This window comes from Cornus florida, unplaced genomic scaffold (assembly GCF_030987335.1).
Source record: "Cornus florida cultivar Cherokee Brave unplaced genomic scaffold, ASM3098733v1 CherokeeBrave_3.0.0_Hap2_Chr01, whole genome shotgun sequence".
NCBI lineage: Eukaryota > Viridiplantae > Streptophyta > Magnoliopsida > Cornales > Cornaceae > Cornus > Cornus florida.
This window is the reverse complement of record NW_026775571.1, coordinates 89,334,817-89,478,995: the sequence shown is the minus strand read 5'-3', so window position 1 is coordinate 89,478,995 and position 144,179 is coordinate 89,334,817. Positions and strand designations below refer to the sequence as shown.

General features: G+C 34.8%; 8 protein-coding genes and 3 long non-coding RNA genes across 28 annotated transcripts; 7 read left to right on the top strand and 4 right to left on the bottom strand.

Annotated features, from left to right (window-relative positions):
• Positions 1–3,331: 3,331 nt before the first annotated feature.
• LOC132305820 (uncharacterized) lies at positions 3,332–12,660 on the bottom strand. 5 transcript variants are annotated; one of them, XR_009481712.1, is made up of 5 exons: positions 12,542–12,660; positions 11,412–11,461; positions 10,145–10,220; positions 9,300–9,383; positions 3,332–3,551 (listed from the first exon to the last, which is right to left on the bottom strand). It is a non-coding gene; the product is annotated as an uncharacterized LOC132305820 (long non-coding RNA). The 5 variants fall into 5 exon arrangements; XR_009481708.1 differs by lacking the exon at positions 12,542–12,660 and adding an exon at positions 11,540–12,535; XR_009481718.1 differs by lacking the exon at positions 11,412–11,461 and having other exon boundaries at positions 10,145–10,966.
• Positions 12,661–13,284: 624 nt separating this feature from the next.
• LOC132305774 (uncharacterized) lies at positions 13,285–23,492 on the bottom strand. 8 transcript variants are annotated; one of them, XR_009481691.1, is made up of 9 exons: positions 23,261–23,492; positions 23,076–23,159; positions 19,068–19,268; positions 18,163–18,285; positions 17,972–18,064; positions 15,524–15,591; positions 14,737–14,931; positions 13,509–13,549; positions 13,285–13,395 (listed from the first exon to the last, which is right to left on the bottom strand). It is a non-coding gene; the product is annotated as an uncharacterized LOC132305774 (long non-coding RNA). The 8 variants fall into 8 exon arrangements; XR_009481688.1 differs by having other exon boundaries at positions 18,163–18,282; XR_009481690.1 differs by lacking the exons at positions 17,972–18,064; positions 18,163–18,285 and adding an exon at positions 14,394–14,642.
• A 360-nt stretch (positions 23,493–23,852) lies between these two features.
• On the top strand, positions 23,853–25,793 carry LOC132305763 (uncharacterized). Its single transcript, XR_009481681.1, has 3 exons — positions 23,853–24,089; positions 24,209–25,068; positions 25,152–25,793. It is a non-coding gene; the product is annotated as an uncharacterized LOC132305763 (long non-coding RNA).
• A 15,239-nt stretch (positions 25,794–41,032) lies between these two features.
• On the top strand, positions 41,033–45,720 carry LOC132305747 (sphingolipid delta(4)-desaturase DES1-like). Its single transcript, XM_059803217.1, has 2 exons — positions 41,033–41,926; positions 44,691–45,720. Exons 1-2 carry the CDS (start codon positions 41,777–41,779, stop codon positions 45,522–45,524), a joined length of 984 nt encoding a protein of 327 aa, XP_059659200.1. The 5' UTR covers positions 41,033–41,776; the 3' UTR covers positions 45,525–45,720.
• A 6,169-nt stretch (positions 45,721–51,889) lies between these two features.
• On the top strand, positions 51,890–56,262 carry LOC132305731 (sphingolipid delta(4)-desaturase DES1-like). The gene is made up of 2 exons (XM_059803216.1): positions 51,890–52,758; positions 55,206–56,262. The coding sequence occupies exons 1-2, from the start codon at positions 52,609–52,611 to the stop codon at positions 56,037–56,039; spliced, it is 984 nt and encodes a 327-aa protein (XP_059659199.1). The 5' UTR covers positions 51,890–52,608; the 3' UTR covers positions 56,040–56,262.
• A 231-nt stretch (positions 56,263–56,493) lies between these two features.
• Positions 56,494–58,482, bottom strand: LOC132305689 (tetraspanin-19-like). Its single transcript, XM_059803212.1, has 7 exons — positions 58,170–58,482; positions 57,888–58,068; positions 57,616–57,715; positions 57,310–57,390; positions 57,134–57,238; positions 56,887–57,063; positions 56,494–56,787 (listed from the first exon to the last, which is right to left on the bottom strand). The coding sequence occupies exons 1-7, from the start codon at positions 58,189–58,191 to the stop codon at positions 56,776–56,778; spliced, it is 678 nt and encodes a 225-aa protein (XP_059659195.1). The 5' UTR covers positions 58,192–58,482; the 3' UTR covers positions 56,494–56,775.
• A 785-nt stretch (positions 58,483–59,267) lies between these two features.
• LOC132305705 (uncharacterized) lies at positions 59,268–68,496 on the bottom strand. Of its 2 annotated transcripts, XM_059803214.1 has the most exons (6): positions 68,321–68,496; positions 63,843–63,896; positions 62,392–62,495; positions 61,158–61,196; positions 59,698–59,884; positions 59,268–59,530 (listed from the first exon to the last, which is right to left on the bottom strand). In XM_059803214.1, the coding sequence occupies exons 1-5, from the start codon at positions 68,394–68,396 to the stop codon at positions 59,726–59,728; spliced, it is 432 nt and encodes a 143-aa protein (XP_059659197.1). In that variant the 5' UTR covers positions 68,397–68,496; the 3' UTR covers positions 59,268–59,530; positions 59,698–59,725. The 2 variants fall into 2 exon arrangements, with proteins under 2 accessions (XP_059659197.1, XP_059659196.1); XM_059803213.1 differs by lacking the exon at positions 59,268–59,530 and having other exon boundaries at positions 59,655–59,884; positions 68,321–68,495.
• A 2,977-nt stretch (positions 68,497–71,473) lies between these two features.
• Positions 71,474–93,057, top strand: LOC132305652 (putative nuclear RNA export factor SDE5). Of its 3 annotated transcripts, none has more exons than XM_059803210.1 (11): positions 71,478–71,648; positions 72,657–73,451; positions 75,388–75,413; positions 82,917–82,994; positions 86,186–86,420; positions 87,222–87,298; positions 87,438–87,494; positions 90,764–90,831; positions 90,939–91,045; positions 91,130–91,200; positions 92,454–93,057. In XM_059803210.1, exons 2-11 carry the CDS (start codon positions 72,743–72,745, stop codon positions 92,571–92,573), a joined length of 1,548 nt encoding a protein of 515 aa, XP_059659193.1. In that variant the 5' UTR covers positions 71,478–71,648; positions 72,657–72,742; the 3' UTR covers positions 92,574–93,057. The 3 variants fall into 3 exon arrangements, with proteins under 3 accessions (XP_059659194.1, XP_059659193.1, XP_059659192.1); XM_059803209.1 differs by having other exon boundaries at positions 71,480–71,648; positions 72,735–73,451; XM_059803211.1 differs by lacking the exon at positions 82,917–82,994 and having other exon boundaries at positions 71,474–71,648; positions 72,735–73,451.
• A 4,112-nt stretch (positions 93,058–97,169) lies between these two features.
• Positions 97,170–128,223, top strand: LOC132305606 (putative nuclear RNA export factor SDE5). 4 transcript variants are annotated; one of them, XM_059803207.1, is made up of 12 exons: positions 97,171–97,544; positions 98,604–99,320; positions 104,146–104,180; positions 105,778–105,855; positions 114,194–114,428; positions 115,187–115,263; positions 115,403–115,459; positions 124,974–125,041; positions 125,127–125,233; positions 125,318–125,388; positions 127,633–127,765; positions 127,873–128,223. In XM_059803207.1, the coding sequence occupies exons 2-11, from the start codon at positions 98,612–98,614 to the stop codon at positions 127,750–127,752; spliced, it is 1,557 nt and encodes a 518-aa protein (XP_059659190.1). In that variant the 5' UTR covers positions 97,171–97,544; positions 98,604–98,611; the 3' UTR covers positions 127,753–127,765; positions 127,873–128,223. The 4 variants fall into 4 exon arrangements, with proteins under 4 accessions (XP_059659188.1, XP_059659190.1, XP_059659189.1 ...); XM_059803206.1 differs by having other exon boundaries at positions 127,850–128,223; XM_059803205.1 differs by having other exon boundaries at positions 97,170–97,544; positions 98,526–99,320; positions 127,633–128,223.
• A 1,111-nt stretch (positions 128,224–129,334) lies between these two features.
• LOC132305590 (monothiol glutaredoxin-S17) lies at positions 129,335–135,700 on the top strand. Its single transcript, XM_059803204.1, has 3 exons — positions 129,335–129,600; positions 133,498–133,572; positions 134,256–135,700. Exons 1-3 carry the CDS (start codon positions 129,430–129,432, stop codon positions 135,486–135,488), a joined length of 1,479 nt encoding a protein of 492 aa, XP_059659187.1. The 5' UTR covers positions 129,335–129,429; the 3' UTR covers positions 135,489–135,700.
• A 7,402-nt stretch (positions 135,701–143,102) lies between these two features.
• LOC132277088 (uncharacterized) lies at positions 143,103–143,648 on the top strand. The gene has a single exon (XM_059778826.1). It carries the CDS (start codon positions 143,103–143,105, stop codon positions 143,646–143,648), a length of 546 nt encoding a protein of 181 aa, XP_059634809.1.
• Positions 143,649–144,179: the final 531 nt, after the last annotated feature.

The window sequence follows — 144,179 nt, the reverse complement described above, 5'->3', positions numbered from 1 at the left end:
CGAAATTTTGCACCTACCGGGGGCGAGGTTGGGAATATGAAACCCCTATAAAATGCACCAAATTAATTAGCCCCACACACACACAAATATATATAGAGAGATGATGTTACAATATGAGATCAGAGAAGAGACACCTACTCCTTGTTCGACAACCAATTTACGGTACGAGGCTATCTGTTCATCGGTCAACACGTCACGGATGTTCAGTCCCTTTCCTGGTCGTTTATGTGGTGCTTACTTTTGTGGTGCTTCAGAAGCCATTGGATTGCAAAACAAGGGGAAACCTAACTGCCACAATCGATTAGATGAGAACGAGAGAGATTGGTATTTTAATATTAATCATCTATATATATATATATACTCCTTCTGGGCCTCTCTGTTTCTGCACCGCTTCTTCTTGCACAGGATGCTTCTGCAGAAGGCGGTGAAAGTTTAGGAACCCTAGGCTATAACTGTATTTGGACCAATTGTTGGGCTCATTCACTGGCCTGCTATTTTTGTTTGGGCTCATTCACTAGCCTACTGTTTTTGTTTCGGCTTGGGCCTGATGTATATTCTTTCTTTATATATATACTTCGCAATTACCTTCCAAAAAAAAAAACATAATAGCGAAATTTTATAAAATAATAAAATAAGTTACCAATTAAAATAAATCTCATATGCTATCAATTAATATAAATCCTATTATACTAGGAATTCTTCAAGTTTAAAGTAACTTTTGTTTTTTTATTGTATTCTATTTATAACTCTTTTCTAAATATAATTATAGATCAAAACCTTTAAAATTAGGTAATTGTTTACTTTAAAGATTTGAAACATTTTGATAAAATAAATGACGATTAATAGATTATTTATCAAAATCTTTTAAATAAAATAATAAACTAATTTATCAAATAATAAAATAAATTACCAATTAAAATAAATCGGATAAGTTACCAATTAAAATAAATCGGATAAGTTACCAATTAAAATAAAAGAGTTTCTTATAAATATAAAATAAGTAATTATTTAATAGAATAAATTACCAATTAAAATTAAATAGGTAATTGTTTAATTAAAATTGAATTAAGATATTTCAAATAATTTATAGATAAAATAATTTACCAATTAAAAAAAAATCATATAAGTTAGTAATTAAAATAATTCATACTATCCTCGGAATTCTTTTATATTATTTTATGTCAAACTCTTCCTAAATATAAATATAGATCTAAATTTTAATCTTGACAACAATTGTTACACTTAACTTGCTAATTTTTGTGGCCAAAAGGGGTTCTCTTCGTCTTGGTGGCCGCCACCGCCCCGGAGAGGGAAAGAGTGTTATCCTGTATTTTTCCCCTCCATTTTAAAGTATATAATCTCGCTTGAAAGCTCTAAAGAGGAGCAGTAAAGGATTGCTTTGCGATACAAATTGATTTAGGGAAAAAAAAAAAAAAAAAAAAAATTGTGCCCGTCTTTATCTTTCTGTTATATTCCTTATCTTTCTATTTCCATATTATAAGTTTTTTTTTTTTTTTTTCAATGATTAGTATTGAAGTGATTAATCATGCCCATCTTTGCTGGTTATGAATACACTAAAACCCATATAACTATTAACATATCCAAATAAACCTATAACAGATAAAAGCCATGAAAGCCGATGAGACCTGATTACGAAACGTACAAGTTTTAAAAAAAAATTGAGGAATTTTCATATATAGATCTCGATTCATCATATAGAAATAAGTTTTATTTTATGCAAAAACAAAATATGATATATCATTCAATTAATAGATTGAATACTTACATGAAAAGTCTATTATGGATGGTAATCCTGCAAATCCTAAAAACTAAAGAGAGAAAATAAATTCTTTTTTCTTCTTCTAAAAGTCACACCTAAAATATACATAAACCATGTATATATATATATAGACAAAATAAAAATAAGAAAAGAAAACAACAAATGCAAACCCTAAAAACTATAGAGAGAAAATAAATTCTTTTTTCTTCTTCTACAAGTCACAAATATACCTAGACCATGTATATATATAGCCAAAATAAAAATAAGAAAAGGAAACAACAAATCATTCTCCATCTCTAATTCAAATATCTCAATTCTAATAGAACTCCAATATTAATTTGGGTTATAGCTGAGAATCGGTGAGAATCATTTGGCTTACTATTTTCTTGGTTACTATAAATTATTAATTGGTCTGTTCCATTAAACTATAGACCCAATTCAATTCATTCATAAATTAATTTCTACCCTATCAAAAGAAATTAAGGGCTAGTTTGGTGTGGTTGAATGAAATAAAGTGGAAATGGAATAAATCAGAGAATGGAATGGGAATTAATTTCTCATTCCCATGTTTGGTTGCACAGAAATATATCCTATTTTTGTAAAACATGTATATATATATATATATATATATATATATATATATAGCCGACATTTCATTAAATACTTTTTTATTCATTTATTTATTATTATTATTTTGAAAGTGGAATGGAATAATCATTTCTTTAGTTAGAAAGTGAAATGAATTAGTGCGAACCACCATTCTCGGAGACTGGGCAAGAATCATCATTCCAACTTTAAAGTAAGTTACCAAACTAAAGAATAGAAATAAAAGCATTCCATTCCCACTTCATTTGATTCCATTCACTCACACCAAACATGGCCTTAGTCTAAAAAGAAAGGAATCCAGTAAAGATCAAGGCTACCTAGCTAATGTGCCCAATTTATTACTCTCGAACTAGTTTTCATTCTGATAAAAATTTCTACAAAATAAATAAGTAATTACGCTATCAAATAACCCGAAAAGAATCAAATTTATGTCCAATATAGAAATCATCAAATTAACAACTTACCTTGTCCTCTCCGTCAATGAAAATTTGTCACAATCGAAAGGCAATATATCTGCTTATTGTATAAATCAAAACTTCATAAAGCAGATTTCAAGGGACCAAGCTACAAATGAATTACATTATTCTAAATCCAAATTCACCAACATTTGTAGGCTATGGAGCACATGTGAATTTCATTTCATCTTTGAGGGTGAGGGTGTCACTGAGGTTGCTCAGTCCCCTCCTCACGTTATAATGCCAATCACCCCCATTTGTTCACAAAAGAGGAATTTGATTGTTGTATTACTGTTTTGTTTTAGCAACAGAAACCAAAAATGTCTTTGATACTTTCAGACCATCTCCAAAGATTTAAGGCACAAAAGCACAAAATTTGGCACCGACTATTCAGACGAACCACTATCAGTTTGCAATAACCAATCTGTGAATCCAGGTCCAACATTGGATCAATCATATTGAATTACATGCACACATAACTCCCATCCACTTTGTTAGTTAATATACATATATGAAAACATTTCATTGTAGACAGACGCAACATCATTAGTTTGTTTTCACAGTTTTTAGGAAATTCACAAACAACATTTTAGCATATAGCCAACAACTATCCAATAATGTTCTAAAGCCACAATTATGAAGTTTACAGTCCCCTTCATCCAAATCGAAATGAATTCAACCTCACACTCCTTCATGCAATCTCGAATCACCTGCAAATAACACCCAAAAAATATAAGTTTTTGTCATGCAAGCAAATTGAAATATTCCAATGAATGGCACTCAAAGCTGGCCATTGCTACTTGTTTACAAATTGGTTGCATTAAGTTTTCTAATCATTCAAATTCTATCCATAATCACTGTTCTTTGACAAATTGAACTTGTATGTAGTTTACACCTCACCCAGCATCCTTACTTCCCTTCTCCACATCCTTTGCTCCTATAAACTCAAACCTTTTTCCTCCTACATGTGGTCATTGTTTTACATATTATGCTGTACATGATACAATAGTATCACTTACTTCCTCACTAAAATTAGCAACGGATTGTACTCTATTCTTCATTAAGCAACTACGATGATAAAACTATTCCAAGTAATAAGCTGGTTTTTCATATTCTCAGTAAATTTTCTCCACAGCAAACAAAGAACCCTCAACTGCAACAGGGGAAGATATTCTCAGTAAATTTTCCTACGCATTTCAGCTTCACTTCTCAAGGTTTCAAGCACACAAAAGAGGTGTAAAGGAATTAATTAGGCACAATATAATTCTATTATGGGCACAATATAGTTGGTACTCACACACACATGCCTCTATGGAAGCTTGAACCCTTAACCTTCCTTTGGAAAGTAAGGGCCTGATACCACTATGTTACACACATTTTACAGCAACAAAATATAATAATGTATTTTTTTTTTTTTCGTTCTCTTATTAATTTAGTCCCAAAGATCCAATCACAAATCCTGTCAGAACTTAACCTAAAATTTGCATAAAATTGGGAAAGAAAAAACACAAGCAAATTACGCAGTAACTACTCAAAGGACTGCTAGTAATGGAACATGTAGGAATAATAGGGCCCATTTCCTTTTTTTTCCCTGTTGTTGGCCATCATAAGTGAAAGGAAAGGCAATAAAAGATGGGTGATCATCTACTCCATACCTTTATTTCCCATTTAATCTAATCTGCGCCCAATTGTTTCAACAATCTACTAATTTATTTTAGGTAATCTTCTTTCATTTGTTTCTAAATATCAAATAGTTCTTTTGACAATATGAAGCAATTATCAGCTTTCTTCCTTTTATACAAGATGCCAAATACTTTCAAACTCAGATATACTTTCCAAACAAAAGGATATTTAGAACATATCACACTGATTTTTCATTTCACTAGACAGTAGAGTGGGAGGCTTTAGATGCTGTGGGTTCTTCAGGGAAAGTCCTTGTGATGTGGGATAGGAGATGGGCAAGCCAGAGCCAGGAATTGAAGTCAGGGGGTCACAATGAGCATGGTAAAAAAAAAAAAAAATTAAAACCCGCGGCAAAATTTCAAGTCAAAAAATATAATTTCTATTCAATTACCATATTTGCTATTATTCTAAAATATATATGGTAAAAAAGACTAAAAATAAAATGAAAAAATCAGTTTAAAATTTTTTTTCCCAGTAAATTAAAGAGACAAAGAAAGGGGCAGAAAAAATCAGTTTAAATTAGATCTTATAGCACAATAAATGTTTATAGAAATCCAAATGATTTAGTTTATGTTTCAGATATACCTCTTTCCACTCTTGAATGTTCTTCATCTGAGAAACTTTCCCCATTGTGAAGCTCAACCCCAACACTTCCTCCTCCCCGTTCTCTTCCCTCTCTCTCTCTGTATATATATATATATATATATATATATATATAAATTGAAATCTGCTCCCTCTTTCTCTCTCTAGAACTCTGTTTATTTCTCTACTTATGCAGCATGTGTTTATTGTAACAAGGAGGAGATGGAAGGAAAACCTCCAGGGTTCAAAACTAGAGCAACTAGGCAAGGCAAGACAGAGAGATGATGGATGAGAGATTCTCGGACTGTAAAAGAGAGAAGGGAAAGTTGGAACAAAGAAAAACTAAAGAGGAAAAGAGAAAAGTAGAAGGGAAAGGTAGAATAAAACTGCACTGTACCTCTCTTTCTTCCCTCTTCCTCTCTATGCGTGTCTTGGTCGAGCAGAGAAACCTCTTCATTGTTTTAACTTCTAGCAAATTGCATCTGTTGATCTCCGGCCTCTAGTTTCTACTAGTATTATTTTTGGTACTCCCAACTCCAGTTAAGCGTTAATACATATATTATGTATATATAAATTCTCAGTTCCCTACTTTTTTAAGAAATCTGTGTTTAAAAAAAAAATTGCACCATTGCCAACGATTTATATATCCTTCCTGACTCAAACTTGCGCTCTTATTTATCAAAAATAAATATGAACATACTTATCAAAAACAAAGTATGAACATCTTATCAAACCTGAATTCGTTTTCAGTCTCTGTTTTCCCATCAATATGAACATCTTATTAAAACTAATCTTCTAAGCAATAAACCAAATTTATGTGATAAGAAACAATAAAATTAAATTAAAAAAAAAAAACTATTTATTTTATTTTAACAATCCAACCAAATTCGAAGCTGTGCAAGATGACGACGACAAAAAAAAATATCCGAGAGCTGTACGGCAAAATATGGAGCACACTTGAATTAATAAAATTGGATGATTTTTATGCTAATATGATTTACGATGAGAAAATAGAGATAATGTGGATAAGAAGAATTAGAGAGGGAGGATGAAACCAGAATCCAGAAAATACATGATAGAAAAAAAGGGAGAGGAGATACTATTTTAATGGGTGTGATACAGGGTTATTTTGGTCATTTTCTTTATCAGAGACTAAAGTGGAGTGCTTGGCGGCTTTATTGGAGCATGGATATCAGCTCCCTTAAAATAATTGTTTTTTTCGCTGACTGGAAATTTGCCTATTAATGGATTAATTTAATTTCAGAAAAGCCATAATTACCAAACTTAGAAAGTATCTCATGGAAAAGCAACTTAGGCAAAAGATGGTGTTGATTTTCACCTAATAACCCTTACCTTTCGTTTTCCATTTCATAACTCTCTTATTTTACCAATTTCTCATTTTTTTTCTCTTTCCTTTGACCAACTCTTCCGAAAATTTCATCCAACCATTTCCTCAGATCACCTCTTCTGGCAACCTCCCTAACATACATTTTTTTGTTTTTTATTTTTTATTTTAAACAAGATGTCTGTGTGTTATATTTTTTCAGTTTTTATGAATTTCTATAGATGTCAATACATATATATTTATATATATAAATGTTAACATAGGGTCCTTTCTTCCAATCTCTCATCGCTCTACTACTTTCTGCCAGTCGAAATATTATTAAACTAGTATTTTTATTTATTTTTAACTATTCCTTAAGTTTCATTTATGTTTATGATATGACAAAATTTTATTTAGAAATACTTGTAAGAGTTTTTATTTTTATTTCTTAAACTATTCTCTTAAGTTTATTTATTTTTATGAAATGATAAAATTTCATTTAAAGTTCTAAATAAAAATAAAAAAATTATGTTTTGCCTCTGAATTGGATTCCAAGGTCTATAAACTTTTTTCTAATTAACTTTTGCTTGATTGAATTGATATACTGGGTGTTTTTGATCTACTAAATTAATTTTATTATTATTTTTAAATACATGGGAAAATAATGTCTATCACCCAAATTTAATAACAATGACCCATCGACATATATATGATACACGCAAACTGCTGTGTATCTGTACAAAAACATTTACTCAACAAACTTTAATTTAGAAATGGTTTCTATCAAAGAGTTTTTTATCATCTAGAATTTCAAAACATTCCAGATACTAGATAGTATGAAAAATCAGTTTGCACTGAACTCCAAATAAGATCAGTTGCATTAAAATAATTTATTTATTGTTAGAAATATTTTTAGTGACGAATTTTGTATATCACCCTTCTAAAAGACAACTTTTTAGAGTATTTATTCGCCTTCTTAAAGAAGGAACATGTTTAAATGATCTCAAAAAAATCAACTCGGTCGAGGCAAATACAATAAATGACAAAGAAGGAACATATTTAAAATTCAACATGCTATAACACATTGGTTTTTTAGCAAATTGCAAATAAAACTCCCAAACTATAAAAATTTATTAAGCCCGTTGTTGCTACGCATGATGTTAAATTATTGATTCATCCATTAATTGAACTAGGTCATTTTGCTTAGTTTTCTTTGCGATTGTGTTACCTATTAATTTTATGTATACGCATTTTCATTTGTGTACATAGAAAAATTTATATAGCTTTTTTTATTATTATTATAGATTATAGAATTTTACCAAATTAATAGTTCAAGGAAGTTTGTTGCATCTCAACAGGTTTTCTTCTTCAAAAAAAAATTTTTTTCATTCTATGAGGGCACATGGGTAATTTTAACAGTTGTCTAACACACTATTTGCAAATGCTGCTACCTTATCTTGGAAGAAGCGCCTTCTACCTAGACAAGCGGCAGCGAGGCTCCTATTTTATCTTGGCTTGATAGATTTCTTCTCTACAGTGATTGGGAGGAGAGAAACTCATGTATAAAATAGACTTCTCATCTAATAACACCTTACTATTAGAACCAAAACCGAACAAAAAAAACTAAACAGCCACCAATCACCACCATTTTCCCCTTCTTAACACCCAAAACAGAATCCGCCCCTTTTCCCATCTTCTCTTCCACAACCATGTTCTACCTCACAACGGCTTCTATTTTGTAATGATCATGATTCCACCTGTCGAGATAGCATATCCAACAAGCCATCATTAGTCCAAAAACCTCTACATCCCTCTCCGAATGTTACCCTTATATATATTACAACAAAGGTGACCACCACTACCACCACCACCACCGATGTTACCTTTCAAGCCCCCATCATTGCTAGCATAAAACCTAACCCCCATTTGTTAAAGCTCCAACTTAAGTTGGTGTTCATAGAGGAGTTGATGAAACAATCACAAAATCGCAATGTTTCTTTAGTTTTGGATCATTTACGACATGGTTGCCATTGATTATTGTCTTGTACCTCACTCCTTTCTAGAACCAACCATCTCTCATGTGCTCACTAGCTCATAGACAGCTAGTAGTGCTCGATTTATCAACCCAGCAGACTTATATATTGGAAACTCCCCTCTAGGTCAAAATCACTGCTCATACTCAAACATATAAGAACCTTGGCTTGGTCCCACAGACTTCCAATGGTATCAAAGCGAGTTACTCAGCACATAGAGTTGATTTTTAGGAAGAATTATGGATTAAAAAATTAGATTTTATTTTATTTACACTGATGATTATGCTTTCTTTGATAATTTTTACATGATAATAATTCCAATTTATCTGATAGTTTTGTTATTGATTGTGAACGGATCTAAATTTGCTTAAAGATAATTATTTTATTTCTGATGCCTCTGTTAGGGTTTTTCATGTAAAAATACTTCTCTGCTTTCTTTTACTTATAGCTCTATGTGCTTGGGTGGTGATGATTGTTTTGTGATTAACTAATATACTGATTTTGAAACAAGGATCAACGATAACATAAACAGTTAGTTACGAAATAATATTCATGAGACCTATTGACACCCAAGACACTGACGTATTAGAGTCTTGGGAAACGGATCCAAAACTTTCACTACTGATAGTTTTATCAACCAAATAGAATCTTCACACTCATGACAGAGTTTCCAGCTAAACTTCATTCTGCTTACTAGCTAGAAGACTAACTTATAGGAAGTGAATACAACGAATACTTTGGAATGAAGTTATCAAGAAAAGATGACAGCATGATGGGGTGAAAAAACAAATTATGGTTTTCCCATTAAGACAGGTCTTTCATCAAAGAATACCGACCTGACTGTAGCACGCCTGACGGTGTTTTATCACCCATTTTTAACCCATTAAGAGCAGACAAACAACGTCTATACCAGGAGGATCCTGAAATCAACATATGCCAGATGGTTAAAATCTTATGACGATGGAATACCCCTCTAGCATTATGAAGAGATATAATAGACTGACAAATGAATCATTTAGTTGCGAAGTATCATATCAAAAGCAGAAAATAAGATTAGTTTCAGATACTAGGAGACAAGTTGCCTCAGTTTGTAACTTTGCACCAATCACGGCATTGTTATTTATTTTTTATTTTTTGAAAGAGCACTCAAAAGGGAAGCACATCCCAAAACAAAAACCAATCATGGCTTTATTAGAGTTCATTTAGGATAAAATTGATTACGATCCCAGTAAACAAAATAAAATCAAAAGCTTTAACACCATCTCTGACAGAAAACCAAGGTAAAACTTAGTCTCTCTAACATTACTCTTTATTCATCTTATGACGATGGAATACCCCTCTAGCATTATGAAGAGATATAATAGACTGACAAATGAATCATGAAGTTGCGAAGTATCATATCAAAAGCAGAAAATAAGATTAGTTTCAGATACTAGGAGACAAGTTGCCTCAGTTTGTAACTTTGCACCAATAACGGCATTGTTATTTATTTTTTATTTTTTGAAAGAGCACTCAAAAGGGGAGCACATACCAAAACAAAAACCAATCATGGCTTTATTAGAGTTCATTTAGGATAAAATTGATTACAATCCCGGTAAACAAAATAAAATCAAGAGCTTTAACACCATCTCTGACAGAAGACCAAGGTAATAATTAGTCTCTAACATTGCTCTTTATTCACCTTATAGATGCAGAAACAATATCCTTTGGAGTTTCCTGTGTCTCTATCCCTAACGAGGTCAAACCCATGCAAAGGCCTGCAACAAGCCAAACACTACATCATTAAAACATGTATTACCAAAATTGACAACATAACTAAGACCATCTCCAATGCAAAATGCCATTTTTGCATGCCAAATCTATATTTTGAGAGGAGCTACAATGTCAAAATGCTTTATTTTAGCAATTCTGCTCTAATGGTGCATTTCATCCAAAATGCTATATTTTTACACAACCACCATTCGTTTTCAAATACCATTCCCAACTACCGATTTTCAACAACCATTTTTTTTTTTTTGTGAGTGTTTGTATTTTATTTAGCTTATTTGCCTCATTAAAAATAAATAAAATATAAATTATATATTTGATTATATTATTAGTAATTCTAAACCAAAAAAATAATTGTTTTTAGGGCTGCCCTCTCAGCCTCCCCAATCGCCTCCATCTCTATTTTCGTTCTCAACTTTGAACTTGCCCTCTCTCTCTGCAACTGCAAACTACAAAATCTACAAGAATCAGAAGTTCAAAATCCGTATATTTCAGTTTATCTATCTGTCAGCAAGAATCAAAAGTTCAAAACCCATATCGGCATATCATTTCAGATTGTTCAAAAAATCAAAACCCATATCTTTCAATTTCCATCGCCTGTTGTTCCAGTTCGGGTTTGCCGTTCACAAGCTTCACCCGCTGTCTCTCAACTCTCAAGCTTGCCCCCCTCCCTCTCTGCAACTGCTAACGTGTCCTCTCTCTCTCTCTCTCTCTCTGCAACTGCAAACTACAAAATCTACAAGAATCAGAAGTTCAAATCAGTTTATCTATCCGTCTGCAAGAATCAAAAGTTCAAAACCCATATCGGCATATCATTTCAGATTGTTCAAAAAATCAAAACCCATATCTTTCAGTTTCAATAGCCCGCTGTTCCAATTAGATTATGCCATCGAAATTCAGGAATTCTGAATCTTAATTGTGGATACAGAGTAAAAGAGATGAACAACTATATATATATATATATATATATATGCGTGTGTATATATAGAATTTGTTGGCCAATAACTACAAAAGAGATGAACAACTATATATATATATATATATGCGTGTGTATATGCATGGAGAGAGGCAGAGAGATTTGGCAACTGCTATAGTTTGTGTTATATTTGGCACAAGATTTGACAAAGCTATATTTTGGCAGCCCATTTGACATGCCATTGGAGAGCCTATTTTAAACCCACCTGTTATATTTTGAAATTGGCAGCCCATTGAAGTTGCTTAAACATATATCCTTGCATAAAGCATGAGTCATTCATCAGTGCAGATAAAAACATGAGAAAAATCATTCGAGATTCAGTAGAATGACTACCCAAAGGACTCGAGAAATTCTAGAATACGTGCTTCAATAAAATAGTATGGCAATCCACAAACATAGATAAGGTCTGTAACCTCAGCTCCACCAATCACACTATCAATGGGATCTAGAATCAGCACACCAGAAAAAAAAAGATGATACGAAAAAGATACATAAATCCTTCCCTAAAGCAACTGGTTATAACAGTGATGAATGACGAATAGAAAAGCAAATAAAAAATGCAATCATCCATCATAAAGTTAGCTTTAATCCAATGAAACCCGAGAAAACTTTGAGATAGCATGCATAAATGTGATGGCAAGGTGAAGCAGTAAAATAGAATCCTGGGATATTATTAGTTGTCTATTTCTTCTGTGTAAGGAGCCTTGCTCAATTTGCAGATTCCTCTTATGCTCCATTTGCAGAGATCAGGCACCCCCCTCAAAATATTCTCTCTCTTAATTACCTCATAACTCTAGGTTTTGGAGGTTAACCACAGGGTTGTCCATTGAATTACTCTAATATGTTGAAAAAAGTAGTTGATCGTCTTTGACAACACGGTTTGTTCTGTATGCAAATTAAGTAGCAAAGGGGCAGCTATAATTTCCAATAATTTTTTTTGGGAATGATATCCTTTGCATTTACTTGCCGGGATACCAAAAAAAAAAGTACCCCACTTCATTTTCTTTATAGTTTTTAGACTTGGGGAGTGTTAGGTCCTTGTTTCTTATCATTTCTAGTCTGAAAGAATAATTGGAGAAACACTAATCCTGTGTAGTTTCTACCTCCTAGACATAAAATCAACTTATTAGCATCAGAATAAAACAAAAATAAAAAAGAAATACAAAGAAGCAGAATAGAGCATCCAATTATTACTAAACTCAAAACCTTAACAAGTTTAATTAAGTGTCAATTAATCAAAGCATACTATTGAGCTATAAATTTTAGTGGTACATCATCCTGGCAAACTGAATCATATTGCAAAATTTGAGGGAAAGAGATACAATGTCAATTTACCCAGGTGTAAGTCCTACAGCAGGCAAGTTAAGGTGAGGAATTGGTTGGCCAGGAACAAGTGCTGCAGCTAACGAAGGGTTGTAGTCTGTACTCTGTAGGCCTTTGAACCCTCACAGAAACTAGCAAGATTGAAAGAAAGAAAAAAGAAGAAATAAAAGAAAAGAAGTCAGACAAAAGATCACCTATGCTTTACACAGGTAAGTTAATCCATGTGCCAAAAAAATGTTCTTCATGACCAAGTAAAAAGTCCAGAAAACTTTAACCTAGGTAATGTAAAGCTCTGATTACTCAGACCCAACACTCAGCGAAATGACCATCACACATACGCTAATAGTATATCCAGTAAGTCTTTTTTATCTATCGGTTTGGCCCAGAGAATTTTGAATTTAAGCAAAAAAATAATTTATTGAAACTGCCACTCACCATCAACACTTATTGAATAGTACTCAATTTTCTTGAATAAACAAAGTTTAATAATGATCAGGATAACAACATAATGAACAATGAAGTTATAAATGTTAATTCAATTATACCATGAGACTGTCCATATTGATACAGGTTTCCAATTTTAAGCTATTATTTTCAATTTGGAGACAAGATGGGATGGTCTAAGTACATATGGAAATTATAATTGCAGCCTCAATGTGCATTTTTTTCATTCTTGTAACTTTTCTCCAATCACATCTTTAAAATCATCCTCATCATAGAGAGAGAGAGAGAGAGAGAGAGAGAGTTGAGCTTGCCTCAAACGCAAACCCATCTAGAGAACTTGCATTACTTGCTTCTTCAACTGTTCTCATCTTCAAATGCAAACTTCTTATCATGGTTAATGTACACATTTACAACCGCATCACCTACAATTAAAAATATAGAATCATTTATAATCTAAAAGTAAACCAATAAAAGGGACGAAAATGGGAAGCATAAACTACACACACACACACTTGGAAGAGAAGACTAAACTGACCCGGACAAGCAGAATTTCCTCCAATTGCAGTCATAACACCGCTAAAAAATATTGATAGTTGAGGGTTAAAATAGGTAAATTAAGATTGTAATACTCTGCTTTCAGAATAAAAAGGAAGAAAGAAGGCCGAGGGGCAGGCATATTTAGTAGGTGAGAGTTCAAAATCAAAACAGTTGACAGAATAACTGCAACCTGTAAGTCATGAAATAGCTTAGGACAAAAATTATGTTTACTCCATTACTGATTATTAATTTATTTGATGACAGGATTTGAATCGATGATATCAACAAGACAATTGGCATGCTTAGTGAACTACAAGATGAGTACAAGTTTGCTTAGCAGAGCTTTCAGAAGCCAGAGGAACAAATAATCTGTAGTGCCACATGCCCACTTTGGCTACATTAATTTTTGAAGAATTTTCTAGACACATTACTTCAACAAAGTTTGAGAAGTCCCCATTCTTCTGAGGGGGAATAAAAAAATTTGTGCAGATATAAGATGCAAAGATTTGTTTCTTAGAACTGAGAGTAGTGTGCCTGCAACACTCATGATTATAGTATAACATCATTTTGGTGCATTTTAACGAAAGCCCGAGACATACAGTACCATATATTACTTGGGAAGAAAAATCATATATCCGTGCTCAATAGGGGGTGCAGTAGACTATATTCTGAATTAGATTACAATCCCCATTATTCGTGGTCTCAGATGTGTAACCTACAAATAGGTGTTTATTCAGACTAGAGAACAAATACAAAGAAACAACTTGTGCCAAATTTGTAAACCCAATAATGTCAAACTATGTTATAAATTGAAAAATGAAACCAAGTTTTATAAAAGGAAAGGAACAAAAAAAAAAGGAAAGAAAGATTAAACATACAATACCTGAAGATAAAAAAGTTAGAACTACGAATTGATACCACCAAGAAACATCTAAATATGGGAATGTCAATCCATGTCAATTAAACACAGCATATTTGGGAAGAGAAATCTATTGACACTGAAAAAACAAAAAAAAAAATAAAAATAATAACCATAGTGTTCCTAACAAGGAAAAAAATCCCATTTTACAACTCGCTCATTAGCCAGGGGAGGAAGACCACCAACATATACACAACATGCATACCTTGTAACCTAATAGAGAAAGAAGCATAAATTACGTCACTAGAACAATATAAAGCATAACTAAAAGCATAAGTTATATAATAATAATAATAATGACTTTTACCTGCTGAGTCATGGCTTGGGCTGGCATCAGTGGAAGTCTGGAAGAGCTCCCAACTGATTTGGATGCAAACAATGAAAAGGAAAACCAGCAGAATAAGGCATTAACTAGTTCCTTTGTAAACCAATACTTGTGTTGTCTCAAAAGGTAACATATTTTGGAAATTTCCTGGCATTGTTTTTGGACCACCTAGTTGTCCTGCATATTTAACTATAAGAAATCAGGTGAAAAAGGAATGAGGCATTAAATGACAAAAATAAAATGTGTCGCTACTACATGTTGAGAAGCAGCACTTCCAGAAGCCTAAAACTATCTAATTATCAGAACACTAATGCACTAGAAATACACAAATAAAAATATTTTGTGCCTAAAATAACAATCATTCAGGTAATAAAATAAGAAATAAATTTCATCACTGCAAATGCTGAGGAATGGTTGTTATTTGTAAGTCTACCAAATAACAACAGTTGCAGGATGAAGACAAACAAGATCCAGCTAATTATGCATTGACTCATCTGAGCATTAAATCTACAGTGGTCACATCCATGGGTAGCACAGTGGGACATGTAGCCCATCATTGCCTTCTTGCCCAATGATAGACAAAAATAAAAACAATAGTTCCCACTTCCAATAATAAACAATAGGTAAGAAAAATAACTGAAATTGAACAGAAAAGTAATCACAAACAATTACCAAACTCAAATGCTACAATACTTCCTACATAACGATGCAGCACAACTGAATGCTAATAGGAAGCTAATCTACATATATACAGAAGACAAGTTCTAACCTGAAGCTGCACCGCGAGTCATCATGGAAGCAACAGCTGGTGCCATGTCAAAACTACTTGTCCGCTTGCTGTAGACAAAAGAAACGTAACATGATAACTACTGATAAAATAGTTTTCAAATCCAGAATAAAAATAGCATCAACTTCCAATATAAGTTTGGTCAAATTAGTTTTAACAAAATAGAATATAATTTTGTGTCAAATTAGAAAATAGGGATTCAACAAACTTACTATAATAAAAGCTACAAAATTAAAGAAAAGGTAAGTATTTACAGGAAGAGATAAGGAAATGAAGACTAAAAATCAGTACAAGCTACAAAGTTAAAGAGGGTAATTATTTACAAGAAGAGATGAGGAAATGAAGACTAAAAAATCAGTACAACAGGATAGGACACACAGATAACATCATACAATAAGAATGACAACTTATGGAGGAGCAAATGGAGACTCCCTATTTTTCAGGTTTGCCATGTCAGAAACAGCAACACAGAAGCATATAGAAAATTTTGGGCAGACACGACAGATTATTGGGTTGTCATGCTGCACAACTTGCCACCATGCTGGATATTGGACAGTGGACACTGACCATCATGTCAGCATCCTCACTATATAGCTCTAAACTTTTATATTTTCTAGGCAAATGAGGAGCCTAAGATTTTCAGAAACTGAGAGGGCGCCTACCGTTTCTGCAAGCAACACCTTGGCAAAAGGATTGGTAAAATTAAGCAAAATAAATGGAGGAAACTTACCAAAAAAAATGTTTATAACTTTATTTAGCAATATATTTTTCAAAAGGTGTTTAGCAATATCAGAGCATGTATACATGTAAATATATTTGTCTATCTGAATATGTATTTATCAATCTATCCATATCATGATTCGCCGAACCGGCCAGTTCGGAACGCAATTTCAAGCTTCCAATACCAGTGCCCAGCAGTTTACTGGTTGGTACTTGATTTCACAAGTGAACGCAATTCCCACCAGTAGCAGTCGCTACAGCATGTAATGGCCATTTCTGGCCGGTTCGGTCAATTAAAAAGAGGCAAACATAGCCTAAAAGGTCATGCATTGGTGAATGATTAGAGAATGAGAAACACCACGCTGAGGCCTGAACTTGGGACCATGTGCGTTAAATGAAGGCTTCCAGCATTCAGCCTCCCAACCAATCTTCAAGTTATGTCCTAGTTAGTGCTATTTTCATATTTATTCAAACCTTAACTAGTTATTATTATATAAACTCATTTACGTTATACGTAAACAAAAAACATCTTTTAAATTAATTTTTATTTTTACTTTTTTAATTCTTACACAGTATGTGTAATTTTCATTTGTTTCATAATTAAGTTTACTTTTATTCATTAATAATATAACTACTAAGCATTCTTAACAATACGCATTCTTATTTGTGTTAAATGGTCTTCAAAAATAAAAATATAAATTACTAAAATTCACTAATAATCCAACTTTATCAAATTATATTGTAAAAAGTTATGTATTGGTGCATTTTGAGCCTTATGTGCGAGAGAAAAAAAAAAAAAAAAAAAATTCATGATTACATTAACCAATTCGGTTACACCGATAAGGACCCGATTCCACTACACCGCGACAGAGAAAGAATACAACTTTTTTATTGTTTTTTAATACATAAACAGATTGGGTAAATACAGTTAGACAGAGAAAGAATACAACTTTTTGGAAGGTCCGTGACTTTTGGGATGCGCGTCTTTTGGCAATAAGCCAACGGACACTTTTAGTTGGTTCCCAAACATAAAATAGACTTTTTATACAGAGAGAGAATGTGATTTTTGGAAACTCAATCCCTGCTCTCACACTTGACAACTGAAATTTTTATGCAAAAAATGACTCTCTTTAAATTTGATCCACATTCTCACACTTTAAAACTGAAATTGAGATCAATATACTTCCCCTTAAATGAAAGGTAGCATCAGTTCGCAAAATGATCACCATATTTACAAAGCTGATCAACATAGTTGCGGAATCAAAAAGGTTCTAAAAGAAAGAAGAAGAAAATCCACCAGCAATTGCTAACAGTCCAAAAAGAACCAATATCTGAATAAGTAAAACAATATTACCAATGAATTAAGAAAATCTGTAGCAATATGTTTGCCAGCAAATAATACCAATAGGGTTGACCATCCAAAAAGAAATCAAATTCCATCAATGAGAAAAAACAATATTATCATTTGTCTAGGTGAATAAACAGCTGTTATAGCAATCTGTTTATTAAGAAAACAATGTAAAATTATAGCTTTTGTATGCCAATATTTATCTGTAAACCGACATCTACATGGAGCATATCTGATCTAATATTTTTTTTTTCCCTGAATAGTCTAATATAGAGCACAAAAAACATGTTAAAATAATAAATAAAAATAAAAAGTATCATAAGCAAGACATTGAATATGCTTAAAATAAAGCTATTCAAGACCTTTTCAAGGGAGATCGTGAATGAGAGTGAGATCTAGATCGATCGTTAGATCTATCCTTTGATCAGGACTGTGATTTTTTTTTCCTGAATAATCTAATATAGATCGCAAAAAACATGTTAAAATAATAAATAAAAATAAAAAGTATCATAAGCAACAGATTGAATATGCTTAAAATAAAGCTATTCAAGACCTTTTCAAGGGAGATCGTGAACGAAAGTGAGATCTAGATCGATCGCTAGATCTATCCTTTGATCAGGAACGTGATCTATGGCTGCGACACCTTTCTCTGTTTTGATCATATTCATTTTGTCTGCTAAATTAACAAACTATATATCAAAACTTCAAAGACACAAAAAAAAAAATGTGTTCCAAATTATTGTATAAAAATATATACAGCATATAAAAGGCAGAAGCAAGGCGAAAGGAAGAAGTAATGACTCCTCTCCATACACATTAATTGTTGTATTACTGCTCTAACCATTACATTCCAACTTACTCAGTGAAATTCACCAACCAAAATATTTAGATGATGAAATGGTGCCCAAATGAAGTTCTGAAAAAACACACTTTTAAAAGTTGTCTAATTTAAACCTAATTTTTAAAAACAAATTTTGTAGAAAAATCACATTGGGCAACAAGTAAGAACAATTATTCATAGAAAAGCCACAATGCCTCCTATCCATACACCTTCAACAAATTTACAGCAATTTGACGCCTCTACTTGAATTTATCCAACTTCAAAATCCTTCCCAACGCCATTGTCCACCCAAAAAAAAGCCACCTCAAGAAGGGCTTTTTTCCTCCACACTGCTCTCCACGGAATTGACTTCCACAAGATTTGCATGACAACATGGGAGTCGTGCTCCCGAAGATGTTTGGCGCCTTAGCGCGCCTTGGGCCTTAAACAACTATGATATATACATAATCAGTTCCAAACAACCAACCACCATTGGGGGGGTGTTACAAAATGATACAACTGATGAAGATAAGAAGGATGAGAAATCCTCCAAAGAACAACTAAACAACATATCAGACCAGAAGAACAAGAATAAATGGCATATGATTTAACCACAAAATGCATGAAAAGAAACTCACTGCTTCAAGGAAATGACAAACTGTAACCTATCATAAGCATGGTCCCTAGGATGGCCATGATCCCTATTTGTGTCCCTTCCTCTATTATTTCTCGCAATTCACCCCTTGTAGTCACTATTACGGACATCTCGATTGTTATACATAATCTTGATCCTGTTCTCTAGTCCTCAACCTCTTGTGGTCTGATTCACGTGATTTAACCTGAGATAATTGAACATAGTCAAAATTGTAGTGCACATGCATAACCAAGATCAACAAAAGCCACACAGAAAGAAATATGAGGATGTACATTTTACAAAATGAGATAATCAGCAACAAAAAGAAAAAACTAAATTGAGCACAAAAAGGGAAAAAGTTGATTAAAAGAAATATTTTCTCAGTAACTAATATCATAACTATCAATTTCTTCGGACAACAGCTTCTATATGTATCGATCATCGGCACTGAGACATCACATGAGCAGACCATTTACAATTCTAGTATCACTAGCAAATATTAGGAAAAGCAAACTGTATTCTCACTACATTTACATAAACAACCATTTAGCTACTCATACATTGATTGTTTTAGAATTATATGAAACGATGTTGCCTCTACCTTCCAACAAGCACTAGAGCTTGGTGATGGTATTGAGAATAAATGATCGTTCATCCAAGTGGTTCAATTGTACAAATGGATTTGTTGCTTCACATGCTATGTATGTTCATCAAGTTCAATTGTAATGCTAATTGATAGAGATGCACCATTCCTGCCTTTAGAAACAACCACCTTCCTCTACTAATATTAAATTTTACCTTTTTTCTTTGAGCAATGCTGTAAAAAAGAACTTCAATTAAAGCTTCAAATGCAGAATGGTGTAGCGCCATTATTTTCCAATCATTTCAAAACAAAAGATCATCAACATTCATTCTAATTTCTCTTTTACTGAAGTTCTTGCTAAACCTTGCCCATTTTCTTGCTAAGATAAGATTCAGATTGTAGAGCATACTCATTTTTATGTATATCCAAATAATGTACAAATGACACTAGATAATAATAATTTTTGGTTGGATAACTTGGAATGGAATTTTTGTAATAATCCTCAATGCAGCTCCACTCTTAGCTATCTTCTTCACACAGCAAATCAAAAGTGTCAATATATATATATAAATATATATATAATATATCATGTAAACTTTAGGAAGATTTTAATTTTTCCCAATCACTTGATAAAATAAATAGACCTGTTTCTCCAAGCATATCAACAAGTCACCAATTCACACACAAAGATCACAACAACAGTATGCTTAATTCATAATCAAACAAAACCTATAACTAATAAGTTTGAGTCACTGTTACAGACTATCGTAAAGTTGTTCTTAAACAAACAATTCAATCTGTTATTCCAATTTTAATCAAACAATGAGAAGGAAAAACAAAACAAAAAAGGCCTTGTGATACTGCGAGCTTCGAACTTCGATCTTCGAAACCCTAATCTATGCGCTGGTCTCTTTTTCATAGACTGATGAGACAAGAATGTTCGAGTACACCCAGCACTGCGCTCTACCAACTTGGCCACTAGATAATGCCCCCAAAAATATACTTTAATGCTCATGATATTTTGATAACATATTATCACAAACTGATTAAATGCTGATATGTATTAATAAGGACGGACACTTCTACAAAGGAGTCGTACTGGTGTCGTGTCTATGTCGGGCACCAACACTTTTCGGACATTCGTCGGACACGTGTCCGATTCTTCATTTATGTGTCCATAAATAAAAATTAAATTTTATTATAGTTGAATAATATATTAGTCGCACCACCTAGGCTTATCATTCACTGAATGGTGATCATCAGCTTTAATTATTGTGACACTCCAATGCTGATCTGGCTCAAACTCAACTTGGTCCGTATAAAGGTACGATTTTGTATGCATCAATGCTTTATTTTCAGTCAAATCGGCAACCAAAAATGTAGTTTCCTGTGATAGAAGGGGATGTGGCAATCATAGAAAGGATAAGTCTTCAAAGACGGCATAATTAATTTCAAAGCTTAAATCCCTTACAGAATAGTATATATGAAATTTAGTATGACCATTCAAAAAAAACTATGGACTCGCTGTCTTAAAAAAACACTATTTCCAAACTGAAACAAACATAGTAAAAAATGAAAACAGAAAAAACCATTTCAATAGATTTCACAAGAATTTTCACTTAGCATATTGGACATGCTGAAATGTTTACACAAAACAAGATACCACCATAATGAAAGTTTCAAGCACAAACAAAATAAACAAATAGAAATCCAAGCAGCTGAGAAGATTTCTTATCGTGCTTACATCAGAAAACCCTCTTCTATGGCCTGCAATAATGTTGCAAGCAGGCAACCCATCTCCTACCCAAATTCCGAAGTACCAATTCCAGAATATTTAATGGCCATGAAAGCTTCCCATTTCACTTTTGGAAATCCAATATACCTCTATGCATATCCAGGCAGGATTAATGGACTTACACTCAAAAATTTTAACCATCATCAACCTAACTTGACAACACGGACCCGCACAAGTTAAATAAATAAATAGCATGTTAGAGAAAACAAATACAACACAAAACAAGGACGTGAATGAAATATGCTACTGGACAGAAAACAACCCCTGTATTAGTTATACACAATCATATCCATGAAAATGGAATTCGCTTTTAACATACAATTTGTTTGGCCTATGCCCAGCTGGTGATGATACCTTTGTCCTAACTGAAAGTGGATTCGAAACGATAAACTTGAAGAACTGTGGAAGATATTTACCCTTGGTATCCCCATCATTATACAAAGCAGTGCAGACCAACCTAAAGATGGTCGAGCAACAGTGCATTGTCAGATTACAATACAGTTGCTGTATGAATAAAAGGAGACGATGAGAAAGAGAAAAACCTTGAGATGCTAGCGATATATAACCTACGTGTGTGCACCAAGTTCTTTCACATCATGTTCAACAATAAAATCATAATGCCTTCCTGCACTCATTGATTCAACAGGTGATTTTGATGTATCTAAAAGCACTATTCTCTGTCTTGTCTTTCTGTTTGAATTTCTGCCTCAAATAAATCAACAACTCACTGCTCAAGTGTTGTGTTTGTATCAAAGGAATCTAAATTTATGCTAGCAAACAAATAGTAACAAACTTCCTTATTTTCCAACACATGAAAGTGCAATCCCTGTATGTACACACGGAGACTAACATAAGTTTTTCCGATTGAATTTCTTATGGCTTTAGAGGGTATAACACATTTATAAACTTGTATCCTTGTTTTTATCACTTATTTGTCTATTCTGTCTAATTTCTTACAATCTTCAAATATTCTTTTTGTAATTACCATACAGATGATTTTTTTTACAGGAAGAGGTTAAAATACACATTGAGATACTAAAATTACACAACATTAGATAGCATAAGTTCCAACAAGGAGGCTTATATGTAGGCCATAGCGCAATAGAAATCCCAGGGGTCAAGCTTAATAATAAAAGCATAGGAATCACTGAACCGACGTCAATAGCGCAATACATAACCTCACATGCTTCATCATAGCGCTAATAAAAATATACAAAACACACACACACACAAGTACAGCACATGAATTAGAAATGGCATTCACTTAAGACGGCAGGGGGCTTATAATAGCCACTTAAAGCTAATAAAAGGCATTTAAGTACCAGATCAACAACACAACCATATGCAGCTATGTGTGCTTCCAACTACTATTAACATTTTTTTAATGTCAAAATTTCATATTTTCTAAAATTATACCATCAGTACTCTATTCTTACTCATTAAAATAAAAAATAAAAGAATGTCCTGTGTTTCAGTAATGTCTTACTAAATGGGCAACATAATTCTCAATTCAAAGAGCTTAGGAAGTTTATTTCAGTTAAATTTACCGCAAAAGAAATTGAATTAGCCAGTTCAAAGCACTACAAGTACACCGTAATAATACTATTTCAGCAATTTATGGGAGTAATCAACACCTTAATTATAACGTCCGTGACTTCAAAATTGGAACTACAGTATTGTAGATGCTAATGTAGCTTGTCTCCCCAAGATATATTGCCCTGCAGATCAAATCAGAATCTTCTGATCCATCTATATATATATATATATCTTAAATAAATAAAAATATTGAAGAAATTTAAACATAATTTAGGTGACGAACCTGATATTTAGTTTAGATTTCTCCAATTTTCTTTCTCTTTTCTTTTTCATCCTTCCACTTTTCTTTCTGTTTTTCTCTCTTTTCTCTTTAATCCTTCACTTTTCTTTCTGCTTTTCTCTTTGCCGTGGTGACCTCTCTATTGGTTCACCACCAAGCTCTCTCCTCTCACATACAGTAATAGGTCAAGTTCTAATATATGGGCTTATATATTATACCATGAAGTCATGGTTATACAAATGCTTGGGTCATTTTATTTTATTTATAGTTTAATAATATTACATCATATCATCTGGAAAACACTCTATTAATGTACACCACACGTTCGCCACGTCAGTGGTGGAGTAGTTAGTACCCTCTTTACGGCAAACACTGAACATATATAGCTAATGTTATTTATTTATTATTATTATTATTTTTATATATACAGTATTATTAATGGTTTTTTATTTTTTATTTTTTTTTTCTTTGGAAGGTAAGTATATTGTATTGAAATTAAATGAGTTTACAAAACAAGGCCAAAACCCGAACAAAAAACACGGGCCACACTCAGCCCACTTACAAACCACTCAGTGTAGCCTAAAGCCCACACCAATCAAGCAATTGCTCTAAGACAATTATAGGCTAAAGGAAACCCCAGACTATTGTTGTCTCAGCCAATATATGCATCCGGTGATTCTCTATACGATGAGGCAGAGCCTCCAAAATTCAATCCGGCTCCGGCGGTGGTCTGATGACGGACTGCGGCAAATCCCAATCCAAAATCATTCTCCGCGCCGCTGGCGAGTCTTTGAATTTAGCATAGAGCAAGCGTTGTTTCACCATATCCATGGTATGATTCATAACCCTTGTTTGCGATCTTCATTGATCATTGAATGCCCTATTGTTACGTTCGATCCAGATCTGATTAACAACTGTAGATAAAGCAATTTTGTTAATCGAGTTTTGCAGATTCCTAGCTCTCTAGTGCTGTAATGCCCAGCGAATGAATCCTTCCTAATTGAGATGAGAAACTTGAAATCGGCATTTGTACTGCAAGAAATTCCAAATTGGTTATGTGAAAGTACATGTGAAAAACAAGTGGTCGTGGGACTCTTTAACTGTTTGGCAGAGGCGACATAGTCTTGAATTTTATTATTTTCATAACCAATAATATAATAGGGTTGTTAGGGCATCTCACTTCCTTTTTGTGTTTCAATTATTAATCGGGGTGAATGAATCTGGCGACTGCATCTTCCTCTTCCTCTTCTTTCTACGTTTGTGAATCAACAGAGAATTCCTTTTTGTGTTTCAATTATTAATCTGAGTGATTGAATCTATTTCTTCCTCTCCCTTTCCCGCTCCCAATTAAGGATGAATGAATCTGGGATTCTTGTCTATCAATCATGTATCAATCGATGATAAAGATGGTAACTTTGGTATGTCGATCAACACAACTAAGGGATCAACACTCTATTAAGATAATTTTACCCTTCTTCTTGACTATATATCAACACTACTCTATTGTTACATCTATTTGCGGCGGCTGCTTCTTTGATTTGATTCGATTCTTGTGTATCAATCAAAGAAGAATAAATTGATAATGTCATGTAAAGTTTGAGACTTTATTTGCAGGGATGTCGAGATCAGAGATGTAATGGCTGATGTGGAGAGCAGCGATGAGGAAAAAACGATGTAATGGCTTCAGAAGATAGAAGAAATAGGTTTAGTAAGATTGGAATTTCACGATTGAGGATGAATGAATCTGGGCTTCTTGTCTATCAATCGACGTCGACTGCTTCTTCTTGGGTAAACCGTCTGCTTCTTCTTGGGTATGAATCGATTTGATTCTTGTGTATCAATCGAATAGGAATAAATTGATTATGTCATGTAAAGTTCGAGACTTTATTTGCAGGAATCTTGAGATCAGAGGTGGAGAGCAGCGATGAGGAAGAAACGGGCAATGCTTCAGAACATAGAAGAAATAGGTTTAGTAAGATTGGAATTTTACTATTGAGGATAAATAAATCCGGGTTTCTTATCTATCAATCGTGTATCAATTGACGGTGGGCTCTTTCTTGTGTATAAATCGATTCGATTCTTATGTATCAATCGAAAAGGAAGAAATTCTTATGTCATGTAAAGATTGAGACTTTATTTGCAAGGATGTCGAGATCAGAGATGTAATGGCTGATGTGGAGAGCAGCAATGAGGAAGAAATGGCCGTGCAATGTAATGGCTTCAGAAAATAGAAGAAATAGAGAGGAAGAAACGGGTAATAGTAGTGATATGATATGGTAGGAGCCTTTCTAGCCATCAGAAGAATGTGAGGTTGCCATCTCCAATTCTGTTTTTGATTATAGGTCTCTGGTTTGAGTTCTAAAGATGGGATAGTTTGGGAAGGTTTTAGTTCTAAAAGGGAATTCTGTTTTTGATTAAAGGTGTCTCTGGACTTACAATTGCAAAATTCTCATATCAGGTTTCTCTCATTCTGTCCCCTCTAATATTACACTTTATTCTTTTTATTTATCAATTATTATTAATTTCTACTCCTTGACATCTGGTATTGCTTTAATCAAGGTTGCGCTTCTTCAAGCTAATTCACTTATTGCATTCCTAACTTTCAAGGCACACAACATATTGAAAGGGAATTATGTTTTTTTTATTAAAGGTCTCTCTGGTCTGAGTTCTAAAGAAGAGAGGACTTACAATTACAAAAATTTTCAAATACGCCTTGAATCAAGTCTTACTCTTTATTCTTTTATTTATTTATTATTAATTTTTGTTCCTTGACATCTGGTATTGCTTTAATCAAGGTTCAAGTCCCCAAAAGACATCCCAAAACAGCATCAAACTCACACAACAAGTCAACCAAATCCTCAATTAAATTGACACAAGTCCCCGTAAAATGATCTCACACCAATCAACTCACTCTGAGCATCACAGTTCCCCAATAACCACGATAAAAACTCCCCAAGGTAAGACACGAAGGAAAAGGAATCACCCGTCCTAAGAAGGACAACACCACGACTCTGTCTCTGAAATGAAAGACAACAAGGTCAAAAACTTCACCCCCTACATGGAAGTAAGTCGACCAAAATCAACCAACTCTTCACTAAGGACTCAAGACAACAATGGTGATCTTCACGAACCAGCCAACCCCAAAACTGTGCACAACGCAACGAAGAGAAGAAACTCACTTCTTGTGAAGTCCCTTACTCGAACCAAGAAAAGAGGAGAAACCCTATTCCCCCATAAATGTCAACACGGCAAATACGAAAAGGGAGCAAAAAGGAAAACCAAACATGGAAGTCGTGCACAAAATAAGAAAATGCAACTACCAAGTAAGTACATTTACTCATAGAAAAATCAAGGGTACATGTGGCACATCTCCACGTAAGCACAAAATCATGTCACTAAGTACAGTAACAACATGGCATCTCTAAGCATATAACGAAGGCATACTAATGCCACACAACAAGAAAGCAAATGTGGACACACCTCCACCAACTCATGCATCACAATATCATAAATTATACTACTAACATGGTAGTAAATGAAACTACAGAAGATAAAAATGATGCGACAATGAACGTTATGAACATCGTGTCTAGGTAAAAGGAAAGACCAGTCCTAACCATAAACTGACTCAAAAAACCAATGCGATAACAACCTGTCTCAAAACAAACGTGAGCCCTTACCACAATGGTAAGACTCTAACAATCCATCTCCGAATTTAAAGGTGATACTATAAGTGACACTAACAGTGCAATGCTCTTTCTACCCAAAACATCAATCAATCGACTTGATCCCAAAAGCCTCATCACGCAAGGAACTGTCAAAGAAAATGGCAACTATAGCCATACCAACAACAACAAAATCAATCACTACGACTGATCTCCAAAACAACCATCATCATCATCGATCAAAGGGACTATGCCTATCAAGACAAAACCAACATTGATTCCATCCGAACTGCACTTGTAACTAGCCAGTACGGTAGCATGCACCCACCCACAAACGTACCCGCCCAAGAAAATCGCAATTACAGAGGAATCATCCCAAACAATCAATGATCCTAAGAGGTCCATAACCTCATCATAGCCCAAAACCAATAAATCTAGTACTACGGCAAAGCCAAAGGACTCACCTCATGAGAGCCAAAACAAAAAGGTGTCTCTCTACCTACCTCAAAACCAATGTTAGGTCGACAACAACCTATATCACCATGAAACTATGACTACAATCACTATCAACCCCAACTTGTGCCTTAATGACCAATCCCGTGTCATGCCAAATATACAACTCAGTTATGTATATACAAATCTAATATAGCATATATCATATGTCATGTTTTTTGCATTAGAATAAAATCATACTAAACAAACGACATGTCACATATAACACATAAGCACATAAACATGTTATCAAAAAACATATAAGCATATCAAAGCAAATCAATAAAAGCATGAAATGCACCCAAAACCTGTCGTCTAAGGTATTCAAACCTAGGCACTCTGGTACCACTTGTGACGGCCCAAGTTTTTCAATCCGGTGCGTCAGTGATGACCCGAAAGTTAACCCAAAAATAGGTCCAAAATGCGGAAGCAAAAGAAAAGAAAGCACTATGTGCTCGTTCGGCACTCATCAATACCGAGGGCTCGTTTAGCACTCAATAAGGCCAAGCACCTGTTCGGCACTCATCAAGGCCGATCACTGGTTCGGCACTCATCAAGGTCAGACGTTCTGACCTACATGGTCAGGTGTTTTGACAAAAGGTTCAAGCATTCGAACAAAAGATTCAAGCGTCCTGATAAAAGGCTCAAGTGTTCGGACAAAAGGTTCAAGCGTTCTGACAAAAGGCTGAAGCGTTCGGACAAAAGGTTAAAGCGTCCGGATAAAAGACTCAAGCGTTCGGACAAAAGGTTCAAGCGCTCTGACAAAAGGCTTAAGCGTTCAGACAAAAGGTTCAAGCGTTTGGACTTGCATGGTCTGGCATCCTGACCTACATGGTCAAGCGTTCGAACTGTTGAACGACAAAACATAGAGCAAAGTGGCCGAACGACAAAACAGAAAGCAAAAAGAATTGGCCGAACGACAAAACAGAGAGCAAATATCAGCCAAACGACAAAACAGAAAGCAAACTTAAAGCAACCTTGAAGCTTTACATGCATTCCCAATGATCCCAACAAGTTAAAAACATACTTGTAAACTTTAAAAATTAATGGCCCTTAGCCTTATGTTATACATACACATAAAATGAGTGTTAATAGGTGTGCTTAGGCACACATTACATACCCAAAATTGAAAATGACTTGCTAAACCAAACATTACTTAACAACTTCAAAGAGAAGATAAACATGCTAACACTTGCATGTGAACAAGAATACAGTTAAAAGAACTTTAATTCTACATATCACCCAAGGCAATTGTAATCCCCAAATCTTGAATCCTGTATCTAAAAAATGTCCCCGGTAACTTCAGGGTGAGTAACATAAAACTACTCGTAGGAGATGAGCATGCAGTGACCTAACGTTTTACAATATTATCTCATTAACATGAAACAATTCAAAATGGGTCATGCCACCTAACGTCTATGTTAAAGGTGAGACCCGAGGAGCATCCTAAGCTATCTTAGAACATTTTTAGCATAAATCACATCATTCATGCAACCCAAACAACATAGAAACATGATATACTAAGCAACAAGACATGTATTTCAAAGCCATCAACTTGAAATCTACAAATACGAAAGCAACAAAAGTGGGTTATGCCACTAGACGTCTATGTTCCAAATGAATCTATAGGATCATTCCTAAACTACATTTGAACATTAACAGCATAAATGTACTTAACAAAATTAAAAACATGCGATAATTCCTTACAAATCATAATGCATAAAAGTACTTAACAACGTTAAATCGCCAATAACCAAAATTACAAGTCACAATTAAACATGATTGTCAACTTAGAATTGAATGCGAAATCAAATATTGGAAACCTTGGACATCAAATCTTGAAGTAAACCAAGACCTGAACTGTTATTCCGGGCATTAACCTGCTGGTCATACCACCCCAATGCGCACTATTTTGTAGGGAGCTCTCTATCTCCCATACTAAAGCCAAACTCTAGCCATGTCACTTGTAACAATGTCCCAAAAGAATCCAAAATAAATAAGTTAACAACTTATACATAATTTATATAATACACGAAGCCACCTTCCATGCACAAGTAGGTTGAAACTACACAATCCATACCTTAGAGTTTAAATTATAAAATGACCTATGTAATGTCAAATACGTAGTGTGTAATTCATTACACATGACAATAATATATTCAATATTGGAAACATGTTCTCATAAATATGAATTTAACAACAATGCTACTCAATACTTAAAGCATTACTCAGTGAATACATTACAAGTCCAAATCCATGATCTAAATATAAAAATAAATTCTACAACATAATCAAATCCATGGAACAATGAGATATAATTTAATTAAGTATAAATAATTAAATTCTCTAGATTTAAAATTATTTTCAAATAGCCTCAAATTAATATATGTTAAATGACATAACATGGTCATCACATATATTCATTCAAAACCTTAATTAGGCCAATGGAACCATTAAATATATTTTAATTAATTCTTTTAATTAAAATCTCTAGATTTTCAAACTTATCTAAATGCTCTCAAATTAAAGTATGCTGAAGAACATGCCAAGACTTAATTTAAAAGCATATCACGAGTTAATTTCATGCAAGATAGTGTCTTCCCTCAAGTTTCTCATTGGTTTCAGCTTCTTCAAGCTAATTCACTCCTTGCATTGCACGAAGAATGATTGGTAAGTTGCTACAGGTATTGCTAATTGAATTTCAATGTGTTGTGGGCACAATTGCAACCTAGCTATTTGATTTCCTCAACTTAGGAAATGTAATTTTATATATCAACTTAGACCTACTGTTGTTATGTAAGAACATATCTGGCCAATGTCATTTTGACCTACTGCATTTCCTATTGCTATGTCATGTCAATTCAAGGTCATTTTGACCAATTTATGAAAATTGTAATTTATATAAACAAACCAAAAGTTTCAACCAAAAGTGCACCACCCACTATCATAACCAATTCAACCACATTTTCCAACACATTCCAAGTAATATAAAGTACTTATTACACACTGAGTTTGACTTAATATTATAGACTAAATCTATTAAAGTCATTCATGTGTGAGTCGACGTGGTAATATCAGTTGATCCCGTAAGGCTACACCAGATGGGATCCTACAGTAGAATAGAAAGTCGGCCCCAAACCGGCCCACGGAACCACACCATATCCGCTGAATCCCCAGTTTTCCTCCCACGATTTTTGTATCAAGAAATATGGTCCCAACATGTCATCTATCGCATAGCCAATTACGAGAACCGTGTGTCCAGGAGGTCTACGTGCTAGAGCAAGGCCGGTAGTCGGGGCTGGAGCAGGCGCGGTAGTCGGGGATGGAACAGGTGCACATATCTGTAGTCTAGCACCTTTACCATCAAATCCTTCATCGTCAAATATCTGGAAAAAAAAAAAAAAAAAAAAAAAAAAAAAAAAAAAAAAAAAAAAAAAAAACCTTATATATATAAATAACAAGATTAACATAATTCATTATTTTTCATAAATTCCAATAAGTACATTTTCTCTTCTGATTAATGACCTAAATGCAAGCTAAGAAGTAAAGAACTTAGTCTAACTAAAAGACGTAACAATCATGAGTTGATTGAAATGAGACTAGATATTGGCTATAAGCTTCTGGGATAATGTACCTTATAGTACAAGATAGAAATAGGTCAATATAGACCAAGCTGAACGAGAATGGGAATAGAAGCTCTTATAATGGGTATTAAAGGTGGAACCAAGCTGTGAACCTAGAATGCTAGAGTGACATGGCTAGAGCAGAATCTTATATGAACTTATTTCCCCGTCTGACTATAGGAATGCCTCAGCAAGTGACCTATCTAACACAACTTTCCCTGTCAGTTGTCAAGCCAGGAAACGATTCCTTGTTGAAATAAAACTAAAGGAAGAAAGAGCAAATGGGGTTCATTTAGAGTTATAAGAATAACATGGGAAATAGTGCACATTTCCGTGAAAAGCCCTGAATTCACTAATGATTTGAGGAAAAGAAGAATAATCTTTGAATGCAACACTCTCTTGATGATGTCTTTTGCTGTTGCTGGTCATTATCCGAAGCGCACCGACATTTCCCTAGCTTCGAGGGTAGCTTTGGTCGAAAGATTAGGGACTAGTTGAAATGCCGACTTCCCCACAAAATTGAGGAAAAGCCTAAGACATAACTAGCATTGTTGGTTTTCTTTCCAAGTTAGGACTTATCTTAATCAAGAAAGCTAGAAAAGAAAGTAGATACAGTTGTTCAAGGATATTCCATACTTTGCCGGTAGTTCCTGACTTTTACCAAACCCAAGCGGAAGACCTCGTTAGGGACTGGCTGACGAGCAGTTGTTGATCCACTTGAGGCGGAAAAGAAGTTTTCTATCGAAACCTGCTAACAAAAAGTAAGGATAAGAAGAATACCTCCTTGAAATGAAAGGTGTATCATAAGAAATAGAAGGATCAAGACCACGATAAAAGAGTCTTTTATAAAATGAAAGACAAGAATAAGGAAATCCATTAATGGGTCAAGAGCGACCCAACTACCATTGTCCAAGTATAATAGCTGCCAGGGCCCACTAAGATAAGAAGAAAAAGAGGCTTCGTGCCACCGGCTCTATAACAGAAAAAGCTCTTCATCCACATCAACTTGTGAATCCAAAAATGTGACGGCTCAAGTTTTTCAACTTGGTGCGTCAGTGATGAACCGAAAGTTGATCCAATAACGGATCCGAAATGCGGAAGCAAATGATAAACCAAGGTCTTAAGAGATAAGAGTCACTCCCAAGACACCAATGTGATCCCCCATGAGATCACGGAACTTAAAGAAAGCAAAAACGGTAGTAAGGGTCAAAAATGATAAAATTTGCTATCAAAAGGGCAAAAAGGTCAATTCACAATAAAAGAGAGAAACTTGACTCAAAACATATCAAACAAGGTGAATACAACCTAATCTAATCATTTTGAAACATTCGAAAAGGTTCCGTGAACATTGGCTAAGAATCCCACAAAATGCCTCGTCCCGGTTGAAGTGAAAACTGACACTACTTCACTAAAATATACATAACTCCCACTATGTTTGGAATTTGAGAATGGTATTGGTATCATTAGAAAGCTGACTCAAAATTCTTGAGTTTAGGCTCAAGAATCACCCCATTTGGATTAGAAACAAAGAAGTTCAGTGCTGAAACTCAACAGAAGTAAGGCTTGGGTTCTAGCTATTTCGGTCGACCAAAATGAAGTTTCGGACTACCGAAATGGAGATGCTGAGACCTGAAATCATGAAGAAAAGATGCAAATCATTTTGGTAGACCGAAATAAGGGTTCGGTCGACCGAAATGAGCTTTGAACAGTTGATTTGGCTACTGGAATGTGATATTACTGTTCAAATGCAAAACCATTTGACATCGGTGGACCGAAATGGAGTTTCGGTCAACCGAAACACCTCGAAAACCTGCTGTTGAACTTGCTATGAGCCTAAGGTGTTAAGGTACTACCTCAACTTTGAATCCCATGATACTTTAATTCAAAATGGATGTGTAAAACTGATTTTTCATGAGTTTTGAGAATGTGAACATGTCAACAACTTTGATATGAGTAAATGAATATAAAACAATGGCCCATGGCCTCATACACTTCATTTACAAGATTTTAACTTCTCAAACCTCAAAATTTGATTAAAAGAGATTTGAAACAAAACTTTGTTACCAAAAATGTCTAAGTACAAAAATAGACATGCTTGGCCTCATTACATACATGCTTAAAATGTCAAAAGTGATTACTTAACGTCTTTACACATCAAGGAAATTACATAATCTTCAAAAGTACCATACACACATGGTATACAAAATATAACTTCAAAAGTTAAGCATCAAATCAATCCCTGATGACGAGCTTTGCTACGGTAGTCAGGGCTGGAGCAAGCGCGGTAGTCGGGGCTGAAACATTTGCACATATTTGTAATATACCTCCTTCACCATCAAATCTTTCACCTTCAAATATATTCTATGAAAAAAAATCCCAAAACAAACTAAAAATATATATATAATTGATCCCTCAAATTAACAAATATTATTCATGACTTACGTGTCTGCGGTTCAGGGTTGGGGTTGGAGTAAGCGCGGTAGTAGGCTCTCAATGGGCCCTTCCTGTCAACCAACATAACAATTTTATAGAGAACCTATTTCATTATATACCATTAATTCCAAAAACATATCATTATCCCTCTCCTTGTTTCTCAACAAATAATATACATCACTTACATTCCTATAGTTATAGAATGGGACTCTGACAATGTTCTTGCAGTTATAGGCTGTGTCATTGAGTGAGCCTACCAGGGGTAATAATCCAATAATTGTATTATATTAGACATAGTCCAATTTCTTTTATCTCCAACCAATCCCTGATGACGAGCTTTGCTACCTATATATAAATAAATTAGATTATAGCATAATAATATTAGAAAATACACAATTAATTATTATAGATAAAATTATCATTTTAAAAATATCTTACATTGGCAATTACTTTTGGTTCCCCCTCCACTCCGAATGAGGGGTAATCCATATAATCTCTTTTACGATGCACCCCGTACTCACATAAGTACTCAAATGTAAGGTTGGGATGACCGCTCATACTCCCGTTTGGTGATCTGAGTATTCTTCTTCTAGAATCGGAGGGTGGAACATCTCATAGATCAAATCAACAGGCTCCTGGATACTGAATAGCTCCATATCTTGATCCCTCAGCTTGTTCGGAATGTTATACATTGATTCGGCTTGTTTGATGGGTGCAATGATCCAGCATGTGCCTAAAAATAAAATTAAAATAATATAAACTATTCTATTATGGAGTATTTATAATATTGAATTATTATTTTGCTCACTTGTGCGGCCTTGATTTACCACCGGGGAAACAAACCCCTCATCGAACCAATTGGTACGTCAGATAATTTGCCAGGGACCTTAACTTGGAAATCGAACGAGACAGGATAATTAATTAAAAGGTGAATGGCCTTCAAGACTGTTAACAATTCAATAGCATAATCTGAAAAATAAATAAATAAATAAATCATGTGATTGGATATGTTCATATAATAAACACAGTTTTAAATGATCTTCATTTCCAATATTCAAAGACAGTCGACAACAATAGCACAAGCTCTATATATATATATATATATATATAATATGATTGGATATGGGCATGTCACAGATGTTGCATTTGTATGCGACTCATAATCTAAAAAAAAAAATCCTATGATTGGATACGTTCATATAATAAATCAGACAAATTTATTAGTCACAGTGAGAAAAAAAATCTATATTTTAAAATGGCATCATCATCATTTCCGATATTCAAAGACTGGCATAAGCTCAAAATATATATATATATATATATATATATATATATACGTAGATCTGGATCATCCCTCGTCTTCATCAAACTAACATCATGATCCCTCTTCATGGTGGTATGATCTATGGGATTTTGAGTCGCATACAATACAACATCTACCAACTCATACTCAGACTATAATATGCCCATATCAAAGCATATTATATATATATGTGACTCATAATCTAAATAAAAAAAATTCTATGATTGGATATGTTCATATAATAAATCAGACAAATTTATTAGTCATGGTGAGAAAAATTATTTATACTTTTAAATGACATCATCATCATTTTCAATATTCAAAGACTAGCATAAGCTCAATATATATATATATATATATATATATATATATATATGCAGATCTGGATCATCCCACGTCTTCATCAGACTAACATCACGATCCTCTTCATGGTGGTATGATTTATGGGATTTTGAGTTGCGTACAATGCAACATCTACCAACTCATACTCAGACTATAACATGCCCATATCAAATCATATTATATATATATGCGACTCATAATCTAAATAAATAAATAAAATCATATGATTTGATATGTTCAGATAATAAATCAAACAAATTTATTAGTCACAGTGAGAAAAATTATCTATACTTTTAAATGCCATCATCATCATTTCCAATATTCAAAACCTAGCATAAGCTCAATATATATATATATATATATACATACGCAGATCTGGATCATCTCTCGTCTTCCTCAGACTAGCATCACGATCCCTCTTCATGGTGGTATGATATATTGGATTTTGAGTCACATACAATGCAACATCTACCAACTCATTCTCAGACTATAACATGCTCATATCAAATCATATTATATATAAAATCTACCAACTCATACTCAAACTATAACATGCCCATATCAAATCATATTATATATATATGCGACTCATAATCTTAAAAAAAAAAAAAAAAAAAAAATCCTATGATTGATATGTTCATATAATAAATCAAACAAATTTATTAGTTACAGTGAGAAAAATTATCTATACTTTAAAATGGCATCATCATCATTTTCAATATTGAAAGACTAGCATAAGCTCAATATATATATATATATATATATATATATATATATATATATATATATATATATATATACGCAGATCTGGATCATCCCTCGTCTTTATCAGACTAGCATCACGATCCCTCTTCATGGTGGTATGATTTATTAGATTTTGAGTCGCATATAATGCAACATCTACCAACTCATACTTAGACTACGACATGCCCATATCAAATCATATTTTATATATATATATATATCGTGATGCTAGTCTGATGAAGACGAGGGATGATCCAGATCTGCCGCTGCTAATGAAAACCTTAATTAAGACGCTTTACTCGAAAACCTAAAAACCCCTTTATCTATGTTTTAATATTGGATGGTCTTTCTCAATCAATCAAATTATGGCTCAACCTATTTTTAAAAGGTCAAGTGTCATTTACAATGAACCAGTTGGTTTGACATGTTACATCAATACTTGTTCGAGTTTGTTACACTTTGTACACCGTGATCTAATTAGAGTATGTTTGTTTTTTATTTTATTTTATTTTATTTAGTTAGTTCATAATAAATTTTAAATTGCATTGAACCTCATCTTTTAAAATAACAATAATAATACTCTTTCCGTTCCAAAAAGGATGTCATGAGTTACGGTACGACATCCTTTTTGGGACAGAGAGAGTACTAATTATAAAATCACTATATCTTGGTTTGAAAGTATCTAAAACGTGTCATAAATGTCTCGGAGAAAAAAATATATATAACACATTTTTAGTCGACCAAGTATTCGACATCTACAACACTCCTAAGTGAAGTATATGTATTTATAATGTTTAAAATATTGTTTTAATCTTGTTTATAACATAATTAATTAATTGCATTTAGAACCAGAATTACATTATTGATTTGTTGGAATTAATATCTACTAGAGTAGTTAAATAAGTAACTCAAAACATTGAGAAATTGAATTGATTCATCAGATTGAAACGAGTCCTTACCAAGTCTCGGATTGTCCCACCCGCCATAAAAAGTGGAAAAGAAAATTTTGGAGGTGGGAGCTGATTCTTCAAATGTAAGGTTGGGATAATCGCACATACTCCCGTTTGGTGATCTGAGTATTATTCTTCTGGAATCGAAGGGTGGGAACATCTCGTAAATCAAATCAACAGGCTCCTGGAAACTGAATAGCTCCATATCTTGATCCCTCAGCTTGTTCTGAAGGTTATACATTGATTCGGCTTGTTTGATGGGTGCAATGATCCAGCATGTGCCTAAAAATAAAATTAAAATAATATAAACTATTCTATTATGGAGTATTTATAATATTGAATTATTATTTTGCTCACTTGTGCGGCCTTGATCTACCATTGAGGAAACAAACCCCTCATCGAACCAATTTGTATGTCGGATAATCTGCTGCCACAGACCTTAACTTGGAAATCGAACTAGACAGGATAATTAATTAAAGGGTGAATGGCTTTCAAGACTATTAACAATCCAATAGCATAATCTTTTAAAAAAAATTCCTATGATTGGATATGTTCATATAATAAACACAGTGAGAAAATTTTATATAGTTTTAAATGATCTTCATTACCAATATTCAAAGACAGTTGGCAATAATAGCATAAGCTCAATATATATATATATATATATAATGTGATTGGATATGGGCATGTCACAGATGTTGCATTTGTGTGCGACTCATAATCTAAAAATTAAAAAAAAGTCCTATGATTGGATATTTTCATATAATAAATCACACAAATTTATTAGTCACAGTGAGAAAAATTATCTGTATTTTTAAATGGCATCATCATCATTTCCAATATTCAAAGACTAACATAAGCTCAAAAATATATATACGCAGATCTGGATCATCCCTCGTCTTCATCAGACTAGATCACAATCCCTCTTCATGGTGGTATGATCTATGAGATTTTGAGTCGCATACAATGCAGCATCTACCAACTCATACTCAAACTATAACATGCCCATATCAAATCATATTATATATATATGCGACTTATAATCTAAAAAAAAATAAAATCTTATGATTGGATATGTTCATATAATAAATCAGACAAATTTATTAATCACAGTGAGAAAAATTATTTAAACTTTTAAATGGCATCATCATCATTTCCAATATTTAAAGACTAGCATAAGTTCAAAATATATATATATATATATATATATACACGCAGATCTAGATCATCCATCGTCTTCATCAGACTAGCATCACTATCCCTCTTCATGGTGGTATGATTTATGGGATTTTGAGTCACATATAATGTAACATCTACCAACTCATACTCAGACTATAACATACTCATATCAAATCATATTATATATATATATATATGCGACTCATAATCTAAAAAAAAATAATCATATGATTGGATATGTTCATCACACAAATTTATTAGTCACAGTAAGAAAAATTATCTATACTTTTAAATGGCATCATCATCATTTTCAATATTTAAAGACTAGCATAAGCTCAAAAAATATATATATACGCAGATCTGGATCATCTCTCGTCTTCATTAGACTAGCATCACGATCCCTCTTCATGATGGTATGATCTATGGGATTTTGAGTCGCATACAATGCAACATCTACCAACTCATACTCAGATTATAACATGCCCATATCAAATCATATTATATATATATGCGACTCATAATCGAAAAAAAAAAAAAAAAAATCCTATGATTGGATATGTTCATATAATAAATCAGACAAATTTATTAGTCATAGTGAGAAAAATTACCTATACTTTTAAATGACATTATTATCATTTTCAATATTCAAAGACTAGCATAAGTTCAAAATATATATATATACGCAAATCTGGATCATCCTTCGTCTTCATCAAACTAATATCACGATCCCTCTTCATGGTGCTATGATCTATGGGATTTTGAGTTGCATATAATGCAACATTTACCAACTCATACTCAGACTATAACATGCTTATATCAAATCATATTATATACAACGTCTACCAACTCATACTCAGATTATAACATGCCCATATCAAATCATATATATATATATATGCGACTCATAATCTAAAAAAAAAAAAAAAATCCTATCATTAGATATGTTCATAAAATAAATCAAAGTAAGAAAAATTATCTATACTTTAAAATGGCATCATCATCATTTCCAATATTCAAAGACTAGCATAAGCTATATATATATATATATATATACACACACATGCAGATCTGGATCATCCCTCGTCTTCATCAAACTAGCATCACGATCCCTTTTCATGGTGGTATGATTTATGGGATTTTGAGTTGCATACAATGCAACATCTACCAACTCATACTCAGACTATAACATGCCTATATCAAATCATATATATATATATATATATATATATATATATATATATATATATATATATATATGTCGTGATGCTAGTCTGACGAAGACGAGGGATAACCCAGATCTGCCGCTGCTGATGAAAACCTTGATGAAGGCGCTTTACTCGAAAACCTAAAAACCCCTTTATCTATGTTATGATAATGGATGGTCTTGCACACTATACTATTGGTACTCGATAAAACCCCTTTATTTATGTTTTAATATTGGATGGTCTTGCTCAATCAATCAAATTATGGCTCAATCTATTTTTAAAGGGTTAAATGTTATTTACAATGAACCAGTTGGTTCGACATGTTTACACCGATACTTGTCCGAGTTCATTACATTTTGTACACCGTGATCTAATTAGAGTATGTTTGTTTGCTTGTTTGTTTTTTTTTTTTTTTTAATTTAATTTAATTTTATTTAGTTAGTTCATAATAAATTTTAAATTGCATTGAATTTCATCTTTTAAAATAACAATAATAATACTCTTTCTGTTCCAAAAAGGATGTCATGAGTCACGGTACGACATCCTTTTTGGAACAGAGAGAGTACTAATTATGAAATCACTATGTCTTGGTTTGAAAGTATCTAAAACATGTCATTAATGTCTCGGGAAAAAAAATATATATAACACATTTTTAGTCGACCAAATATTCCACATCTACAGCACTCCTAAGTGAAGTGTAGGTATTTATAATGTTTAAAATATTATTTTAATCTTAAAAAAATTATTATTTTAATCTTGTTTATAACATAATTAATTAATTGCATTTGGAACCAAAATTACATTTTTGATTTGTTGGAATTAATATCTATTGGTTTAGTTAAACACGTAATTCAAAATATTGAGAAATTGAATTGACTCATCAGATTGAAACGAGTCCTTACCAAGTCTCGGATTGTCCCACCAACCATATAAAGTGGAAAAGAAAATTTTGGAGGTGGGAGCTGATTCTTCAATTGGTGAATTAGATATTTAGAGCTAACGGGCCAGTGGCCTAGCGGTATCAGTTTCTTACCTCCTTTTAAGAGGTCAGGAGTTCATGTATCAGAGGAAATATATGTGTGAGTACCAATTAAAAAAATAAAAAATAAAAAATTAGAGATTCAATCTTCATTTTTTACCTGATTGGAGTGGATGATATGACTGAACAAAAATTCCCCCCAATTTGGGTATTTTCGTCAATGAAATAAAGGTATATGGATATACCAGATATTGGTATGTAAATAAAAAAATAAATGTCCCAATTTAAATTCGACTGATAAATTTTTTTGCAATTCAAAAATTAGAAACAACTTTTTAATGCAAAGTTAACGGCTCTAAGTCCATTAGACTCTTTGAATCTTGTGTATTGGACCAACCATTTTTTTTTTTTTTTTTGAACAATATGCCTACTCATTTTGTGCAATACTCTACAAATGCACACGTCTTTAATTATAAAATTGAAAAGGAAAATGGAGAGTTGTGGGTAGCCAAGCACATACTCGCCGGTAAAAATAAAATACTGTCCTCCTTTTTTAATAGTCAATTCAATTTGGATAATTGTTTGGTTCATTTTTTTTAAACATTAAAAAATAAATCAAAAATTATTTATGGAGCACCATAAATGAAATTTTTTTAAAACATACAGTTTTAAACAAAATTTCCAAAAATTGACAAATAAATAAATTATCACCGTTGTCACTCAATTTCCCTTTAATAAAAAGGCTCTCAACAACTAATAATATTGTGACAAGTTACTGATTACTGACAACAAAATGCCACATCATTAATAATAGGGACATTTAAGTAATCTCATAAACATAATCCCCTATCGTCTCTCGACCTACCTGCTATCATCTCTGTCATGTCCTCTCCTCTGAACCAGCCGTGGCGGCACCACCACCACCACCACCACCAGCAGCACAGATGCGGTGGCGCCACTCCCACTATCCCCATAACCGCCACCAACATCCCCATCCAACATTCAACAACGGCACCACCACCACCTTTTCCAACCCCATAACCTCCAATATCTCCGTCGAACGCACGCGCGCCGATCCGTTGAGAACCAGAACCAAAATGCGGCGGCAGCACCTCACGGAGGCCAAAATCGAGTCCCCCATCGCCGTCATACTCTTTAAATCCTTCGCCTTCCTCCCTGTGCCGACCAACGCCGCCTCGCCATTTTCTCTCGCGACGTCCAGCGCCACGTCTCACCGATTCGTCGCGTTGTCACACATCTGTACAGAGACGGGATGAGGGAGATAGAGGGTTGTTGATTGTACAAAGTGTTGGTGGTAGCGGTTGTGGGGGTGGGCATGGCGGCATGGTTGGTCTCGTGCGGCGGTGGCGGCGAAGTTGGTTCTCGCAGTGGCATGAAGTAGATAGTAAATTACATTAATACCCTCATTTGGCAGATTTCATAGCTGTAATTTTTGTCCAATATATACACACGTGTTGGTTTCTTGAGAGAGAGAGAGAGTAATATTCAGGGGTGTTTTTGCAATTTACCCCATATAATATTGTAGAGAGAGAGAGAGCAAGAGAGAAAGAGCGACGGGAGGAGAAAGAAGAAAGAGAATAGAGATGGGAGGGGAAGAGAGAGAAGGAGTAATGGCGACGGACTTCTTCTGGTCATACACAGATGAGCCACACGCTTCTCGCAGGCGACAGATCCTCTCTCAGTACCCTCAAATCAAAGACCTCTTCGGCCCCGATCCCTTTGCTTTCCTCAAGGTATGCATGCAATACACACAATGTGCTATTCGCTTAGTGTGTGTATATATAGTAATGTTCCTCTATATGGTTTTTCAGATCCGTAAAATTTCAATATTTACATGATTCTGTTTCATTACATTGTCTCTTTGTTGGATATCATGGGTTAATTGTTATGTTGGATTATAATGGATGCATTATGTAATTTACTTGTGGGAATTTATACCCTTTTGCTAATTTTATGGAATAAGCTCTTTTTTTTCTTGTGTAATCTCTATGAGAAGTTCTGGTTTTGGATTTCTTACCATCAACTTTGAATTGGGTGCGTTTATTTTGGTTTAACATTCTTGGCATTGTGTAAAGTTGGGTTTTTGAATTGTTAGTTGGTTCCTAAATGCGTCTATTGGATTTTAATGTTCCGCATAGTGTAAGTGTGGACTTCCCATGGAAACTGAATGTATTCATTGTGATTCAAGTAGCACTCTGTAAAGGAATCAATCATCTTGAGAGGGACAATTGTAGACAACATCAGCCATTTCACAGAATTGTTGAAGAAAAACTGATGGTTGCATAACTTACATTTAAGTGGACTGTGATTGAGTTTTTTTTTTTTTGATAAGTCAGGACCGTGATTGAGTTTTAAATGATTGATTTTGATGGATCCTACTTTGTTGACCTTTGTAAAGGAAATTGTAGACAACATCAGCCATTTCATAGAATTGTTGAAGAAAAACTGATGGTTGCATAACTTACATTTAAGTGGACCATGATTGAGTTTTTTTTTTTTTTGATATGTCAGGACCGTGATTGAGTTTTAAATGTTTGATTTTGATGGATCCTAATTTGTTGACCTCAAATGCTATGTTGAGTAAATATTTCATAATCTAATTAACTCTCTATTCCTTATCTAGTGTTCGCAATGAATACCATTTTCATGATGGTAATTTTTTTACGAATTGGAATTTTCTCTATATGCCTTGCGGACTTGTCTCTGTCATCCAGAAATGATTTCTCATTTCAATTAAGCTTGATATTTTCTTTGTTAGTTTTTTTATTATCTAATATATTTTCACTCAAACGTATTGTTTCCCTTTTTATCCACTCTCGTTCAAGTTGAAATTTGATAGATTTGTATCATGTATTCTCCATTTCTACTTCTTCTTCTTCTTCTTCTTCTTCTTCTTCTTCTTTTTTTTTCTACTTGGATTAAGATTTCATTGATGATGGTCTTATTATTATTATTGATAATTTTGTTTGTAGCTATATTATTATTATTATTATTATTGATATTTTTGTTTGTAGCTATATTTAAGTAGATTTTTTTCATAATACTTGCTAGCCTTCTAGTTTGTCCAAGGGACAAGTCTGATTTATTCATTTTGCAAGTTATCCTGGTGTGTAGTGTATGCATTAAACTATGTTATTTTATAAATATGAGACAAGAATATTGGTTTCTAATATTATAGGGAATGTTAATCTTCAACCAACATATGTTTATTATACACGCAATGAATTTCTATAGTTCGGGTTGGGTGTTGAGTGTCTCTTTTTTGTCCGCACGGAATTGAACTCTGTGCATAATTGTGTTTGCAGTGGCCTTTAATAATGTTAATGAGTTTTTTTCTCATTAAATAGTAAGCTCTTTGTTTGCAGATTCGTACAAGGGTTTATATCGAACCTAACAAAGACGTGTCTTTTACCAAATTAAATAAATAATTTATAAGATTTCATAGCACAAAGGAATTTGTATCTTGATTATTCATTTTGCTTGCTTATCTCTTGAGAAAAGAAAAAGAGAAACTGATGACTTTAAATAACTGATTTTGTTCGTTTCCTAATAAAATTATTTCCAGTTTTTAATGTATTTGATACTTAATCTGATACTTGTAATGGCTTTTCTGAGTACATAGAGCAAGCCTTGATCTCTCTATATTTTCTCTTTGCACTGATAGCAGCATTTTTTGGTACTTCTATGATAACATTAACAATTATTATATTTTCTTGTTTGATCATGAATGTAATGCTATAGGGATATGCATCTAAACGGATTGAAACACACACAGCAAATCTTGAGTGACTTAAAACTGAAGAACAGGTTATTTTTCTTCACAAAATAATAATAGTAATAATTAATAAATAAATAAAAACAGTGCACTGGGATAGTTGTCTCTCTACAGGAAATGAAAATCTGTAGCATATGATGAATATGCGATTCTTGCATTGCATAGGTGCTTCTACGATACCGATTAAGCTTTGAATAAAATATTTGAAACACTATTTATTTACCTTTAGAATACTTGTTTGGGAAAGGTGAATTTGAGTTTTCTGACAGGCTTTTCAAAAGAATGTTTCACTTGATGATATTGCTATTTTTTCCGTATTTCTTCAACCAACGGTGGTGGTGATGAATTCCTTTGCCAGAGCAACATAAGAGAATCAAGTTATGTTCAAATCATGATGACATTCATGGAGCATTTTATGGCTGGAAGTGCTGGGTTTAGGTGATGTGATGGTTACCAAAGAAACTAGAAAATCAAGTACTGGTTGAAGTGTATTTTCATATATTGTTGAAATATTGAACTCAGGGTTGTGATTTTAAGATAAACTTTTGTCGGAACTCTCTTTGATTTCACGTTGTTTGTGATGGATTTTTTACTGATTGAAAAAGCAACGAATATTGAGCTAATATAAGATTATGCCATATAACATATTTGAATTTGAGTGATTATGTACTTACTACATGGGGAATATTTATTGTTAATATCCTCAAAAAGTGGTGTTGCAGATCATGGTGGTTGTTTTGCTTCAGCTATGGACCGCTACTTTCCTCAACAATGCAGGCTGGCTGAAGATACTGGCAGTGGCCTACTTCTTTGGTTCTTTTCTCAACCACAACCTCTTCTTAGCCATCCATGAGCTCAGTCACAACCTTGCCTTCTCTTCACCTGTGTACAACCGTTGGCTCGGGATTTTTGCTAATCTCCCCATTGGTGTTCCCATGTCTGTGACCTTCCAAAAGTACCACCTTGAGCATCATCGCTACCAAGGAGTGGATGGCATAGACATGGACATCCCAAGCCTCACTGAAGCTAATCTCGTGACAAATGCTATCGTGAAATCCATCTGGGTAATCTTCCAACTATTCTTCTATGCTCTCAGACCTCTATTCTTGAAACCCAAACCCCCTGGCATATGGGAGTTCTTCAATTTGATTATTCAGCTGGGCCTTGATGCTGCCATGGTTTATTTTTGGGGCTGGAAATCATTTGCCTACCTGATCCTTTCCACTTTTGTTGGAGGCGGGTTGCACCCAATGGCTGGTCACTTTATCTCAGAACATTATGTCTTCAAGACAGACCAAGAGACATACTCTTACTATGGCCCCCTGAATCTTATGACATGGAGCGTAGGTTACCATAATGAGCACCATGATTTCCCAAGGATTCCAGGGAGCAAACTTCATGAGGTGAAGAAGATTGCGCCAGAATATTACGAGACTTTGGAATCACATAATTCTTGGAGCCAAGTAATTTACATGTACATTATGAACCGGACAGTTGGGCCCTTCAGCCGGATGAAGAGAAAGTTGTCAACGAAGACCACCAACAAATCCGAATAGGTGCCATCGTATTTTAATATTTTCCCTTTTTCCTTTACCTATCAGTTTTATGACAATCATTTTTCTGTAACATATTGAGATCAGTATCATATGCTAAGGTTTTAGATTGAGATGTGACTATGTGAGTAATTTGTTTCATTGGCAAATCATCCGATTTATGTTGCTGGAATACGTGGAATGGAAATGAGTTTTGCAACTCTCTTGCTGATGAGTGTTCAGCATCTGGAATATTTAAACTCCATAGTTATTTTTAATTTATGTGAGGGAATTTTTTTTTTTTTGGTATTTCAAAATATGTTGATTGGAGGGCATGTTGATGCAAATAGAAAAAGGGAGGAAGGATAAAAAACGAAGAAGATCTATGCGTGTATAGGGATTTTATTTATCCATCAAAAAGGAAAAAAAAACAATCATTATGACTGCTAAAACTGCTTTTCTGCTTTTGAATCACAGTAGTTAGTTAAGGCTGTGGACTGAGCTTGTGGCTTTGGGCCTCTTTTTGGGCCTTGTCCTTTTTGTATTCTTTTGTCCATTTATAGAATTTATTGATGTACTTGATAAAAATAAAAATTTTTTTAAAAAAAACACAGTTAAATATACTTTACTAACCTTATTTTGAATGTTATTGAATTTATATTTTTATATAATGATTTTAAAAAGGAAAAAGAAAAGAAGAAGAAACCTCGTATCATATCATTATAAGAATGAATTAATTAAAATATGATGTAATGACCAATCTTTAAGTTTGGTACTCTTATATATTAGATTAAATCACTACCGGTGTTAGGGTAGTGTATTTTTATGTTTCTACTCTTTTGTTAATGAAATTCCCATTTTGCAAAAATGCTTTATTCCATGGAGGGATGTGAGACGTTTGAGTTCTTAGACAATTTGTAAAATGTGTGCGTACTTGCCTAACTAAAATAAATAAGTAATAATAAATAAATAATTGTGGTTAAGGAGATGTAGGACTATTAACTTCTGGAATGACTGAAAAAATAAAGTGTTGAGTGAATCAATGCCTAAATTTTTATTTTTTATTTTTAAAAGGTTTTCTAATTGAAGGATCGCCACTCGTACCAACCCATGACAAGGATAGAATTTAAGCCCTAGACTTGGGCAACACAAGGGATTGATTGGCAAAGGTTTAATCAAATTGTAATTTTTATTTTATTTTATTTTATTTTTTTATCATGGTGATGTTTATATTCTTTCCATTTTGACTACACCTCCAACCCGTTTTTTGAGCTGCATTTAAAACTTTGGAAGTGTACCATGCCATCAGACAAAAAACCAACAAACAACCACAGTTTCTCGGAAATTTCCCTCCTCTCACTGTTTCAATCACTCATTTTCCAACTCCTCAAAAAATCAAACTTACAATGTCATCTTATCTTTTTGATTAATGCACCAAAATTCCACTTCAGGTTGCTTCTAAACCCTAAAAACAGTTGTTCCTTTCTTCATTATGTCATATCCTCGTCTAGCCAAGTGACTCATAACTGAAGTTGTTCATGTTCATCAATTGGCTAGTATCAGACCAATTTTTATATCGGATAATCTGCCAAGAGCACACAATAAGCATAACTGATGGGACCTTAACTTAGAAATCGAACTAGACAGGATAATTAATTAAAAAGTGAATGGCATCTTCAAGATTGTTAACAATCCAAGAACATAATCTTAAAATAAAAAAAAATAAAAAAAAAAATTATTCCTATGATTGGATAGGTTCATATAATAAATCAAACAAAGTTTAGTCACAGTGAGAAAATTTTCTATAGTTTTAAATGATCTTCATTTCCAATATTCAAAGACCGTTGCCAACAATAGCATAAGCTCAAAATATATATATATATATATATATATATATATATAATATGATTGGATATGGGCATGACACAGTATTTAAAATTTAATAAGTGAGAAGTTAGTAGATGTTGCATTTGTATGTGACTCATAATCTAAAAATAAAAAATAAAAAATTCATGTGATTGGATATGTTTATATAATAAATCAGGCAAAATTATTAGTCACAGTGAGAAAAATTATCTATACTTTTAAATGGCATCTGGTATCATCTTCATTTCCAATATTCAAAGACGACAACAATAGCATAAGCTCATATATATATATATATATATATATATATATATATATAATATGATTGGATATGGGTATGTTACAGTGTTTAAAATTTAATAAAAAATTCTGAGTATCAGTTAGTAGATGTTGCATAGATCATACCATCATGACCATGATGCTAGTATGATTAAGAGGGATGATCCAGATCTACCAGGATGCTAGTATGATTAAGAGGGATGATCCAGATTTGCTGCCGCCTGATAATGATAAGATGGAGTTGCTCTACTCAAAACCCCTTTATTTATGTTATAACTATTGGTCCTCGATAAAACCCCTTTTTCTTTGTTTTAATATTGGATGGTCTCTGCTTCACTCCTTAGTGAAGTGCAGGTATTTATAATGTTTAAAATATTATTTTAATCTTATTTATAAAAAATAAGATTAAAATTCCATTTCAGGTTGCTTCTAAACCCTAAAAACAGTTGTTCCTTTGTTCAGTATGTCATATCTTCAGCTAGCCAAGTGAGTCATAACTGAAGTTGTTCATGTTCATCAATAGGCTAGCATTGGACCAATTTTTTTATCGGATAATCTGCCAAGAGCACACAATAAGCATAACTGATGGGACCTTAACTTGGAAATTAAACTAGACAGGATAATTAATTAAAAGGTGAATGGCATCTTCAAGATTGTTAACAATTCAATAGCATAATCTTAAAAATAAAAATAAAAATAAAAATAAATAAAAAAATCCTATGATTGGATAGGTTCATATAATAAATCAGGCAAAGTTTAGTCAGAGTGAGAAAATTTTCTATAATTTTAAATGATATTCATTTCCAATATTCAAAGACCGTTGCCAACAATAGCATAAGCTCAAATATATATATATATATATATATATATATATATATATATAATATGAATGGATATGGACATGTCATAGTATTTAAAATTTAATAACTGAGTATCAATTGGTAGATGTTGCATTTGTATGTGACTTATAATTTAAAAATAAAAAATTCATGTGATTGGATATGTTTATATAATAAATCAGGCAAAATTATTAGTCACAGTGAGAAAAATTATCTATACTTTTAAATGGCATCTGGTATCATCTTCATTTCCAATATTCAAAGACAACAATAATAGCATAAGCTCAAATATATATATATATATATATATATATATAATATGATTGGATATGGGCATGTTACCGTTTTTAAAATTTAATAAAAAATTTTGAGTATCAGTTAGTAGATGTTGCATAGATCATACCACCATGGCCGTGATGCTAGTATGATTAGAAGGGATGATCCAGATCTGCCGGGATGCTATTATGATTAAGAAGGATGATGCAGATCTGCCACCGCCTGATGATGATAAGATGGAGGCGCTCTACTCAAAAACCCCTTTTTCTATGTTATAACTATTGGTACTTGGTGATGCTCTCCCCTAGATGTGCACAAAATAATGCACAACACCTTGAGTTTGGAAATTAGTGTCAAGTAGGCATCATAGTTAAAATTATAAACCGCTTAACACCTATACTATATAGTATGAATGAGAAGGGGTCGTCCCAAGGGATTGGAGTCGTACTTGAATGTGAAAATGCAACTAGGGTCAATAGGTCGAATGATCAACAAATGGTTGGTTGGTTAAGTAAACTAGAGAGTAACTAAATTAAATTAAGTGATTGAATGTAACAAGAGTAAGTAAGATGAGAGAGAGAGAGATCTTGGGGTTTAGAGGTCACCACCAAGCAATGCTTTTCTACACTTCCAACTAGTAACTAATGAGGGTGATGTGTGTTGCAATATTTGTGTGTATGTGCTTGGTTGATTCAATGAGCAAGGGTGACCAATTTAAGCATATATTGTCTAATCAACATGTGAAAAGCACAATATATCTAGCAATTAAGTATATATTGTCTAAATAGCATGTGAGAAGCACAACATATCTAGCAAGTCATTAATCCTTTCATTAAGTTCACAAATCAAACACACCACAATGTTAGAGACATATGCTACTTGCATTCAAAAAGTATGAAACATCAAACAACTAGCATGGATTATCCTTTCATCTAACAATTATGTTATCACTACACTACAATTAAACTAGTGGCGTAAAATTAAACTAACTAAGTTAAGGGAGAGGCATAATCCATCAAGAAGTGAGCATGGACCATCTAGAAAATCACAAGAGCATTCTTTTAAGCACAATATTTTGACAATCCCTAAATCCATAGACATGCATTAATTACACAAGAAATAGAAGTAAACACATGAACATCTATTCTAGCATATATAGACAAATGGATATAATGAAATGATTGATTGGAAGCATTAAACCACATAAATCATTGAATAAACAAGATGTATATGTATAAAAGTGTCAAAACATTAATCATAACATTAATCCTTCAATAATACACAAGATTAAGATATAGAAAGCATGTTTGGGGCTAACTCTAACCCCAAGAAGATGTCTAGCCACTCATGGTGATGATGCTCCAACCCTTAAGGGCTAATTCCATGGTTGAAATCTATTCCTTGTTGATGAAGAGTCTCCAATGGTGTCTCTAGCCTCCTCCTCCTCTAAGCTTCCTCTCCAAAAGATGATATGAAAAATTAAATTGGCTCCCCCTTTGAAAAAGCAATCCTTATCCTTATATAGGTAGGTCAAAATGACACCTAAAATGAGCTGGGGTCGTGCACACAATATTCCCTAATGATTGGATAAAGGACTACTTTCAATGAGATGGAATTTTAACTTTTTCGCACTGGAGGAAGTTCGATCGATCAAACCTAGAACTTGGATCGATCGAAGGTAAGTGAGATCGATCGAACTTAGGCTGGATCGATCCAACTGGCTGAGTTTTTTGGAAAAAGACAAATCCGAGATATTTATGGGAAAAGGATAAAAGTGGTTAGTGGGCGGTACAGCTGTGGATATGATCAATCATTTGAATAAGGATAAAAGTGTTCGATCGATCGAAGGATGGTGTTGGATCGAACGAACTTTTGGAACTTTATGCTTTTGGGTCAAGGCTTGGATCTATCTTGAAGTGCTGAGATCGATCATTGTTCGATCGATCGAACTTTGCTGCTTGCCACCTTTGGCTTCATTTGCTTCATTATTTCTTCACTTTGCTCCTTTCTTTGATTAATCCCAGAATTGCTTCAATTAAGCTCTTATTTGGCTGAGTTAGCTTATTTTCGGGATAAGTGCCTGAAAAGGGAAATAATACGAAATCAATCTAAAACGGTACCGTAAGATAGATAAAGGTATTAGAATGCCTAAGCTTAAGGGGTTTAAATACGCACTTTTCAGTGCTCATCAGTACTCGATAAAACCCCTTTTTCTTTGTTTTAGTATTGGATGGTCTCTACTTCACTCTTAAGTGAAGTGTAGGTATTTATAATGTTAAAAATATTATTTTAATCTTATTTATAAAAAATATATACATGTATTATTTTAATCTTGTTTATAACTTAATTAATTAATTACATTTGGAATCAGAATTACATTGTTGATTTGTTAGAATTAATATCTATTGGATTAGTTAAACACGTAACTCAAAATGTCCCACCCGTCATAAATAAAAAGTGCAAAAGAAAGGGGAAGGAGCCCCCTCCCATCTCATCCAAGCTGGCATTTTCGTCAATGAAATAAAGGTAGATGGATATAACAGATATTGATATGTAAATAAAAATAAATGTCCCAATTTAAATTCGATTGATAAATTTTTTTGCAATTCAAAGATTAGAAACAACTTTTTAATGCAAAGGTAAAGGCTATAAGTCCGTTAGACTCTCTTTGAATCTTGTGTATTGGACCAAACTTTTTTTTTTTTTTTTTTTGAACAATATGCCTTACTCATTTTGTGTAATACTTCTGGAAATGCATACGTCTTTAATTATAAAATTGAAAAGGAAAATGGAGAGCTGTGCACATACTCGCCGGTAAAAATAAAATACTGTCCTTTTTTTAATACTCAATTCAATTTGGATAATTGTTTGGTTCATTTTTTTTTAACATTAAAAAATAAATCAAAAATTATTTTTGGAGCACCATAAATGATATTTTTTAAAACATACATTTTTAAACAAAATTTTCAAAATTTGACAGACAAATAAATTATATCCCTTGTCACTCAAGTACCCCTTGATAAAAAGGCTCTCAACTACCAATAATATTGTGACAAGTTATTGATTTCTGACAACATAATGCCACATCACTAATAATAGGGACATTTAAGTAATCTCATGAACATAATCCCTATCGTCTCTCGACCTACCCACCACCCATCATCTCTGTCATGCACTCTCCTGTGAACCAGCCGTGGCGGCACCACCACCACCACCAGCACAGATGCGGTGGCGCCACCCCCACTATCCCCATAACCGCCACCACCATCCCCATCCAACATCCAACAACGGCACCACCACCACCTTCTCCAACCCCATAACCACCGATCCGTTGAGAGCCAGAACCAAAATGCGGCGGCAGCACCTCACGGAGGCTAAAATCGAGTCCCCCACCGCCGTCATACTCTTTAACTCCTTCGCCTTCCTCCATATGCCGACGAACGCCGCCTCGCCATTTTCCCTCGCGACGTCCAGCGCCGCCTCTCACCGATTCGTCGCCTTGTCACACATCTGTACAGAGATGGGATGAGGGAGATAGAGAGTTGTTGATTGTACAAAATGTTGGTGGTGGCGGTTGTGGAGGTGGGCATGGCGGCATGGTTGGTCTCGTGCGGCGGTGGCGGCGAAGTTGGTTCTCGCAGTGGCATGAAGGAGATAATAAATTACATTAATACCCTCATTTGGCAGATTTCATAGCTGTTATTTTTGTCCAATATGCACACGTGTTGGTTTCTTGAGAGAGAGAGAGAGTAATATGCAGGGGTGTTTTTGCAATTTACCCCATATAATATTGTAGAGAGAGCAAGAGAGAAAGAGGGACGGGAGGAGAAAGAAGAAGGAGAACAGAGATGGGAGGGGAAGAGAGAGAAGGAGTAACGGCGACGGACTTCTTCTGGTCATACACAGATGAGCCACACGCTTCTCGCAGGCGACAGATTCTCTCTCAGTACCCTCAAATCAAAGACCTCTTCGGCCCCGATCCCTTTGCTTTCCTCAAGGTATGCATGCAAAACACACAATGTGCTATTCGTTGTGTGTGTGTGTATAGTAATGTTCCTCTATATGGTTTTTTAGATCCGTAAAATTTCAATATTTACATGATTCTGTTTCATTACATTGTCTCTTTGTTGGATATCATGGGTTAATTGTTATGGTGGATTATAATGGATGCATTATGTAATTTATTTGTGGGAATTTATACCCTTTTGCTAATTTTATGGAATGAGCTCTTTTGCTCTTGTGTAATTTCTATGAAAAGTTCTGGTTTTGGATTTCTTATCATCAACTTTGAATTGGGTGCGTTTATTTTGGTTTAACATTCTTCGCATTGTGTAAAGTTGGGGTTTTGGGTTTTTTAATTGGTAGTTGGTTCCTAAATGCGTCTAGTGGATTTTAATATTCCGCATAGTGTAAGTGTGGACTTCCTATGGAAACTGAATGTATTCATTGTGATTCAAGTATCACTCTGTAAAGGAATCAATCATCTTGAGAGGGACAATTTAGACAACATCAGCCATTTCACAGAATTGTTGAAGAAAAACTGATGGTTGCATAACTTAGATTTAAGTGGGCCGTGATTGAGTTTTTTTTTTTTTATTTATAAGTCAGGACCGTGATTGAGTTTTAAATGATTGATTTTGATGGATCCTAATTTGTTGACCTCAAATGCTATGTTGAGTAAATATTTCATAATCTAATTAACTCTCTATTCCTTATCTAGTGTTCACAATGAATACCGTTTTCATGATGGTAATTTTTTTATGAATCGGAATTTCCTCTATATGCCTTGCGGACTTGTCTTTGTCATCCAGAAATGATTTCTCATTTCAATTAAGTTTGATATTTTCTTTGTTAGTTTTTTTATTATCTAATATTCTTTTCACTCAAACTTATTGTTTCCCTTTTTATCCACTCTCGTTCAAGTTGAAATTTGATATATTTGTATCATGTATTCTCCATTTCTACAATTTTTTTTTTTTTTCCCTCTACGTGGATTAAGATTTCATTGATGATGGTTTATTATTATTATTATTATTGATAAGTTTGTTTGTAGCTATATTTAAGTAGATTTTTTTCATAATACTTGCTAGCCTTCTAGTTTGTCCATGGGACAAGTCTGATTTATTCATTTTGCAAGTTATCCTGGTGTGTAGTGTATGCATTAAACTATGTTATTTTATAAATATGAGACGAGAATATTGGTTTCTAATATTATAGGGAATGTTAATCTTCAACCAACATATGTTTATTATACACGCAATGAATTTCTATAGTTCGGGTTGGGTGTTGAGTGTCTCTTTTTTGTCCGCGCGGAATTGAACTCTCTGCATAATTGTGGTTGCAGTGGCCTTTAATAATGTTAATGAGTTTTTTTCTCGTTAAATAGTAAGCTCTTTGTTTGCAGATTCGTACAAGGGTTTATATCGAACCTAACAAAGACGTGTCTTTTACCAAATTAAATAAATAATTTATAAGATTTCATAGCACAAAGGAATTTGTATCTTGATTATTCATTTTGCTTGCTTATCTCTTGAGAAAAGAAAAAGAGAAACTGATGACTTTAAATAACTGATTTTGTTCATTTCCTAATAAAATTATTTCCAGTTTTTAATGTATTTGATGCTTAATCTGATACTTGAAATGGCTTTTCTGAGTACATAAAGCAAGCCTTAATCTCTCTATATTTTCTCTTTGCACTGATAACAGCATTTTTTTGTACTTCTATGATAACATTAACAATTATTATATTTTCTTGTTGGATCATGAATGTAATGCTATAGGGATATGCATCTAAACGGATTGAACACACACAGCAAATCTTGAGTGACTTAAAACTGAAGAACAGGTTTTTTTTCTTCACAAAATAATAATCGTAATAATTAATTAATAAATAAAAACAGTGAACTGAGATAGTTGTCTCTCTACAGGAAATGAAAATCTGTAGCATACGATGAATATGTGATTCTTGCTGTGCATAGTTGAATTTGAGTTTTCTGACAGGCTTTTCAAAAGAATGTTTCACTTGATGATATTGCTATTTTTTCCGTATTTCTTCAACTAACGGTGGTGGTGATGAATTCCTATGCCAGAGCAACATAAGAGAATCATGATGACATTCATGGAGCATTTTATGGCTGGAAGTGCTGGGTTTAGGTGATGTGATGGTTACCAAAGAAACTAGAAAATCAAGTACTGGTTGAAGTGTATTTTCGTATATTGTTGAAATATTGAACTCAGGGATGTGATTTTAAGATAAACTTTTGTCGGAACTCTCTTTGATTTCACATTGTTTGTGATGGATTGTTTACTGATTGAAAAAGCAACGAATATTGAACTAATATAAGATTATGCCATATAACATATTTGAATTTGAGTGATTATGTACTTACTACATGGGGAATATGATGTATTTATGGTTAATATCCTCAAAATTTTGGTGTTGCAGATCATGGTGGTTGTTTTGCTTCAGCTATGGACCGCTACTTTCCTCAACAATGCAGGCTGGCTGAAGATACTGGCAGTGGCCTACTTCTTTGGCTCTTTTCTCAACCACAACCTCTTCTTAGCCATCCATGAGCTCAGTCACAACCTTGCCTTCTCTTCACCTGTGTACAACCGTTGGCTCGGGATTTTTGCTAATCTCCCCATTGGTGTTCCCATGTCTGTGACCTTCCAAAAGTACCACCTTGAGCATCATCGCTACCAAGGAGTGGATGGCATAGACATGGACATCCCAAGCCTCGCTGAAGCTAATCTCGTGTCAAATGCTGTCGTGAAATCCATTTGGGTAATCTTCCAACTATTCTTCTATGCTCTCAGACCTCTATTCCTGAAACCCAAACCCCCTGGCATATGGGAGTTGGTCAATTTGATTATTCAGCTGGGCCTTGATGCTGCCATGGTTTATTTTTGGGGCTGGAAATCATTTGCCTACCTGATCCTTTCCACTTTTGTTGGAGGCGGGTTGCACCCAATGGCTGGTCACTTTATCTCAGAACATTATGTCTTCAAGACAGACCAAGAGACATACTCTTACTATGGCCCCCTGAATCTTATGACATGGAGCGTAGGTTACCATAATGAGCACCATGATTTCCCAAGGATTCCAGGGAGCAAACTTCACAAGGTGAAGAAGATTGCGCCAGAATATTACGAGACTTTGGAATCACATAATTCTTGGAGCCAAGTAATTTACATGTACATTATGAACCGGACGGTTGGGCCCTTTAGCCGGATGAAGAGAAAGTTGTCAACGAAGACCACCAACAAATCCGAATAGGTGCCATTGTATTTTAATATTTTCCCTTTTTCCTTTACCTATCAGTTTTTTGACTATCATTTTTCTGTAACATATTGAGATCAGTATCATATGCTAAGGTTTTAGATTGAGATGTGACTATGTGAGTAATTTGTTTCATTGGCAAATCATCGGATTTGTGTTGCTGGAATATGTGGAATGGAAATGAGTTTTGCAACCCTATATTCTATCTTCTGATTCTCAACTTTTTTCTGTGACTCTCTTTACTTATTAGACATTTCTGTGACATGCATTTTGTTACATACTTCTGTAAAAAAAATTGCTTGTGTGGTTTAGAGTAAAAATAGTATTCGAGTATGCGATAGATGTTTCTTGTTGCTCTTCAGCCATTTCGAAGTTTTTCATGTTACTGGAACTTTGAAATTTCTCTTAGGAATTCGGATCTCAGGACATGATTTACACGGGACTTTTGTCATGATTTTAACTAGACTAAAAAAATATTAACAGACAATAATGATCTTAATCATACAAATATTGAGAAATACATCCACTAATATATTCTTCTGATCACTATTAATTGTTCATATAGAGGAGTCCTATAGCAATTTTGGTTACAGATGTTCTAGCACCATTGTAAGCATCTCCATCAACTATTCTGATGCACTTGGGAAATTTATGCTGCTGATACCAAACTGATAACTGCACTTCCACAAGCTTCTTCTTCCTCGTGTAAACGGAACATTTAGCGCAACTCAGTTCACTTATTTGTCTGACAATGGAAGCATGTATTATATCAGATGATAAAGAAAAAAAGAATTATGCTTGGATGTATGAATAGTTGGCTGAACCAAACATGTTTCCACCTTACCTTCCAGGCCTCATTCTTGGAGGCAAAGTTCGGGTCGCCAACAAAATAGGGCAGGGGATGGGCATGGCGGTTCAAAAGAGGCAGCCTGGGTGGAGCAAAGCCATCATCGCTGTCGTAGTCGTTTGCCTGATTCGTCTCAAGTGTTCTCAAAACCGTGGCCAGCAATATCGATAACCCCTGCACGTACCCAAACCAGTGGATCAGTTGTAGAGGCAACGAAGCAAACCTTATAGCATTCAGAAGATACCTGTGCCAAGACAATCAGCAAGCCAATCCATCTGCAGATGTCGAAATTCGAGTCCACAAAATGTTTGAAATCATCAAACCTTCCCGATGGATCTTCAGGCAAGTCCTGATAAGTCACAAGTTCAACATATGATACAGAAATGAAGAGAGAAAATAGAACTCATGAGAATTGCATACCTTTTCCCAGTCAGAGTTCAGGATCACATCTGCTAGAATTGCAGTCTCTAACAGGAGAAGTAAAAAGATAATAGATATATACTGTGACAGATTAAGGTCAACAAACAACAATATTTGAGACACAACCCTTAGAATCAAAGAATATCGCCAAATTCACTCCTTAGGGCTAGCCCAGGGGCTCTTGCCATTACGGGTCTAGGGTAAGTCAGATGTACAAGACCTTACATGCATGAAGAGGTTGTTTCCGGAGATTGACACATTAGAGAGGAACTAAAAGAAAAGTAACGCTCTAAAGAGAGAGGATACACAAGAGAGGCAATGATTATTTGCAGTATCTGCAGCAATGTGTCCAAGAAATGTAATTGCACACAAGGTGAAACCAATACCAAGAAAAGCATGTATAAACCTGAATTTTTTTTCCCCAAAAAATTAAAGTATCAGAAGTATATCACAAATGAATAGAAAACTGTGCATAAACAAAGATTGAAAAATAAATAAATAAAAAATGCTTCAACTTTTTGCAGGCTGCTATAGAACAACATTCATATCAAGTAGACTAAGTAGAAGAATGAGCTTACCATGGAAATTTTGAGCTATACTCATAAACTGACGATACCTCCATGTCGCGCTGCCAAACTCTAATCATCCACAAACTGTACAGAATCATCGCGATCCCCACAAATCCTATAGTCGAATTCACAAGTTTTAAAGAAAATTGAAGGCAATTCTTCACAACTCTCACCATCTTCAGATGTTGGCCTATTGATGAACATGAACAACTTCAGTTATGAGTCACTTGGCTAGCTCAAGATATGACATACTGAACAAAGAAACAACTGTTTTTAGGGTTTAGAAGCAACCTGAAATGGAATTTTGGTGCATTAATGAAAAAGATAAGATGACATTGTAAGTTTGATTTCTTGAGGAGTTAGAAAATGATTGATTGAAAGAGTGAGAGGAAGGAAATTTCCGAGAAACTGTGGTGGTTTGTTGTTTGATGGCATGGTACACTTCCAAAGTTTTAAATGCAGCTAAAAAAAACGGTTGGAAGTGTTGTCAAAAAGGAAAGAATATAAGCATCACCATGATAACAAAAAAAAAAAAAAAAATTGCAATTTGATTAAACCTTTGCCAATCAATCCCTTCTGTTGCAAGTCTACGACTTAAATTTTATCCTTGGGTTGGTAGAGTGGCTCCTTTAATTAGAAAACCTTTTAAAAATAAAAAATAAAAAATTTGGCATTGATTCACCCAACACTTTATTTTTTCAGCATTCCAGAAGTTAATAGTCCTACGTCTCCTTAACCACAATTATTTATCTATTATTACTTGTTTATTTTAGTTAGGTAAGTACGGCACACATTTTACAAATTGTCTAGAACATAAATACGCTACCCTAACATCGGTAGCGATTTAATCTAATATATTAGACTACCAAACTTAAAAGACTGGTCATTGAGGTTATATCATATTTTAATTAATTCATTCTTATAATGATATGATACGAGGTTTCTTCTTCTTTTTATAATGATTATTACATAAGTAAAGTAGATTTAACAGTGGTTAAAAAAAAAAAAAAAGTAGATTTAACAGTGTTTTATTTTATTTTATTTTTTTAATTATCGAGTACATCAATAAATTCTATAAATGGACAAAGGAATACACAAAGGACAAGGCCCAAAAAGAGGCCCAAAGCCACAAGCTCAGTCCACAGCCTTAACTAACTATTGATTGATCCAACAGCAGAAAAGCAGTTTTAGCAGTCATCAATGAGTTTTTTTTTTTTTTTTGATGGATAAATAAAACCTATGTATATATGGTACATGAATTATTTTTGGCCTTATCTTCTTTAAATATTCCAGATGCTGAACACTCATCAGCCAGAGAACTAACTAATAAAATGTATGCTTCAGTGGCCATAACAACACAATGTCTGCTACAAGTATTGTCCTGAGGAATTCTCAAACACATTTATAAGACCACTTCATTCATTTTCATTAACATCTGATGAAGATCAACAGAGAACATTGTATATATTCATATTGGAACTAGAGATTACGAGGCGTTTCCAAATACATAATTGCCTGAGTCATCATCTGCCCTGTCAGCTGCTAACCTCAGGTCGTCGTCATAAAATTTGGGGACAAAACTTATAGATTAGCTGAGAAAGATACGCTATCAAAACCCTAAAAAGCCACCTGATGCTTCAGGAATCCAACCACTGAAAAGGGGCAAGGATGCAACAAAAGTTCATGCAAGCTATTTGGAAAAGAAAAAAACGGCCCTAGGATGCTACAGATCCAAGAAATGTATGCTGCAGTAAGAAATTTCATGCAAGCTATTCGAAAAAAAAAAAAAAAAAAAAAAAAAGAGTCTTAATAGGTATACTTGTGCTGTAGAACTATGTTCTCTGTCACTACGCAGAAGTGTCTGGTAAGTCTTTGGTAGCTGGACCGGATTTAGAGGATGGATTGGCATCAACAATAGGTGGGGGTGGTTTCGGGGAAGTGGGAGGTTTGGCTGGCGCTGGCCTGTTAGGATGAACTTGATCAACTTTTTCTGAAGGAATCTCAAACTGCGATAAACAAAAAGGAAGTATTAATCAGATGCAACAAAAAAAAGATCTTGTCCACCATCAGTTGCAGTATTTGTATGCAATGCACAAAACAAAACAAAAAAAAAAGGTGTAAATTTCATTGCAACTGTTTTCTTTTTTCTTTTTCTTTTTATAGCTGCAAGATGAATATTAAATGCATTGGAATACGGCACTATGCTAGATAATTCTCCATTGAGAGCCAAAAATGAGACAAAAAAGAGTTCTTCCTCTGCAGCACTGATGATCTTGTATTCCATTTCTATTTGTTTTTATCGGCACAACAAGAGATATTCTTATATCCCTTTTCTCTTTTTCTCCACCACCTTCTCCATCCCACCTTATAGAAGTGAGATGTTCTATCTTAGATGGAGTAACATGTGCCCAATAATGTAACCTTTAGTGCAAAGAACTGCAGTGTTTTTAAATTTATTTCTACTGGCAACCTTATTGTTGTCATCTTCTTCTTTCTACATTCACGGCCAAAAAAGGGAGAAAAGGTAGTTCTACGGCTGCAGAATATATGTTCTTCTGTTCCTTTTTTTTTTTCTCTTTTTTTTTCTCCTGTTCATTTAATAAAATGGATATGACCAGAAATATTCTTATCTTCCATACAAGTTCCAAGACCACTTTTTCTCTAGCCCACAGAAGTGATGTTCATCTATTCAAATCTAATTTTATCACGTGCCTGGTAAGTGAGACCTTGCAAAGAAAAATGTTGCAGCAGTTGATATGACATTGTCCAATTTATTGTCTTTCTACAGGTGACCTTATTGTCTTGTTTTCCTCTAACAGATGTTTGACAAGGCTTTCCGGAAAGATATGATATTATTCTCAGAAATATGGCTATACAAAATACATATCGACTGTTAGAAAGAAAGTTTTTTATAGAGCAAAAACTACTTAAAGCATCTAAGAGCAACACTAAACTATCTTGTGCAAAGCACTAGAGTGTTAGATGGAAATCCAAAGAGTCTCAGGGATAATTAAGATTTTAGAGAAAGCCTAAACACAGTGATGCCAAATATCAAATGGCTCAGGAATTATTTTGCCCCTTGTGAAGCATATGGCAAGACTTTTCTTTGCTTCATGGCAACAAGTTCATGGAAACCAAAAAACGACGAGCTGTTCTTGCAAATGAAAATTCTGTCAAGCATGTTAAAGTCGAGCATCTATCCAATTAAGCAATTCCTTTATGAACCTTCAAATAAGAAGTGTGTAAAACCAAACAATTCCTTATTGACCACAGACTGACCTTGTAGCCACAGCCAGCTACGCAAGCATGGAAGCATTCCTGCAAAGCATAAAAGGAGAAAACTACATAAATCTATTGAATATGAATTCATTGCTCTTATATCATGCATTCCTGTCACTGAATCTCAACAAAATTTGAGCACCGCCACCAGATTTAACTAGACAAATAACAGATACGTCCATGTTATAGTATTTCAGAAAAAAATAATTATGTGTGGCTTGACATTTAAACATGATGCTTCATCTTTCCTTTAGATTAATATCCCAACTATGCCTCTTCTGCTCCACCACTGTAAGCAACCTCATTTGGTATATTGGGATAAGCTAATTAGCTTCTACTTATAGACTAGCAATTTTATCTGCTGGAGGTGCTTTCCAAGTAAACTACCAAGTAACAACTGACAACGCTTATGATCAGTAACTTTTGCAATAATCAGGTTCTGTTTATCCTCCTTCTATATCCATCAATACTAGCAAAAAAGTGTCAGCCACAATGCAGTTTCCGGTCATAATGCAGAAGCATTTCCATCTTCAAGGAAGGATGGACCTCCACTTGCTCATTTTGTAGATCAGGTTTTTTGTTAACAAAGTTCCTCAATAGTTGCATCTCAAGTATAAAAACCACCCCATGCCCCAAATAAGAAGAAGGGGGGTTGTGAGTGGAGTCGTTATGCACTTAAACCACTTGCTCTGTATTACCCCATCAAGAATAATCTTCCATATAAAGTAGAAATTGAAGTTGAAATTAACCAATTACCTGACATCTTTCGCCTACAGAGGCCAAATATATTAGAATATTCTGATCATACAATTGAATGAACAATCCGAAGTATCCATTACTAATATTATTAACCTTCCATACATTCCTTAAAGTCATTTACAATTTTAAATGCTCCTCTCCACCATAATCGCAAGGACGTTGCGTATTATTAGGAATTGCGGCAGTTCTAATGGTAGTTTTAGGATTCATGACTTAGTCACATTAATTTCCAGTAAAAAAATGTTGATATTTAAATTGAAATAAGATGAAAAGCAAAATCATGGAACAATGCCTCACATTAGTAACAATCATCATTTCCCAACATTATAGTCCCTTACGAGTAAAGAGCAATAAAAAAAAGGGTTTAAGCATGTCACACAAACAGCTGTATTGAATGGTTCAGCATGATACCAAAGACATAAATAAATAAATGAAGGTACAAAAGAACCTGCTGTTAAACACAATAAAAACATACCTCTGAGTAACTGGCAGAACCGGGAGAACGGTCAATGTAAGCACTCCACTGCCGGTCCTTTAAAACTGGGTCCTTATAGCAAATTTCGTTGCACTCCTCCAAACCTAAAAAATCATATAATCGTATTGATTAAAAGTTCAGAATCAAACCCAAAAGGTTATTCACTGTTAAATATTTTAGATACTTAAGTGATTCGTTACCATCAATTCTCTACCTTTGTATTGGTGGTAAGTAATTCAACATTAATTTGGATTTTTAATAGGCAAAAACCAAGCCAAATGATCAAACAAAATTGATCTAATGGGAGCTTATAATTAGCTTAAGAAGAATAGAAAGGCATAGAAACAAAAATGAACACTTGATCTATGAATTGTGTGCATCAGAACAGTTACTGTTTGCCCACAATTGTTGTTTTGAACTATCAGGAGGTATTGAAAAACATCATTATTAGTAACCAAAAGATTTAGATAAAATGAGTTACCATGTTATAACAGTTATAGATAAAATGCAATGTTGACTTCATATGCTAGAATAGTCAAGCTGAACCGATATAGCAAGTCCTAATCGGATGATACCCAATCCACCATGACTATAGAGTTTGTGCCTAGACACAGATCACTAAATGCTCAAACTACAAGAGCCAACCACTGCATTAACTAATGCTTCCAGGTCACATAAGACCCATGTGATGACAACAAACAATTCAGGGCCTACAGCCAGAAAAAATTAAGAATTAGATTCTGTCAGAATCCTAAGGTCTATTAGTTCAAAATGAAGCAATTTAGCTATATATCAAGCAGATCGCAGAATAATAAATTTCTTTGCAAAGAAATATAATATTGTTATACATATTACCAAGCAAAAGTAACAATTGCCAATAAAATTTATGCATGTGTGACTGAAAATGCTAAATACAGCATGCATATTTTTCTAATATGCACTTTGTTTGAGTCTTCCTACGTAGATTTCTACATTTCAACGCATGACCAGATTCATTAAACTAGGGAAAGAGCCAACTCATTTTCATTCAGAAAACGTTTTACAGGGAGATTAATGTTGTGGATGCTGCACTATTGTACCTTACATATATATATATAACAGCATGTTGTAATGAAGAGGTCACATCCAACAGTACCATTTCATTAGAGTCTCAATCTTTTTCCCAGTGGAAACAAATGAGGTTGAACTGTAACTGGACCCCAGTTCTTGATCTATTTCCTTGCAAATTCTATACAAAGTAAGTTGATTAATAATGATTAATGACTTGCCTTGCCAATGTAGAACCACTCTTAAAAGCAACCAAGTCCAGTAAAGTTAATACTTTTATGCTTATTAGATCCAAAGTGCCATCAAATGTAAATTCTTCTATCAAAATTCCAAGAAACAGGCAAACGTGATTATTTTGAGAAGTTCAACAGTGAAAATGTGGAACACTGAGAAGTAAAACTTACATTCCTCCCATGTCTCACCATCCGCATCACACCCCTTTTTGCAAAATACTCTCCCTACGAGAACACAGAAGATACATGCATGATAAGACTGATTGCTCTGTACGTAACATGCAACATTAATTTTAAAATTCAAAAGCATTAGAGATCTGCTGGAATGCCAAAAACTTAAATGTTAGGTTACATCATAATGCCTGACTGATCCTAATATCAGATCAGATAAACAAATTAAAATCCAAGAATCTTGTGCACAGTTACATTGATTGATTGAAAAAAAAAAAAAAAAAAGATTTGCTGAGGGCCTTTGGCCGACCCCATTCATTTAGGAATAAGGCAAAGATGATTATGATGATGGATGTAAAATTAAAAATAAAAATAAAAATAAAATAAAATAAAAACCTAGACAAAGCTAGGGAATTGCACTGACGGTTGGTTAGGAACAAGCAAACTCTCTTAACAATAACATTGTTAAAGATCTGCTAAAACGCAAAAAACTTAAATGTTAGGTCACTTCACACAATGCCTGTCTGATTATAATATCAGATCAGTTAAACAAATGTAATATTCAAGAATCTAGTGCACAGTTACATTGATTGAAAGAAAAAAATAAAACAAAACAAAACCTAGGCCAAGCTAGGGACTTGCTCTGACGGTTGGTTAGGAACAAGCAAACTCTCTTAACAATAACATTGTTAAAGATCTGCTAAAACGCAAAAAACTTAAATGTTAGGTCACTTCACACAATGCCTGTCTGATTATAATATCAGATCAGTTAAACAAATGTAATATTCAAGAATCTAGTGCACAGTTACATTGATTGAAAGAAAAAAATAAAACAAAACAAAACCTAGGCCAAGCTAGGGACTTGCTCTGACAGTTGGTTAGGCACAAGCCTACTCTATTGAACAATAACATTGTGGTAAATATCATATATGAATTTACAGATGCCACATATGTGTGCAGTATTCCAAGTTCTAAATTAAATTACAAATGATATCATCACCCTTGCCTTAATACCATATGAATGGGGTCGGCCCTATTACAAGCCCTAAGAATTTCATTCCATGTTAATTTCAGACTCCGTCTTTACCTCCTACCCTCTATGCAAATTATCCTTCCTCTTTTCACCGGTGCATCTATAGGTCTTTTATGTATATGTCCATATCACCTAAGTCTACTCCCTCTACACCTAGTTTCTCCCTCGCATTTTGGTTTGTAACCCTATCTTTTTCTAGTCACTCCTATCAACCATCTTAACATCCTCATTTCTGCTACATGAATTTGTTGTTCTTGATTCTTTTTTAACGCCAACACTCTGAGCCATACAAATGATATAATTCCAAGTAATAATATAAAACAGGAGCATCTTCCCCATTTTGCATGCACAAAAACACTTAACTATCAAGTTATCATTCTCTTGATAACATATATCAATAAATTAAAAATATAACATTCTCAGGTGGTATTCCTGCTCCTTCCTTAGAAAAGGTGCTAAGTCCAGTATAAGGACATGGGTTGGGGAACTTTAGGCAAGGAGGGAGCTGTCCTCCGTTATGTAGCCCATACTGTTGAAAAAGAAAAAAGAAAAAAAAAGAAAAGAACCAAAAAATTTATTTAACTATAAATCTCCTTTTTAAAAATGGTCGATAATCACAAAATATACTTGTTTCGAGTAATAAACAGATAAGGAATCTAATTAGTTAATTTCTTGACTAATAATGGTTCTAGATTCCAATCCAAATCTATTTGCGAGCTGAAAGTAGAATATTCATTTTTCCTTTGGGAAGCAAAAATAAAAAATTAAAATTTCTTCAAAGCCTAAATTAGGATTGTCAATCTCTTCCTCTTCAGTAGATCTCCTTCAAAGAAGTGGCATCAAATATGCAGTGGCCCCTTTATTTTCCTTTCCCATATTTGCTAGTAAGTCTGAATACTCCAACACAAAGCACAGTAGTTTTATAAGATTAGCCTAACATTTGGTTGACCTAGACCTCAAACTAGTTTATGCTAATTGACAAACTTATAAATGGAAGCCATAAGGGTTTTGGACACTGTTTGACACAATGCTGCTCCCCAATCCTGGAAAGATAACAAACATGCCCTTGGCATATCCATCTAACTTAAAACTTTAATTCATACACACGAAAAACTTGGTGAAGATTCACATGTTATGCACTTGCTGGCAGATTTGTTTATAATATAAAACTTATTTACAAATAAAATAAGAGGATGAACAAGAAGATATAATTATACTATAGCATATTAACATGTATTTGATGTGTCCTATGAATGCTCATTATATTTAAATATGTACAATCTTGGCAGGTAGAAATCATTCTGAATCCAGGTTTGGTTCCTACGACCATATCTATGCGAGATAGACTTTTTAAATTTGGATATTGTTTTCAACTCTGTTGGCTTTCCCTGTCTTTGCAAGTTCTTTAGGCATGGTATGACTTCCCGATCTTCAGAACAAAGTTAACTTCTAGCAATGTATCATTCACACTTGATGCCTTTTTTTTTTAGAAAATGCTTTGAAGTTAAGGCCTTCATGTCTTATTTATGATGGGAGACATCCCCTTTGATGGCCACAGATTTCTTTAAAGCTCAAATTTTATTTGTTTTTTCTTCCCTTCTTTTTTCTGTTAAAATTTTTCTCCTATACATTGTATTGGAGAATAAATAGCTACATGAAAAGCAAGTGCGCTTCTTGCAGTTAGCTTTTTACTGGTAAAACTTTTTAGATTTTTCTTCTCAAATTTTACATGACAGTATTTTTATCTTTGACTTCCCAAGCAAGCAGACAAAAAAAAAAAAAAAAAAAACCTCCTGAATCATCAACTATATCTTTTCCTAGTTGCTTTTCAGGTGATTTAGTTGAACACGATTACAAAATTAACTGCATCCAGAATAATTCCAGATTTCAAGTTGCATAAAAATATATATGAAACGTCTAACTAAATAGAATGAATTTCAAATTAGGTTGTCATCAATCACCACTGTCCCAGGTTTACAGCTTAGGTTCTGCTACATGATTATATAGTCATATCCTTTCTAATTCTTTTTCCAGGAATGATTTAAAAACAAAAGTAAATGCAATTTGAAAAAAGCATGTATGCTTGTGGTTGCATGTAAGCGGTGCTGTAACAACAACTACGATGACGACAAATACCATTAAGTAATGCAGCCTTTTCAGGAGATAATTTAAAAACAAAAATAACTGCAATTTGAAAAAAGCACGCATGCTTGTGGTTGCATGTAAGCGGTGCCGTAACAACAACAACGATGACGACAAATAACATTTAAAATGTAGCTTTTTCCAGAAATAATTTAAAGACAAAAAAAACTGCAATTTGAAAAAAAACATGCGTGCTTGTGGTTGCAAGTAAACGGTGCCGTAACAAAAACAACGATGACGACAAATAACATTAAGTAATGCAGTTACTAAATCTCCTCACAACCAGAAACTATATCAAGGGATCAGTAATTTACCCATAGCAAAACGCAAATTTTGACAAGGTACGACTTGCTTAAAAAACCAAATATGAAAATGAATATCAAACTTGAACATAATCAAAACTCATCTTCATGAATTACGACTTTGCCATTTGATGAAATTCAAGAAAGTACAAAAAAAAAAGTGCTGAATTACTACATCTCAAAATTTAAATTGATGGAGTACTATTTATGAATAAATTTGTTAAGATCCACTAAACTTGTTTAGGGATGATTCAGGTCTTCATGACTTGAATGCCCCTTTCAAGTGGATTTTACATTATAAGTAATAGCTGGCTGTGCATCATCAAATGCATTTAATTAAATAATTACTTATAAAGTTTTCCATTTTAAGCACTTAATGTGTTTTAACAAATAATTCCAATTTATGTTTTTGCTCCTTATATCTTTCTACATTTTATGTTGAGTTTGAAGTGTTCAATAACAAAATTTACCATTTCCCAAAATATATTCCAATTTAATAATTGTTCTAGTAACCGAAAAACCTCTAGACAAACAACCCCTAGAAAATTCTTAGCCATAACCCTGTAACATTAACATAGCACCTACCCTGATCTTATTTAGGTGCCCTAATTGCCTTATCCGGAAACACAAGATAGGCATCAAACCACACCCAAATGGACCACACTCATCAACTAGGGATTCTGATTATTAAAATGTGAGCCTTCTAATATACAATCCCCAAATTCAACATATATACTGCAACAAAACAAATTGCATCACGTTCAAACAATACATTAAACATAATCCGTTCCAGAAACTGTGGATATGCGTTTATGCGAGTCCTGTATTACATGTATCACTGATACATATATATAAATCATTAAAACCACAAAGATACAACTAGAGTTCAATTTCAGTGTATGAATCATAAATTTATCAAAAATTGCCATAAAATATAAAATTTTCATACATATACACACACACATGGATGTGTAGATATAGGGAAAATGGAGATGCATTACATGGAATCTGCGTAAGAGCTGCGTATTTGTGCGTGCATTCGTTTCCACATGGCGATGCCCATTGCTGTGGAATCATTGTTCTTCCACAATGCTCTTGCACTTTCTCTCTCTAGGCCCCTCTCTCTCTCTAATCGCAAGCGATGGATGAGAATGGAGAGAGTGAGTGAGGGCGGTCCGAAAAGATTCCGGCATGAGGGTATTTTTGTCATTCGGACATTACACGGTTTACGGACATTCTACTGGTCCCTTTCTCTATCAGTGTATGTGGTTTTACGAAATTGCAGTGAAAAATAAAAAATAATAAAAAGGGAAAATTATTAATTGCATAAAATTAAATAACCCCTCAACAGTCGCAACTATAAAGAATTGCATATTAAAATTTTCTTAATTAAACTTTTAGCAAATTACTACCTTAAAATACCACAAAATTTGCAAGACACACCCTTGTGTCAAGTTGTTGTTAAGAATATAAAATAAAATAAAATATTTGTTGATAATAACTAATGGTTAAAGCATTGGTACTTTTAAAAAATTTCTAATTGCACTTAATATTAATCGCATGAAATCCATCTTTTATAGAAATTTTTACATAAAAGTATTCATTTTAATGAGTTACGGTGCAAAATAATCAACAACACTTACCTCCGAATAACTTTAATAGAACGTAAGTTTTTTAATCGTTCATTTGTGCTTGGATTTTGAATCTATTCGTTTATTTGAAAGTTCAGATTCCTCTATCAAAATAATTATGGCCATCCCTTAAAAATAAGTTAGGATTAGTATTTCAATATCATTAAAATTTCTCACGTAATTAGGGTTTCTTAATATTAATTTGTTTAAGTGAAACGAACAACGCTCGAATCTTTTGTTTGTCAAATGAACACAAGGACATAATAATAAAATGACAATATTTAATCTAAGTAAAAAATCGATAATATATAATTGTTAATTCACTCCATCAACACTCTCAATTATGGGCATCTGATAGGAAGTGATAATTATGTATAGTTTTAGCAAAACACAAGGGGTCAAATTGTCTTTTACCATATTTCACAACTTATAAAAATAATTTTTTCTTCAGTTGAAATCATGAATTTAAAATACCGTAAATCCAGACGTTAATTTACCTTTAGTCTCGTGGACCAAAGATTGTTTGGTTTTAAAAATAAATAAATAATTATTATTATAAGAAACACTAAAAAGAACAGTAATGTCATTTCACTTTAAAAGTTTATATTTCTTAGTAAACAGAAGAAAATTGGAATGAACTTAATCCATTTATAACACAAATAGAATAGAACCAAAGCAGTGGTAGCAAAAAAGAGACCACATGCCACCAAACTGAGGTCACAATCCTAAATATTATCTCTTGAAGGAAGAGATTCATTGTGAAGTTATACACACTTTTACGATAAACAACATTATAAATTTATACCACTTTTTTATATAAAAAAAAAAGAAAAGAAGAAGCGCATGTCACACAATATAATGACCGTGGTATAAATTAAATCGAGTTTATAATTATCTTACTCAATAAATATATATATATATATATATATATATAAATTTATATTATATTAACGCGTTTATTGTCTCTATCATAAATCGTACAATTTGTCTAAAACGATGTTGTTCTCATTCTTTGTGTATGCACCAACTTTTACTGCGGCCCTAGGAAGCAAATATACGAATACGACACGATATAGGTACAGCAATACAGCAAATTTAAAAAAAATACAAGATACGAGTACGGCAAGATACGGTAATAAAAAATTAATAAATTTTATTTATATATATATATATAAATTAATTTTAATTAATTTTTTAAAAATACTATGAATCTAAATGCAATCATTAATATAAAATAGAAATTTGTTTCACAATACATAAAACAAGTATCCTTAATCATCATTTAATAAATTTTGATTTTTTTTTTTTTAACAATTATAATATGTTATTATTGTTGAAAAAATTACATTTTAATGTTTAAACTTATTTAAAATGTGTGATGAAGTATTTGAAAAATGTCAGATACATAATCGAAATACTTAAGAAGTATTTGAGAATATCGGATATGTGTTATAAATATATATACAGATATATATATATTTAAAAATTATTAATATGTTTAAGAAGTATCGGACACGTATTATCTCTCATTTGATTTGAGACTTAATCTCAATGGGCCATGCCAACTACGCATGCCACTTTTACCACTAACCAGCCAATCAATGGATGCTCTTATCACTAGTGGACCGACCAAAGGATGGTTTAACTGCTAAAGTAAGAGAAAATAGACCTTTGGTTATTTGTGCGACTCTTTTTTACTACTTCTTTGACTTTGTGAAGTATATGTGTTTTCTAATTCTCACTTTGTGTGATTTGTATTTTATTATTTTGACACTCTTGCTCTTACTCTATAAATCACACTGAGTACAAGGGAGAGACAGAGTTTAAGTAGGAGCGGATGAGAGAACTTTTCTTCCTTATTGTTATGCTCTGAAAGGATGGTGAGTCTATGGGTCAGCATCATTCTCAAATTACGACACCAGTTAGTTTCACACACATGATTCGCAGTTGCTTCTGTTCCTTTTTCGATATTTGACACACCAACCATTATAAATTCATATGAATTACTGAATCTATTCTCACTCGATGCTTAAAGAAAAGCCGTAATGTAAAACCTAAATCACACGTAATAAAAATTGTTAGTAAGAGAGTGTTTAAACGAAATCCAGAGCCCAGGCGAAGGGTAATGGGACACTTTAGCTAAAAGGATCAAGTGACTCAGATTGCCCCTACTCCATCCGACGTGACTGATCTCTCTACCTGTCTCTATCTCTAGGTCAAAATTTCTTGGTTGCGAAGGAAAGTCCAAATGAGTAAAATATTGTCGGAATCGGCGAGAACTGACTAGTGGGGTCTTGTGCCCTTAACCATTTTTACTTGCAATTAACCAAACCGCCCTTTCTTCACGCGGCAAAATTGTACAGAGACGAGCATACGACAAACAACACCACTTCAAAAATTGGAAAAGACCCAAGACGTGTTCTGGAAGGGCAGAGAATCTATTATGACTCGTCATCGCTCACTCACAAAAATATGCCATGTGGAGCTCTAAACCCTCTCTCTTTCTTTTTCAATCATTTAATAATAGTTAAGCCTACCCCTTAACTAAAAATAAAAAATAAAAAATCATTTAAGTAGTTTTCACAATCGCCTGGAAATTCTCTCTGAGAGAGAGAGAGAGGGGAAGAGAGAGAGAGAGAGTAAGGAGGGAGCTCTGTTTGGTTGCTCCAAGACTCGGTTTCCAAAACCCTCATTGCAAGTAAGCTTCCGTTCGATTCCAATTGCTCAATCATTTCTTGTATTTTTGTTATTGGATTCTTAATTGTTTGAATTAAACTATAATGATGTTTGAAAACAATCATCGATCATGGACATTCAATCAGTAAACCTTTTATTTTTAATTCTTTTATATTCAAATGATATGAAATAGTATTTATCTGATTTGTGTTTCCAATTTTTTAGTATGAACATTGGTCTATTTTTTCAATTTTCTTTTTTGAATTCAATTATATTGAAGAAGAACATGGTTGATGATAAAGTGTAGAAGCTCAAACCTTATTAAGAAAGATATTAATGAAAATTATTGCTATACAATGCTTATTATAACTTATTGTTCTGTTTGGTATGTATTCCTTTTAGTAATCTTTATCCCGATTGAATATATATTTAAAGGATTGGAACTGGCGTATAGCCAATGGAGCCATAACCCCTCTTGAACCCACATAGTGTATGAATGAATTTTTTTTTTTTTTTTAACCAAAAAAGTGTATGAATGTTAAATTTTCATCATACTTTAGATAATATTACTTTAGTCCTATGAAAAATAAGTTACCAACTGTACTGGATTATTAAAACGCTCTATTGCTTGAAAATTAAAGCAAACACACACACCCATTATCCACATTACGTCCCTAGTGGGACTCGAATTCTCAACCTTTCCCTTTGGGGAGGACAGATCATACCATTGGGTTATATGCCCTTTGGTTTTAGATTACTTTGTTGCCTAATTTTTTATTTTTTATTTTTTTATTTTAAACGAGTATACACCGAATCATTTTTTGTTAGTTTGTTTGAATATTACAGTTGTTTTGTATGTTTTGATGGTATTTTTGTTCTCATCACATACCAAAGTTAGTATAATATTCTTCTGAGTGCAGACCATACTTGTTTGAATGTGGATTACGTTGCAAAGTATTCTTATTTTTCCGCCTTCTTAGAGTCATGCAATTAAGTTGACATTTTCCAATAATAATAATCTCTATTATAGTATTTGTGAAGGAAAAATGTACAAGTATGTCATAACCTCTCTTCCACAAGTGATTTGTCTGTATTTTGTGCTGTGAAGAATTTCAAATGGAAGCATCTGGTTCAAGTATATTACGAAATGATGATGAGGAAAGGGCCTTGGAGTGCTTGCTTGATGCGTTTGGTTCTGTATTTTCACTAGAAGATATTGCTTCAGTATATTGCAAGGCAGGCCGGAATGCTAACTTGGCTGGTTCAATGCTTTTTGACTTACAAGAGAGCAACTCCACCTCCAATGGTGAAGTAGTGAGTGAAAATTTTTCAGAATCATTCCACATTCGTGAATCTGATGTACAGAGTGAGAGATCTTCAGAATCATTGCCCATCCATGTATCAAATGGTGAAATACACAGTGAAAGATCTTCAAAATCATCCTGTATTAATGAATCTAACGACGAAACGCAGAGTGAAAAATCTTCAGAGTTATCCTGTAATACTACTTTTGTTAAGTTCTCCTGTGTAGATGGAAACTCAAAAGAATCAAAATCAAGAAGCCGTCCTGCTTCAGCTGGTACCATTTCATGTGTTCTAGGTAAAAATTATTTAAGTTCCACATCCTTGACACATGAAGCATGTATGACAACAAAACCTTTGAAAGTAGACTCAAAGGATTTACTAAGGTCCGAACTTGAGGGAGAACATTCTTCCATAAATTTGGGGAGGGAGAATTTAATGGACAATAAAATTGAGGATTTTCTGTTTAAGATGCTTGGAGATGGATTTCAGCTTGACAGGGATACAATGTGGGACATTATTGGTAAACCATTCTCAACATTCTTTAAGTTTTTCGCCATATTATTCATGAATGCAATTAATTTTCTCTTTCATCTCATTTCATTTGAGTTTTGAGATAATGTCATACTGAATATTGGGTTAGGTAAATTGTTTAGTTTCTCACAGCATGTAAATTTGTGAGAATTGATCAGTTCAATTACTCTTATAGTTAATAATTTAATGGTGAAATTTGGATGAAAAGCAAAAAAAGAAAAGAAAAAAAGAAAAGAAAAGAAATAACATTGCCAAAAGAAACAATTAATAAATCATCTTTAAGAATACTGACTATCCATGTAAGATGTAACTGTAGCAACTTATAAAATTAACTTGGAACACGGATGGAACTTGGCCAACCATTTAATTCTATTCCAGTGCTTGTAATGGGGAGAATTTGATTTAAAAAATTCACCCCAGAATCTCGGAATTATTTGTAGCAATGTCTCTAGACAGTGAAGGAGCCTCATTGTGATATTCTGACAACTATATAGGATTAGCACCATATCTTCATGATATTCTCAACTTCCCAGAAGCAAGATTGGTGGCTTCCCAGAGCTTCAGCTCTTAGCTTTTGGAGTGGCACATGAGAATAGACTTGTGTATTCCGACAAAAAGTCCCACCAGCATAACAACACAAGCAGTTGGCTGTCAGCTTAGGTCATCAGTATAAGTCAACAATTAGCCTCCTTTGAAGGTTCCCAGGGCTTAGATTATCGGACGCGTGTGGGATCAATTAGGAGAACTATATTTTACATAAGCCTAAGTGGAGGCATGTGTGTGTGAGTACAAACTAAGGAAAAAAAAAAAAACTATATTTTACATCATTGGAGTAGACCATGGAATCAGGAAATGCCAATATAACCTTGTAAGTACTTAGTTGGAATAATACACCTTCTAGAAGATCATGTAGAATTCATTAAATGCCGCTATAGCTCCTACTAGTTCATTTTACGAAACATAATCGTTTTTTGTCAAAAAGACTACAAAAATAGATTTGTCAAGTCAAAGGGTAAGTGGGAGCGCATGTTTACCAATCTCAAACTCCAGGTAGCTTCTTGGAGGTTTCTTTTCTTTTTCAATTTTGATTCTCTTTTTATAATAATTGCTCAATGACTTTTATTGAGTTGTACACGGGTGTATTCTCTAGATCTGATTATACAATGTACCATCATAAAGATGATTAGTGAATATCAGGATACACTCTGTTGTTATCTTGTGTTGATGTTTTAAGCGAAGTATATCAACAATACATATTTGTTTGACTATTTCTTTGATATTTTATAGTAATGTTCAAATTGAGCAGTTCGTATCATATTTCTATAATTTATTAGTTTACTTGATGGGAAATGCATAGATACTGCTCAGTAGAATAACATTATTGATCAATTCGTTTCATTTTGTTTTATTCATCATCATCACCCTTTCCTTAATCCCATATGAATGGGGCCAACCTCATGAATTCTCTTTTTCCATTCTATTATATTACAAGTTCTCTCCTCTTATATTTAACTTTTTAAAACCATTTATAATGATTTCATCCCATGTTAATTTCGGGCGCCCTCTCCGCGTCCTACCCTCTATGCAAATTAACCTTCCTCTTTTCACCAGTGCATTAGAGAACTAGCATCATCCTTGCTACTTATTCATATTATACATCAGATACATCATCCTGTGGATGTAATTGATTTTTAATCCTTTGGCTTGCTACAATCGAGTTTTCTTTTCAACCTGTAGAATTACTAGTCTTTGGTTTCAGTTGTCATGTGGACATTATTCTTGTACTCATTTGATCAATCACAATATTGCTTGCCGTTGCTTGCTAGAGGTGAATTATGGTTATATTGGTGGTTACTAGTCAAGTAATTTGTTAGTCTTGATTATTTATGTGTGGTTACTAATCAGTTTATGAATTGAATATGCAGGTTCTTGTGGATACAATATGAAAAAGGTTTGCACAGTACTCTCTATAATTATCACTTAATTTGTTTTATTTTTTATTTTTCATTTTGATAGATGTTCAAGTTCTTATGTCAAGATAATTTGTTTTGTTTTTGAATTTTCATTTTGATAGATGTTCAAGTTCTTATGTCAAGTGCTGTGCTTGTGTCAAGGACAAATATCAAATATAGTATTAGTAGATGAAGTTCACCTACTTTGGAGGTTTCACATTGTTGAAGGATTTATATATTTAAGTTACACCCTCTCTAACAGCTTAAGATTTTGGAGTCGATGGTTGTTAACATGGTATTAGAGCCAAATGTCTTGAGTTCAAACCTCATCGTCACCCTAATTAAAAATTGAAAAAACATGGGTTGGACCAAAAAAAGGCCACACTTGAGGGGGCGTGTTGAAGGATTTATATATTTAAGTTGCACCCTCTCTAACAACTTAAGCTTTTGGAGTAGTTGGTTGTTAACACATAATTTTTACCATTGATTATCTATACAATTCTAAGATATGGATAAAATTTGACCTTAGTTCTCATTATTGATGTTTGTGTTTTAACGTACTTGCCTTGTAAACCACTCAACTGCGAAGACTGAAAGGTGACCATGGAAACCAACAGAAATCAAAGGCCTTAACCTTGTGCAAAACTATGGGCTCAAAACCTACTCTTCTGAATAGGGAGCGTTAATCTTTATTCATTCTGCTTCCTGTTTAGAATTCAGATAGAATCCCAAGTCTTGTTGGAGCACTCTATGGCAGCTCTCACCACGATAAATAATACTACAACTTGAAAAGATTTAAAAGGGAAACTGGAGATCTTCCAAAGCTTCTTTTAGTAGATATTTAGGTTTTATTGATTAAGACAATGACTGGTTCTAAAATATGGGAGACCTACTATATAGTTTAAAGTGAAAAAAATAGCAGATGTATTCATAAAAAGGAAGAAAGAGACTCTGTCATCAGAATGGGAACCTGGCTGGTTAAAAAGGGAAAAGGGTGAAGGGATCCAATGTAAAAGAGAAGGGAAATCATTTCTTTATGATTGGTTAACTCCAGTAAAGAGATGATCCATTTAGGCCCTTTCAATTTGTTTTGATCTTCTCGATAAAGCATCAATAAAGGGGTGGAACAATATCAAAATCAGAGCTTCTGTTATCTAATTTTTAGAAATTTATAAATTTTAGTGTGTTAAGATGGGTGGGGAGGGTTCGACTTGTCTCAACATCTTTTGAGCTCGTGTGGTTAATTTATATTCCCCTCCCCCCCCCCCCCCCCCCCCCCCCGATTTGGATAATTTCTTCCAAGGCTATCTACAAAACTTTCTTATTTCATTTGTGCTGACACATGATTAATATCTTTTGAGAAAAGTGAAAACATACTTTTTGTTGACTTTAAGATATAATCAAATCAAAAGTAAGTGATAAAGAAGCAGAAGAAAAAGAGGAGAAAGCGGATGAGAGAAAAAGAGAAATAGATGGGGAAAGAGTGAAAGAATCACAGAATACTTTCATCCTTCCACCACATTCTATTTATAATAACAAGTTTCAGAAATTACACATAAACCCCAACTTTATATAAGTAATAACAAATAAGTCCCTGACAACACTCCCCCTCAAGCTGGTGTAAATATATCTTTCAAGTCCAGCTTGACTAATATATTTTGCAAACAAGTCTTGCTCACACCCTTAGTCAAAACATCAGCAACCCGATCATGTGTATTGACGTATGGAGTACAAATTAGCCCAAGACAAAGCTTTTCCTTGATGAAGTGTCGATCGACTTCAATGTGCTTTGTCCTCTCATGTTGAACTGGATTGTGGGCAATGCTAATAGCAACCTTGTTGTCACAACACAACTTCATTGACTCTCGAACAGGATAACCCAACTCACCCAACATTGTACGTAGCCATAACAACTCACAAACGCCATGTGCCATGGATCTGCACTAGATCTGGCTACTACAAACTGTTTCTTGCTTCGCCATGAAACAAGATTACCTCCAACAAATGTGCAATATCTTGAAGTAGATCGTCGATCTGTCACAGACCCTGCCTAATCAGCATCAGTATAGGCTTCAACACGCAAGTGGCCATGACTGCCAAACAATATCCCTTTACCAGGTGAACCCTTGAGGTAGGGAAGAACATGATGAGCTGCCTCAAGGTGAGGTGTACGTGGAGCATGCATAAACTGACTAATCACACCAACAGCTAGGGCTGCAAATGAACTGAGCCGTTCATGAACAGCTTGGGCTCGGCTCGTTAAAAGCTCAGTTCGGGTTCGTTCGTGAAGTAAACGAGCTGAGCTTGAGCAATGCTGAGCTCGGCTCGTTAGGCTTGTGAACAAGCTTGTTTAAGAAGTCCATTATATTCTTATTTTTATATTAAAGGTGCTAGCCCATATATATTAGAAGTGTGGCCCAAAGTTCTTTAAGTTTTAAGCCTACTTGTTAAGGCCCATAAAACTAATACCATATGAGCCATTAGATTACATTAAAATCCAACGGCCCTAAACGAACTTCAGTACAACATATACCCAAATTCACTTCACTTTCACTTGAACCCTAATTGCCGCATCCACACTTCGCCTCCTCTTATGCTTCTTCTTAGTCTCTGTCTTTTATCTTTCTCTCAAATATCTCTCCATCTTCTCAGTCTCTCTCCTTCATCTTTCTGTCAAATATCTCTCTATCTTCGCACTATTTCTCTTTCATCTTGGTCTCAACTTTGAAGAAGACCAACAAGTGCCATACAACATTACCAGCCCAGAACACAGACGATGGTTGAGAATCAGGCGTTGACGGAGATCAACGGCCATGGCCTATGGGACTTTCATCTTCTGAGTATGTGTGTACATATACAAACAGATCTTGAGATTTTTTGTGTATACGCATGTGGTTGTATATATATATAAATATATATATATATATAAATGAGCTTGAGTGAGCCGAGCCTAAGCCCAACCAAGCAAAGACGAGCTGAGCCCGAGCACACCCTAGCCAAGTTCGTCCGAGCCTGAACAAGCCTTTGATTTTGGCGAGCCGAGCCCGAACAACCCCCAGCTCGGCTCAGATCATTTGTTGCCTTACTAACAGCGTAGGTAATATTTGGGTGCGTGAGAGATAAGTAAATCAGTCTCCCAACCAATCGCTGAAATCTTCCCACATCATCTAATGGGTCTCCATTTACATCATTAAGCTTATGGTTCTGTTCAATGGGAATATCAATCGGTCTAGCTCCAAGCTTGCCTGTTTTAGCTAACAAATCTAACACATACTTCCGTTGAGAAATGAACACCCCTTTCTTCAATCTGCACACCTCGATGCCAAGAAAGTATCTCAATGATCCAAGGTCTTTAACCTCGAACTCTATCCCCAAGAATGACTTCATTCGACGAATCTCTTCTGGATCATTTCTAGTGATAACAATATCATCAACATATACAATAAGGGCAGTGGTGCAGCCCTGGTGCTTCTTGATGAAGAGAGTATGATCTGCCTGGCTCTGTGTGTACCCTACTCTTTTCATAGCAGTGCTGAACCTCTCAAACCAAGCACGTGGCGACTCCTTTAACCCTTACAAAGCTTTATTTAGCTTGCACACTAAATTCTGACCATTAGCAAGCTTAAACCCTGGTGGCATAGTCATATACACCTCTTCCTCCAAGTCATCATGAAGGAAAGCATTCTTTACATCCAGCTGATGCAAGGGCCAATTCAAATTAGCTGCCAAAGAAAGAAGAACACGTATAGAGTTCATCTTGGCAACTGGAGCAAATGTTTCCAGATAATCAATTCCATAGGTCTGAGTGAAGTCCTTTGCAACTAACCGAGCTTTATATCTCTCAATTGTTCTATTTGCATGATACTTTATTGTGTAGACCCATTTGCAGCCTACTGGTTTCTTACCCCTAGGTAATGGAACAATATCACAAGTACCATTCTTCTTAAGGGCCTTCATTTCTTCAAGCATAGCTTTCTTCCATAGAGTTCGACTGAGAGCATTTGAAACACTAGAAGGAACAGATACAGAGGAGATACATGAAGTGAAAGCATGATATGTTGGAGATAAGGCATCATAGGATACAAACTGAGATATGGGATGCTTTGTACAACTACGAACACCCTTACGATAGGCAATAGGGACATCAAGGTCAACAGGAATGCTATTGGGAAAAGAATCAGGAGTATCAATGTCAACTAAGGAATTACCTGGATCGAGGGAGACTTCTTGGTCCTAGGGTGAGTCAATAACTTGTTTTGCCCTCCTAGTGTAGACAATTGGATGTTTTCCCTACTGCTAATCATTAGTGTTAGGAGGACTAGACATAGGCACCTTAATAAGAAGCTCCCCCTGAATGGGAACAGGCAAAGGAAGGGGGCATTCCCTCTGAATGGACAACGGATTCTCTTCCTGTATAGTAGTCTCCCCCTGTAGAGATTCCTGAGCAGTGGAAAAAAAAGGAACAGACTCAAAGAATGTAACATCCATGGAGACAAAGCGACGACGAATGGTAGGGTTATAACACCGATACCCTTTCTGAGTGGCGGAGTATCCAAGAAAGACACATCGGATTGCCTTAGGGTCCATTTTGTCCTTGCGATGATGAATGTGAACATAACACAACCAACCACTTTTGGAGGAACAGTAAACAAGGCAGTGTCATGCTGTAAGACATAGAAGGGGGATTGATAGCCAAGAACCTTAGAAGGTATGTGATTGATGAGGTATGTAGCTGTTAAGGTTGCATCAATCCAATAACTTTTAGGCACTCCCATCCCAATTAGAAGAGAACAGGTCACCTTCGTAATATGACGGTGCTTTCTTTTAGCTACACCGTTCTGTTGTGGTGTATCGACACAAAAGGTTTGATGGACAATCCCGTTATTAGCAAAAAAAGAGGCAAGACTACCATACATAAACTCTCCTCCATTATTAGATCGAAGGATTTTGAGGGGACAACCAAACTGAGTACATACCATCCTATGAAAGAATTTAAAAATGGAATGAACTTCATCTTTGGTTTTCATAAGATAAAGCCAACTATATCGACTAAAGTCATCAACAAACACAACAAAGTAACGAAAACCAAGTAACAAAGTAGTAGATTCAGGACCCCACACATTAGAATGAACAAGCTGCAAATGAGCTATATTTTTATTAATACTAGTAGGATAAGAAACACGACATTGTTTGGCAGGAACGCATGTTTCACAATTTAACTCAAAAGATTCAATAGAAGCAAACTGGGGAAGCACATGCTTCAAAACAGGAAGAGGTAAATGACCTAGTCTATTATGCCATCACATTAACAGATCTTTATTGACATTGCTATTCCTAACACTAGATTGATTTGCAACATAATAAGAAGTTGGCCTCGCGTTTAGCAAATGCAAGCCATTGTCCTCACGTCCACTTCCAATCGTCTTCTCCGTGTCCAAGTCCTGAAACACATAGTGAGATGGAAAAAAGGTTACACTACAATTTAAGCCTTTTGTAATGTGACTGACAGAAAGGAGGTTATTGGTAAACTTTGGGACATGAAGAACAGAGGATAAGGTAAGATTAGGAGAGGCAGAAACAGTGCCCTTCCTAGCAATGGAGGTGAAGGTGCCGTCAGCCACTCTAATTTTATCCTTACCAGAGCATAAACTATACGAAGAAAAATCAAATGCCATACCAGTCATGTAATCAATGGCTCCCGAATTAATGATCCAGGGTGGTCCACCAGATAATGTGGAAACCTGATGTGCCGAATGAGAGGTATCTTTCTGAGCGAATTTAGAGGTGGAAACGGAAGAATGTTGTGCTAGTAGATGTCGGAGAGCATCAAGTTTAGCCTCGGACAAAGAACTCGGTGGCCCTGAGGAGGCATGACCGGTAGAAGCAGTCTCACGCTCTGCAGTATGTATCGTAGATAACCCCCTAAATGGACCAGGCCTTGGCCTAACAGTCGCATTAGCAGGAGTTGGAGTAGGGCGACTGTGTAGATTCCAGCATGTTTCCCTAATGTGGCGCGTACGCCCACAGTGATCACACCTCAACTTGCTTTTGTCATCCTGTTTCCCTCCTTTTGGATATACAAAAACACATCTTTAATAGAAGTAGGGGCTGGATACCTGCCTAACACTTGTACCCTGACATGCTCATATCTTGTATGCAGACCACCCAAGAACTGATAGATTCGATTCCTTTCTACCATAGCATGAAATGCTTTAACATCAGTTGCACACATAGGTATGTAGTCTTGGTAGTGATCTAACTCTTCCCATTTACCACGTAGAGTGTGGTAATATGTAGCAAGAGTTTGATCTTCTTGCTTAAATCTTGAAATTTGTTGTTGGAGTTCATACAGTTTTGCAAAATTACCAACCAAGGAATACATCTCTTCCACAGTCGTCTATAACTCTTTAGTTGTTTTCACAAACAGAAACCCTTTGCTGATTTGTGGCTGCATAGACTGCAACAACCACGTCATAACTAGTGCATTATTTGCACTTCACTCTTTGAATGCAGGATCGCTCTTGGAGGGATACGTGACAGTCCCTTCGATATGGTCGATCATCCTACGACTAGTGATATGCATACGAGCAGATTGAGCCCACTCCATATAGTTCATCTCATCCAGCCTAACAGTTGTAATACAAAGGCCTGGATGGTGATCACTACTACCTCCCAATACTGGAGTCAGACTAGGAGAAGACCCAATTTCTTTTGAAGTCACCTCTGAGCGAGACATTTTATCAAACAATTTCTGGGTATACAATCCTCAGAAACAAAAACATCAACAAAATACGTAGAGAAATTTCAACTAAAAAGATTACCGTCTTCTGATATGCGTAAAAAAGCGACCACACAGCGACCACACAAACCCTAGAAAGCAACAAAGTAGACCATACCAGAATCGCAAACGACGAAGAAAAAGCTATTGTTGCAAAACCCCGCGAACACAAAAAAATCACCAATGGATACGCGGTACGTGTAACACTACTTCCTTGCAAACAAATCCCATCTTGGAATCTCTTCAAAACCCTTCACACCTGCTAGGGTTTACACAAACTTGCCCTAGGGTTTCAACTACAAACCTAGAGCTTAACAAACCATGCTCTCATACCATGTTGACTCTCAAATATAATCAAATCAAAAGTAAGTGATAAAGAAGAAAAAGAGAAGAAAGAGGATGAGAGAAAAAGAGAAAGAGACGGGGAAAGACAGAAAGAATGAAAGAATACTTTCATCCTTCCACCACATTCTATTTATAATAACAAGTTTCAGAAATTATACATAAGCCCCAACATTATATAAGTAATAACAAATAAGCCCCTGACAACACTTTTCTCTTTCTGTAGCTGGTGTATATAACTTCGTTTTTTGAAGAGTGAGCAGCATAGTTTATCCAGATTTCTTTATTCTACCATTTTCTCACCTAAATATTCTTACCAAATTTGTTTGGAAGTTCAACTAATCTGGGGGTATAAAATTGTTTTTCCTTTCTGACCCATCAGAGTATGGAGAAACTAGGTGATCTGTCAGCCACAACTTCGGAGAAAAGGAACATTTTTCCTGATGAATCCATTGAAAAGGTTAGTATGCTGGCCAAAATTTAAAGAATGAAGCAGCTGCTGAGATTGTTTATGCTTTTTTTTTGTTAGTTGGTACTCACACACACATGCCTCCACTGAGATACGAACCCCTGACCTCCCTTTGGGAAGTAGGGGCCTAGTACCGCTAGGCCACTGGCCTGTTTTGTTGATGCTCTTTTATGAATAAGAAAACACTATATTTGTGACATAAACAAGCACACACACACATTATAATCAGTTCCAACAATCTGCAGTTCTGTTTTGCTCTAAGAAAACTAGTATTGACCATGTCATTTTTTCCTTTCCTCCTGTCCTTACAACACCTTCAGCTTGGGTCATGTCAGTTGGCACTGCTGCATCTTTGTTCTGAATGATTAAATATACCGAAACTTATATTTTATCCTGACTCAATTGGATCTGCCTCTGACCTTGCATAAGTTCATTCTTTTAGATATTTCCTTTCTTGTCACGCCACTCATCAGTTTGTCTTTGATATTTTCTTTCCTTTTATTACTTCAATCATATGGCTATATTTGATAAAGAGGGACTTTAATAATTTATCTAGCATGCAGGTGCAATGTTTTTCTACATACTTATTGCCTTCAATTATTTATGTAGTAAATTGTCTCAGATAGATCTTTCATGTTCTAAAGATGGACATCATTTTCTTTTACATATGTGAAGAGCAAGAAAAAATAGACTTAATCCCTGTCGACTTCGAAATGAATTTCTACTTGATAAATCTTTGATTGGACAAATAAAGGATTTGTTTGGCTGTTTTATATTTTACATCTTTTAAAATGGTACACTTGCTTAAAATTTTCGGCAACTTTTTATTATAGAGGAACTTTAATAAATGCATATGCGCATCCCTATAGACATTCTAACATATATGGGCATTGTGTACATCTTCACACTGAAATTTAAAAAGTAATTGTAATTGTGGTTCAGCTACATATACCCAGAAACAGGAGAACTTGGTTTCTTCATAAATGGAAGGAATAAAGTCTTGGATCTTTATTCTTTTTCCTTTCATATTTTCATAACTAACAAATAGTTTTCGTGATTATGATAAAGAAGTTAGAAAGGAAGGATAAAGTATGAGCGCTAAAAGACTTAAAAAATGCAAAAGTAGTTTCAGCCATTTGCCACCAACCTTCGATTGATCAACAGGTCTTTCTCAAGTCTACCTATATGTATGTAACTAATCCCAACTCCCAAGGATATTATGCTATGCTCAGAATGGGAAGTGGTAGCAAGAGACTTTTTGGGTATAACTTATAATCATATTTTGTAGAATGGGCCTTCAAGATTAGGCGAGCTTGAGGGCTGTGGTTGTAAGGAGCCATTTCTTGGTCCAATGCTAAAAGTTTAAGCTACCAAGTATGAGAATGTAAGTTCAAGTTTTAGTGCAGTCATTTTGTGCAAATAATATCATAGGTTAGATTTGACCTAGTTCAACCCATTCGGCACCCTCTTTTAACAATTAACAAGACCAATGCCGCCTTCAAGGTAAGGTAATGGAGTACTTGAAGTTACATTTGGAATGTTTTTGCACATATTATGGAAAGCCATGAGCCAAATGGGAGCTTTAGGTTTTGGATTAGATCAAATTTCTTGCACAAATATTTATATTGTCAGTTATTGGGGAGGATAAGGAAGGTCTCATCTAATCTACCCCTTTTTGCCTCCCCATGGACTCCAAACAACTTTTTGATTGTATCAATAAAATGGTAAAATCCCTAATAGATGTGTCACTGCATTATGTGTAAAGAAAATTGCAAAGTGATTAATCCCTTTCAGTTATTCAGGGAAAAAGAATTAATCACTTTCAGTTGCATTTTTATTTAGCCTATTCTTTCTCTGGTAATCCCTAGCTATACTAAATGTGGATTGAGTAATGCTAAAGAAGGTTGTTAATCTCTTTCCCTGTTGGAAGATCAAAGCTAAGAAAAAATCAGATTGCATTTAGTGCTTCATGTGACCATTCATAATTTTCTGGTAACTTGAAGGAGAGGAATGACAATACCATGGGAAGAATGAATTCTCATAGTGGTTCCAGGGTACTCAGTCCTGACTTGTTTAGAATTATATTTTGAGGGTATTAAAAGATGTTTTTATGCCAAAATTTCCCAGTCTCTTGTACAGTTTATGTTTTCAACTTTTGTTCTTTTTCCATATCTTTATGTGCAGTTGATATAGATTGTACTTTAGTTTCATAAGATGTTTGGATTTCTTTTTCCTTATTCTGAAAAAATGATTTCAATAAGTAACGTTTGTGAATATTTTCCCTTGATGACATGGCTTGTGCATTATATCTTTAAGCTGTGAAGTGTTGAAGAAATAACACCATCAATCATTTAACACGTATGATTTTGATATATATATTTCAAAGAATTATAATTATATTAGATAGGAATGGAACAAAATAGAGGTTGGACCTGGCACGACTGTCAAGTGCTCATCCCTCAACACCACGCCACCCCCACCCCTCCAACCCAATAGTAGTGTGGTTTTGAGTCCTGGAATCAGCCTCTCTAAAAATAGGGGTAAGGGTGCCTACCGTCTACCTCTCCTAGACCCTGCTTAGTGTTGACTTTAAGAGAGAATCAAATCAAGAGTAAGTATAAGAAGAAGAAAAAGAGAAGAAAGAGGATGAGAGAAAAAGAGAGAAAGACGGGGAAAGTGAGAAAGAATGAAAGAATACTTTCGTCCTTCCACCACATTGTATTTATACTAACAAGTTTCAGAAATTACACATAAGTACCCAACATTATATAAGTAATAACAAATAAGCCCTGACAACACTTAGTGCAGGAGCCTTGTGTACTCGGTATGACCTTTTAGGAATGGAACAAAATGTACATATTAATATGGTTTGATTTGTTACTTCCCCTGCATAATAAAAAGTTCCTCTCAGGTTTATCTGTTGTTTTTCTCTTCGAAAAAAAAGAGGCTATTACCTGGTGTGTGGTTCTGCCCATGCGGTGTGTTTTTGTGTATCTGTGGGGGCGAGGTCATCGGAGGGTCGAGTGAAACTTAACTTTTACTATTATTTTGCACAAAGTGGTCACTATCAGACTCAAGCCTGCGTTTTTCATATTTCATTTTTATCTTTTTGAAAATATAGGCTTTGATAAGATTATTGCTTATTGTAATTGTCTTTCCTTCTCACTGGAATTAATTTACAGTCTCTTGATGGAGGTCCAAAAGAACTGAGAGAAAGACATGATCTCCAAAAGGAAATTTTAGCTGCTCTCTTTGTTGCTTCTGAGAAACACGAGGAGTCTCCTAGAAGAACTGGTGCCTTCAATTTGGTTGAGAGATCTAGAGCATCTGGGCGAATAGTGGTTGAACCTCTGAGGGACAATGTCGCTGAACACGGGACTGGTGCTATGAACCAACATCAAGACATCAAGGAGGATGGTATGTACTCTTTTGCATATCCTAAATATTTGGTATACCTTCTCTCTCTCTGTGTTTTTTTTTTTCTTTTTCTGTTTGTTAATATACCTTATAAAGAGCTTCTAAAAGGTGAAACAAACTTGACAACAGACTTATCAGGATTTATATTCATCTTTTCCTGGTGTTGTTTGATTTCTTGTTTGTATAAAAAAGAACAATACTGTTTCTTCAGCAGTTCTGGCAGAAGCAAAGCTCAGATTTTTTTTTTTTTTTGATAAGTAAAGCAAAACTCAAAACTCAGATTATGCTCAGTTACATATTCGGATAACTCTCTTAACTCATGCCAAAGATGGCAAACGAGTCCTATGTCATTTTCTAAAGAGTTGTTCGAAAATAATTTATAAGAACCAATCCAAACTTGGAAAGTTTGTCCATTCCTAGCCAGAAATAATTCCCTTGCATATGACATGGTTTATAGACCCTTCTTTGACTCATGCTAAAGCTCAGTTATGTGCGATTATTGTTTCAATCACATCAAATATATTTTTGATTCATCTTGGAGAAAAAAATAGTGCAGGACACAGGCACATTCTCATGAAGAAAAGACTTTATAAATTACTCGTAGTTTACATTTTTAGTTGTAAATGCTGGTAGCTAAAGCAGCATTTATGCTCTCATTGATTCTATTGCTGGTCTTTGGAAAAATAGAAATACATGGACAATACCTAAAATTTACTAATTTATGGTATATACACGTCTAGCTTTTATGTTTTCTATTCCTCTCTCTCTGATATCTGACAAAGTCTGCTAGAATATATGTAGATGGAGACGATAGCTATCTGGTCCTTCGTAGAGCTGTGAAAGAGTATCGAGCTACAATGAAGGAATATTTTAAGGCTGTGAGTTGGTTGGAACTTGTTATGCCATGATATTTATTATTATGTGGCAATCCCAGTTTTATTTGTCTTGAAATTGCATAGAACTCTGTTTTGGCTCCCTTACATGATTAGACACTTTTATCTTATTTTGTTTTGTCAGTTTGTTGAAGCAGTTGCTGAGGGAAATGATGCGCGAGCAGCCACACTTTTAGAAGAGGTATGCTATCTATTTTTTATTATTTTTTTTCAAAGAAAAGAAAATAAACTTTTTGCTGGTGGTATAGTTTCTTACCATCAATAATGAGTTTTAGTGGTTATATGAAATTTCAAATTGAGAAAAACAGATTTAATTTGCATCTCTGTCATCACTGTATCTATTTTCACCATACTACTAGTCTACTACAAATAGATTCACTAATCAAATTTTCATTATGTCCTTTTCTGGTTAAAACCATCATTCTTTGAAAATTGGAAAAAAAGATTACTACTTCATTTAGTTTGGTGTTGATTTCTCAAGGATCCAAATTTTCTTCTGTATGCATGGAAGGTTAAATGCAGTTCTAATTTCTTGTGAATTTCAAAAGTGACTTAAGGGGGAAAAACATGGAAGTGAATTAAGAGGGAAAAAATACAAATACTTTACTAATACTATATAGACTAACTTGACCAAGAACCTTCCCACTAAGCAGGCAGAGAGAGAATGGAAGACAATATCTATTTGATCTCTGCATTTTTAGGTACTAAGTCTAAACTAAGTAATGGACTTGGAGGGAGATTTGGAGAATTCTAAGTTTGTATGGATATAAGAAGATGAATATGCAATTTTGAGTTAGACATGGGGAGAGCTGTAAGTTCTATGCCTCTACATTTTGGGCCTAGAGCGTCATTTTAGTAATAAGAAGATTTTGAATGAAGTTTGTAATGGTCTTTATATTTATTGACAAAGAAGCTTCCTGGGAGGGGAGGGAAGATTTTGTAGAATCTTGTGTGTAGCCTAAGGTAGGATGCATGGAAGGTGAATGGAAGGTTAAATGCACTTCTTGTTTCTTGAATTCCAAAAGTGAATTAAGGGGGGAAGGGGAAGGGGAAGGGGAAGGGGAAATGGAAGTGAATTAAGGGGGAAAAAGTTACAAATACTATACTATACTAATACAATACTATGGACCTTCCACTTAATTCAGTTCCATTGTATTATATTAGTATAGTATAGTATAGTATTTGTATTTTTTCCCTTCTTAATTCACTTCCATTTTTTTCCCCTTAATTCACTTTTGGAATTCAATAAATTAGAACTGCATTTAACCTTCCATGCGTTCTACCTTAGGCTACACCTCACAGGCTCTCACACATGATTCTGCAAAATCTTCCCTCCCAGGAAGCTTATTTGTCAATATATATAAAGACCATTCAAAATCTTCGTATTACTAAAATGGCGCTCTAGGCCCAAAATGTAGGGGCATAGAACTTACAGCTCTCTCCATGTCTAACTCAAAATTGCATATTCATCTTCTTATATCCATACAGACTTAGAATTCTCCAAATCGCCCTCCAAGTCCATTACTTAGTTTAGACTTGGTACCTAAAAATGCAGAGATCAAATAGATATTGTCTTCCATTCTCTCTCTGCGTGCTTAGTGGGAAGGTTCTTGGTCAAGTTAGTCTATATAGTATTAGTATAATATAGTAATTATATTTCCCCCCCTTAATTCACTTTTGGAATTCAAGAAATTAGAAGTGCATTTAACCTTCCATTCCCCTTTTATACACAATTTTAAGTGTCGTTTTGTTTGGCTCAGAAAAGGAAACGTTTTGGAAATATCTTACAAAGGCAATAGAGTGAAAAAATTGGAATGTCTTGATTCTTCAAAACATTACTAAATGACATGATTTAGTGACTATAAGTCAAATATTTAGCTAACTGAATATGTTTCAGCCCTGAACACGCATCCACACGAGAGGACACAATGGTGGAATTGAGGAGAATATGCAAGTGTGCATAAGTAATCAAATAATATGATTTAGTTCTTTATGTAAAATACAACTATGAAATATTCTAATTAGTTTTCTCATGTAATGTTGAGTTTTTGTAATAATAATATAACAATATGACATAGTTAGCATGAACTATATACCATAAATAACGTGAACATTTTGACAGTCCATTAACCTCTTGCTGGCCCTTGAAGACCCTGTGAGTCTTCGTTGTATGCCCCATTCACTCCCACAAGTTACACATAAAAGAACAGCCTAATTGACAATTAACATGGCTAGTCCAACAAAATTATCAATGAAGTATTATTCAATTTTCATTGTTCCTTTATTCCTCTATTTTCTACTTCTCTTTATCTCCTATTTCTCAAAGAAATTGGATGTATCTTCTTGTGTTTTTAGGTAATGAAATCTTTTAATGTCCCCCTTCTTTTACAAAATAAAAGTGAAGATACCATCTATAATTCTTAGGTAGTTGTCAGCATGAAATTTCAGTATGCTTCTATGGAAGCAACTTGGTTTTTTTTTTTATAAAAAAAAAGGAAACAGTTGTATTGGTTGTCCTATTCACTTGGGAATGGAAATGTTCAGTCGTCTTGGTGAAAATAAATGAAAATTTTATCCTTATTCTTGTTTGACACTAAAAGAACATCCTTTTGTTAATTGTATATTTAGTTTTTGGTTTTATGAGTTAGATCAATGATGAACAAAACCGAGATTAAAAAAATAAAGAAAAAGAATATTGTTGGTAAACTAGAGTTGTTTATAAACTGAGTGTTCGTTTTAGTAGCATCTGACAGAATCCTTTTTACTGATTTAATAGGTTTTGGAATGCTTCCAAAAAAAATTAAAGAAGCCTTGTCCAACATCACTTGAACTAAAGAGTTCAAATAGACTTGCATGATAGTGTAAGTTTGGGCTAGTTAATAACTTACCCAAAATGAGCACTATGCATGGTATAGGCCAGGTTGAAAAAGTATTCATGCATGCATCATCGTGTGAGGCCCAATGTATGTGCACCAAATGCATTCTGTGCACCCATATCTTGTTAGCATCTAACATATTAAAATGGACTACCTGTCAGGCTACAATCACTTTCGTTGGGCTTTTCTTTATCCATTTTGCACCTAATAACGCTGTTTGGCGAGCTGCTCCACATTTATTAGGGCCATTTTATGCCCAGGCCACTGAAAACTATAAATTAGGCTGCATAACAGGCCTCCCAACATAAACAGAAAGTAATCCATCTCTCTCTCTCTCTAGTTTCTTTCCCGCATTCTATGGCATAAATATTTAGCCGGCATCTCCAGCTATCTTTCTGATCAGCTTTTCAGCAGACTTTCGATGAGTTATTCTGATATAGCTTCTGGCTGCAGCAGAGTAGCAGTGATATCTGAACTCTAATTTAAAGTTTATAATTTATACCAGCATTTGACATGGTCTGGGTTTCAAGTGTCTGAATTGATGCATGAATCTAATTGATATTGGTGTGACCAGGGAAACTTTTTTAACAGAAGGGCTCGTGAAGCAGATGAAGAATCTTCTAAAAAGATCTTTGATACCAGGTTAGTACTTCGTGCTCAAATGTTGGGTTGGGTGGGGGGGGGGGGGGGGGGGGGGGGGGGAATGTTCTAGTGTCTTTTGTTTTACCCTTAATTATGTGTATGTGTAGAAATGGGGAAACTGAAGACACATTATCTCTTGACTTGCATAACTGCGGGACCAAGGAGGCGATTCGTCTTCTGAAGTGTCATCTTTCTAAAGTTTCTGGCATCCAATGTAAGCAGTTACTCTCACAATCTATTTTGGTCATGAATAGATCCATTGAATATAGACATAAATCTGTATCATCTTCCTTGTCAGCTATAAAGTACCTCAAGGTTATTGTGGAGACAAATGGCGAAGATATGTCGAAAGGGGCTCGTAAACGATTGGTAAGAAAAATGCTTCTCTTGTTCAAATTGTTATGGGCAAAGGCAACATGTTAAGATGATGGCTTGAATTGGCATCCTAGAAAGTATATAAAATTCAGATCTATATCTAATTGATGAACCTAGTTTTGTTCGTAATGGCTTGCCAATCTTCCTGTCATAAGGAATCTCAGGGAACCAATGATGACCTTAAAAGTGTTACCTAATTTTATGAAAATTGCTCTCGTTGGGTTGAGAGAGTGGTCTACAATCTTCAAGATTGCTCGAGTCATATAATTTGACCGAAATTTGGGCGGGTTTAAGTTTTGAACTTATCATTTATTCTGTTTCTGGGCATCGGCGTGTATGTATTAGATGATTAAACATGCCCCTTCCCCCTCCCTCTTAATGGGACTGACTGGCGGCAGGGACGGGCTCAGTAAAAGAAGGGGGGGTGGGTGTGGACGGCAATAGGGGGATTTTTTTTTATATTTATTTATTTTTTTTATTTTTTTTTGTAATTGCAGGGGGGGCAGTATTAAATTTTCATAGGTATATAAGTCAAAAAAGGAAAAATCACTACTATATAATACTAAAAAAACATTTTAGTGGGGACAATTGTCCCCATTGCCAATATACTAGGTCCGTGCATGACTGAAGGCATATGCATTTGGGTTCATGGCAGACATTTTAAAGACAGGTTAGGTTCTGAATAGGTTGGACTATATCAAGTTGGCATAGAGTTGAGAATGCTCTGTACCTAGTTCGCTCTCTTGCCACCCTCCTGTACCCCAGAAAATGCCATCCTAAAAGCTGTTTAATTTTCACTTCTAGTTAAATAAAAATGAATCTATTCTTACAGGTTAGGTTTAATCAAGTTGGTATCCGTAGGGTTGAAGATGCTTTCTAACAAATTCTTTAATTGCTTCACCCTTAGAAGTGCCATTTTCACTTCAAATTGAAGAAATGAACATAATTGTTCATAAATATTGGAAAATGAGCTGAACTACATGTGTTATTAATGGGGGGCTCAACTCAACCAAAAATTAGACTAGTATTGTAATGGTTTCTACGTTTGTCAGGTTCGAGGCAATGCCAATGAAACCCCTTGAGTATCTTAACCATTAGCTATGCTGCTGCTGAATTGTGCAAATGATATTAAGGGCAACATGTTTACAATTAATTTATTTTGTGAACTTCTATTAAGGGAGTGGTGCCTTAGCTTAATTGTTTTTTATTCATAGACTGCATTATTTATTCATTTTTTACATGGACAGATTATAAAGCTATTGACGAAAGAGTCTATCAAGTGGACTGAAGAAGGGAGTGCTGGAACAATATTGATCTGTGTGGACGAAATAAATCCAAAACGTTTGAGTTTTGCTACAAAACAATGATGACCACTAAAGTGTGAATTCTATCGACCAACTGATAGGGTTGTGAAATATTATTAAGGAGTACATTGTAAACCTGGTTTTTCGAGAGTTTCTGCAATAGCGATTCTTGCTTGTACCTAAAGATTCGAGTCAGGAGACAAGTCAAGCACTTGAGGGAAGGTGAAGCCACTCAAATTTTCCTCCACAAGTGAAGAACTGGCAATCAAAGATTCAAAGGGAAAGAAACAACCTAAAAGAGTTCAATTGTTGAAGTTGAAGCTTGTCAAACATGGACGATGCTTCTTCGATCAATGAAGTTGAAAATACAGCTTCTTTTTGCTGTGTGAAGCTTGCTATTACAGTTTAATGCGTTTTAAGGTTACTATTTGCTGTTTTTTCTTCTACTGTTTTGCAAATTTTTGTACCTCAGAATTGTATTGTTTGTATAATGTTATCACCTTCACTATAAGGATTATTCATTTTTATTGAAAAAGTTTTGGCTTTATATTTGTAATTCTTTAGGAGGATAACAGTATTACCCCAATTTATCAGTGACTTGCACAATTTTCAATTGCCTGGTCTTTCAACAATGAATAAACTTTGATCAGCCCATTATTTGGAGTTGAAAGGGCTAAAAAGTTGGAGTTTGGTTTCTCGGTTGTGCAGTTTAATATTGTAGCGTGTCGATGGTGTTGTATCTCATCTTAATGTGTTTTTCAACACCATTATTTGGAGATTTTAACACAGTTATTTTGAGTCTCTAAATAATTGCGATGAATCTCAAACTAAAGTGTTACTCAACACCAAGATTTAATGTGCTGCTTAACACCGGCACCAAATATTGGTGTTGAGCAATTATATTAAATCGAGATTCAACACCTAACATCATTATTTTAAACATTTAACATCCTTATTTTGAGGTTCGAAATAATTTTGTTGAAGTTTTTAAATAATGGTATTGAAACAATGACACCTCCTCCATTGCAACATAATAAATCAAGATTTTCAACTCAATTAAGTTTTGAAATAATTGTGTTAGAATTTTGATTATCTACAACATCATCAAGAAACCAGAGTGTGTGAGATCCATATAGGCTTCTCTTATTTTTTTTTATTTTTTTATTTTTTAAGGCTAAATCCTCTTTGTGCTAGTATTATGTTGCAATGGCTTTTGAAAGCAATCAAGCAAGGAAAGTGGACCCTTTGCCCAAGTCCAAGCCCAATCCGAAGATGAGAGGAGGATCCCTTTTTATTGATCATTTTTTTTTGGGTAAGTTAATTAATTCTTTTATATATATTTAATGTTTTTACTTTTTTTTTTTTTTTCGTTATAATTATTAGAATAAGGGTAGTATATAAATATAAACTATCACATAACAAATTTTAATGGAATTAAAGAATTTTATTTTATTTTTATTATTATTTTTTCTGTTTGAGATTTTTACTTTTTTTTTTTCGGTTTATAACGTAGAGAAAATAAGGAATAAAAGAATGGACGATCTATAAAGCAGAGATACTAAGGAATAAAAAGAAATGGACGGTCAGTGATTGATGGTTTCATTGATTTGTATTCCCTATCTAGAAGGTGACGCAAAAAAAATGAGGTTGAACTGTAACTGGACCCCAGTTCTTGATCTATTTCCTAGCAAATTCTATACAAAGTAAGTTGGTTAATGATGATTGACGAGTTGCCTTACCAATGTAGAACCATTCTTAAAAGCAACCAAGTCCAGTAAAGTTAAAATTTTTATGCTTATTTGATCCAAAGTGCCATCAAATGTAAATACTTTTATCGACCTCCTTTTTATAATACCGTATAAATGGGTCAATCAAATAAATTCTCTTTTTACATTCTTTTCTATTACAAACTTTAATAATTTCATTCTATATTAATTTCACACGCCCTCTCTGCCTCCTACCCTCTATGCAAATTATCCTTCCTCTTTTCACCGGTGCATCTAAAGGTAAATTATTAACTGCATAAAATTAAATTTCTTCTCCACATTCTCAAGACTCTCAACTATAAAGAATTTGCATATCAACTTCTTTTTTTAATTAAACTTTTGGCAAATAACTACCTTAAAATATCATAAATTTTGCAAGACACTTGTATCAAATTGTTGTTAAGAACCATCCGGGGTAATGGTCTAGCGATATCAGACATTTACTTTCCAAAAAGAGGTTAGGTGTTCAAGCTTCAATGAAGACATATGTGTGTGAGTATCAATTAAGAAAAAAAATTTATTGCTAAGGATAAAAAATAAAATAAAATAAAATAAAAAGTTGTTGATAAATAACTAATGGTTTAAAGCATTGGTACTTTTCAAAAATTCCTAATTGTCCTTAAAATTAATTGCATGAAATTCCTCTTTTATATAAATTTTTGCATAAGAGTATTCATTTTTAAGGAGCTACGGTGCAAAATAATCAATAAGATACCTCCAAATAAGTATTTAATCGAATGTCATTACCTTTAATATAACGCTTTTTTTTGAATAGTTCATTTGTACTTGGATTTTGAATCTATTCGTTTATTTGAGAGTTTAGATTCCCCTGTCAAAATAATTATGGTCGTCTCTTACGAGTTAGGATTAGTCTCTCCATATCATTAGAATTTCTCAAGTAATTAGGGATTGTTAATGTTAATTTGTTTAAGTGAAACGAACAACACTCAGATTTTTTTTTTGTCGGCCATGATAATAAATTGGCAATATCTAATATAAGTAAAAATTCGATAATATAATTGTCAATTCACTCCATCAACACTCAATTATGGGCATATGATAGGAAGTGATAATTATGCATATTTTTAGCAAAACACAAGGGGTCAAATTGTCTTTTACCATATTTCACAATTTATAAAATAACTTTTGTTAAATTGATATCATGAATTTAAAATACTGTCAATTTACAAGGTGTACCGGAGTGGATAAAGGTCTCTGAACTATAAATCCAGACGGTTAATTTACCTTTTAGTATCGTGGACCAAAAATTAAAAAAAAAAAAAATAAAAAATAAAAAAATAAAAAAATCCGCACATGTCACACAATATAATGAACGAATAACTATAATAGCAATATATGAGTAATATTATATATAGTATAATGTGTATATATATTTTCTATATTCAAATAGCTTCATATTTTATTTTATATATAACTTCAATACCAAAATTCCGTGGTATAAATTAAATAAAGTTTATAATTATCTTACTTAATATATATATATATAAATTTATATTATATTAATCGCGTTTATTGTCTCTGTCCTAAATCATACAATTTGTTTGCTTGCACCAACTTTTACTCCCACCTTAGGAAGCAAAGTTACAGATACAACACGATATGGGTAGAACAATATTGCAAATCTAAAAAAAATACAGGAGGCGAGTACGGCAAGATACGATAATAAAAAATTAATAAATTTTATTTATATATATATATAAAAATTAATTTTAATTAATTTTTAAAAAATACTATGAATCTAAATGCAATCATTTATTTCACAACACATAAAACAAGTATCCCTAATCATCATTTAATAATTTTTGATTTTTTTTTTTTAACAATTATAATATGTTATTATTGTGAAAAAGTTACATTTTAATGTTTAAACTTATTAAAATTGTGTGTCGGATATGCAGTTGAAATGCTTAAGAAGTATTTGAGAGTATCGGATATGTGTTATAAAAAATATATATATATATATATATATATATATTTAAAAATTATGAATATGTTTAAGAAGTATCGAACATGTATCCGATATGAGTACATTACTATTTTTCATTTGATTTGAGCCCTAATCTCAATGGGCCATGCCAGCTACGCGTGCCACTTTTACCATTAGCCGACCGACCAATGGATGCTCTTACCACTAGTCGGCCGACCAATGGAAGGTCTAACCTCTAAAGTTAAAGAAAATAGACCTTTGGTTATTTGTGCGGCTCTTTCTAACAGCTTCTTTGACTTTGTGAAGTATCCGTACTTCCTAACTCCCACCCTGTGTGACTTGTATTTTATTACTTTACTTTGATACTCCACCCTTCCTCCATAAATCACACAGAGTATGAGGGAGAGGGAGAATTGAAGTGGGAGCAAATGAGAAAGCTTTCGCCCACGGCTTCTTCCTTTTTGCTCTCCTTGGAAAGGATGGAGAGTCCGTTGGGTCAGCATCATTCTCAAACTACGGAACCAACTAGCTTCATACAAATGATTCGACGCTTGTTTCTGTTTTCTTTCACTATTGTAGCAATATTTGATACACAGAGTTATAAATTCATCTGAATTACTGAATCTATGTTCACTTTTACATAAAGAAAAGTGCATAAGCCCAAAATCAAAGATCACAAATAATAAAATTGTTAGTAAGAGAGTGTTTAAAAGGAAGCATCAGCGCACGGGAAGTACAATAGAACACTTTTACCTAAAAGGATTAAGGGTCTGCTTGGGAAGTGTTGTGTAATGTAGTGTTATGAAAAAACCCTAAGTGACTCAGCTTGCCCCCTACTCCATCCGATGTGACTTATCTCCCTACCCTGTCTCTAGGTCTAAATTCTTAGTTGCGAAGGAACGACCAAATGAGTAAAAAATTGACCAACTGACTAGTGGGGTCTTGTGCCGTTAACCCTTTTTGCTTGCAATTAACCAAACTGCCCTTTATTCACGCGGCAAAATTTACCGAGACGAGCATACGACGAACACCACCACTTCAAAAAATGGAGAAGACCCAAGACGTGTTCCGGAAGGAGAGAGAATCTATTATGACTCGTCATCGCTTACTCACAAAAAAATGCCATGTGAGCTCTAAACCCTCTCTCTTTCCTTTTCAATCATTTAATAATAGTTTTCGCAATCGTCCTCAAAATTCTCTCTCCTCATATATATATATATGTGTGTGTAGAGAGAGAAAGAGAGGGGGAGAGAGAGAGAGAGCAAGGAGGGAGCTCTGTTTGGTTGCTCCAAGACTCGGTTTCCAAAACCCTCACTGCAAGTAAGCTTCCGTTTGATTCCAATTGCTCAATCATTTCTTGTATTTTTGTCATTGTATTCTTAATTGTTTGAATTAAACTACAATGATGTTTGAAAACAATCATCGATCATGGACATTCAATCAGGAACACCTTTTATTTTTTATTATGAAATAATATTTATCTGATTTGTGTTTCCAATTTTTTAGTATGAACATTGGTCTATTTTTTTAATTTTCTTTTTTGAATTCAATTATATTGAAGAAGAACATGGTTGATGATAAAGTGTAGAAGCTCAAACCTTATTAAGAAAGATATTAATGAAAATTATTGCTATACAATACTTATTATAGCTTATTGTTCTGTTTGGTATGTATTCCTTTTAGTAATCTTTATCGCGATTGAATATCTATTTAAAGGATTGGAACTGGCATATAGCCAATGGAGCCATAACCCCTCTTGAACCCACAAAGTGTATGAATTTTTTTTTTTTTACGAAAAAAGTGTATGAATGTTAAATTTTCATCATACTTCAGATAACATTACTTTAGTCCTATGAAAAATAAGTTGCCAACTGTACTGGATTATTAAAACGCTCTACTGCTAGTGAAAATTAAAGCAAACACACACACCCATTATCCACATTATGTCCCTAGTGGGACTCGAATTCTCAACCTTCCCCTTTGGGGAGGACAGATCATACCATTGGCTTAGATGACCTTTGTTTTTAGATTACTTTGTTGCCTAATTTTTTATTTTTTTATTTTAAACGACGAGTATACACCGAGTCATTTTTGGTTAGTTTGTTTCAATATTACAGTTGTTTTGTATGTTTTGATGGTATTTTTGTTCTCATCACATACCAAAGTTAGTATAATATTCTTCTGAGTGCAGACCATACTTGTTTGAATGTGGATTACGTTGCAAAGTATTCTTATTTTTCTGCCTTCTTAGAGTCATGCAATTAAGTTGACATTTTCCAATAATAATAATCTCTATTATAGTATTTGTGAAGGAAAAATGTACAAGTATGTCATAACCTCTCTTCCACAAGTGATTTGTCTGTATTTTGTGCTGTGAAGAATTTCAAATGGAAGCATCTGGTTCAAGTATATTACGAAATGATGATGAGGAAAGGGCCTTGGAGTGCTTGCTTGATGCGTTTGGTTCTGTATTTTCACTAGAAGATATTGCTTCAGTATATTGCAAGGCAGGCCGGAATGCTAACTTGGCTGGTTCAATGCTTTTTAACTTACAAGAGAGCAACTCCACCTCCAATGGTGAAGCGGTGAGTGAAAAATCTTCAGAATCATTCCACATTCGTGAATCTGATGTACAGAGTGAGAGATCTTCAGAATCATTGCCCATCCATGCATCAAATGGTGAAATACACAGTGAAAGATCTTCAAAATCATCCTGTATTCGTGAATCTAACGACGAAATGCAGAGTGAAAAATCTTTAGATTTATCCTATAATACTACTTTTGATAAGTTCTCCTGTGTAGATGGAAACTCAAAAGAATCAAAATCAAAAAGCCGTCCTGCTTCAGCCGGTACCATTTCATGTGTTCTAGATAAAAATTATTTATGCTCCACATCCTTGACACATGGAGCTTGTATGACAACAAAACCTTTGAAAGTAGACTCAAAGGATTTACTAAGGTCCGAACTTGAGGGAGAACATTCTTCCATAAATTTGGGGAGGGAGAATTTAATGGACAATGAAATTGAGGATTTTCTGTTTAAGATGCTTGGAGATGGATTTCAGCTTGACAGGGATACAATGCAGGACATTATTGGTAAACCATTCTCAACATTCTTGAAGTTTTTCGCCATATTATTCATTAATGCAATTTATTTTCTCTTTCGTCTCATTTCATTTGAGTTTTGAGATAATGTCATGCTGAATATTGAGTTTAGGTAAATTGTTTAGTTTCTCACAGCATGTAAATTTGTGAAAAGTGATGAGTTCAAATTTGGATGAGAAGCAAAAAAAAAAAAAAAAAGAAAAGAAAAGAAAAGAAAAGAAAAGAAAAGAAATAACATTGCCAAAAGGAACAATTAATAAATCATCTTTAAGAATTCAGACTATCCATGTAAGATGTAACTGTAGCAACTTATAAAATTAACTTGGAACACAGATGGAACTTGGCCAACCATTTAATTCTATTCCAGCGCGTGTAATGGAGAGAATTTGATTAAAAAAATTCACCCCAGAATCTCGTAATTATTTGTAGCAATGTCTCTAGACAGCAAAGGAGCCTCATTGTGATATTCTGACAACTATATAGGATTAGCACCATATCTTCATGATATTATCAACTTCCTGGAAGCAAGATTGGTGGCTTCCTAGAGCTTCAGCTCTTAGCTTTTGGAGTGGTACATGAGAATAGACTTGTGTATTCCAACAAAAAGTCCCGCCAGCATAACAACACAAGCAGTTGGCTGTCAGATTAGGTCATCAGTTTAAGTCAACAATTAGCCTCCTTTGAAGGTTCCCAGGGCTTAGATTATCGGACGCGTGTGGGATCAGTTAGGAAAACTATATTTTCCATAAGCCTCAGTGGAGGCATGCGTGTGTGAGTACCAACTAAGGAAAAAAAAAACCATATTTTACGTCATTGGAGGAGACCATGGAATCAAGAAATGCCAATATATCCTTGTAAGTACTTAGTTCGAATAATACACCTTCGAGAAGATCATGTAGAATTCATTAAATGCCGCTATAGCTCCTACTAGTACATTTTACGAAACATAATCATTTTTTGGCAAAAAGACTACAAAAATAGATTTGTCAAGTCAAAGGGTAAGTGGGAGCGCATGCTTACCAATCTCGAACTCCAGATAACTTCAAGGAGGTTTCTTTTCTTTTTCAATTTTGATTCTCTTTTTATAATAATCGCTTAATGAATTTTATTGAGTTGTACCCGGGTGTATTACCTAGATCTGATGCTGCATTTTATACAGTGTACCATCATAAAGATGATTAGTGAATATCAGGATACACTGCTGTTATCTTGTGTTCATGTTTTAAGCAAAGTATATCAGCAATACATATTTGTTTGACTATTTCTTTGACATTTTACAGTAATGTTCAAATTAAGCAGTTCGTATCATATTTCTATAATTTATTAGTTTACTTGATGGGAAATGCATAGATACTGCTCAGTAGAATAACATTATTGATCAATTCGTTTCATTTTGTTTTATTCATCATCATCACCTTTTCCTTAATCCCATATGAATGGGGTCAGCCACATGAATTATCTTTTTCCATTCTATTCTATTACAAGCTGTCTCTCCTCTTATATTTAACTTTTTAAAACCATTTATAATGATTTCATCCCATATTAATTTCGGGCGCCCTCTCCGCGTCCTACCCTCTATGCTAATTAACCTTCCTCTTCTCACCGGTGCATCCATAGGTCTTCGTGTCCATAGCACCTAATTAAGCACTTCGTATCATATTTCTGTAATTTATTAGTTAACTTGATGGGAAATGCATAGATACTGCTCAGTAGAATAACATTATTGATCAATTCGTTTCATTTTGTTTTATTCATCATCATCACCCTTTCCTTAATCCCATATGAATGGGGTTAGCAACATGAATTCTCTTTTTCCATTCTATTCTATTACAAGTTCTCTCCTCTTATATTTAACTTTTAAAACCATTTGTAATGATTTCATCCATGTTAATTTCAGGCGCCCTCTCCGCGTCCTACCCTTTATGCAAATTAACTTTCTTCTTCTCACCGGTGCATCCATAGGTCTTCATGTCTATAGCACCTAAGTCTACTCTCTCTAATCTCATTACTAATAGGTGCCACACCTAATTTCTCCCTCACATTTTGGTTTGTAACCTATCTCTTCTAGTGACCTTACCATCCATCTTAAGATCCTCATTTCTGCTACATGAATTCGTTGTTCTTTCTTCTTTTTTATAGCCCAACACTTTGCACCATATAAGATAGTTGGCCTAATAACTGTTCTATAAAATTTTCCTTTTAGTCTATATGGCATTCGTTTATCACACAAAATGCCACTAACTTGCCTCCATTTTGTCTATCCTTCACAATTTCTACTAGTTATATCACCATCGATCTCACCATCCTTTTGTATTAATGACCCTAACTACCAAAAGTGTGCACTTGGGATACTTCTTGATTTGAGGTGTAATCATTACCAGATTACCTCATTAATATTCAATTCTTCACTAAATTTGCATTCCATATATTCAATTCTGGTTCCACTTACCCTTAAGCCTTTTGATTCTAACGCGTTTCTCTACCTTTCTAATTTAATTGCTAAGTTTTCTTTAGAAGTGTCCAGTAGTACTATGTCATCGGCAAACAACATGCACCAAGGAATGTTTTCTTGTAAAACTTTTGTGATCTCATTTTTAATTAATGTGAATAAATATGGACTTAAAGTAGACCCTTAGTGCAAGCTCATTTTTGTTTTATTAAATAAATTACTTGGTCCCTATTAGCTTAAGCTTTTGGTAATTGATTCTCTAACATATTACTAACTCCTTGATTATTGGAGGTTTTATGTTCAAGTCTTTCTGTTTGATTTACATTGTTGGGATCATTCCTCGAAAGCTTAAACTTTTTGGAGCAATTATCTTGGAATTAGAGTGGGTAAGGCCATGCATTTGGATCTCTCTGCGACTGTAATAGTTGTTGTTGATGCCTATGGTGGCTCAGTGATGATTAAAAGTTTGGCCACATGTGAAGGGGCGTGTTAGAGGATACAAATAAATAAAATTATACTCTCTCTAACAGTTTAAATTTTTAAATGGATGATATGTGGAAGTGAATAATGGAAGTTGTCTCATCGTCATTTGCCTTTGTGTAAATCACTCGGGAAGGACTCACATCTAGGTCTCACCTAAACAGACTATTGTGTGCTTGAATAAATTTTTTTTTTTCCGTGTCAAAATTTACTGAAAAAAAGTAGCTGGTCTAGGAAAATGACTCATGGACACACTGACAGGAAATTTGTAATTTCAGGTAACTTTATGGGAAAGTACTTAGTTTTCTACCTCCTTATGGTAGATTTGGTGGGATAGAAATGCAGCCCTTCGTAGAGGTAATAGAATTCATCCCCAATCAGCAGCCATGGCCATTTTTTGGGATGCTTTGTTGGCTTGTGATGTCTCTTTGGAGGACATTGCTCTGTTTTCTACAGATTCTAAATGAATTGTAGGAATTTTCCATTGCTGTATTAGTGGGGGGTATGCCCCTGCTTTTTTATCCTGTAACTTTGGTTTTTCTCTATTAATGAAAATTTGTCAAATTAGGGGGAAAAAAAAAAAAGTACTTAGTTTTCTTAAGATTTGATAATTGATCTAAGTCATCTGTTTATAAGTTATAGTCTTAATTTTGCTAGGCGTTTGAGGTTTACACTTAGAACCACGCCTGAGTACATAATGAGGTTCATCCTTAGAGGCTAAAATCTCTTTGTGCCTGAGGCATCACCCATGCTTGATGTTGGCTTCATGATTGAGGTGAACCCCATGCATAAATCAAATTTACGGGCTTGTGGCATAACTAACATATAAAATCTTGTGTTTTACTTTTCTTCTCCCCTTTTCTCCATTATTGATTTGTTCTTAATCCCGTGAACTACTCACTATTCAGTATATTTAGAGTTTAAAAGCCTATAAATGCTCTCTTTTACATTTAAGAGTTAAACAGCGTGAAGAAATTTGCATCTAATGGCCTTTGATATTGTTGCAACTGTTTACTGGAGCAGGCAATATGAATGCGAAGATTGACCTTCATTGCAGTTTTTTTTTTATAATTATTATTTTCCCCAATAGTTACACAATTATTGGTTTTGGTATTCTTATAAATCTTTCAGCTGATCAATTTGGGAGTGCAGGGCACTTGAAGCATTTACAAGTCCTAAGGACCCACACCATAACTTAACCTTTTTACTTTTTGGTAGGTAAATCACACACACATAACCATAATTGTCGCATTCGGGACTCTGACCCTCAACCTTCCATTTCGAAGGAGGAGGAGATACCACTTGGGTTACACCCTTGGTGACTTAACCTTTTTTTGTATAGTGGAAACTAGTACCATTTTAGACTTCTATATGAGAAGCCTTCCCATCATATCTCCTAGTAAATCATAATTAGCAATATATTGTTTTTTAAATAATCTATGTTACTTGTATAACGCGAGGAAGTATACAATGTTTCTTTATCTCTTGTGGCAAAATTCATGAATACATTGTTGTACTATCTCAAAATATTTTGGTCAAATTATGTTTTAACAGAGGACCAATATTATCACTCTTACTTATTCATTAATAGAGAACTAGCATCATCCTTGCTACTTATTCATATCATACATCAGATACATCATCCTGTGGATGTACTTGATTTTTAATCCTTTGGCTGGCTACAATCGAGTTTTCTTTTCAACCTGTAGAATTACTAGTCTTTGGTTTCAGTTGTCATGTGGACATTATTCTAGTACTCATTTGATCAATCACAATATTGCTTGCTAGAGATGAATTATGGTTATGTTGGTGGTTACTAGTCAAGTAATTTGTTAGTATTGATTATTTATGTGTGGTTACTAATCAGTTTATGAATTGAATATGCAGGTTCTTGTGGATATGATATGAAAAAGGTTTGCATAGTACTCTCTGTACTTATCACTTAATTTGTTTTATTTTTATTTTTCATTTTGATAGATGTTCAAGTTCTTATGTCAAGATAATTTGTTTTGTTTTTGAATTTTCATATTGATAGATGTTCAAGTTCTTATGTCAAGTGCTGTGCTTGTGTCAAGGACAAATGTCAAATATAGTATTAGTAGATGAAGTTCACCCACTTTGGAGGTTTCACATTGTTGAAGGATTTATATATTTAAGTTACACCCTCTCCAACAACTTAAGCTTTTGGAGTGGATGGTTGTTAACATGGTATCAGAGCCAAATGTCTTGAGTTCAAACCTCATCGTTACCCTAATTAAAAATTGAAAAAACATGTGTTGGACCAAAAAAAGGCCACACTTGAGGGGGCGTGTTGAAGGATTTATATATTTAAGTTGCACCCTCTCTAACAACTTAAGCTTTTTGAGTAGTTGGTTGCTAACACACAATTTTTACCGTTGATTATCTATACAATTCTAAGATAAGGATAAAATTTGACCTTAGTTCTCATTATTGATGTTTGTGTTTTAAAGGACGTGCCCTATAGACCACTCAACTGCAAAGATTGAAAGGTGACCGTGGAAACCAACAGAAACCAAAGGCCTTAACCTTGTGCAAAACTATGGGCCCAAAACCTACTCTTCTGAATAGGGAGCGTTAGTCTTTATTCATTCTACTTCCAGTTTAGAATTCAGATAGAATCCCCGGTCTTGTAGGAGCACTCTATGGCGGCTCTCACCACGATAAATAATATTACAACTTGAAAAGATTTAAAAGGGAAACTGGAGATCTTCCAAAGCTTCTTTTAGTAGATATTTAGGTTTTGTTGATTAAGACAATGAGTGGTTCTAAAATATGGGAGACCTACTATATAGTTTAAAGTGAAAAAAGGAGCAGATGTATTCATAAAAAGGAAGAAAGAGACTCTGTCATCAGAATGGGAACCTGGCTGGATAAAAAGGGAAAATGGTGAAGGGATCCAATGTAAAAGAAAAGGGAAATCATTTCTTTATGATTGGTTAACTCCAGTAAAGAGATGATCCATTTAGGCCCTTTCTATTTGTTTTGATCTTCTCGATAATGCATAAATAAAGGGGTGGAACAATATCAAATTAAGAGCTTCTTTTATCTAATTATTAGAAATTTATAATTTTTAGTGTGTTAAGATGGGTGGGGAGGGTTCGACTTGTCTCAACATCTTTAGAGCTCGTTTGATTAATTTATATTCCCCCAGAGACACTAATATTCTTATTTCTTGTATTTCCTCCCCCCCACCCCAACCAAGACATTGTACTAATGTACTTCAAGTCAAGGATTTGGATAATTTCTTCCAAGGCTATCTACAAAACTTTTTTATTTCATTTGTGCTGACACATGATTAATATCAATTGAGAAAAGTGTAAACATACTTTTCTCTTTCTGTAGCTGGTGTATATAACTTCGTTTTTTGAAGAGTGAGCAGCCTAGTTTATCCAGTTTTCTTTATTCTACCATTTTCTCACCTAAATATTCTTAGCAAATTTGTTTGGAAGTTCAACTAATCTGGGGGTATAATATTGTTTTTCCTTTCTGACCCATCAGAGTACGGAGAAACTAGGTGATCTGTCAGCCGCAACTTCGGAGAAAAGGAACATTTTTCCTGACGAATCCATTGAAAAGGTTAGTATGCTGGCCAAAATTTGAAGAATGAAGTAGCTGCTGAGATTGTTTATGCTCCTTTTTTTTTTCTTAGTTGGTACTCACAAACACATGCCTCCACTGAGACTTGAACCCCTGACCTCCCTTTGGGAAGTAGGGGCCTACTACCGCTAGGCCACTGGCCTGTTTTGTTTATGCTCTTTTATGAATAAAAAAACACTATATTTGTGACATAAACAAGCACACACGCATTATAATCAATTCCAACAATCTGCAGTTCTGTTTTGCTCTAAGAAAACTAGTATTGACCATGTCATTTTTTTCTTTCCTCCTGTCCTTACAACACCTTCAGCTTGGGTCATGTCAGTTGGCACTGCTGCATCTTTGTTCTGAATGATTAATAAAACCGAAACTTATATTTTATCCTGTCTCAATTGGATCTGCCTCTGACCTTGCATAAGTTCATTCTTTTAGAAATTTCCTTTCTTGTCACACCACTCATCAGTTTGTCTTTGATATTTTCTTTCCTTTTATTACTTCAATCATATGGCTATAATTGATAAAGAGGGACTTTAATAATTTATCTAGCATGCAGGTGCAATGTTTTTCTACATACTTATTGCCTTCAATTATTTATGTAGTAAATTGTCTCAGATAGATCTTTCATGTTCTAAAGATGGACATCATCTTCTTTTACATATGTGAAGAGCAAGAAAAAATAGACTTAATCTCTGTCGACTTAGAAATGAATTTCTACTTGATAAATCTTTGATTGGACAAATAAAGGATTTGTTTGGCTGTATTATATTTTACATCTTTTAAAGTGGTACACTTGCTTAAAATTTCCGGCAACTTTTTATTGTAGAGGAACTTTAATAAATGCATATGCGCATCCCTATAGACATTCTAACATATATGGGCATTATGTACATCTTCACGCTGAAATTTACAAAGTAATTGTAATTGTGGTTCAGCTACATATACCCAGAAACAGAAGAACTTGGTTTCTTCACACATGGAAGGAATAAAGTCTTGGATCTTTATTCTTTTTCCTTTCATATTTTCATAACTAACAAATAGTTTTTGTGATTATGATAAAGAAGTTAGAAAGGAAGGATAAAGTATGAGCGCTAAAAGACTTAAAAAATGCACAAGTAGTTTCAGCCATTTGCCACCAACCTTCCATTGATCAACAGGTCTTTCTCAAGTCTACCTATATATATGTAACTAATCCCAACTCCCAAAGATATTATGCTATGCTCGGAATAGGAAGTGGTAGCAAGAGACTTTTTGTGTATAACTTATAATCATATTTTGTAGAATGGGCCTTCAAGATTAGGCGAGCTTGAGTGCAGTGGTTGTGAGGAGCCATTTCTTGGTCCAATGCTAAAAGTTTAAGCTACCAAGTATGAGAATGTAAGTTCAAGTTTTACTGCAGTCATTTTGTGCAAATAATATCATAGGTTAGATTTGACCGGTTCAACCCATTCGGCACCCTCTTTTAACAATTCGCAAGACCAGTGCTGCCTTCAAGGTAAGGTAATGGAGTACTTGAAGTTACATTTGGAATGTTTTTGCACATATTATGGAAAGCCATGAGCCAAATGGGAGCTTTAGAGTTTGGATTAGATCAAATTTCTTGCACAAATCTTTAATATTGTCAGTTATTGGGGAGGATTAAGGAAGGTCTCATCTAATCTACCCCTTTTTGCCTGCCCATGGACTCCAAACAACTTTTTGATTGTATCAACAAAATGGTAAAATCCCTAACTGATGTGTCACTGCAGTATGTATAAAGAAAATTGCAAAGTGATTAATCCCTTTCAGTTATTCAGGGAAAAAGAATTAATCACTTTCAGTTCCATTTCTCTGGTAATCCCTAGCTATACTAAATGTGGATTGAGTAATGCTAAAGAAGGTTGTTAATCTCTTTCCCTGTTGGAAGATCAAAGCTAAGAAAAAATCAGATTGCATTTAGTGCTTCATGTGACCATTCGTAATTTTCTGGTAACTTGAAGGAGAGGAATGACAATACCATGGGAAGAATGAATTCTCATGGTGGTTCCAGGGTACTCAGTCCTGAATTGTTTAGAATTATATTTTGAGGGTATTAAAAGATGTTTTTATGCCAAAATTTCCCAGTCTCTTGTACAGTTTATGTTTTCAACTTTTGTTCTTTTTCCATATCTTTATGTGCAGTTGATATAGATTGTACTTTATTTTCATAAGATGTTTGGATTTCTTTTTCCTTATTCTGAAAAAATGATTTCAATAAGTAACGTTTGTGAATATTTTCCCTTGATGACATGGCTTGTGCATTATATCTTTAAGCTATGAAGTGTTGAAGGAATAATGTCATCAATCATTTAACACATATAATTTTGATATATATATAAATAGGCGATTTCAAGATTGAAAGAAAATCTGTATATTGCCTTCCTTTGAATGGTTTACAATGCTTTAGTTAAATAGGACATACAAGGGGCTAAAAAAAGGAAACTACAAGCTGACTACAAGCTGTGACAGCAAACTACAGGCTGTAATTACAGGCTGTATACTAACAGAAGCTACAGGCTGTGCACTAATAGAAGCTATAGGTTATACACTAAAATATCCCCTAAAATCTGGTCATTGACTATCTATATTTACACGCCTATCATATCCCCTAAAATATGGTCTTATTAAAACCAAATATCTCTTTTTCAACACTCCCCCTCAAGCTGGCTTGTAGATGTCTTCCATAGCTAGCTTGCTTCTTAAAACTTCAAACTGTTTCTTGTGTAGTCCTTTGGTAAGGATGTCTGCAGCTTGTTCAGTAGTAGAGACATAAGGAATGCAAATCATACCACAGTCAAGCTTTTCCTTGATAAAGTGTTTGTCAACTTCCACATGTTTGGTTCTGTCGTGGAGGACTGGATTATGAGCAATTGAAATGGCAGCTTTGTTGTCACAGTAGACTCTCATTGGAGGAGAAACAATAACCTTCAAATCTTCAAGGAGTCTTTTTAACCATATAGCTTCGCAAATCCCATGGGCGAGTGCTCTGAACTCGGCTTCTGCACTACTCCTCGCTACTACATTTTGTTTCTTGCTTCGCCACGTGACTAAGTTTCCTCCAACGAAGGTGCAATATCCTGAGGTAGATCGTCTATCAACTATACTGCCTGCCCAATCAGCATCTGTGTACACCTCCACTTGTAAATGACCTTGTTTCTTGAACATAAGTCCTTTACCTGGTGAGCCCTTTAAGTACCTCAGAATCCTGTACACTGCTTCAAAGTGTTCCTGTCCAGGAGAGTGCATGAACTGACTCACCATACTGACTGCAAATGCTATATCTGGGCGTGTGTGAGATAAGTAAATTAGTCTTCCCACCAATCTCTGATATCTTTCACGATCAACCATATTCTCGGGTTCGGCAGCTTCTAACTTCAGGTTGACTTCAATTGGAGTGTCAGCAGCTTTACACCCGAGTAGTCCTGTCTCATTAAGCAAATCAAGTACATATTTTCGTTGATTCACGAAAATTCCTTCTCTTGACTTGGCAAATTCCATTCCAAGGAAGTATTTTAATGCTCCCAGATCTTTGACTTCAAAATCTTTAGCAAGTTTCTTCTTCAGTCTGGTCAACTCTTCAATGTCATCACCTGTCAAAATTATATCATCCACATACACAATTAAAATGGCAATTTTCCCTTCCTCACCGTGTTTGTAGAACATGGTATGGTCTGCCTGACTCTGATGATACCCATGACTCTTCACAGCCTTTCCAAAACGTTCAAACCACGCTCTTGGAGACTGTTTCAAACCGTACAGGGATTTTTTGAGTTTACAGACTTTGCTCTGACTGTGTTTTCCTTCGAACCCAGGTGGCAAGCTCATAAACACTTCTTCTTCCATGTCTCCATTTAAAAAGGCATTTTTTATGTCCAATTGATGTAATGGCCAATTAGAATTGACTGCCAACGACAATAAGACTCGGATAGAATTTATTTTTGCTACAGGAGCAAACGTCTCTTGGTAATCAATGCCGTACGTTTGCGTAAAACCTTTCGCCACAAGTCTTGCCTTGTACCTTTCCACACTACCATCAGCTTTACACTTAATAGTGAAAACCCATTTACACCCAACAGTTTTCTTTCCTTTGGGTAAGTCAACTATTTCCCACGTTCCACTCCTTTTAAGAGCATTCATCTCCTCTAACACTGCTGATTTCCAATTCGGATCATCTAGTGCTTCCTGAATGTTTCTTGGAACAAACAAGTGAGAAATATTTGAAGTAAAGGCCCTATGTTTATGGGAAAGTTTATCATAAGACAAGTATTTGGCAATGGGATGCTGGGTACAGGTTCGGATTCCTTTTCTAACAGCTATAGGGATATCAAGGTCTACAGGAACTTGGCTAGGTGTCTCTGTACGATTAGAAATAGTAGGGACAACTGTAGACAAGTTAGGATTTAGAGTACCTTGAGTGTTCAGGGAGTCATTGCTCGGGACCTCTGATTGGCCTTGCTCAGGTACAATAGTAGGCTCTCTACTCTTTTGATGAGTCTTTTTTCTGTTATAAACCAGAAGCTCAGGATTCGGTTTTTTTGGAACCGTTGGTAGGATTTCTCCCCCTGTTGGAGATACAGTAAGGCTCGGCAGATTAGGACTAGGAGGCCCCGGGTTTCCTGATTCTAGAACATCATTTTCTTGTTTAAAAAGATCAGTGTTTGGAGTAGAGTGTGAGACAATAGTTTTAGGTAAGGGAATATTAGTAGAAATCTCCCAAAAATTTTCTTCACTCTCTTTCTCCCCCTGAAGAAAAGTTTTCTGAAAATAAGGATGATTTTCTAGAAAAAAAACATCCATACTGATAAACATTTTTTTTGTTGTCGGATTGAAGCATTTGTACCCCTTTTTATTCGGGGCATACCCAACAAATACACATTTTTCAGCCCGAGGATCCAATTTAGATCGAAGTCTACTAGGTAAATGGACAAAGACAGTGCACCCAAATACTTTCAAAGGCAGGTTCGAATAAATCCGAGTTTCAGGAAAAGATTTTTTAAGGCTTTCAAGGGGTGTAAAATAGTTAAGAACACGAGTAGGCATCCTGTTAATCAAATATGTTGCTGTTAAAACGGCTTCACCCCACAAATACTTAGGAACATTCATTGAAAACATGATGGCACGAGAAACTTCAAGTAAATGTTTATTCTTTCTTTCAGCAATTCCGTTTTGTTGGGGTGTGTCAACACAAGTGGATTGGTGAAAAATTCCTTTTTCTGTTAAAAAACTTCCTAAAACTTCATTAAAGTATTCGGTGCCATTATCAGTATGAAGAATGCCAATTTTTGTTTGAAATTGATTTTCAATCATCATATAAAAATCCTTGAATAATTTTTCAACTTCAGATTTTTCATTCATTAAATACACCCAACACAAACGTGTATGATCATCAATAAAAGTCACAAACCATTTTTTTCCAGAAAGAGTTGTGATCCTAGAAGGGCCCCAAACATCGCTATGGATTAAATAAAATGGTTTTGATGTTTGGTAAGGTTTAGGAGAATACGTAGTACGATGACTCTTTGATAAAAAACAATTCTCACAATAAAAAGATGAACAATCCAATCCTTTAAACAAAGAAGGAAATAATTTTTTAAGATAAGGGAAACTAGGATGCCCTAGTCTAAAATGCCATAGCATTATTTGTTCTCTAACAGGGATAGAACGAAAACTACTCAAACCTTGAGCCTTTTTATTACTTGAAATATCATCTTCAAAATAGTAGAGACCATCTATCATCTTAGCACTGCCAATCGTCTTCCCCAAGCTCTGGTCCTGAAATTCACAATAGGATTCAAAAAAGATAACACGACAATTAGAGTCTTTGGACAATTTACTAACTGATAAAAGGTTACAAGCAAGCTTAGGGACATGAAGGACAGACTTAAGATCAATAATTTTTGAAAGTTTCACTAAACCTTTGCCTGCAATAGGAGAATAAGAACCATCAGCTATTCTGATTTTTTTTTCAGAGCCAGAACAGGGTGAATAAGTTTGAAATAAATGAGAACAACTTGTCATATGGTCAGAAGCCCCTGAATCAATGATCCATGGGGTAACACTGGAATTTGAACGACAAGATAAGGCCTTCGGGTTGTTACCTGTTTGAGCAAGAGAAACATTAGGAGTACCAGATGAGGAATTGAATTTCAGCAATTTTAGAAGATGATCCATCTGTTCTTTGCTGAAGGGAAGTGCCTCGGCTTCATGAGCTGATGGGGCTCGGTTGAATCTGCCTTCCTGGTTGAATCTGCCTTCCTGCTTACTCTTCCAATTCGCTGGTTTACCATGAATTTTCCAGCAGGTTTCACGGGTATGGTGAGGCTTGTTGCAGTGGTCACACCAAAGACGGGGCTTTTCATTATGTTTCCTGCCAATATTCGCTTCAGATGCGACCAAGGCAGAGGTCTCAACAGCACCATTTGATAACTTTTTTCCAAGCATGACCAGCCTGCGACTTTCCTCTCTTCGAACCTCGGAGAAGACTTCACCGATTAAAGGCAAGGGTTGTCGTCCAATTATTCTGCCTCTCACTTCATCAAACTCGACATTGAGTCCAATGAGAAACTTGAAGATGCGGTTGTCTTCCACCTTCTTTTTGTAATGGTTGCAATCTTCAGGCGATTTCCACTCATAATCGCTGAACAAATCAAGGTCCTGCCACAAACGTTTCAGAGAGTTGAAATATTTTGTAACACTGTTATCTCCTTGACGGATCTCTCCGAGTTTCAGCGTTAGTTCATAGACTTGAGACTGATTTCCTAGGTCTGAATACATTTGGTTGACATTGTCCCAAAGTTCTTTTGCTGTGTGGTAACACATATAATTAGAACTGATGTCCTCCTCCATAGAATTCACCAACCAGGTCATCACCATCGAATTCTCTGCATCCCAGGTCGAGTAGGATGGATCTTCAGGTTTTGGTTCCTTCTTTTCTCCTGTTAGGTAGCTGATTTTGCCTCTGCCTCGGATATACATCCGCACGGACTGGGACCAGCGAAGGAAGTTTTCACCATTTAGCCGAATTGTGGTAATCTGGACCGAGTGTGTCTGAGAGTTTTGGACTTGGGACTCAAAGGTCTTGGTCTTGGACTCAGGTATGTCATCAGACATGGTGATTAGAGTTGTTTGGAAGAGAAAAAAAAAGGAACAGCTAGGGGTTTTTTTTTCAGAAGAATCGGTAAGATGCTCTGATACCAAATAGGCGATTTCAAGATTGAAAGAAAATCTGTATATTGCCTTCCTTTGAATGGTTTACAATGCTTTAGTTAAATAGGACATACAAGGGGCTAAAAAAAGGAAACTACAAGCTGACTACAAGCTGTGACAGCAAACTACAGGCTGTAATTACAGGCTGTATACTAACAGAAGCTACAGGCTGTGCACTAATAGAAGCTATAGGTTATACACTAAAATATCCCCTAAAATCTGGTCATTGACTATCTATATTTACACGCCTATCATATCCCCTAAAATATGGTCTTATTAAAACCAAATATCTCTTTTTCAACAATATATATATTTCAAAGAATTATAATTATGTTAGATAGGAATCGAACAAAATAGAAGTTGGACCTGGCATGATTGTCAAGTGCTCATCCCTCAAACAACCCCCCCCCCCCTCCAACCCAATAGTAGTGTGGTTTTTAGTCCTGGAATAAGCCTCTCTAAAAATAGGGGTAAGGCTGCCTACCGTCTACCTCTCCTAGACCCTGCTTAGTGTTGACTTTAAGAGAGAATCAAATCAAGAGTAAGTATAAGAAGAAGAAAAAGAGAAGAAAGAGGATAAGAGAGAGAGATGGGAAAGTGAGAAAGAATACTTTCATCCTTCCACCACATTGTATTTATACTAACAAGTATCAGAAATTACATATAAGTACCCAACATTGTATAAGTAATAACAAATAAGCCCTGACAACACTTAGTGCAGGAGCCTTGTGTACTCGGTATGACCTTTTAGGAACGGAACAAAATGTACATATTAATATGGTTTGATTTGTTACTTCCCCTGCATAATAAAAAGTTCCTCTCAGGTTTATCTGTTGTTTTTCTCTTTGAAAAAAGAGAGGCTATTACCTGGTGTGTTGTTCTGCTCGTGTGGTGTGTTTTTGTGTATCTGTGGGGGCGGGGTCATCGGAGGGTTGTGTGAAACTTAACTTTTACTATTATTTTGCACAAGGTGGTCACTATCAGACTCAAACCTGTGTTTTTTATATTTCATTTTTTATCTGTTTGAAAATATAGGCTTCGATAAGATTATTGCTTATTGTAATTGTTTTTCCTTCTCACTGGAATTAATTTACAGTCTCTTGATGGAGGTCCAAGAGAATTAAGAGAAAGACATGATCTCCAAAAGGAAATTTTAGCTGCTTTCTTTGTTGCTTCTGAGAAACACGAGGAGTCTCCTAGAAGAACTGATGCCTTCAATTCGGTTGAGAGATCTAGAGCATCTGGGCGAATAGTGGTTGAACCTCTGAAAGACAATGCCGCAGAACACGAGACTGGTGCTATGAACCAACATCAAGACATCAAGGAGGATGGTATGTACTTTTTTGCATATCCTAAATATTTGGTATACCTTCTCTCTTTCTTTCTTTTTTTTTTTCTTTTCCTTTTTGTTAATGTACCTTATAAAGAGCTTCTAAAAGGTGAAACAAACTTGACAACAGATTTATCAGGATTTATATTCTTCTTTTCCTGGTGCTGTTTGATTTCTTGTTTGTATAAAAAAGAACAATACTGTTTCTTTAGCAGTTCTGGCAGAAGCAAAACTCAGATTATGCTCAGTTACATATTCGGATAACGCTCTTAACTCATGCCAGACATGGCAAACGAGTCCTATGTCATTTTCTAAAGAGTTGTTCCAAAATAATTTATAAGAACTAATCCAAAGTTGGACAGTTCGTCGATTCCTAGCCAGAAATAATTCCCTTGCATATGACATGGTTTATAGACCCTTCTTCGACTAATGCTAAAGCTCAGATATGTGGGATTATTGTTTCAATCACATCAAATATATTTTTGATTCATCTTGGTGAAAAAAATAATACAGGACACAGGCACATTCTCATGAAGAAATGACTTTATAAATTACTTGTAGTTTACATTTTTAGTTGTAAAATGCTGGTAGCTAAAGCAGCATTTATGCTCTCATCGATTCTATTACTGGTCTTTGGAAAAATAGAAATACATGGACAATACCTAAAATTTACTAATTTATGGTATATACATGTCTAGCTTTTACGTTTTCTTTTCCTCTCTCTCTGATATCTCACAAAGTCCGCTAGAATATATGTAGATGGAGACGATAGCTATCTGGTCCTTCGTAGAGCTGTGAAAGAGTATCGAGCTACAATGAAGGAATATTATAAAGCTGTGAGTTGGTTGGAACTTGTTATGCCATGATATTTATTATTATGTGGCAATCCCAGTTTTATTTGTCTTGAAATTGCATAAAACTCTGTTTTGGCTCCCTTACATGATTAGACACTTTTATCTTATTTTGTTTTGTCAGGCTTTCGAAGCATTAGCTGAGGGAAATAATGTGCGAGCAGCCAATCTTTTAGAAAAGGTATGCTATCTATTTTTTTTTTTTTTTCAAAAAAAAAAAGAAAATAACTTTTTTACCATCAATAATGAGTTTTAGTGGTTATATGAAATTTCAAATTGAGAAACACAGTTTTAATTTGCATATTTGTCTTCACTGTATCTCTTTCCCCATACTACAAGTCTACTACAATAGATTCGCTCATCAAATTTTCATTATGTCCTTTTCTGCTTAAAACCATCATTCTTTGAAAATTGGTAAAAAGATTACTACTTCATTTAGTTTGGTGTTGATTTCTCATGGATCCAAATTTTCTTCTGTATGCATGGAAGGTTAAATGCAGTTCTAATTTCTTGAATTTCATAAGTGACTTAAGGGAGAAAAACATGGAAGTGAATTAAGGGGGAAAAAATACAAATACTTTACTAATACTAAATAGACTAACTTGACCAAGAACCTTCCCACTAAGCAGGCAGAGAGAGAATGGAAGACAATATCTATTTGATCTCTGCATTTTTAGGTACTAAGTCTAAACTAAGTAATGGACTTGGAGGGAGATTTGGAGAATTCTAACTCTGTATGGATATAAGAAGATGAATATACAATTTTGAGTTAGACATGGGGAGAGCTGTAAGTTCTATGCCTCTACATTTTGGGCCTAGGGCTCCATTTTATTTTATTTTATTTTCTAGTTGGTACTCACACACATTTGTCTCTTCTGAGACTTGAATCCCCGATCTCCCTTTGGGAGGTAAGAAGTTTATACCGCTAGGCCACTGGCTCGTTGGTCTAGAGCGCCATTTTAGTAATAAGCAGATTTTGAATGAAGTTTGTAATGGTCTTTATATATATTGACAAAGAAGCTTCTTGGGAGGGGAGGGAAGATTTTGTAGAATCTTGGGTGTAGCCTAAGGTACGATGCATGGAAGGTTAAATGTAGTTCTAGTTTCTTGAATTCCAAAAGTGAATTAAGGGGGGAAGGGGAAGGGGAAATGGAAGTGAATTAAGGGGGAAAAAGTTACAAATACTATACTATACTATACAAATACAATACAATGGACCTTCCACTTAATTCACTTCCATTGTATTATATTAGTATAGTATAGTATTTGTAACTTTTTCCCCCTTAATTCCCTTCCATTTCCCCTTCCCCTTCCCCCCTTAATTCACTTTTGGATTCAATAATAGCAAGTAGAATTAATAATCATGATCATTATGACGTCACTAGGGGCGATTTCACCCTACTAGGGGTGATTTTGAGGCGATCGTGGTTTCATTAGGTTTGTGATGAAATCTTTCTTAGAGATTGCAAAGATTCCAAGAATCTCGCTTAGAGGAGTTCCAAGAATCTCGCTTAGAGGAGATGTGAAGTCGGCAATTCCTCACTGAGGACCGTCACTGTACATTGACGGGGGGTCCGTCGAAGGGAGGAAAATGGTTCTCTCATCTTGTTTGGTCGGTCGGTTTGACAAGGAAGTTGGGGGATGTGATCGGGTGGAGGAATGGGCAGTGCGGGCATGGAACACGTCTTGTGGGGTGGGGGTTACTCCCTTATCCGATTCGCTGCTTTTCTTTAGGTTTCCTTCTCAGGCAGAGGCTCAACGAGTGTTGAAGGAAGGTCGGCGACAGTGGGGATCTGTAACCTTGCGGATTGATGTGTGGTCTTTCAGTGTTAGGTGTTGTAGTGTTCCTAGAGGCAAAGGTCTCAAACAGATCCGGTTGTTCGGACTTCTCCTTCATTTATGGTGTCACGCTTTATTCGTTGAAGTGGGGGAATTGTGTGGCGGATTCGTGGGAGTTGTTGCTGATGAGACGAGGGATACCGAAAGCATTCGAATCACAATGAGAATTGGATCAGCTTGTCCGCAGTTCGTGTTTATTAATGATGACACCTTCTGTTACAAGGTTGCGATTTGGGAAGAAGTCTCGCCGGAACTAGTTCCTTCAATGGAGAGCCTTGAAGGCAGCGACGGGTCTCATCTTATGACGGAGGAAGAATGGGATATGCTTCTTAGCAAAGGGGAGGAAGAGGTGTTACAGATTTGACAATAGTTGAAAGACAGAGAACTACAAAGGGCGATGAAATTTGTGAGGGGAAGATCAAGTAGCCGACACGCGCCGGTCAAGCGCATTGTAGCTGATAAGGAAAGAGATGCACGTGGTGGTCGTAAGAGTTCACCTCTGAATCCTCAAGGGTTGGTGAAGAGATTGGGATGGGTCGTAATTCAGATTGGGCTAAGGTTGATTTGGGTCGGAGGGTGTCAGGCCAAGCTAAGGGCGAGGTTTTAAGTCATTATGGGTCTGGTCTGAAGAATGGGCTCATTAAGCCTAAGCCCAAACGTGCTTTGGCTAGTTATGGGCCTCGAACAACCTACACCAAAAGAAGGGTACAAAGAGGACCCAATTCACTATCCGTTTCTTTTTTAAATGAACTAGGTCCATATTTGGGGCCAGGCATTAAAGGACAAGCCCAGGTTTAGGTTAAAGCCCAATCCCAAGTACTTTCTTCTTCGTTACAGCGAGTTACACCTCATTGGTCCTTGACTAAGAAAGCAAAATTGAGAACGCCGATTGCATCAGCTGGTCGCCAGGCTACTCGATGGACTCGTAATGAAAAACAAAAGTGGGTAACACGCTCTCCTTCCTCTATTCTTCCAGGTTTGACTCCTGATTCTTATTCTCAGAGCTCTATTTCTACCCCTTCTTCATGTGAGGTGTTGAGAAATGGTGGTGGTGGTGAGGAGGATTGTATGGTTCAATAAAGGGACTTTTCTAGGGCCATTGTTTCACGGGTTGAAAGGTCACTGCCTTTAAAGAACACGTCCGGAAGTGTAGGTTGCTCCAATGGGGTGACAGTTTGTGTAGGACGGGACCTTCATTTTAAGTTGACAGATGAATTAGCTGTGACTTTGCTCAATGAACTTAAGCTTTTTGTTGCTCTAAAAGGCTTAAATGGTCTACCATCCAAGACTGAGGTGAATCATACTCATGAATTGATGACTAATGTTACGGATGATCCTGGAATAGAGCTGGATATGTAGTTAAATATGTACCGGAACGGTGAAGAGAGTGAGGGGGAGGAGTATGAAGATCAAGTTTCTACTCAACAGGTCTGTCCTCATGATTATTTTTCTTGGGAAATGGATCAATCTGATGTGAACATAATGGAACCTTTGTCAGTTGTGCGCCTTGATTGCTTAGAGACGGCTAACGATTTGGGTATGGACTGTGTGATTGAAAATATTGGCGTGGTTAGTGAAGCTCTGGGTGTCTCTTTGAAGGGTGATGACGACCGAACTCAATCCATTCTTCATGCTATTGTGGCAGAAAACGACAATACAGAGACCTATCTAAGCACAAAAGTTGTTAAAAATAGAAAACATTTTTCACATCGGAAAGGGGAACAAGAGGTTAAGAACCTTATTTCCTATGTCAACTACGAGGGGAAGGATGGGGTGTCTAAAGAAAGGGAAAGGACCAGAACTGGGAAATGGGGAGGAGGGGAAATGATCATTTTTGGTTCTCCATAAAGATACAAATTATTACATGGAACGTCCATAGTTTAAATGATCCGGACAGAAGAAGGGTGGTCAAGGTTGCTGTGAGGAAGTGGAATGTCCATGTTATATGTTTGCAAGAAACCGAGATGGCCTCTATCACTGATGAAGTGGTTATGAGTCTTTGGGGAGGAAGGTTCGTGGAATGGGAAGTGTTAAACGCTTCCGGCACATCGGGCAGAATTCTAATTATGTGGGATCGAAGATGGTTGTCTAGAACGAACTTCTGGAAATGGCTCTTTTCTTTGTTATGTGTGTTTCAGATGGAGGATGATAATTTCAGTTGGGTCTTTTCTGGAGTCTATGGACCCGTTATTGATTGTGATAGACCTGTCTTTTGGGAAGAGCTCAGTTATGTTAAGGAATTGTGGTCGTTGCCTTGGTGCTTAGGCGGGTACTTTAATTCTGTTAGGTCTCCATTCGTGAGATCCACAGAGGGTAGGTGGTCCTCGGAGATGATCCAGTTCCCTGATTTTATTGATGGTCACTTTCTTATTGATTTGTCATTGGAAGGGGCAGCTTTTACTTGGTCTAATGGCAGAGATCCAGTTACTCTTTTAAGGTTGGATAGATTCCTGATTTTTAGGGATTGGGAAGAGAAGTTCCTGGATGTTACTTAGGCAGCTTTGGTTAGGGTAACGTTCGATTATGTACCCTTAGTTCTTGATTGCGAAGGAATGAGATCTAGACGCACACCATTCCGCTTTGAAAATATATGGTTGAGATCTGAGGACTTCCAAAGGAAAGTCCAATCTTGGTGGGGGGAGACAACTTTTATAGGCTCTGCTAGCTATGTGCTTGCTAGGAAGTTTCAGATTCTCAAATCTTAGCTCAAGAAGTGGGACAAAGAGGTGTTTGGGAATCTTGAATGGAAGAAGAATAAAGTTCTGGCTGATATTGCTGAACTTGATCGTTTTGATGAGCTGGGGCAGGATGCGGAGTCTTTACACTCTAGAAGAGCGTCTTGTCAGGCGATTTTTGCCAAGATTGCTGTTGTGGAGGAGATTTTGTAGTGTCAGAAATGTCGGGCATTGTGGCTAAAAGAAGGTGACTGCAACACAAAATTCTTCCACAGGCTTGCTAACGCTCATAGCAGATGCAATCATATCGGGCGTATTCGTGTGAATGGTTCAGAGTTGTGGAGAGAAGAGGAGGTGCGTGGAGGAATTGTTTCTTTTTATTAGCAGCTCTATACTGAGACTTTGGGATGGAGACCTAAACTTGATGGTTTGCAATTCAATGCCATTTCTACGCTGGATAGTGATAGGCTTGAGGTTCCTTTCACTGAAGAGGAAGTTCTTAAGGCGTTATCAAGTTGTAATGGTGATAAAGCTCCAAGGCCAGATGGATTCACTATGCGGTTTCTAAAGGAGAGCTGGGAGGTGGTGCGAAGTGAGGTGATGGGCACCTTTCAGGATTTTCATTCTCATGGCACATTCGAGAAATCATTGAACGCATCTTTCATTGCCCTTATTCCTAAGAAGGGTGACGCCTCCGATATTAAGGACTTTCGGCCAATCAGCTTAGTGGGATGTATATATAAGCTCATTTTGCTAAGGTCCTTGTTCTTAGGATGTGAAATGTTTTGGATGGAATTATTTTAGAGTCACAAAATGCTTTTGTTGGAGGATGACAGATTTTGGATTCCGTTCTTATCGCAGGGGAATGTGTTGACTCTAGGTTGAAGAGTGGAGTTCCTGGTGTCTTATGCAACCTTGACATCGAGATAGCCTATGATCACGTTAATTGGCAGTTTCTTCTTTACTTGCTTTGGAGGATGGGGTTCGGGGATAGGTGGATAAAATGGATTGAATCTTGCATCTCGTTCATTATGTTCTCTGTGCTTGTGAACGGATCTCCTGCTAGTTTTTTTTTCGAGTTCGCGCGGTTTGAGACAAGGAGATCCCTTATTATTTTTTTTATTCCTTATTGTTATGGAGGGATTGAGCAAATTAATGAAAAGAGCTGAGGATCTGGTTACATTGGGGGGTTCACAGTCAGTAGTGATGTTGCTCATCATATTGAGATATCCCATTTGTTGTTTGCGGACGATAATTTGGTTTTTTGTGATGCTAATGTCTCTCAACTTAGATACTTGAGGTGCATTCATGCTTGTTTCCAAGCGGTGTCCGGACTCAAAATCAATGTTGGAAAGAGTGTGCTTGTTCCAGATATTTTAGTTACAGTTCTTGGGTGTGGAGTGGGTGCTTTTCCATTTCCTTATCTGGGATTGCCTTTGAGAGTTTCCTCCAAGAGAGTGGGGAGTTGGGACCCGGTGATTAACAAGTATGAAAAAAGATTGGCAGGATGGAAAAAATAGTATCTTTCGGAAAAGGGGGGGTGGGGGGGGGGGGGAAGGTCACTCTTATTAAGAGTACCCTCTCGTCCTTTCCCACCTATTTCTTATCTCTGTTTCAAATCTCTTGCTCTGTTGCTGAACGGATCGAAAAAATTCAGAGAGACTTTTTTGGGGTGGAAGAGAAGAGGAGTTCAAGTATTATCTTGTTAATTGGGAGTAAGTTTTCAAACCTTTGAAATTAGGCGGGTTAGGCATTCAGATGCTGGTCCCTTTCAATAGAGCTTTATTGGGGAAGTGGTTATGCAGGTTCGGTAAAGGGCGTCATCAACAATGGAGAAGAGTTGTCTCGTGTCGTTTTGGGGAGGAGAGCGGGGGTTGGTCTTCTCATCTTGTTTCTGTCACAGGAGGTGTTGGCGTTTGGAAATTCATTCGGAAGGGTTGGGACGTGTTTTCCACCCATATTAGATTCAAGGTTCGTAATGGTAGGTATGTTTGATTTTGGGAAGACTTATGGTGTGGTGATCAGTTGTTGTCTCTTTCCTTTCCTCGTCTCTTTAGTATTGCCGAGAATAAACATGCTTATGTAGTTGACTGTTTTCAACTCGATAGCAGTGGGGTTGTGTGGGATGTGCGTTTTAGGCGTTCTTTTTAGGATTGGGAGATGGCAGAATCATGTGGTTTTTTGGACTTGTTGTATAGACAGAAGGATGTTGGCAGAGGTTGTGATGACATTTTGTGGATTCCCTTCACTCATGGTAGATATGGAGTACGATCCATGTTCTTGTGTTTGTCTAATCTTTGCTGGCAAAGATTTTGACATTGGTTAATCTGCGAAAAAGAGGTAATACCATTGTTAACTGGTGTTGCCTATGTAAAACAGACGGTGAGTTCGTGGATCACATTCTTATGCATGTCTTGTGGCGTATGATTGTTGGAATCTCATATTCAGTATTTTTGGCGTATGCCTAAGCACTCTATTAAATTAATTAACGCATGGAGAAGATGCCATATTAAAGGCCATGCTCGTGATTTTTGGAGGATCGTCCCACACTGTGTTTGGTGGTGTATTTGAAGAGAGAAATAACAGAAATTTTGAAGGAAAGGAATCGTCTATAGCAAACTTAAAATCTCATATTCTTCGTTCTCTTTTCTGTTATGTAAGAGGCAATGCTTGCTTCTCGATTGATGATTTATTTAATCTATTGGACTCTGTTGGTCCTTAGGTTTTTCGTTTTTGTGTATTAGGGACGCGTTCCCCTTTTGAACGCTTTTCTAATATATTTTACTTATCAAAAAAATATATATATTGTATATTATAGTATTTGTATTTTCTCCCTCCTTAATTCACTTCCATTTTTTCCCCCTTAATTCACTTTAGGAATTCAAGAAATTAGAAGTGCATTTAACCTTCCATTCACCTTCCATGCATTCTACCTTAGGCTACACCTCCCAGGCTCTCACACATGATTCTGCAAAATCTTCCCTCCCCTCCCAGGAAGCTTCTTTGTCAATAAATATAAAGACCATTACAAACTTAATTCAAAATCTTCGTATTACTAAAATGGCGCTCTAGGCCCAAAATGTAGAGGCATAGAACTTACAGCTCTCCCCATGTCTAACTCAAAATTGCATATTCATCTTATTATATCCATACAGACATAGAATTCTCCAAATTGCCCTCCAAGTCCAGTACTTAGTTTAGACTTGGTACCTAAAAATGCAGAGATCAAATAGATATTGTTTTCCATTCTCTCTCTGTGTGCTTGGTGGGAAGGTTCTTGGTCAAGTTAGTCTATATAGTATTAGTATAATATAGTATTTATATTTCCCCCCTTAATTCACTTTTGGAATTCAAGAAATTAGAACTGCATTTAACCTTCCATTCCCCTTTTATACACAATTTTAAGTGTCGTTTTGGTTGGCTCAGAAAAGGAAACATTTTGGAAATATCTTAAAAAGGCAATAGAGTGAAAAATTTGGAATGTCTTGATTCTTCAAAACATTACTAAATTACACGACTTTGTGAATATAAGTCAAATATTTAGCTAACTGAATATGTTTTAGCCCTGAACACGCATCCACACAAGAGCAATGGTGGAATTGAGGAGAATATGCAAGTGTGCTTAAGTAATCAAATAATATGATTTAGTTCTTTATGTAAAATACAACTATGAAATATTCTATAATTAGTTTTCTCATGTAATGTTAGTTTTTGTAATAATAGTATAACACTATGACATAGTAAGCATGAACTATATACTATAAATAACGTGAACATTTTGACAGTCCGTTAACCTCTTGCTGGCCCTTGAAGACCCTGTGAGTCTTCGTTGTATGCCCCATTCACTCCCACAAGTTACACATAAAAGAACAACCTAATTGACAATTAACATGGCTAGTCCAACAAAATTATCAATGAAGTATTATTTAATTTTCATTGTTCCTTTATTCCTCTATTTTCTACTTCTCTTTATCTCCTATTTCTCAAAGAAATTGGATGTATCTAAATCTTTTAATGTCCCCCTTCTTTTGCAAAATAAAAATGAAGATACCTTCTATAATTCTTAGGTAGTTGTCAGCATGAAATTTTAGTATGCTTCTATGGAAGCAACTTCGTTTTTTTTTTTTAAAAAAAAAACAGAAAAGAAAAAGAAACAGTTGTGTTGGTTTTCCTATTCACTTGGGAATGGAAATGTTTCAGTCGTCTTGGTGGAAATAAATGAAACTTTTATCCTTATTCTTGTTTGACCAAAAAGAACATCCTTTTGTTAATTGTATATTTAGTTTTTATTTTTATGAGTTATATCAATGATGAACAAAACCAAGATTAAAAAAATAAAGAAAAAGAATATTGTTGGCAAACTAGAGTTGTTTATAAACTGAGTGTTTGTTTTAGTAGCATCTGACAGAATCCTTATTACTGATTTAATAGGTTTTGGAATGCTTCAAAAAAAAAAAAAAAAAAAAAAAAACAGAAGCCTTGTCCAACATCACTTAAACTAAAGAGTTACAAATAGACTTGCATGATAGTGTAAGTTTGGGCTAGTTAATAACTTACCCAAAAGGAGCCCTATGCATGGTATAGGCCAGGTTGAAAAAGTATTCATGCATGCATCATCGTGCGAGGCCCAATGTACGTGCAACAAATGCATGCTGTGCCATGCTGAGCTAGCTCGAACTGGGATGTGTGGGTCATGCAACCATATCTTGTTCGCATCTAACATATTAAAATGGACTACCTGTCAGACTACAATCACTTTTGTTGGGCTTTTCTTTATCCATTTTGCACCTAATAACGGTGTTTGGCGAGCTGCTACACATTTATTAGGGCCATTTTAGGCCCAGGCCACCGAAAACTATAAATTAGGCTGCATAACAGACCTCCGAACATAAACAGAAAGCAATCCATCTCTCTCTCTCTCTCTCTCTCTCTCTCTCTCTCTCTAGGTTCTTTCCCGCATTCTATGGCATAAAATTTTTAGCCGGCATCTCCAGCTATCTTTCTGATCAGCTTTTCAGCGGACTTTCGATGAGTTATTCTGATATAGCTTCTGGCTGCAGCAGAGTAGCAGTGATATCTGAACTCTAATTTAAAGTTTATAATTTATACCAGCATTTGACATGGTCTGGGTTTCAAGTGTCTGAATTGATGCATGAATCTAATTGATGTTGGTGTGACCAGGGAAACTTTTTTAACAGAAGGGCTCGCGAAGCAGATGAAGAATCTTCTAAACAGATCTTTGATACCAGGTTAGTACTTTGTGCTCAAATGTTGGGTTGCGGGGTAGGGAATGTTCTAGTATCTTTTGTTTTACCCTTAATTGTCTGTGTGTAGAAATGGGGAAACTGAAGACACAATATCTCTCGACTTGCATAACTGCGGGACCAAGGAGGCGATTCGTCTTCTGAAGTGTCATCTTTCTTCCGTTTCTGGCATCCAATGTAAGCAGTTACTCTCACAATCTATTTTGGTCATGAATAGATCCATTGAATATAGACATAAATCTGTATCATCTTCCTTGTCAGCTATAAAGTACCTCAAGGTTATTGTGGAGACAAATGATGAAGATATGTCAAAAGGGGCTCGTAAACGATTGGTAAGAAAAATGCTTCTCTTGTTCAAATTGTTATGGGCTGATGTATTACGAAAGGCAAGATGTTAAGATGATGGCTTGAATTGGCACCCTAGAAAGTATATAAAATTCAGATCTATATCTAATTGATGAACCTAGTTTCGTTTATAATGGCTTGCCAATCTTCCTGTCAAAAGGAATCTAGGGAACCAATGATGACCTAAAAATTGTTGCCTAGTTTTATGAAAATTGCTCTGGTTGGGTTGAGAATAGGGCAACAGAGTGGTCAACAATCCTCAAGATTGCTCGAGTCATATAATTCGACTGAAATTTGGGCAGGTTTAAGTTTTGAACTTATCAGTTATTCTGTTTCTGGGCATCGGCGTGTATGTATTAGATGATTAAACATGCCCCTCCCTCCTCCTCCTTAATGGGATTGACCGGAGGCAGGGACGGGCTCAGTGACGTGCTCGCCGGGGGGGAGGCATATGCATTTGGGTTCGTAGCAGACATTTTAAAGACGGGTTAGGTTCTGAATAGGTTGGGCTATATCAAGTTGGCATAGAGTTATGAATGCTTTGTACCTAGTTCGCTCTCTTGCCACCCTTCTGTACCCCAGAAAATGCCATCCTAAAAGCTGTTTAATTTTCACTTCTAATTAAATAAAAATGAATCTATTCTTACAGGTTAGGTTTAATCAAGTTGGTATCCGTAGGGTTGAAGACGTTTTCTAACAAATTCTTTTTTTGCTTCACCCTTGGAAGTGCCATTTTCACTCCAAATTGAAGAAATGTACATAATTTGTTCATAAATATTGGAAAATGAGCTGAACTACATGTGTTATTAATGGGAGCTCAGCTCAACCAAAAATTAGACAAGTATTGTAATGGTTTCTACGTTTGTCAGGTTCGAGGCAAGGCCAATGAAACCCCTTTAGAGCATCTCCAACCCACCTGCTATATGGGCTGCCAATTCAAAATATAGTAGGTGGGTTAAAATTAGACCCTCCAATGAGCTCTGCTATTTCACCTGCCAAAAATTGCCTTTGCTATTTTTGGTGCCAAATCTAGCAAAACTTATAGCAACAGCTATTTCGATATCTCTCAATCCTATCCGTCTCTCTCTTTCTCTTCCCCTCTCATCCACATATGTGTGTGTGTGTGTGTATATATATATATATATCTTTTTCTTCTCAGATCGGTTTTGAAAAAGATCATAAAAAATTTCACCAAATAGGATTTAGTTTGCAAAACAAGAATTAAAGACATTGATTAGTTGATTTAGAAAAAAAATAAAACAAAACCCATACGTACAAGTTAGCAGTTGCAGAGAGAGAGGGGGACAAGCTTGAGAGTTGAGAGACAGCGGCTGAAGCTTGCGAATGGCAAACCCGAACTGGAACAACGGGCGATGGAAACTGAAAGATATGGGTTTTGAACTTCTGATTCTTGTTGATTTTGTAGTTTGCAGTTGCAGAGAGAGAGAGAGAGGGGGGGGGGGGGGGGGGGGGGGGGGGGGGGGGGGGGGCAATTTCAGAGTTGAGAACGAGAATAGAGATGGAGGCGATTGGGGAGGCTGAAATGATTTGCCCTAAAACTATATATGGCGATTTGGGAGGCTGAAATGATTTGCCCTATATATATATATATATATATATATATATATATTAATAATAATATAATCGAATATATATAATATACATATATATATATATAAATTTTCGAAAAACAAAAAAAAAATTATATAAAAAAAAATTATATAATAATATAATCAAATATATAAATTTATACATATATATATATATATTTGGGTCATTTTTTGACCAGATATTTTAGATTTTTGATTCTTTTTAATTTAGTTTAATTTTAGTTTCCTTCTAATGTTTACAACTTGATTTGAAATGTGCCTAATATTAATATTAGTAATGCAAATATGAATGGTGGGAATGGTAGTTGAAAAAGAATAGTGGTTGTGTCAAAAAATAGCATTTTGCATAAAAAGCATCATTGGAGCAGAATTGCTAGAATGTATCATTTTGACACTGTAGCACTGTCAACATATAGATTTGGCATCCGAATTTAGCATTTTACCATTGGAGATGCTCTTAGTATCTTAACCATTAGCTATGCTGCTACTGAATTGTGCAAATGATATTAAGTGCTGTGTACGATTAATTTATTTCGTGAACTTCTATTAAGGGAGTGGTGCCTTAGCTTAATTGTTTTTTATTCATAGACCGCATTATTTCTTCATTTTTTATATGGACAGATTATAAAGTTATTGAAAAAAGAGTCTATCAAGTGGACTGAAGAAGGGAGTGCTGGAACAATATTGATCCGTGTGGACGAAATAAATCCAAAACGTTTGAGTTTTGCTACAAAACAATGAAGACCACTAAAGTGTGAGTTCTATCGACCAACTGATATAGTTGTGAAATATTAAGGAGTACATTGTAAACCTAGTTTTTCGAGGGTTTTTGTAATAGGGAATTGTTCCTTGTACCTAAAGATTCGAGTCAGGAGACCAGTCAAGCACTTGAGGGAAGGTGAAGCCACACAAATTTTCCTCCACAAGTGAAGAACTGGCAATCAAAGATTCAAAGGGAAAGAAACAACCTAAAAGAGTTCAATTGTTGAAGTTGAAGCTTGTCAAACATGGACGGTGCTTCTTCGATCAATGAAGTTGAAAATACAGCTTCTTTTTGCTGTGTGATGCTTGCTATTACAGTTTAATGTGTTTTAAGAATACTATTTGCTGTTTTTTTTCCTACTCTTTTGCAAATTTTTGTACCTCGTATAATGTTATCACCTTCACTACAAGGAACCATTATTTATTTTTATTGAAAAAGTTTTGGCTTTATATTTGTAATTCTTTAGGAGGATAAAAGTATTGCCCCAATTTATCCGTGACTTGCACAATTTTCAGTTGCCTGTTCTTTCAACAATGAATAAACTTTGATCAGCCCATTATTTGGACATTGTTTTGTAATACATATATATATACACATTGAGAGTTGAAAGGGCTAAAGAGTAGGAGTTTGTGTTATATCTCATTTTAATGTGTTTTTTAACATCATTATTTGGAGATTTCAGCAAAGTTATTTTGAGTCTTCAAATAATTGCGATGAATCTCAATTTAAAGTATTATTCAACACAAAAATTTAATGTGTTGCTTAACACCAACACCAAATATTGGTGTTGAGCAAACATATTAAATCGAGATTCAACACTTAACATCATTATTTCAAAGATTTAGCATCCTTATTTTGAGGTTCAAAATAATTTTATTGAAGTTTTTAAAAAACTATATTGATTCAATGAAATGTCCTCCGTTACAACACAATAAATCAAGATTTTCAACTCAATTAAGGTTTGAAATAATTGTGTTAGAATTTTGATTATCTACAACATCATCAAGAAACCAGTGTATGTTGATCCATATAGGCGCTTTTTTTTTTTTTTTTTTTTTTTTTTTTTTTTTTTTTTTTTTTGAGGCTAAATCCTTTTTGTGCTAATATTATGTTGCAAGGGCTTTTGAAAGCAAACAAGTAAGAAAAGTGGACCCTTTGCTCAAGTTCAAGCCCAATCCGAAGATGAGAGAGGTGGATCCTTTTTTACTGATCAATTTTTTTTGGTAAGTTAATTAATTCTTTTATTTATATTAAATGTTTTTACTTCTTTTTTTCGTTATAATTATTAGAATAAGAGTAGTATATAAATATAAACAATCACATAATAAATATTAATGGTACTAAAGAATTTCATTTTATTTTTTTATTATTATTATTTTTTTCTGTTTGAGATTTTTAATTATTTTTTTGTTTATATCGTAGAGATACTAAGGAATAAAAGAATGGACGGTCTATAAAGCAGAGATACTAAGGAATAAAAAGAAATGGACGGTCAGTGATTGATGGTTTCATTGGTTGACGCAAAAACTGTTGCCTTTTTAGGTTTTGCGACCAAGAGTATAAAAAACACAGTAGGCTTCTGTCTCACAAACCAACAATCTCTTTTTCTCTCTCTCTATATATTCCCTACTCTCGCTGGTGCTGCTCGAGAAGAAATGGGTGGTTCTGTAAAAGATTTGCATTCAAAGGGTGAGCTTGATAGCCTGATTGGGAAGGGTTCACCGGTGATCCTTCACTTCTGGGCATCTTGGTGCGATGCTTCCAAACAGATGGACCAATTATTCTCTCACCTCTCCACTGATTTCCCTCACGCTCACTTCCTCAGGGTATTTTCTCTCTATATTTATGTGTGTACATATTGTTGTAGAGGTATTTTATGGATTGTGTCTTTTATTTCTATTTTCACTTTAGTTATCCCTTGTTGTCCTATTGGTGTTTTTGTTTGTTACGATTTTATATGATGTTTCTTTCTGTGATTGGACTGATAATTAGTGGGATTTTATTTTATTTTTTATTTTTTTAATTCTGGCAAACTTGTGGAAATACCCAATAAATTGATTTTGTGTTGGGTATGAATTGAGAAAATATGAATAAGACTAATAGAATGACCGACACAATGGGAATATATATACGTTGCTTGATTAGTCTTTGTTGGGGCCTCCTTATGGGCAATTAGCTAGAGAAGATCCAAATTAAAGGGGAGGTGGAGGATGGTATATTGATCTTGCATCAGAGCGAAATTCATTTGCTCCCTTTCTCATCACTCACCAAAGCTTAAACCAGTTGCTTCAACATAACTTTGCAACTTGTTCCTTTCAAATAATAGGGTTAGCCAAGTGCACGAGGCTCCCCGCTATTGTGGAGTTTATGGAGGGTCATATGTTCCTTTCAAATAATCACTTGTTAAAATTCTTTGTCTCAAGTTAAAGAGCTTGGACCTTTATTGTTATTATTTTATTTTATTCTTTTTGGCAAGAGATGGAAGAAGCATTGGAGGGGAGGAATCAGGTTTAATTGGTGAAGTTGAGGTCAGGTCATTACACGTGTGACCATATGTTTTGTCGCCCAAAACCTATAATTCCATTATTTCGAAATTAAAACTCCCGGTTTGTAACTTTTGTAAGATGTGTTTTGCATTGTAAAAAAGTTATGTGTTTGTGGTTGTATTTATTCTTTTGGATAAATCTAATGGAATTAGGGTAATTGTTAATGTTCCTTGCAGAGAGTAAATATTGGAATTGAATAGCCTATGCTATATAAATGGTTTGGTAAGTTCTAAACGTGTCTTGTTATATCAATGTTAAGTCTTGACTTACTATATGAGAGATCAAATTAATGGATGTAATTTTATAATAGGGCAGTCAGTGTCAAATTGGAGGCGTTTTAATCAACCCAACAAAACTGACTTCTTAAACACTACATATATATATATATATAAAGAATTTCATATAAGGTTCTTGGTCCATCCATTTTCTATCTCCAATACGGTAAAATATTGTAAGGAAACCCTTCTCCCGTCCCGTCCATATGTGCACCCATGGTGCACTGCTTTTCCAGTCACATTGAGTCAATACATGATGACATCGTGCAACAATCGTTTAGTCTGGACTTCTGCCACAAGTTTCTATAGCCAAAGAGTTAAAGAGTTCTGTTGAAAAAAATACTTTGTAAGTGCATCTTTTTGCCAATCTATGTTGCATGGACTCTTTTGTCTCTCCTAGTGTAGCTGTGTCAACAACATGGGAATACGTGGGTATGATCATGAAACATGTGTCCGATAGATGTGTAACGGATACGGGACTGTATTTGGCGTACGTAAGAGAGTTGGTTATCAAAGTTATAAAAATTTCTCAACCTTGCACACTGATAGATATATCGGTGAGTTAAATGTCTGGTCAAGTTCGTTAGGACTTGGCCAATATGCGTAACTGTATTTGAACACTTTACATATGATAATTAAAGCTACATATGCTTTACATATGACAATTGAAGGGGAAAAAAAGAGCTCCAATTTGATAGTCTGTAAGGATATCCTACTTCTAATAAATGAAAACCCTTTTGCCACATGGATGATACGCAGAACTATGTCCAGACTTCTTGATCCTCTACACATGATAATGGAAGAAGAAGAAAAAAAAACTACAATTTGGTATTAGATAGAGGATATCCCATCTCTAAACAAAAAAAAAAAAAAAAATCTTCATCTTATTTTTTTCTTCTTTACCTACCACATCCCATCTAATACAAATGCTAATAGAGTATATCCTCAAAGATTTTATTTTTATTTTATTTTTTAATATGCATGATATGTCTATGTATCTGCTTGTGTCCTTTACACAACCGGTCCCAAGCCCGGGATAAAGGAGAGTTGCATTAGGTGGTTTGACAACCAACGTAAAATTTTGTCAAATATATGTACAATATATCTACATATGCACAACGGTAGAACAGAGTCCATAACTTTAATTTCAGGTAGCATACTTTTGTTTCATTTGAGTACTAAGGAACTGCGGCCTTGGAAAATTTTGGTATAGCAGTTTGTTTATGTTGTTGCTAAAACTATTGCAGACTAATTTAGATTTTGGAAATACAAAACATATTGAATTCTTTTGTTTAAGAACTCCAAATTCTATTTTGATAGACAAAGGCAGACAGTGGATGGTCATTGCTCCAGCCAAAAGTGACTACAATGACATGAATAAGAGTTGTTTTTAGTATATGAAAGAGAGGCAAACCATTTAATGGACTGGTTACTTTGCCTCTAGTTAAATTAGCATAAATAGAGGAGAAAATGGCTAAAAAGATGAAGCTGGATAGAGAGTTGCCTAGAAGTTGAGAAATTGAATGCCCAATATTGATTCTTTGCTAGTACGAGAAGAAATTTGTTCTTGTAGCTAAGGCAATCTGACCCAACCTTCTTTCACATGAACATTTTCATGTTACTCAAAGCATAACAAGGGTATCGTTTCAATACGGAGTTCTTAAGGAGGACAGTGTGTATGGAGTTTTATGTTGTTTGTGTTGATTGCTTTTTATATTATCGACCTATAGCACCTAATAATATTAGCACCATCATGATTGTGATAAGGACAAGTTGAAATTTTTTCCTTTCAAACGGGACTGGGAGTTTGGAGTCCTTTGATGGAGAAATTGTATTGTTGCAAGGGAAATGAGAAGGTGGTGGTATTGCGCTCTTTTTAAAGATTTGCATGACATAGAATGCCTTAAATTGCAGGTTAAATACTCTTAGAGGTGAGGATTGATTAAATATATTTCAAGTTTGTTAGAAGTTTAAGAGAACAAAGAAGAAAAAAGAAGTTGCTATTACAGCTTTGAATTTTTGTTTTTCTTTCTTTCTTCCTTAGCTTTGAGGGGTTGGCCGAAATGTGGTCTATGCTGCAGTTCCATGAGTCTATGTTGCTACTATCATCTTGTAGCTGCACAATTGCTGGTTTCTCTAGATGGTGTGCATCGAGGTCATCATCTATTGTGGATGCTATAGAAATTGATATGGGTAGACGAGAATTAACCTAGGAGAAGCTTTATCAATTTAATGGACAAATGTTGGCCGAAATTGATGTACAGTTTCTGTTTGCATTCGTAAGTAAAATGATTTTTTTGCTCTGAGTTATCGTGCGAATTTGAGGGATGAAATTTTAAGAGCTCTTGTTTAAAATCCTACAGGTTGGTGGGTGACTAAACTAATATCAATTTCCCCTTGCGAAGTTGGGCGTGGAATTTCCCACCACATCAATAATTGAGGAAGCATTTGCATTTTTTGCCATCATGTACCTATAACATTTGGTTCTAACTAGTACTAGTGTCTAGTTTAGTTTAAATTGGGGTTTAAGGTCATATTTTGCATTGCTCTATTTGACTAATTGTTGTATGCAGTTCATTGTGCTTCACATTTCTGTAGCTGGGGCTTCTTGATGTTAAATGTGAAACATCGTTCTCCTAGGTGTATCATGCAAAAATCAAAAGTAAAAACAAGTGAAAATAAAAAGAAAAGAATATGTGGATGGTTAATGATTGTCTTGTGTGTTGCATGTCTTCTTTTTGTGGATCTCATGTTGGAATTTGTTTACCGTGGTTATAGATTTATTTTTTAAGTATAAATCAGTGATCTGCTCACTTCTTATTATATGGGGATGGTCGTGGTTGTTTTCTTACCTCATAATTCTATTCTTGTTTTACCTTTTAGTTTGCTCAAAATATTGTAGGTAGAAGCTGAAGAACAACCAGAGATTTCTGAGGCTTATTCAGTTTCTGCTGTGCCTTATTTTGTATTCTTGAAGGTGAGTTTAAAAGCAAAATATTCCATTATTTTATTTGTTTTGTAAATACTGATTTGTTACTTGTTATTTTTAGTTTGCTCAAATTATTGTAGGTAGCAAAAGATTTGGTTCTAACTATTTTCAATCAATACAATAAGTATATTAGGAATTTAGGATGCAATTATTTTATTTTTAATTTATTTTTACTAAAAAAATTCTTTTGGATGACATTCCAATTTTTTTATTGGATTTATTCCCAGAGATGCTGCTGCTGCTGCTGATGCAGTAGTGCCTTGCAAGCAGCATTAGGTGCTTACTTGGATGTTGCAATGTTTTTGCTTTCCAAAGGCAAGAAAGAAGCTTTTAAGTTTTTATATTAAACTCCTTAGTTCATATTTTGTAGTTTTATGACGTGCTGGAATTTGCCGCCTTTTATTTTTCCCAAAGAGAAGTGTGGAACTAACCAACAATCTAGTTGGGAAAAGGTTTAGTTGAGTTGAGATGAAAACTAACAAACTGCAAATATTTTTTCTTTGGCACGTAACTCTTTTGCAAAATGCAATACAGTCTATATCACTGATGGTATAAATTATAAGTATTTCATACTTTATTTTTTAACTTGCTCATTTTATAGAGGTAATTACTTTCACTTTTCCCTCTGTAATTCTCCCAAGTCAGCAACTATACTTTTTTTTCTGTCTTAGGATGGTAAAACTGCCGATACATTGGAGGGTGCAGACCCATCTAGTTTGGCTCACAAAGTTGCTGAAGTTGCTGGACCGATCAACCCAGGGGAACCAGCAGCTCCTGCCAGCCTAGGTATGGCTGCTGGACCCACTATTCTTGAGACGATCAAGGAGTTTTCCAAGGAAAATGGCACATCTCAAGTGGAAAACCAATTGTCGTTTAACCTTGGCGATGGACTGCAAAAGCGACTCCAACAGCTTGTTAATTCTCACCCAGTCATGCTTTTCATGAAAGGAAATCCTGAGGAGCCTAAGTGTGGTTTTAGCCAAAAAGTTGTTGCAATTATGAAGGAAGAAAAGGTCAAATTTGGAAGCTTTGATATTCTGACAGACAATGAAGTTCGCGAGGGGTTGAAGAAGTTTTCCAACTGGCCAACTTTTCCTCAGCTTTACTGCAAGGGAGAACTTCTTGGTGGGTCTGACATAGCAATTGCTATGCATGAGAGTGGTGAACTAAAAGAAGTTTTCAGAGATCATGGTATTGAAATATTTGATTCTAGTGAGGTGAAAGTGACTGAACCTGGTAGTGGAAAGGGTGGAATCTCTGAAGCCACTGGCTTGAGTGCAACCCTGACATCTCGCCTAGAAAGCCTGATCAACTCAGGCCCAGTTATGCTGTTTATGAAGGGAAAACCAGATGAACCTAAATGCGGTTTCAGCCGAAAGGTAGTCGATATTCTTCATCAAGAAAAAGTAGATTTTGAGAGTTTTGACATTCTTTCTGATGAAGAAGTCCGTCAAGCGCTCAAAGTTTTCTCAAACTGGTCTAGTTACCCCCAATTATATATAAAGGGTGAACTTATTGGTGGATCAGACATTGTGTTGGAGATGCAGAAGAGTGGAGAGCTTACGAAGATTTTAACTGAGAGAGGGATCACTCAGGAGATGAGTCTTGAGGACCGCTTGAAGAAATTGATTTCCTCTTCATCTGTTATGCTCTTTATGAAGGGTATCCCAGATGCTCCAAGATGTGGATTTAGCTCCAAGGTTGTGAATGCCCTAAGGGAAGAGGGTGTAAAATTTGGGTCTTTTGATATTCTAACGGATGAGGAAGTGAGGCTGGGGCTAAAGACCTTATCAAACTGGCCAACCTTTCCACAGCTTTATTACAAAGGCGAGTTGATAGGAGGTTGTGATATTGTGATGGAGCTGCGAGACAATGGTGAGCTGAAATCAACCCTATCTGAATAGTTATATTATCACTTAAAATGAGACAAACATCGATTCTGGTTTTCACTACTGAAGTGTGTTTAGCAACATTATTATTTTGCTTGTTATATTCCCCTCAATGTTTGTTGCCATTTCCTAGACTTCAGATATAATACATGGCTTCAAACTCTAATTGTTTGTTGTGATACGCCATTTCCTAAACCTAAGATATAATACATGGCTTCAAACTCTAATTAGCTGTTGTGATACGTTGTAGGCTATATTTTTTAGTAACTGTTTGCCATCTTGTTTCCTCAAATCTAAAAGAAGGATCATCCCTGTGAAGGTCTAACTATGTTCATGGCTCGTACTTTTCTTGGACAATTGACTATTTAGGACCGGTATGAACAGTCTACATTTATAGACTAATGCTGAACTAATTCACTTGTCTCTGAATGTTTACTTTCATCCTTATCAGTGGTTGTATAATGATGGCTACTGTTTCATGTTGCTAGAAGAAGTGCTTCTGGCATCTTGAATAGGGGTCACAAAGTTAAAATTTTAGAATTTGCTACAAGGTTGGTATTGTTTTTTGGGGGGAAGCATCTCAAATTGCTTAATTCGACATTTTGGTGGAATGAAGGGTGAAAGATGCAATTTGTCGAAGTATCTTGGGTAATTGTAGACACTCCAGAGTTCAATGATGTTAATATTAGGCTAAGAAGCCTTCTTTAACATCCGCTCTCACTGAATTATGAGTTCCAAGTACAACATCGAAATATTTGTCTCTAGCTTTTTGTTAAATTGAAATGAATTGGGTAATGGGTTCCATGCTCTCACTTTCAGCTCTTGAATTTGTCCCCAAAAATAGCTTTTATTTCATGAAATTTTAATAAGCTCTCACTTCTCAGCATCTTTAAGTCAAAGATCATGTACAAGTCAAAATTCTTTACTCTTTACCTTCCAAATAAAAAAAAAGGGGGATAACATCATAAGATTTCGATCCTATTACATTGGTCTTCAAGATCAAAGTAATGATGATTAACAGGGACAGTTGGAGGAATTCACATCCCACTACGACCTTATTCAAGATCGAAAGTTGAAGGCTCAAATACGATCAGATACCATCCTGATGTCGACAAAGAAAGTTGCTTTTAGGATTCCACTGGCACCTTATGAGAAATCAAAATTTTTGCAAAGCTGAAATTTAAAGGAACTGAGGAAAGGAAACCTAACAGTAGGAGGTAACTAAATGTCACATTTACAAAGCAATAAACCATAAATTAGCACCTCATTATCATGACAATATTTGACCATTTAATCAACAAAATTTTCTGATAATTCACTTTACTAACGAGACTGACTGAATGAATGATTGCGGACCTTGCGGTGGGGGCCACGCATCACACGGATAAGACTTCCTAAAATTTTCTTGCACATAATTTTCTACATATATTTTACTTTCCATAGATTTTTTAGATATTCTTTTGCATAGACTTGTGTATCAAACCCATATTCTAAACTTGTGTATGGAGCTTTAAATAAAGTGAAGAGTCGTCTTACTTAAATATTAGTTCTTGAATCTACATGAATCTATGATAACACGAAAGTAGTATGTGGACCTTTGCCAAATACCCAAATAGTTCAATGAGAAAGTTATAAATGATTTTAAACCAAAATAGCATGTGTATCTTTCCAAATACCCGAGTAGTGTACAAATCACATTATAGATCAATTTTTCCAGGCCCTTCTTATGTAGTTAAGGATAGTCCTGTGTCCTGTACAATCCATAATCTATTGCGTACAACAAAGTCCACACGACACGACCATAATCATTTCCGTACGGAGCTATAAGTATTTTTCTTTGTCTGGGTATGAGAGAATAAACCGAATACAATTGGTCCATGGGCTCTTGGAAGATCAACCTCTCTATCTGCAAAGCGTCTTTGGTAGCTGATGTTGTAGGTCGCTTCGGTTAGTTTTGCTCGCTAATTTGGAAAAACAATATTCCAAACAACAAAAAATTGAAATAATCTAATAGAACTTCCTCCCAATTTAAAGTAGCTATATTTTTTCCTCATCTTATTTTAACTTATAATAAAACATAAAAAAAAAAAGAAAAAAGAATATGAAGAGTTTTGACTTACTCATAGGGGTGTAAACCACCTCTGATACATATTCAAAAACATCCATAATCTTACAATCAATGATCAAACTTTTGTGAAAACGAGAACGTTATAGAGCTTTTGCTTCGGCATAAAAGAGAACCAGAATCTAATAATGACATTTGGCTTATGCTTAGTGTTTGGAAACATAAAATAGTTTGATCATTTTTTCTATACTTTTGAACAACATAGGAATTATGCCTAGTGTTTGGGAACATAAAATAGTTAAAATGGTTCCCGGGAAAAAGCTCTACAGGGCCCAGGAGGGGGGGCTGGGTCAAAATTAGTATAGTAAATTTTTCATTTTTTGGGTGGGCTTGACCGCCCTTGAACCTAACACTAGGAGGTAACTAAATGTGGCATTTAGGAAGCAATAAACCACATAAATTACCACCACATGAATGATGAATGATGAATGATGTATCATGATAATATTTGACCATTTAATCAGCAAAAATTTTAATTCACTCTACTAATGAGAGTGACTGAATGGATGGTTGCGGACCTTGCGGTGGGGGCCTCGCATCACACGACATCCTAAAATTTTATTGCACATAATTTTCTATATTTATCCAACTTTCTATAGATTTCTTGGATATTCTTTTGCATAGACTTGTGTATCAAACCCGTATTCTAAACTTGTGTATAGATAGTATCATAGTAGGCATTCCTGACCTATAAATAGAATGTGAACTGATTCTATAAATAAAGTGAAGAGTCGTCTTGCAATGCAAAGTATCTCTTTAAATATTAGTTTTTGAATCTACATGAATCTATGGTAACACTAAAGTAGAATGTGGAACTTTGCCAAATACCCAAATAGTCCAAGAGGCGCCAAACCACATTACTAACGGGTAGCCCCACAACACTGAGGGAAAAAGACACATTTTTCTCATTTTTCCTAGACGTTAGATGCTCAAAACAAATCAATCAGAGTCTTAACCTTGATAAAAAATCACTTACACCATTGTATTCTTGAAATAACTTTGTGACTCAGAGAGGGGATGCTAATGGGCCTTCCTTCAGTTTCTGTAGGATGCCCTTATCAGTGGCCTACTACCTGACCGTAATCATTTATGGCAAATTTTGAAACCTGTTATAGTAGATATATAAATACATAAGCATATAATAACTTAAAATTTTTAATTTTAAATATAATTGTAATACATAAAATCTCACTATCATAGATCAATTTTTCCCGGCCCTTCTTATGTAGGAAAGGATAGTCCTGTGCCCCGTACAATCCATAATCTATTGCGTACAACAAAGTCCACACGACATGACCATAATCATTTCCGTCCAGAGCTATAAGTATTTTTCTTTGTCTGGTATGAGAGAATGAACCGAATACATTTGGTCCATGGGCTCTTGAAAGCTCAACACCTCTCTATCTATCTGCAAAGGCTTTGCGCCTTTGGTAGCGGATGTTGTAGGTCGCTTCGGTTAGTTTTGCTCCCTGCACTGCCCAACAGCAATCTGGAAAGAAACAATATTCCAAACAAAAAAAAGTGAATAATCTAGAACTTCCTCCCAATTTAGAGTAGCTATATTTTTTCCTTATCTTATTTTAACTTATAAAATATATATATAAAATTTTGACTTACTCATAGTGGTTTTGGTCAAAAACATCCATAATATATGTTCAGGACCTTACAATCAATGATTAAACTTTTGTGAATATGAGAACAGAGCTTTTGCTTCGGCATAAAAAAGAAACAGAATCTAATACTTACATTTGGCTTATGCTTAGTGTTTGGAAACATAAAATAGTTTGATGATTTTTTCTAATACTTCTAAACAACATAGAAATTATGCCTAGTGTTTGGGAACATAAAATAGTTAAAATGGTTCCCCGGGAAAAAGCTCTACAGGGCTGGGTCATATGGTAAAGTGTATAATGAAACATATCATTTACAAGTCAAAATTCTTTATACTCTTTACCTTCCAAAAAAAACAAGGGGATACCATCATAGGATTTCGATCCTATTACGTTGGTCTTCAGGATCAAAGTAATGAAGATTAACAAAGAGAGTTGGGGGCATTCACATCCCCCTACGACCTTATTTAAGAACAAAAGTTGTAGGCTCAAAGACGATTCATAAACGATGTCGACAAGGGGTGTTGCTTTTAGGACTCTGCTGGCATCCTATGAGAAATCAAAATTTTTGCAAGGCTGAAACATAAAGGAATTGACGAAATGAAACCTAACCAAAGGCGGATTCAGGATTTCTTAATAGGGTGGGCTAAATCAAAATATATTTAAGTCAAAGTATAAAGTTACAAACATATATATAAATATATGTATGTATGTTATACGTTAGTATCATATTAGATTAGTAAAGTAAGTTATAAATATATAATATTAATTATTGTCTCTGTCTGTAACTTTGAGTGCATCATAGCTTTCCATTTCATTGTTGTATACTTCCGAGATCCAATGCATGAAACAAGCCAACTCAGAACTTTCCATTTCATTGTTGTACACTTCCGAGATCCGATGCATTAAACAAGCCAAAAGCTCACAACCCTATCGTTGGTTCACAGTTGTCATACACTTTTGTGCCCCCAATCTCTCTCCATATATCTTTCTCTTTAGAAGTCTATATCTATAGAAGTCTCCCATGCCAATATTAGTCAAGACTCACAGGTAACAGCTCAGAGAGCTTATTTTGTCCTAAGTTGGGTAATTCTTATTGGTGGACTCTCTCTTTCACTTCTATGTCTTTGCTGTTTTTGTTTCAACATTTCCTCTATGAATGTTCAAACTAATAAAGTTAAATTAAAATTGCACAGTCTTCTTTTTTCTTTTTTAGAAATAAAATTAGGGTTTAGAGATGTGAAAAAGAAGAGAGCCCAAGTAGATGAATCATATTACACACCATTGTTTCAGAATTTCAATAACTGAAAAATCGTGTGTGAATTGACCAAAGATTCTTGCAACTAAAAGAATTAGACACTATGCTCAACAGTATGTCTTAAACTCTAAATTTCCTTCAATTCTAAGAATTAGATACTATGCTCAATGGTATGTCTTCAACTCTAAATTTCTTTCAATTCTATGTGCTTTCAAACAACAAACTTAATTTGAGTGCATCAACATATATAACAGAAGTAATTAACATCCTCATCAACACTTATCAACATCATCATTCATCATCACTAGAGCATTAACATCCTCATCTAGAATCATAATCTAGAATCACATAATCCAGTTGCATAGATATACATTTGATTAAGAAGAATCGTCATCTAGAATCAATCTAATAACAAAGTTAAATGCTCGGCTCTTATGTTAAATTAATCCAATAACAAAGTACAATGCATCAGTTTAGGACCAATCTTCAAAATTAACAAATCAATATTCTGATATTATGCATTCTAATAACAAAAGAAAATCAAAAATAAAAATTTGAAAATAAAAATAAGGTAGAAAGATTGAATATATCCTTCGTGCATTACACAGATTGTATTTCTATGTGAAACAAAACATTATTAGTAGGGCCGATCCAGTATTTCTCAATGGAGTAGGCTAAATCAAAATATATCAACCAAAACCAACTGTTGTTTAATTTAATTTTAGTTAACTAACAATGTTTCTTTAGACAATTGACTGATTTAAGGCATACAAAATCATATTTGGGTAATTAATAAAAACAATTACCAATTTATTTCTGAATAATTCACCACTCAGTACCCTATCTCTTCTTTTGACCAATTTATTAATCCTATTTGAAAATCTACTAGTGGAAGCAGAGTGTGAGGTAGTTCATGGCAAGCCCCTTCCAACGCTATGGAATTCACTCAAAAGCATGTTTTTTGGAAGTATTTTAATTTTCAAGAAGCAAATTTAGAAGTGTACCGTATATTAAGTACTTTTGCTTGTCAAAGTTCTTGTTATGATTTTTTTTTTTAGTTCTGAAAATATTTCGATCTTCAAAAAGCTTGGCATGTTGATAAAAATTGTTTCAGATTCAATCTATGCAGATTTCTAATCCAATTTAGATTTTTTTTTTTTTTTTTTCCTTTTTTCTTGCCCAGATTAAAATTTTCTTGTAGACATAATTGACAAAAAAAAAAAAATACAGAAATAGAAGTTTTATTAATAAAAATATATATATATATTTTTTGCTGAAATAAAATGTAGATTACGGTGATTACCTCAAAATGCGATGCAAATTTTGTTACTTTATATTGTGTGTGTGTGTGTCTATATATATATATATATATATAAGATCATAAAAAATTTCACCAAATAAGATTTAGTTTGCAAAACAAGAATTACAGACCTTGATTAGTTGATTTAGAAAAAAAAAAAAAAAAAAAATTAAAAAAAACCCATACATACAAGTTAGCAGTTGCAGAGAGAGAGGGGGGTAAGCTTGAGAGTTGAGAGACAGCGGCTGAAACTTGCGAACGGCGAACCCGAACTGAAAGATATGGGTTTTGATTTTTTGAACAATCTGAAATGATATGCCAATATGGATTTTGATATAGGTAATAGGTTTTAAATTTTTGATTCTTGCAGACAGATAGATAAACTGAAATATATGGGTTTTGAACCTCTGATTCTTGTAGATTTTGTAGTTTGTAGTTGGGGAGAGTTGAGAACTAGAATAGAGATTGGTGAAAAAGAAAAAAAAAAACGGTTATGTATGTGTGTGTCTTGTGTGGGGTCCACATGAGTGGAAAATTGTGGCATATTGAAAATGGCAGCAAGCTTGTCTGAAAAGCTGCTTGCTGCCCACGATTTGTTTGCCTATAAATAGGCATTATGTGTATGTAATGTGAGGGTGAAAAACAAACTCAATAGCTTCCTCTTTCTCTCATTTTATCTCTCTCTCTCTCTCTCTCTATATGTATATATATATATATATATATATATATGCACACATACACATATATTTATTACACGTTATCAGCACAAGCTCGATCCATCTGAGATTTGAAGAAGAAGTTTTCTCTCCCTCTTTCTATTCCAACTATATATCTATTTTGTGATATTAGTTTTGATAGATTGTTGGGTTGATTTGCTTTATCAAAGAACATTGTATTCCTGACTCCAAAGGGTAAAAAATTTTTAATTATGGATTATTATTCATAAAATAAAGTTATTCACTTAAATGATATATGTGCTTACACTATGGTCGGTTCTACTACCTTTATTATTTAATGATCTATTAATTATGGTTGGTTTTACCACCTTTATTATTTCATAATTTATGGCCGGTTTTACCGCCTTTATTGTTTAATAATTTATACACTATGACTGGCTTTACCACATTTGTTATTTAAATAAATCATATTATGTTATTATTTCATTTAATGCCATTTTATTTATTTATATACTATGCTAAATTATATTTTTATATTGTTGTCACATTTAGTTATTCTGAAAATGTCAAATCTGACAAAGCTGGAATTCGTGGCCCTGGATATTTCTGGCAAAAATTATTTATCTTGAATTCTGAATGCTCAGATCCATTTAGATGCCATGGGCCTTGGAGACATAATCAAAGAAAAAAATGATGCATCATTGCAAGATAAAGCAAATGCCATGATTTTTCTCCGGCGCCATATTAGTGAGGAACTGAAAACTGAATACCTCACTGAAAGAGATCCACTTTGTTTGTGGAACAATTTGAAAGAAAGATATGACCATAAAAAAACAGTAATCCTCCCAAAGGCCAGGGCTGATTGGCTGCAACTGAGGTTGCAAGATTTTAAAATTATGGTTGAATATAACTCTATTCTATTCAAAATCAGCTCTATATTGAAATTATGTGGTGATACTGTTACTGATGAACTTTTGTTAGAAAAAACATTCACCACATTTCACGCCTCGAATGTACTCTTGCAACAACAATATCGAGAGCGTAGATTTAAAAAATATTCAGAGCTGATATCATGTTTGCTGGTGGCAGAGCAAAATAATGAGCTTTTGTTAAGAAACCACCAGTCTCGTCCAACTGGATCGACACCGATCCTTGAAACATATGTTGCCTCATCCCGTGGTCGTGGACACTGTGATACTCTCTAATTTTGGAACACTGGTTGATCAAATCCGCACACAAAATTAAGGGATATCAAAACAATTTAAGTATTTAAACAAGCACAGAGTACAAAGATGAATAAAAATAAATAAATAAACCGCTGAAGAAAACTAATAAATAAATATTACTTAATGATTTTTCAACAATTACAACTCGGGAATCCTGTAACTCAAGAACCCCTTAACCAAACTCCACTGCCCAGAAATTCATCACTACATACTGAAGTAATAATATCCTACTTTGAAATAAAATAGAAAGAATTGATAAGTCCTCCAGTTGCGGATCCTCAACCTTGAGACTTGGAACTTATAATAACCTGAAAAAATAAATCGAGAGTTAAACCCTACGAGCAAGTTCACTCTACCAGGCCTCTGAAAATCAATAAGCAGATCATCTCTGATCAAAACCAAACCTAATAAAGTTTTAACTTTAATAAAACACGATATACATGTTTAAATATAATTATATATACTATACTAATCACATCCATTAATAGGTTTATTAAATTTCCATACCTA

Bases quoted from the DNA above. Each gene is read 5' to 3' on its own strand.
- LOC132305747 (XM_059803217.1), top strand. From the start codon at position 41,777: ATGGGAGGGGAAGAGAGAGAAGGAGTAATGGCGACGGACTTCTTCTGG. The intron at 41,927-44,690 runs GTATGCATGCAA...GTGGTGTTGCAG, and splicing joins ATCCCTTTGCTTTCCTCAAG to ATCATGGTGGTTGTTTTGCT.
- LOC132305731 (XM_059803216.1), top strand. From the start codon at position 52,609: ATGGGAGGGGAAGAGAGAGAAGGAGTAACGGCGACGGACTTCTTCTGG. The intron at 52,759-55,205 runs GTATGCATGCAA...TTGGTGTTGCAG, and splicing joins ATCCCTTTGCTTTCCTCAAG to ATCATGGTGGTTGTTTTGCT.
- LOC132305689 (XM_059803212.1), bottom strand. From the start codon at position 58,191: ATGCACCAAAATTCCATTTCAG. The intron at 57,716-57,887 runs GTAAGCTCATTC...AAAAAAATTCAG, and splicing joins TATAGCTCAAAATTTCCATG to GTTTATACATGCTTTTCTTG. The intron at 57,391-57,615 runs GTATCCTCTCTC...AATCTGTCACAG, and splicing joins ATAATCATTGCCTCTCTTGT to TATATATCTATTATCTTTTT.
- LOC132305705 (XM_059803214.1), bottom strand. From the start codon at position 68,396: ATGATTCCACAGCAATGGGCATCGCCATGTGGAAACGAATGCACGCAC. The intron at 61,197-62,391 runs GTATGTTTTTAT...TATGCTTTGCAG, and splicing joins GTTCTGCCAGTTACTCAGAG to GAATGCTTCCATGCTTGCGT. The intron at 59,885-61,157 runs GTCAGTCTGTGG...TGTTTATCGCAG, and splicing joins TAGCTGGCTGTGGCTACAAG to TTTGAGATTCCTTCAGAAAA.
- LOC132305652 (XM_059803210.1), top strand. From the start codon at position 72,743: ATGGAAGCATCTGGTTCAAGTATATTACGAAATGATGATGAGGAAAGG. The intron at 75,414-82,916 runs GTTTGCACAGTA...CTGACCCATCAG, and splicing joins GTGGATACAATATGAAAAAG to AGTATGGAGAAACTAGGTGA. The intron at 91,201-92,453 runs GTAAGAAAAATG...TTACATGGACAG, and splicing joins AAGGGGCTCGTAAACGATTG to ATTATAAAGCTATTGACGAA.
- LOC132305606 (XM_059803205.1), top strand. From the start codon at position 98,612: ATGGAAGCATCTGGTTCAAGTATATTACGAAATGATGATGAGGAAAGG. The intron at 115,460-124,973 runs GTATGCTATCTA...TGGTGTGACCAG, and splicing joins CAGCCAATCTTTTAGAAAAG to GGAAACTTTTTTAACAGAAG. The intron at 125,234-125,317 runs GTAAGCAGTTAC...CTTCCTTGTCAG, and splicing joins TTCCGTTTCTGGCATCCAAT to CTATAAAGTACCTCAAGGTT.
- LOC132305590 (XM_059803204.1), top strand. From the start codon at position 129,430: ATGGGTGGTTCTGTAAAAGATTTGCATTCAAAGGGTGAGCTTGATAGC. The intron at 129,601-133,497 runs GTATTTTCTCTC...AAAATATTGTAG, and splicing joins CTCACGCTCACTTCCTCAGG to GTAGAAGCTGAAGAACAACC. The intron at 133,573-134,255 runs GTGAGTTTAAAA...TTTCTGTCTTAG, and splicing joins CTTATTTTGTATTCTTGAAG to GATGGTAAAACTGCCGATAC.
- LOC132277088 (XM_059778826.1), top strand. From the start codon at position 143,103: ATGGGCCTTGGAGACATAATCAAAGAAAAAAATGATGCATCATTGCAA.